This window comes from Dreissena polymorpha, chromosome 3, assembly GCF_020536995.1.
Source record: "Dreissena polymorpha isolate Duluth1 chromosome 3, UMN_Dpol_1.0, whole genome shotgun sequence".
NCBI classification, from domain to species: Eukaryota; Metazoa; Mollusca; class Bivalvia; order Myida; family Dreissenidae; genus Dreissena; species Dreissena polymorpha.
The window spans coordinates 84,051,331-84,165,294 of NC_068357.1; the positions used below are offsets into that span (position 1 = coordinate 84,051,331).

At 35.5% G+C, this 113,964-nt stretch overlaps 1 protein-coding gene across 6 annotated transcripts; it reads right to left on the reverse strand.

The window, feature by feature from the left end:
• Positions 1 to 22,176: 22,176 nt before the first annotated feature.
• Positions 22,177 to 104,480, reverse strand: LOC127875049 (uncharacterized). 6 transcript variants are annotated; one of them, XM_052419858.1, is made up of 15 exons: positions 104,367 to 104,480; positions 95,004 to 95,681; positions 92,896 to 92,997; positions 85,520 to 85,582; positions 85,211 to 85,228; positions 78,181 to 78,302; positions 76,664 to 76,871; positions 73,376 to 73,461; positions 69,826 to 70,028; positions 67,095 to 67,225; positions 65,797 to 65,814; positions 57,133 to 57,169; positions 38,951 to 39,253; positions 37,899 to 37,957; positions 22,177 to 29,971 (listed from the first exon to the last, which is right to left on the reverse strand). In XM_052419858.1, the coding sequence occupies exons 2-15, from the start codon at positions 95,136 to 95,138 to the stop codon at positions 29,828 to 29,830; spliced, it is 1,629 nt and encodes a 542-aa protein (XP_052275818.1). In that variant the 5' UTR covers positions 95,139 to 95,681; positions 104,367 to 104,480; the 3' UTR covers positions 22,177 to 29,827. The 6 variants fall into 6 exon arrangements, 5 of the variants coding, with proteins under 5 accessions (XP_052275818.1, XP_052275817.1, XP_052275819.1 ...); XM_052419857.1 differs by having other exon boundaries at positions 67,095 to 67,228; XM_052419859.1 differs by lacking the exon at positions 85,211 to 85,228 and having other exon boundaries at positions 67,095 to 67,228.
• Positions 104,481 to 113,964: the final 9,484 nt, after the last annotated feature.

Here is a 113,964-nt window from a genome sequence, read left to right on the forward strand (position 1 = left end):
AGCCGCCCGCAGAAGTTCCCTCTATTAGGAAATATGTACAGGTGAGAAGATCTTCTGCGGGTGACTCTCGCCTCGGTCGCGACGCGCACACTCCATCTGCTGACCGAGAAATCACGCCAGGTCTCATCAGCTGATAGATATGCTCCTGATCAGACTGCAGACTGCATAGGCTTATCTGGGATGACACTACGCAAACAAAGTCCCGTTTTCCATGAGCGAGGAACATTTGAATGTTTTAAGATTTTGGCATCAGAATCAAACAATAAGCGTAAGAAATTGATTTGTATGCGATTGAACGCTATTCAAGTACCATATTAAAAAAAACAATTTATACCAATCTTACTATCTCATAAATGAAGTTAAAAGATCACATGCAATGCAGTCAGTAAGTGCAGTAAATATATAAAAAAAAACACAAAACATATCAGCCAGCAGTATCTGATGTATTTTTATAAAATGCATTTAGTTATATCGGCACCGTACATTTGCATATACTTTGCATTTAATTAAGATTTTAATTGGTAATGAACTAACATGTTTCCATGCAAGAAAAAGAACAAAACACAGTTGAAACAATGCTATACTTCTCAATATCAACGTTGTTGTTTATCCACAACAGTAATTTAAACCGAAAAAATTAATGAACACACAGAGTATTCTATTAAAGCATAATAGACTTATTATCGTTTCTAAATATAAACTGCAGAAACATTAAAAAAGACGAGACGCGTCATGCAAAACTGGGCCTTAAGCCATATGGGATCAGCAGACCCCCAGACCAGCCAGCGCAATCGCTTCCCCGTCTGCTGTTTCCTGGCCTTCTTAGCGTACAGGGTAGCCTAGGGGTCGTATTCCTGAAACATCTGAAGCGATTTCTTAAATATGTTCACTTAGGTTCAAAATTACAATGTTTTGTATTTCTTTAATAAATTAACACATGCATGTTTTTTTTTTTGGTATTCCTTAAATAACATTGACGTAATGATGTTATTTTGATGTAATTTTCTATGCCTAACTATTGCAGCATGAAATTAAACACTTAAGAAAAATTACCAATTTAAGGATAAAATAAATATTAACTTGAGATGTTTCTGGAATACCACCCCTGGCTTGTCTGGAGCTAAACTAACCGCGTGTTCCGACGTCCCATTTTCGAATGAAGCTTCTCACATGAAAATGAACAAACGGAAAAAATCGTGTTCGCTTTACTTCGTTACATTTACGTCACATAGTTTTTAGGTCACTGAATTGAGAAATATCAGAATGGCATGCACTGCACTGTAAAGCGATCAAGGTAGGAATATAGTAATATAATACTCATTGATTCAATTTCTGAAAAATAGGACTGCATCAGTCAATATGCATACTTTAGTGTATAGCCTACAGAACAAATTCAACCATACACATTCGTTCCAAAAATTTATAAGTTATATAGTTTATTTATCAAATAAAGTTTTTCGGCGTAGCTGGCAAACCCAGGTTTCCATCTGAATCAACCTTAATCAACAGTCAATAATATGTTGTAGAAATTTCCTACAAGTAGACTCGAATGAATAACTGGAATGCTTGCATTTGTTGAAAATACTTATCTAAGCAAAATAAGAAACGTTCAGCCTTGACTTCAAACCGTTAAATTAAAGCAAGAAAATGTGGTTGATTTACTTTGTTGTGCAGTGTAGCGTAAAAGATGTACGCGTTGGGAAATGCCTACTACTCTTTTGGTAGATGTGTTCATATTACAGAACAGCTTTGTAATGGGAATAAATTACGGTTATATTTTTTTAAAGTCAATATAGAAAACTTATTATTTGGTTTTACTACCAGTTTGCAAAAAATGTATTAAGGTCTTCTAAAAACGTATTTAATGTAAAATATTCATTTGCAAATTAAAATCACGATTGAAAACAAGGAGTAAATAAAGACCATATACCGATGTTGATCGGCCACCACCGTCATACATATGTACTTTTCGAGTTATTTAACCAATTTTATGATGAACATCTGGGGCGCTCAAGTTTTATGACGGACAAGGTGATTGATAATATAAAGCGACAGACCATATCTTCATCTCTAATCTTCGTTTTTGGGCGTTTACATTTTCGGAGTAGGGTCTACGCTTAGGTTGTAAACTACTTTCATCCTCATTGAAATGTATGAAGATATACTGCGGGTAAGAATTATTAAGAAAAAAAACACCCCCAACATTAGTCCTAAATCTTTGATCTTATTGATTTTGGAGAAAACCAAAACTACAACATAAAACATATACAAAATGTATTTCCATATATCTTAAAAAATACATTTCTTGTTCAAATATTAATATTTCCATACATGAAGTACTGTAATAACAATATCAGCTCAAACCGTAAAAGTTAATTTATTTGATATTCCATCAGTATTAGATAAGTTTGTGAAAATATAGAATATATCAGTAACTCAGCAAAGGTGCATATTGGTTCCATGTCTAATGTTTGGTCAACTGTCTATAAATCTGTCTTAAAGTCTTAGAATATAAAGTGTGCATCAAACGTGTTAATCGAATTAATGGAAAATAAAATGGTAGGCATACCAATTGTGTCTTGTAATATTTTGAGAGAATGTACTTTATTGGTAAAGATAGTTTATACCAGGCAATGAATTATATAGTTATGTTTGTTTTGCTTTTGAACGATAGCAATTATTTATTTGTGACTATTGTATATTTTGTTCAAATATCGGTATATGTGGTATTCTGTTTTATTTCAATACATTTATTTGTAATGGCAATATAGTTATAGACGTTTACATGTATATTTAATTTGGCATAAGAGGAGGTATACTGTATGTGCTTTGTCTCAATAAATGCTTTGCCGGTTCCGTACATACGCAAAGATCATTGCATGTATTCGTCACCAGTGACACGACTTTAAAGGGGCCGTCCAACAGACAAAAAGTCGTATCGACGCGAAACGATATTTTGGGAAACTACGAGGATTGCTTATAGCTAAAAAATACATCCGTTGTAAACATGAGCGTGGATGGTCGAGTGGCCTACGCGGGGGGCTTTTTACTCCAGGACTTCAGGAATCCAGGGGTCAGTGGTTCGAGCCCTGTTGAGGGTTACTTTTGTCCATTTTTAGCTCATCTATTTTTTGAAAAAAAAAGCTATTGTCATCACCTTATCGTCGGCGTCGATGTCGGCGTCGGTGTCGGCGTCCGTTTAAGTTTTGCGTTTAGGTACACTTTTCTCATAAAGTATCAATGCTATTGCATTCAAACTTGGTACACTTACTCACTATCATGAGGGAACTGGGGCAGGCAAAGTTAGATAATTCTGGCTTGCAATTTGACAGAATTATGTGCCCTTTTTATACTTAGAAAATAGAAAATTTTGGTTAAGTTTTGTGTTTAGGTCCATTTTATTCCTTAAGTATCAAAGCTTTTGCTTTCATACTTGCAACACTTACTAACTATCATAAGGGAACTGTGCAGGAAAAGTTATGTAACTCTGACTGGCATTTTGACAGAATTATGTGCCCTTTTTATACTTAGAAATTGAAAATTTGGTTAAGTTTTGTGTTTAGGTCCACTTTTTTCCTAAAGTATCAAATCCATTGCTTTCATACTTGCAATACTTACTAACTATCGTAAGGGGACTGTGCAGGCAAAGTTATGTAACTCTGACTGGCATTTTGACAGAATTATGTGCCCTTTTATACTTAGAAATTGAAAATTTGGTTAAGTTTTGTGTTTAGGTCCACTTTTTTCATTAAGTATCAAAGCCATTGCTTTCATACTTGCAACACTTACTAACTATCGTAAGGGGACTGTGCAGGCAAAGTTATGTAACTCTGACTGGCATTTTGACAGAATTATGTGCCCTTTTTATACTTAGAAAATTGAAAATTTGGTTAAGTTTTGTGTTTAGGTCCACTTTTTTCCTAAAGTATCAAAGCCATTGTTTTCATATTGCAAAACTTACTAACTATCGTAAGGGAACTGTGCAGGCAAAGTTATGTAACTCTTATTGGCATTTTGACGGAATTATGTGCCCTTTTTATACTTAGAAATTGAAAATTTGGTTAAGTTTTGTGTTTAGGTCCACTTTTTTCCTAAAGTATCAAAGCCATTGCTTTCATACTTGCAACACTCGCAAACTATCGTAAGGGGACTGAGCAGGCAAAGTTATGTAACTCTGACTGGCATTTTGACGGTATTATGGGCCCTTTATACTTGAAAATTTGGTTAAGTTTTGTGTTTTGGTCCACTTTACCCCTAGAGTATCATAGATATTGCTTTCATACTTGGAACACTCGCAAACTATCATAATGGGACAGTAAAGGACAAGTTGCATAACTCTGGTTGTATTTTTTACCGAATTATGGCCCTTTTTTGACTTAGTAACTTTGAATATATGGTTACATTTTGTGTTTAGATCCACTTTACTTCTAAAGTATCAAGGCTATTGCTTTTAAACTTAAAATACTTTAATGCTATCAGGGGGTTCTGTACCTGGCAAGTTGAATTTTACCTTGACCTTTGAATGACCTTGACTCTTAAGTTCAAATCATTACATTTTGCTAAAATTGCCATAACTTCTTTATTTATGATTATATTCGATTGATACTTTGACAAAACAACTCTTACCTGACATACCGTCCAAACCATCCCTCACGCCCCCCCGAAATTCCCCTCAATTCCCCCATTATTTTTTTTTAATTTAAGATCATCTAATAAATGACCACCACACCCTCACACTATACCCCCCACCCAAAAAAAAAATATTTCTATGCCCCCGGTAGGGTGGCATATAGCAGTTGAACTGTCCGTCAGTATGTCAGTCAGTCTGTCTGTCAGTCCGAAAAAAACTTTAACATTGGCCATAACTTTTTCATTTTTTAAGATGGCAACTTGATATTTGGCATGCATGTGTATCGTATGGAGCTGCACATTTTGAGTGGTGAAAGGTCAAGATCATCCTTCAAGGTCAAATTTCAAATTTATGGTTTCTGTCCGTCCGAAAACTTTAACATTTGCCATAACTTTTTCAATATTGAAGATAGTAACTTGATATTTATCATGCATGTGTATCTCATGAAGCTGAACATTTTGAGTGGTGAAAGGTGAAGGTGAAGGTCATCCTCCAAGGTCAAATGTCAGATATATGGCGTCTGTCTGTCCAAAAATTTTAACATTGGCCATAACTTTTTTAATATTGAAGAAAGCAACTTGATATTTGTCATGCATGTGTATCTCATGAAGCTGCATATTTTGAGTGGTGGAAGTTCAAGGTCAAGGCCATCCTTCAAGGTAAAAAAAAAAAAATTCAAATCGGCGTTCTCATGAAGCTGCACATTTTGAGGGGTGGAAGTTCAAGGTCATCCTTCAAGGTCAAGGTCATCCTTTAAGGTCAAAGGTAAAAAAACAAATAAAAAATTTCAAAGCGGCATTATCATGAAGCTGCACATTTTGAGTGGTGGAAGTTCAAGGTCAAGGTAATCCTTCAAGGTCAAGGTCATCCTTCAAGGTCAAAGGTAAAAAAAAAATCAAAGCGGCGTTATCATGAAGCTGCACATTTTGAGTGGTGTAGGTTCAAGGTCAATGTCATCCTTCAAGGTCAAGGTCATCCTTCAAAGTCCAAAGTCAAACAAACTATAAAAAAATCAAAGCGGCGTTATCATGAAGCTGCTCATTTTGAGTGGTGGAAGTTCAAGGTCAAGGTCATCCTTCAAGGTCAAAAATAAAAATTCGAAGCGGCGTTCTCATAAGCTGCACATTTTGAGTGGTTGAAGTTTAAGGTCAAGGTCATCCTTCAAGGTCAAGGTCATCCTTCAAAGTCAAAGGTAAAAAAAATAAAAAAAATTCAAAGCGGCGTTTTCACGAAGCTGCACATTTTGAGTGGTGGAAGTTCAGTGGTCAAAGTCATTTTTCAAGATCAAGGATATCCTTCAAGGTCAAAGGTCAAAAATAATAATTTTAAAGCGGCGTTATCATGAAGCTGCACATTTTGAATGGTGGAAGTTCAAGGTCATCCTTCAAGGTCAAGGTCATCCTTCAAGGTCAAAGGTAAAAAAAAATATATTTCAAAGCGGCCTTCTCATAAAGCTGCACATTATGTGTTTTGGAAGTTCAAGGTCAAGGTCATCCTTCAAGGTCAAAGGTAAAAAAATAAATAATTTCAAAGCGGCGCAATAGGGGGCATTGTGTTTCTGACAAACACATCTCTTGTTTTTTCAAACATGGTTAAAAAACACAAATATTTATTTTTATTAGTTTATTTTTGAAATACCGTCCAACCATCCCACCCAAGAATCCCCCCCCCAAAAAAAATGCATTTTTTGCATTTTTGGAAGATAATGTAATAAACGACCTCACCCCCACACTATACACCCCTTGAACAGTTGATTGTTCCACATGTGAAAAATTAAATGAATCTGGGGGAATATTTTGCCCTAGTATTTTGTTTATACTCGGATGGTTACTTTCAACAAACCCATGACCTACCGATCGCAAGGTCACCAGCCTATAGGCGAATTATTTTCCCTTGTGTACTTACAAAGGTCAAGATAAAGTTTGCATGCAAGATGAAATTCAGGTTAAGGTTTGCATGCAATAAGTACATTTATCTGTCATGACAACAGATATTCAATAGACGCACATGTGTTTTGGATCATGATGGGAGGTAAACCACCAAGCCTCTTATACTCTGACTTTAACTTAAGCAGAATTATAGTCCTTTTGCCATTAGAAATTTAGGTTAACTTTTGTAAAAAGTCCATATCCCTATTTCTACTACAGATATTGCATAATTTGACATAACACACACATAATTCAGTTCCCTTAGCCAAGGTCACAATTTAATGCCCATGGTCAAAGAATAGTACCATTGAGGATTTTTAAATGCCTTGGTGAATGTCGAGTCACATTGAAAGTCAAAGGTGAAAATGGGATAACTTATTTGAAACTTTGTAAAATCTTTCTTAACCTGAAAACATCAGCTTTATTTAATTGGGTGTATTATTGTGATGATGGCATTGTTGTCTGTGATGGATTTTAAGACAGATGGTTCAATGAACCATTTTTAGCTCACCTGATTGCTCAGGTTAGCTTTTGTGACCGGTCTTTGTCTGTCGTCCGCCCGTCCGTCCGTCGTCCGTCCACATTTGTTCGTAAACACTCTAGAGGCCACATTTATTTCAGATCTTCATGAAACTTGGTCAGAAGATTTGTCCCAATGATATCTCGATCGAGTTTGAAACTGGGTCATGCTGGGTCAAAAACTAGGTCACTAGGTCAACAAAAAGAAAAATCTTGTAAACACTGTAGAAGTCACATTTCATACCCTTCTTCTTCATGTTACTGTGTCAAAATGTTTGCCTTAATGTTATGTTAGTTGAGTTAAAAAGTGGTTCCGGTCCGTTGAAAAACATGGCCGCCAGGGGGCGGAGCAGTTTTCCTTATTTGGCTAAAGAGAAACCTTGTAAACACTCTAGAAGTCACAATTTTTGCCCAATCATCATGAAAGTTGGTCAAAACATTGGTTATATTGATATCTCAGACGAGTTCGAAAATGGTCCAGATCGGTGAAAAAACATGGCCGCCAGTGGTGTCAAATAATGATGAGAAATTGGGTGAAATATTTGGGTTTTCTTTATGTATGAAATATTGACAAGTATATCAGTGACGAGTATGCATGACGGTCAAATGATTAAATATTTGGATCTGGTGTATGTTTAATAACAAAGGGGTTACAATGCTGTTGACACAAGCCTTAGGCTGTATTTGCATTATTTATTGGTATCACAATGCTGTTTAACGTGTGCATACTTGAATAGTGACTTCTCCAGTAGGTTGAAATTCAGCCAATCAGAAATAAACACGCATAGAACACTGACAAATGGGATTCATAACAGAGTTTCATGGGGCAAATGTTAGAGGGGAATAGGACAGTTAGCGTTTAGACTTGGAGACGTACGGATCGAGAAAGACACAATCATGTAGCAATCACAACGTATTTGTATAACTGAAAATATTAAGTATGTTAGACATTAAATTGGACTAGAAACTGATATGTGGTGTTGTTGAATATTTTATCCTATATTATGCAGAGAAATTAACATATATAGAGAGGGACCGACTTGTTCTATGCGCGGCACGAGAAAATGGTAGTTAATGCAAAACTCGTCATCTTGGCATTATGCGCATGACGAGATATCGAATGATAGGCTACACACTGGTAATTTAAGAGTATTGAACATTGTTAGTAACTATGTGTCGTTCATGAACTATGAACGATTACGCGACACAGGACGTTAAATGGTGCTCGTGAACCAAGGATTCGAACAAAGAAATACTACCACTTACGATTACGAAGCCATGAAAAACAACGCGAAGAAACTCCGTTTCGGCAACTTCTGTAACCAGTAACAACGACCGTGAGCCGGGAACAACGACATCAGACCGCACATATTCTGCAACTTCCGGTGAGTGACTGTTTTATTTCCTAACGCTTGTATCAAAATGGCAAATCAAATAATCCCTGAGTTATTTCAAAATTTGAATGAACAAATTAAAGATGTTAAAACGGCCATAAGCACTCAGACTGTTTCACAGGTTGTACAATCATTTGATGGAAATTCAAAAGAATTTAAAAATTGGATTAAAAATGTAGAAAAATATGGAACGCTTACCAATTTAGATGAGAATAAATTAAAATTTGTTGCTTACCAATCTAGTAAAGGGCTTGTTAGTGATTACATACATCGTTTTTTGACTGATGATCCGACAGGGACGTGGACAGATTTAAAGGAACAGCTTAAATTAAGATTTGCAGAAATTCAAGACCCACAATACGCTTTCTCATTATTAAAGACGACTAAACAAAAGACCGACGAAAATGTTCAAATATACGCTGAGCGACTTTTATCTCTTGCGACTGATGCATACGGAAATATTGAAGGTAATTCAGACATTATAGAAAAACAGTTAGTAGTAATTTTTATCGACGGATTATCGCACGATTATTTGAGACTTAAATTAATGCGCGAAGATCATGCAACACTATCAAATGCTTTAAAAAGCGCTATACAGGAGCAAAGTGTCAGGGCTAGATTTGAGTTACGATCGCAAATAAATGGACTTGATAACATTACGACCGATAATATTCAGACAGATATCGATTATATTAGGTCATCTATTTTTTGCACATATTGCAAGAAACACGGTCATTCTATTGGAATCTGTCGCCGTAGGCAACGCGAGATAAGTGCATATACGGTAGGGCGGAACGGTCATACGATAATTCAAATAGGTAACGGGCGCAAGTACGAATATGACAAAAATTGGAAAGATAAAATTGATTGTTGGAATTGTGGCAAATTAGGACACTTTAGTAGAGAATGTACTCAAAGAAAAACGTATATTAATCGAAAAAACTAGGAAATTCTTACCAAAAAGGGGTCTATGGTAAGAATAAAAAAGTCGAGACATATAATATCGCTTTGTGTGGTAGTCCAAATTCTTGTGTTATTTCAACAAGTGGGTTTCAATTTAGGAGCCTGATAGACTCCGGTGCTGAGGTAAGCATCGTGAGTAAACGTACTTATGATATGTTAAAACAAAAACAAGCACTGATAATTAAAAAAGTACATCTTAAGTAAGTAAATGGAAATTCATTACATGTCCACGGAAGTGTAAAATTGAGATTCAAAATAGGGAGAATATATAAAGAGCACATGTTTTTAGTAGTAAGTAACATAAATAGAAATGTTATTTTAGGAAGAGACTTTTCACAAGATAATGGTGTCCGTTTATACTTTGATTTAGGATGTTTGAGGATTGATAACTGTTATGTACCTCTAGAAGAAGATGTACATCTTTCAACGATAGCGAGATTAACTAGACATACTGTGTTAAAACCACAAACTGCATATAGACTCTTTGCTCAAGCTAAAAGAAACTGCATACGTTCAAATACAAATTATGAATTCAATGGAATAAGCAATTCTTTCTTTGATAATGAACCTGGTTTAACAATTGTTAATTCAGTAGTCAAGACAACGCGTGATAGACAATTTCCCATTTTAATTATAAACAATACGCACAAAACAATAAGGCTTAGACGACACTGTGCCATAGGGCGAATAAAATCGGTAAATGATAATGAAATATGCTCAGTACAAGAAGTTATCAAAAATAATCAGCCGAAATCAGGCTTATCTAGAGATGAAATCTTATCAGATTTACGTGTAGACGAAAATAAAAAAGAAAATATTCTACCGGTACTCTTAAAACATAGATCTCTCTTCGCAAGAAATAATTTAGAATTTACACAAACTTCAGCGATAGAATTTACCATAGATACAGGGGATCATCCGCCCATTAAATTAAGGCCGTATCGAACACCATTAAACAATAAGGTATGCATAGATAAAGCCATCGACGAAATGCTAGCCGCAAACATAATAAGTCCATCAAGAAGTCCGTGGAGCTTCCCTATTGTTTTAGTAGATAAAAAGAAAAATAACCATGACTCAAATAAAGATAATAAAGATGATAAAAGGTTTTGCGTTGATTTTAGACAATTAAACAAAATTACAAAACCAATTGCCTATCCATTACCATTAATAGATGATATATTGGCCTTGTAAGGTAAAAGTAAATATTTCACCAGTTTAGATTTGATATCGGGATATTGGCAAATACCTATAAAGGAAGAGGACAGAGAAAAAACGGCCTTTGCTTCGGGATTCAGGGGTCTATTTCAATTTAACGTTATGCCCTTCGGTGCCTCCTCTGCAGGTGCTATATTTCAAGAATTAGCTAATAAAGTACTCAAAGGTTGTGAGAGCTTCGCTGTGGCGTATCTAGACGATATTCTAATATTTTCACATGACTTGCAATCTCATTTATCACACGTAGATACAGTACTACAGAGTCTCAGTAAACATAACCTAAAGCTTAAACTATCAAAATGTCAATTCTTACAAAGAGAGACTAGATACCTAGGCTTCATCATAGATCAAAATGGTATAAGGCCGGATCCGTTAAAAGTGGAAGCGATCCGACAATTCCCTAGGCCAAAGTGCGTGCGCGATGTACGATCTATTTTAGGTGCAGCGGGATTTTATAGGAGATTCTGTCCGTCGTATTCCGATGTAGTCGAGCCTCTCATTAATCTCACGAGAAAGAATGTCCCATTTAAATGGTCAAAACAATGCGAAGATAGTTTCATACAATTAAAAGACTCATTTACGCAAATCCCTTATCTTTCATACCCTGATCCAAAATTTAGGTTATATACTGTATACTGATGCCTCTGATAAATGCATAGGAGCCTGTTTGACTCAAAAATGCGACAATAACGAGACCGGGGATTATGTGGGCAAAAAGCCGATATTTTTCATATCGCACAGATTAAGCCCCACGCAATGCAAATATAGTACCATTGAAAAAGAATGTTACAGCATATTTTACAGTCTAAGTAAATTACACCATTATTTACACAACGCCGAATTTGTTATCAAGACGGATCATAGGCCGTTGAAATTTCTTTTGGAAAGTCCGATGCAAAACAAGAAAATACAATTATGGGCCTTAAGTTTAGCGGGTTACAACTGCAAAATTGAATATATACCGGGAAAAAAGAATATTATTGCCGACTTTCTAAGCCGACCTCCAAAAACCAAAATAAAGAATAGTCAATGCGATCAGACAAAACTAGAATTAGATATTAACGATAAACATTTTACGATCAATTCGCAAATAAATAAACAAGACCAAACACGTGAAATTAACGTAATCGACTCTACAAACATTGACCACAAGCAAATAATTGATAATATTACTACCCCGCAGCCACTCCCAGTCGACGACACAGCGTCGAATGATAACATATCAGGGCTTAATATGCAAATAGAACAAGAAAAAGACCCTCATATATCTGAAATTAAAGCGAGATTAAGATTAGGGAAACAGAACAAGAATGAAGATGATAAATATATTACGGTCGATGCAATATTGTACTACATATCAAACGTAGATAAGGAACCTACTCTCAGGCTTTTTGTACCTAAACACCTGACTGGTTCAGTTGTCAAGCAATATCATGATGAAAACGGGCATCCTGGGTCTCAAAGGCTTTTTCAGACACAAAAAGAGAAATATTACTGGCCTAAAATGTTTAAAGAATTAAATGATTATGTATCAAAGTGCATTATATGTCAAAGTAGAAACTTAAAAGCAATTAAAGCTTCCATATCGTCGGATACATCAATACCGCCGTTTCCGTTTTCAGTTGTTTTCATAGATATATGCGGGCCATATCCGAAAACGCTTTCCGGAAATAGATATATAATATGTTTCGTAGATCAATACTCAGGATACATAGAAGGGTTCCCATCGCCAGATAAATCTTCCGACAGCGTAATACACCTGTTAATGAACGAGATTTATTGCCGTCATAGTTGTCCTTTAAGAATTATAACTGATAACGGAAAAGAATTCACTAGCACAGCTTTCACGGAAACATTAAAATCAATGAACATTGACCACGTAAAGACGACAATATATCATCCCGCAGCAAATGGCATGAACGAACATTCGCATGGGACTATGAACAATATACTATCAAAACGGGTTCAAGAAAATGTACAACAATGGGACGTCCATTTAAACATGTCTTTAGCGGCAATGAGATTAAGTACATCCGAGACTTCGAAGCACACACCGTTCTTCTTACTTTTTAATAGAGACCCTATTCTTCCGATAGACAACTTGTTAAAGCCTAGACGTAAATATCACGGTGAAGATTATCATAAAATAATATTAGAAGAACAACACAAATCATTTAAAAAGGTATGTGCCCAAATTCAAAAATCGAAACGTAGACAAGCTGAATATGCGAATAAAAATACGAAAGATATTAAATTCGAAATCAATGACCCTGTTTACTACAAAAACTTTCAACGTACGAATAAATTAGACAGTAAATGGAGGCCATATTATCGTATAATCGAACAAAAGTCGCCGTTAACATACGTAATAAAGAATCAGTTAGACAACTCAACTATTAAAGTTCACGCTGATCAAATAAGGCACGCAAATATCGATGAATGGCCAATGATAAATAAACCACTAGCGCGCCCGATTAGACAAGCAAATTTAGCCTTTGCGGAAGACACATTATCTTCTGATAGCGATTTAAATACGTCAGTACATGGGTTACCTGTAATTACGCAACAGACCCGACAGATTAGAGGTAACACGGATGACGAGGAAAACATTCCGCTTGCTGAATTGCAAAAACATTTGAGAAACAAACAATTCGCGGATATACAGTCAAGCTCCAGTGAATCAGATACGATGCATTCCGATAACAGTAATTCACAAAACTCACCTGTACGTAGAGTTGAAAATGATTCTTCAGATGATCAGATGCAAATTGACGCGGTAGCGTTAAGAAACAAAAAACGAAAATTAACTAAAAAGACTTCACGTTCAAATAACGCCAAAAGAAAGCAATTTTCACGTGCCTTCAGACAATGGCTGAACACATGTAAATGAATAGACTACAAAATAAAGCGAGATAGATGTCGAGACTTAAAGACCCCAGATTTTTGTATATTGAGAAATATGTTTTGAATGTATATGTAGTATATATGTAAAAACAGGATTATAGAGGACGGTATCGTCCGATTTTGATAATGTATCGTCATTAGCATTGATTTACGGGTTTAGAATGAAATGAAAATGTCATATTTAAGTATACGGGTGATATAATAGATATATTTCAGTAATATGTAACGAACAGAAAATATAAGAATCGTGACTCGCAAAATGCATATAAACAATTAGTAGGTACATTAAGAGGGAAGAAGCGCGACATTCCGATGCGTAAAAATATAAGAATCGTAACTCGCAAAATGCATATAAACAATTAGTAGGTACATTAAGCGGGAAGGAGCGACGTTCCGATACGTTTTCCAGGTGTGAATACAAATTGGCGATGTCAAATTAAATGGAGACCCGCGAGTACAGAAGACGTAAAATCCGTAGGGATGGTATGTCATCTGTCTATGAACGCCAAGATACACACGTTTGACGCCCATTACTTGATGACAGGCGTGGGTCACGAATTAGGCGAGTACGTAACGAAATTGGTATAAATAACCCTCAAAATAGGCAGACAAGACCTCGCCTTCTCTCAGGAAATATTCATTTTGTATTATTTACCTTAACTTTGAAATTAGTTGTTTTACTTCCACTAAGTACATTGACATTCAGACTTAGTAAATAATGTTTAGACTATAAGTACAATTTTGGTGTTAGGGAATAGAGAAAAATAAAAGAAATATTTTAGACATCAGAGACTTGTTTTATTTTCACTAAGTACGTTCGATTACGTGACAAGCTTATGACAACGCACTTGACAACGACATTAGCCAACGCTAGCTTATGCCCTACAGCGCTCAGGTAAACACCATTTTAGGCATACATAACATTTTAATACAGTTTGTAAATATCCTTAAAAGCAAAGCAGTGGATCTTTTATTAGTATTATGTAAAAGATACAACTATATTGCTATGATTCATTAAAAATTTGATACTGATCGAATATGTACTTTATTCTTTTTCGTTTCTTTATAAGAATAACTACATTAAGACAAGGGATTTTGTTTGTAAATTTTTGTTCTCAAAGTAAATAAAACATACTAAAGCACAATACATTTCATTGAATAGACAAACGCGTATAGTTTAAATAAAACATCATAAATTTGCGTCATGAGAATCGCGTTCCTTTAGCATATTAATTTTATTTGGGTATATCTTATCATAGGTGTGAAAAGTAATCTGAGTGCTTATATAGCAAATTCCATTAATATGTAAATAAAAGGCCCGTTTATCATTTCATGTAATTGACCCTATAAGATTTGCCAATGCGATACAAGTTAAGGAGAAAAGCAGCGCTCCTGACATCGTTGGCGTGGTTTGCCTGCAGCAGCATGCGTTCATAACGCATTTGAGATCGTGATCAGATCTTAACATCCCGACAAAGAAGAAGAATATGTCATCGACATACAGATATCTTCGACGACGATGTATCCGTCGAGAATCAGATGACGTAACAGACGACTTCAATTAGGATCCAACATTGTCGACATTGATCCAAATTGTGAACCAGCATCAGTACCATACAACGAGTGGACTGTTAATGGACATTTCACGCGTCGTCGAAAATGATTTTAAAGATACGATGATATGAATGGACTTGATGATGAAAAATCGCGCGTACTTTGTACATATATTAAGTGAAAATTTTATCGTCTATGAACTTATATATATGTGTGTTACCTTAATTACGTGTACATAAACAATTAGTAAAAATACTACAGTCATGAACGCAGACATTCTTCAGAACTCTATATAATAAACGTTTGAAGTATTCTAAATCGTGTGACAACCGAGGACCAACAGCTTCTCCGACCGACCATCATTGTCTTCATTCGGAAGCCGCCGTCTTCAATCGACTGCATGTTACCATCTACAACCAGATGTCACATACTCTCCAACCGGACGTCTCATCTCTTCACCCATACGCCACTTCGCCTCCAGCAAAGATGTCAAAAATGGGCACTATTCGTATTGGATTTCCCAAATCAGTGACGCATGTCACGTCATTGTGATTGACATTGACTATTTAAATATTCTGACGTTTTATTATTTCAGCAGAAACATTCGTTAAAACTTTCATTAATAATATGCAGAGTTTCATCATATATATGTTTTAGTCACTTATGTTTTCATGTTTGCGTGTTTGATTTTCTACATCGTATTTATTAATTTGTTTTCGTTTACTTCCATACTTACATTCTTAAAGATTTTTCTGTATCCTAAAATACATAAAAATCAAATTGAGAGGATAAGTTGTGTCAAATAATGATGAGAAATTGGGTGAAATATTTGGGTTTTCTTTATGTACGAAATATTGACAAGTATATCAGTGACGAGTATGCATGACGGTCAAAAGATTAAATATTTGGATCTGGTGTATGTTTAACAACAAAGGGGTTACAATGCTGTTGACACAAGCCTTAGGCTGTATTTGCATTATTTATTGGTATCACAATGCTGTTTAACGTGTGCATACTTGAATAGTGACTTCTCCAGTAGGTTGAAATTCAGCCAATCAGAAATAAACACTCATAGAACACTGACCAATGGGATTCATAACAGAGTTTCATGGGGCAAATGTTAGAGGGGAATAGGACAGTTAGCGTTTAGACTTGGAGACGTACGGATCGAGAAAGACACAATCATGTAGCAATCACAACGTATTTGTATAACTGAAAATATTAAGTATGTTAGACATTAAATTGGACTAGAAACTGATATGTGGTGTTGTTGAATATTTTATCCTATATTATGCAGAGAAATTAACATAAATAGAGAGGGACCGACTTGTTCCATGCGCGGCACGAGAACATGGTAGTTAATGCAAAACTCGTCATCTTGGCATTATGCGCATGACGAGATATCGAATGATAGGCTACACACTGGTAATTTAAGAGTATTGAACATTGTTAGTAACTATGTGTCGTCCATGAACTATGAACGATTACGCGACAGTGGGCAGGGCATTTTTCTCTATATGTAAATAGTAAAAACATGTGAAAACTTTAGAAGTCACATTTTTGGCCCAATTTTCATACAATTTGGTCTAAATGTTTGCCGTAATGATATGTTGGTTGAGTTCAAAAGTGGTTTCGGTCTGATGAAAAATATGGCCGCCAGTGGGCGGGGCAGTTTTCCTTATTTGGCTATAGAAAAACCTTGTAAACACTCTAGAAGTCACAATTTTTGCCTTATCATCATGAAAGTTGGTCAAAACATTGGTTTAATTGATATCTCAGACGTGTTTGAAAATGATTCAGATCGGTGAAAAAACATGGCCGCCAGTGGGAGGGGCATTTTTCTCTATATGTATATAGTGAAAACGTGTGAAAACTCTAGAAGTCACATTTTTTGCCCAATTTTCATGAAATTTGGTCAGAACATTTGTTTCGTTGATGCAAGAGTTGAGTTCGAAAATGGTTCCGGTCAGTTGAATAACATGGCTGCCGGGGGGGAGGGGGAGTTTTCTTACATTTATATAGTAAAAAAAGTTTGTGAACACTCTAGAACTCACATTATTGGCCCAATCATCATGAAACTTGGTGAAAAGATTGGTTTTATTCATGTCTCAGATGAGTTCGCAAATGGTCCCGATCTCTAAAAAAACATGGCTGTCAGGGGGGTGGGGCAGTTGTCCTTATGTGACTAGAGAGAAACCTTGTGATCGAACGCTTTAGAAGTCACATTTTTTGCTTAATCATTTTTTAAACTTAGTCAATACATTGGTTTTATTGATTTCTCGGACAAGTTGGAAAATGGCTCAGATCGGTGAAACACACTTTTTAGCTCACCTGATTGCTCAGGTGAGGTTTTAGGATTGGTCTTTGTCCGCCGTCCGTAAACACTCTAGCATTCACATTTCTCAAGCATTCTTTATCAAAGTTGCTGACAGATCTCCGTCAAATTTGATAATGAGCGATATCAATTAATTAATGCCATAATTATTGCCCTTAAATTGTTCAATTTTTCATTATATTATACAAAATCCTTGTAAACACTTTAGAGGTCACAATTTTGTTTCAGATTTTATGAATCTTGGTCATAATATTTATTTTTGTAACGAATTTTGATGTTCGGTAAAGGGGGTCAACTCAAAATATAGGTAACGAGTTCAAATCTTACAAAAACAAAAACACTCCATACGCCAGTGTTTTGGTTTAATAATGATGAAACTTGACCAGGATGTTTGTCTGGACAATATCTCGATAAAGTTTGACATTTGGTAAAGATTGAATAAACCGACTACTCTCAGGTGAGCGAACTAGGACCATCTTGACCCTCTTGTTCCTTACATAGCTATACTTAAACATTGTTAACATTCTAGAAGCCGTATTTATTGTACGATCATCATGAAACTTTGTCAGATGATTTGTCCCCATGATATTTTGGACAAGTTCGAAAATGGTTCCAGTTGCTTGAAAAACATGGCCACCAGTGGGTGGGGCATTTTTTCTTAAATGGACTTATGAATCTTCATGAAACTTTGTAAGTATATTTGTTTAAATGATATCTTGGTTGTGTACGAAAATGGTTCTGGTCTGTTGACAAACGTGGCTGCCAAGGTGTTCACTAGTCATGAAAGTTGGTAAGTACATTTTGTTCTAATGACATCTTGGGCTGCACAGAACAGGTCAGTTCCTTTGAATCTCAAGTGAGCGACTTTGGGCCTTTCAGGCCCTCTTGTTCATCATTTGTCCCATGACTTTTCAGTATGGATGCAGCGACCACTGTGATGCCAGATGTTCACGCCCTTGCACGACTGGACCATCCTGGCATTGTGCGTTACTTTAACACATGGAAAGAGAACCCACCCCTGGGGTAGCAGGAAGAACAAGACTCTAATGTGTATGTTTGGTTCCACAGTCCAATCGCAATTTAACAAAATGCATGTTGTCAGGCAGGCTAGAACAGTTTGTGCATCGCTTGACTTCAAAATCCAGGATCATGGGTTAGATTCTTAGCCCAACTTGCATGAGGATTTGACATTATTTCTATGGCCATACACCCAATACCTCTGATTTAAGAAAGGAAGTTGTCAGCAGATGGCATAAGAATACTAGTAAACCAGCTTATCTAGGAAAAGTGTATGTTCAGGTTCACTGACTGCTTGTATATCACTGAGAAACTGTTGGATGTGGTAAAGAGTGAAATAAATAAACACACAATGCAATTCAATTTATAACGTGAACAATTGTGATTTCCATACATTGTGGCTAACAGACTTTTTACCGGTACTTTGCCCTTTGTTTTGCCTAGTGTTAACAGTTTTTCAAAGAAATCTCCTTCTATTTAATGACATAAATCTTATTTTTTAGCCACGCTCTGGGAAAACAGGGTAATGCGTGTACGTAAAATATCGCCCCCATTTTATTAAGCACGGGCTAATCATGGACACAACTTTTGACTTTTTATGGAAGTTTTCTTTCAAGGAAGATTATTACAAACGTAAATCCAGTCTATGCCGAAAGTGTCTTTCCAGATTAGCCTGTGCTGACTGTAATTGCTTATCTGAGACACTACTTTACGCACATGTATTAACCCTCGTTTTCCCAGAGCGCTAATCATTGTCACTTACAGAGAAGGTCTTAGCAGCCTGACTTGTACTGATGACTATCCAACAGAAACAACATCTTCAAAACGACAGCATGATGATGAAACAAGCAAGGATAAGAACGATGAAGAAGAAGGAGATGATGATGAAGATGATAATTATGACGATGATGATGGTATTGTTTTTGAAAGTACTGAAGCCTCTAGAAAAAAAGAAAACAGATGAGGTACAGAAAAAGGCCGAGAATAATAATGATGATACTACAGAAGGTGGAGGACCAATGGATAGAAGAGCTCATGATTCGGACAGACAAGACCAAATGCTTCAGCAATAAAGCAATAATCAACCCAGGTCATTGGTGCCCCCTACTTTCTTGTACATTCAAACAGAGTTATGTAAGGCTGAAACTTTGAAATACTGGTTAGATAAAACAAAAAGCGTCTTCCAAATGAAATTGTAAAATTTCTAAACGAGATCAATTCTGCACTGGCATACATTCATAAAATGAAATACATTCATAGGGATCTTAAACCGGCAAATATATTCTTTGCATATGACAACTCTGTCAAGCTAGGTGACTTTGCTTTGGTCAAGATAATGTGGGAAGTTTGGACGCAGGAAGGGTGGCTAAAAGTTTTACTGCAGGAGTTGGCATACCCTTATATAGGAGTCCAGAACAGGTAAGTGAGAACAGAATTGCATGCAGCATTTAAGGTTTTCTGCAGTTAGACTATAACAACTTCTATTGTTTATCCAAGACTGAGTTGATTTGATATTAAAAATTCTATGAATTAAACTGTGCTTTCGAAATATAAAGACTTGATTTCGATTGAACAAATATTTGTTAATTCACTGAAATATAAAGCTTGTTATGTTGTTTAGTTTATTTAAATAAAATGAGGTTGCATTATTATTTTGAAACGCTAAATGTGAATGGCATACTTTCAATTCGTAACCAGACCCCAGCAAATCATATGATGGCAATATTAGAACGTTTCATTTTTAAAAAAGATCACGTGGATTTTCTTTAACTTGATAGCATTAAATACTACATAAAGGAATTTACAAGACCATATGTGTTTCAGAAAGGAAAAAAATATACAAACAAAATGGACATATTTGCCCTTGGGGTGATTCTCTTTGAGATGTTCCACAGTTTTGACTCCGGATCAGAGATAGTAATAATGCTTGAGGCAGCAAGGAAGCTCGACTTTCCTAAAGAGTTTGAGGTCAACCATGTACAATGGGTAAGTCTGTGAAGAACATGTACTTGGTATAGGTTGTCTCTAGGCAAAGTTTAACTATAATTGTTTACTGTGAAAAATAATGTAAATTTTACCTGATTTTTTATAATTTCATATTGTTTTTCTTAACCAAAAGTTGTTCATAAAAAACCTTACAAAAGTATATAATCTACTTTATCCAAACTCTTTTGCAATCCTTATTTTTAGCTCACCTGAGCACAACGTGCTCATGGTGAGCTTTTGTGATCGCCTTTTGTTCATCGTCCGTTGTGCGGCGTCAACATTTGCCTTGTTAACTCTCTAGAGGGCACATTTATCGTTCAATCTTCATGAAATTTGGTCAGAAGATTGGTCTCAATGATATCTTGGATGAGTTCGAAAATTGTTACGTTTGCTTGAAAAACACGCCTGCCAAGGGGCGGGGCATTTTTCCTTATATGGCTATATATGGCTTAAGTAAAATCTTGTTAACACTCTAGAGGCCACATTTATTGTCTGATCTTCATGAAACTTGGTCAGAAGATTCATCCTAATAATATCTTGGATGAGTTAAAAAATGATACTGGTTGGTTGAAAAACATGGCCGCCAGGGGGCGGGGCATTTTTCCGTATATGGCTATAGATAAACCTTGTTAACACTCTAGAGGCCACATTTATTTTCCAATCTTCATGAAACTTCCTCCGAAGATTTGTCTCAATGATATCTTGGATGAGTTCAAAAATGATTACCTTTGCTTGAAAAACATGGCTGCCAAGGGACGGGGCATTTTTCCTCATATGGCTATATTTGGCTATAGTTAAATTTTGTTAAAACTCTAGAGGCCACATTTTTAGTCCGATCTGCATGAAACTCGCTCAGAAGATTCATCCCAATAATATATTGGACAAGTTCAAAAATGATGCCGGTTGGTTGAAAACATGGCCACCAGGGGGCGGGGCATTTTTCCTTATATGGCTACAATAAAATCTTGTTATAATTCTAGAGGTCACATTTATTTTCCGATCATCATGAAACTTGGTCAGAAGATTTGTCCCAATGATATCTTGGATGAGTTCGAAAATGGTTTGGGTTGCTTGAAAAACATTGCCACCAGGGGCGGGACATTTTTCCTTATATGCCCTCTTGTTTACAGTTCTTCTTTTAAGAATTAAGATTACTTTTTATTTTTAAGTAGCTCTTGTTTAAGTTTTGTTTTGTCAAAGAGGAAGGTTTTTGCAGACATTTGGAAGATGCGTTTCAAGGGTAGAATCAGTACCTGCATGGTACATGCTGTCAAATGGAATATATAAAAGCAATACATGAAAAGGATATTAACTCACCTAATCAAAATACAGACAACCTGACCTTTGACTACTGCAACATTAATATTTGTTAACTTTCTTATAATCTTTCAGTACGTCAGATGCTCTCTACAGATCCTGACGACCGTCCCACTGCCCAGGAACTCCTTGATAGTGACCTATTTCTTGATTCTCTCCCATGAGGATATTTTTGCCACCATACCTGTTGAGTGCCTAAGACTGACAATCAAGTGACTTTTTGTACTGCTAAAAAACTACAATAGTACTTATTCTCAAACTGAGTCTCAACTTCTGAATGTATTGACCAATAATGATGATTGTAACATTTGAGGTTTCATTTTTATTGGTTCAAAGTTTCAGCTAATTATTATTCACATTGATCCAATGAATTATGTAGTATAAAAGAGCATTAAAAAAACTACAAAGAAATTATATCTAATGTTTATTACCGCTTGTTTAGAGTTGAACATGACAGTTAAGTAGAACACTAAGAGTACATACACATGTGACATCGTGAATCTGAAGCATGAGACTAAAGCAAACCAATAAATCAATTTTTAAAGGACAATTGATTATATAAATTAATGTACAATATGTTGAAAAATGAAAAAGTCATTAATTATAACAAAGTAAAAGAAAATGCGACCAAAAAAACAAAAACATCTCTTGATGTCAATTTGGAATAAAGGGATTTATTCAATAAGGCATTGTATACAATTTAAAATGTTGGATTCATTAAATCTAACAACTTATGCCTCAAATAGACACCTGCATATATAATTGCAGGATTAAACTTTATTTTAACCCAAAGTTTTATATTTGTATGCATAAAAAATCCCTAAAAACTGAGACCTTATCCATGCATGCATGAACACGAATAAAAAATACTCGGCCAATTATAAAAAAAAAACAAGTCACTTAAAGAGAAGTCATGGCAAAGTGCTGAATAAACTAAAACTATTGAAATCATATAACAAACATACAAATCATGATACTCACAGTCTTATGTGGGATAATCACCAAAATGATATCCATTCCAAGTTTGATATTCGAAATTCACAAATTAATACAGTGGTAACAAGAGCATTTAAATAATTAATTTTAACAAAGTAACAATAAGGCACAATTATGTGTGTGAGTAGAACATTATTTACCAAATTGTTGACACAAAGGTAGCTATTTTTGAACATTTCTTCTAAAGAATAGATCCCAATGAAACATTGTTATTTTAAGCTAGCAAAAACAATTTTCACTTATTATAAGACTTGAGATAATCCCTAAAACACAAAAATCCTTTGTAGTCACTGGCTTTTTTGTGCTGAGGTTTTTGTACGTAAAAATGTTGAATATAAATATTGCTGATATAAATCATAGTTCATCGACTTGTAAGAAGAAAACATTGGCTTTTGAATAGTCTCTAACAGGTTATTTTAATTTCTACTAGCAGTTGTGTAAAAAAGCTTATTGATTTAACACTTAACCAACATTATATTCATGTTTTGGATTGTCACCTGATTGAGACATGTTTACATGAGCCGCGCTCTCTGAAAACAGGGCTTAATGCATGTGTGTAAATTGTGGTCAAAGATTAACCTGTTCAGTTCGAACAAACTTATCAGGGACGACACTTTCCACCTTGACTGGATTTTTGTTTGGAAGAGACTGAACAAAAAATTCAATAACAGCGGAAAGTGTCGTCCCTGATATGCCTGTCTTTACGCACATGCATTGTCGTCCCTGATACGCCTGTCTTTACGCACATGCATTGTCGTCCCTGATACGCCTGTCTTTATGCACATGCATTGTCGTCCCTGATACGCCTGTCTTTACGCACATGCATTGTCGTCTCTGATACGCCTGTCTTTACGCACATGCATTGTCGTCCCTGATACGCCTGTCTTTACGCACATGCATTGTCGTCCCTGATAAGCCTGTCTTTACGCACATGCATTGTCGTCCCTGATACGCCTGTCTTTACGCACATGCATTGTCGTCCCTGATACGCCTGTCTTTACGCACATGCATTGTCGTCCCTGATACGCCTGTCTTTACGCACATGCATTAAGTCATGTATTTCCAGAACAAGGCTCATATAATGTTCTCAGATTTTGGCACCACAATTTACAATAAGCATAAGGTATTGATTTTAATGATATTGAACTCTATGCAAGTACCCTATGACAATTTAACAGAACTAAAACTTCTCTTACTATCACAGAAATGAAGTTATAACAAGATCACATGTAATTCATTCAGTATATACAGCTTGAAGCAAAATAACAATGTTGAATGCAAAACTGATGAATGTACTTTACTCTTACAAACACGATACACTAGTATGGCATTTGAGCCATTTATTACAAGAGCTCCCAATATCTACCATTGTCGGATACCCACGACTAATTCATTCCGTTACTCTCCAGCATTACTCGATAACTGGAGAGAAGCGGAATGGGTAGAACGTGGGTGTCCGACAATGAATATCTACATGAACTTTATTAAATGATAAAAATGTGGGTTTAAATGTTTGTAAATAATTTAAGGTTTAAATCCTTGTAAATAAATTATTTACAAACATTTAAACCCACATTTTTCTTCCAATAAACATTGAAAAAAATTAATTCAGTGTGAGGTATATTCTTTAACATGTGGTATATTTATTTTTCCCCATATAAGTGTAACGAAACAAATCACTCACCTGAAGTTAAAAAACACACAAATCAAAATTGTTGTAATTTCTATATAATGGACTACATGATAACTGTGTATTTTATTTGTTTATGAGATTTCAAGCTTTCATGTCCGCTATAATTGTCTAATTAAAATATGCATTGGTTTTTATCATACTCAAATATTTAACATACTATGAAAGAATTGTATTGTTAGCAAGAATCACTTGAAGTACATGATTTATATATTATAGCATGATAACTTTCACCTAGTATACCTGCTGAGTAATAGTTTTATCATATTGTCATATACATGTATAACAGTACATTTTTGTACACAAGTTAAATATGACAACCAATATCTGTCTATATTTTCATATAAAAACCTGCTGTCCAAGCAGAAAATAATAAATCTGTTAAACATGACCTAAATCAAAAAACAAACGTTACTACCCAGGTTAGATATTTATCATGGCGGAATTGAAACTAGTTTTTAATTGTGTCACATTTTTAATTGATAAATAAATGCTCTAAAACTTTAAAAAAATGTCTAACAAAGTGTTTTTTTAAACATAACATTTCTAATTAGTCTATAATTCATTGTCAAAGGTTGATCACACAAATACATGTGCTGGTAAATTTTCATCAGAGTGGCCTTTACATATACATAAAACAAGGGGGCCTGAAAGGCCCAAAGTCGCTCACCTGAGATAACAAGATATTATTGGGACAAATCTTCTGACCAAATTTCATGAAGATCGGAAAATAAATATTGCCTCTATAGAGTGTTTACAAGGTTTTACTATAGCCATATAAGAAAAAAATGCCCCGCCCCCTGGCAGCAATGTTTTTCAACCAACTGGCCTAATTTTTGAACTCTTCCAAGATATTGTTGGGTTGAATCTTCTGACCTAGTTTCATGAAGATTGAACAGTACATGTTGCCTCTAGAGTTTTAACAAGATTTTAATATAGCCATATAAGGAAAAATGCCCAGCCCCTTGGAAGCCATGTTTTTCAAGCAAAAATAATTATTTTCATACTCATTCAAGATATCATTGAGACCAATCTTCTGACCAAATGTCATGAAGATTGGACAATAAATGTGGCCTCTTGAGTGTTAACAAGGTTTTACTATAGCCATATAGGGAAAAATGCCCCGTCCCCTGGTGGCCATGTTTTTAAAGCAATCAAAACCATTTTCGAACTCATCCAAGATATCATTGGGACAAATCATCTGACCAAGTTTCATGATGATCGGAAAATAAATGTGACCTCTAGAGTGTTAACAAGGTTTTACAATAGCCATATAAGGAAAAATGCCCCGCCCCCTGGCGGCCAAGTTTTTCAACCAACCGGCATCATTTTTTAACTCGTCCAAGATATTATTGGGATGAATCTTCTGAATGAGTTTCATGAAGATCAGACTATAAATGTGGCCTCTAGAGTGTTAACAAGATTTTACCATAGCCATATGAGGAAAAAAGCCCCGCCCCTTGGCAGCCATGTTTTTTGAGCAAATGTAACCATTTTCGAACTCATTCAAGATGTCAATAAGACAAACTTTCTGACCAAATTTCATGAAGATTGGACAGTAAATGTGACCTCTAGAGTGTTAACAAGGTTTTACTATAGCTATATAAGGAAAAATGCCCCACCCCCTGGCGGCCATGTTTTTCAACCGACCGGCATCATTTTTGAACTCATCCAAGATATTATTTGGATGAATCTTCTGACCAAGTTTCATGAAGATTGGACAATAAATGTGGCCTCTTGAGTGTTAACAAGATTTTACTATAGCCATATATAGCCATATAAGGAAAATTGCCCCGCCCCTTGGTGGCCATGGTTTTCAAGCAAAGGTAACCATTTTTTAACTCATCCAAAATATCATTGAGACAAATCTTCTGAGCAAGTTTCATGAAGATAAGGAAAATAAATGTGGCCTCTAGAGTGTTTACAAGGTTTTACTATAGCCATATAAGGAAAAATGCCCTGCCCTCTGGCGGCCATGTTTTTCAACCAACCCGTATCATTTTGGAACTTGTCCAAGATATTATTGGGATGAATCTTCTGACCAAGTTTCATGAAGATCAGACAATAAATGTGGCCTCTAGAGTGTTAACAAGGTTTTACTTTAGCCATATAAAGCCATTTAAGGAAAAATGCCCAGCCCCTTGGCAGCCATGTTTTTCAAGCAAACGTTACCATTTTCGAACTCATCCAAGATATTATTGAGACCAATCTTCTGACAAAATTTCATGAAGATTGGACAATTAAGAGAGTTAACAAGACAAATGTTGACGCCGCACAAGGGATCACAAAAGCTCACCATGAGCACATTGTGCTCAGGTGAGCTAAAAAGTAAGCAAGAAAATGATGAATCCCTATAATCATCAAGATATCTGAACATCAACCTAATCCAATTGATCTAAAAACAAACAAAGGTATGTATCATACTTGTTACAAACAAAATTTAACATGTGTTAACCAAAATTTGAAACAAAAAAAACACACACAAATATCAGCCAGCAGTATAAGAAGCATTTATCAAATATGTTTAGTTTTAATGGCACTGTGCATGTACTTTGCATTGAATTTACATTTTGATTGGCAATGAACAAATATATGTTTTCCTTGCAAGCAAAAGAACAAAACATTGTTAAGACAATGCTTTATTTATGTATATCATGGTTGTTTTTTTCACAACAGTATATGAATTTAAACAGAAATGATTAATGACAAAACAGAAAAACAAATTTAATCCTAGACTTATTTTAATCCCCGAAAATAAACTACTCAGACTACAAATATAGGAAAAATGAGCCGGGCCATTGCTAAAATGGAACAGCCAGCCCATTTGTGCAGTCTAGTCAGGAGCTTCACTGTCCACTATAAGGTCACACAAGGTTTTGTGGTCACTTTAACATACCAGGTAGCACCCAAGCAGACTGGGCAAATACGCAGACTGCATGGTCTGGAGCTACCCTTGCCACATTAGTCGAAGACCCATTTTTGCATGACGCTGTACGTATTAATGTGAAGAAATCTTGTTCACTTTACCTAGTTACATTCCCTCAACAAAGTTCTCCAGTCACTGTATTGAGAAATCTCAGAATGACATTCTCTGAACAGGGAGCAAGGAAGATGCAAGTAACACAGTAATATAATCATGATGGTTTTAATTTTCTGACAGAAAGGGCTTCATAAGCTCTCTGCATCCTTTAAGTTCACAAGCGAAAAGTCTGCGGATTAATCAACAAAAACATAAATAATACATAATTGTTTCAAGAAATTATAAGCTATAAATAGTTTATTAATAATCCTGTTTTTTAAATTTTCATATGACCATACACAAACTATTGTAATTAACACATTTTCAAAACATGATATTATTTCTTTGATATAACAGAACTGTTAGTATAGAGACTATAAGTAAAACCCAGAAAAAGTACACATTGTATAATGGTACCAATTGTAATGTTTGGTTAATAGCTTTAAGAGTGATTACGGTACATGCATGTAACTGCATGTCAAAAAGTACAATCAAATATTTCAACAAACATGAGAATACAAAGTTGGTGTAGAATAAAGAGTGTTTATCTAGGAGAGGTTTACAATACCTAAACTGTGAGCATTGTTGAGTGTTTCAGGCTTAAATGCCAACTAAAGCAGTCTTTTTTATTTAAAACCATTAAAGAAATCATCTGTAATTGTCATTAACCTGGTATTTTAACTTAAACCATCATGTTTGCATTTTGTGTTTTGGAAATGGCTAACTAACAAAGACAATAAATATCGAAAGGCATCATGAAAATACACCCTGTGTTCGCTGTTTTGAGGGTGGACATGCAGTGAGTTCAAGAATGACAGTTTAAACTGATACACAAGTGTTATATCAACAGGGCCATAACATGGGGATAAAATGTGAGAGGTATTGTTTGCTGCTTGTTTTATAACTTTAACAGTGAAAATATAATTAAGACCATTTTCATTATTATTGCTAAACCTCCAGTTGCTATGCATTACCCATTTAGCAGCAAGTGTTACAGCAAATAATATGTCACTTGCAAGATTACACTATCAGTCTTCTTGATGCATATGCTGAAATGATGGCTGTCAAGGTAAATAACATAAATGTAACCTATATATTACAAGAAATTGTTACAAAGTTTTTACTTGGACCTGTTGTCTAGATAGTTCTTATTGCAATAACAAGCTATTTATAAAATACAATAAAGTACAAAATGATCCTTATACTTATCTAGCCAACTGAAAACAGATAATGAACCGCTCTATGGGAAAACCAGGCTTAATTCATGTGCGTAAAGTATGTTCCCAGATTAGCCTGTGCAGTCTGAACCGGCTTATAAGGGATGACACTTTCAGCCTAGATTGGATTGTCGTTTAAAAGATACTTCTTTAAACACTGTATTATGTGAATTGGGAATAAGACATCAAACTGGGAATGGACATCATTTTGGTGATTTTCTCAAACAAAACTATTCATTTCATGATCTACATATATTTTTGTAATATATTATCTATAATTTAAGCATAATAAGAAATTTTCCATGACTTTTTCATTAACAGTGATTGAATTTATATCATTTAAAGTGTATTTTTAAACGGTGTCCATGCGCGGCAGTTTCATTTCATGAGGATTTTTTTTTTAATTAATTAAAAATCCAGTTTTTAAGTAAAATCAATTTAAATGATGCTATTATATATGCAAGTTTATGTTTTAATTATAATTTGTAAAACTAGATAAATGCAACATATAAAACTGCATATTATGCACTTTTAATAAAACACAATTTATTCCCAAATTGATGTCTTATTCCCAATTCACATAATACAGTGTTTTTATATGAAAAGTTCCACAAAAGCAAAATGACTGTTGTCCCTGATTAGCCTGAAAGTACTACCTGGGCTTATCAGGGACGATACTTTTCGCACATGCACAAACCACGTTTTTCCACAGAGAGAATGTCAAAAATATTTACTTATTACTATTATTTAGCACAGATATTTTCAAACAATGACCCAATATTCATAATAACCTAGTTGAAGAAACACATTATTTACAAGTAAAATAAGTAATTGTACAGGTACATGTATACAGTTTTGCCCCCAATAAGAAGTTGTTGGGGCAAATACAGAATTTTTAAAAAGTACACATGCGTACATCCAGTTTTTAATGTCATGAACTCTTAGTTGTTAATAATGTAAGAATAAATAATATAAATGCTGAAAACACTTTCACCTGTGCATTCTTATTTTGTCGTAAAACACAACAAAAATGCAATACTGGAAAAGAACTATCATCTAAACAATATACTCCCAACACATCCATCAATAAGTTAGTACATCAACACATTCTATTGCTGGACACTATAATAAAGTTCAAGGTCACTGGTGTCGGGATTCTTCGCTTGCAGATTGGAATGTGTCATGGCCATCTTCATGACTCGTCTGACGAACGATAGTCTTCACGATTTCCTGATGCTCGACCAGGATCTGTTCAAGCTCCCGTTTGCGCTGCTTAGCGTCTTCCTGGAAAGATCACAGGCAAAAACTTTGGTAAATCAAGGGGCAAAGCCAAGCTTGGCCGACCCTGGATGTCTGCGTAATTCTGAGTATGCTTCACAGTTCAATTATCATAATGCTGGACTTGTTTGAGCCCTGTCATGTGAAATGGGTTTTATGCCATATGCGACCAGTGTAGTTCCTTCAGTCCAACCGGCACATCTGCGCACTCTGGTCAGGAGCTACTCTGTCCGCCTATGAGACCACAAAACCCTGAATGACTTCATATCAAACAAAGTAGCTCCCAACTAGACTGCTTTATTTCATATGGCAGAAGGTCCATATTTGAATGATGTGGCTGGTTAATGCATTTTGATGTAGCATTGGCTGTTGGAGATTTCAATACAAAAATGCACTCAATAAAACTTATAATACATCATTACTAATCACAGCTGACTTTGAATTTTGAAATTGATATCATTCAAAAGCAAAATACAATAATTACTTTCATTAATTTCTATTTAATGTGTGTTTTAACTTCTGTTGAGTGTTCACACATGTGCTATCATATGGGTTGGTAACCCCACAAATCTCAATATCCCCCTTTTTAATAATTCACTTTTACTGTCAGTTAAAATCGTCAACATTAACCGTAAGTCCTTTTATAAGTTGTTAAAGTTATATTTCATTTTGTAAATTCAATTATCAAAACAAAATGCAAGATTTTAACCCAATATTGTGGTATTTTGAATGTTGCTGGTTATTTAAAGAATGAACGTATAGTAAAAATATTGAGCAATATTGTATGAATAACAAGCAAATTCGCTGAATTGATATCCCCCGCCAATATGCTTCTGGACACAAAAGTGTTATATTTGACACTCAAAAAAGCATTTTTTCAAGATACAAAGGGCCATAACTCCTTTATTATCTAATGGTGTACAATGCCATTTGGCGTGCATTATCCTCTTATCCATATATATACTCATACCAAGTTTCAATGAAATCCGCCTAAGCACTTCTAAAATATGGCTCCGGACACAAAAAAGCATTTTTCCAAGATACAAAGGGCCAAAGCTCTGTTATTAACAGATGGCGTACAATGCCATTAGGCTTGCATCATCCTCTTATCCATATATATACTCATACCAAGTTTCATTAAAATCTGTCAAAGCACTTTCAAGATATGGCTCCGGACACAAAAGTGCCGGACGGACAGACGGAAGGACGGAAAGACGGACGGACAACGCCAAAAAATTTCCCTCCGCCTTTGGCGGAGGATAATTAAATTAAATCTCATATGCCTATGACAGTGAGGCTTCACATATGCTTTCATGTTGAATAAATTATGATAACTTTAACTGTCACTATTGTTTATGAAATAACCCATAAGTCACTTTATCAAGGCTATATCATTATAATGCAGTTCACATTTAAGAACTGGTTTTCCAACAATACATGTACAAGTTTCATACCTGGTACCTGTTATAGATAGCAAGATATGTACCATTCAAAATTTAATTGTCATGAATTTAGAAGGGCAATAACTCTAAAACTAGTGCAGCAAGGTATTGGTCATGTGCACTGCATATGTGTGCAAACAATGACTTCTACCTACCTATTTAGTTTCAAGTTGAATTCTGTAACATTTTCCAATAAATGCCCCAGACAAAATTAATTTAACAAGATGTGTTTGTGAAACACTATGTCCCCCCCCCATATATTTGACCTTGAAGGATGATCTTGACCTTTCATCACTCAAAATGTGCAGCTCCATGAGATACAATGATGCATGCCAAATATGAAGTTGCTATCTTCAATATTGCAAAAGTTATGGCAAATATTAAAGTTTGACGCAAACCAACAGATAGGGCAAAAACAATATGTCCCCCAGTATACTGGGAGACATACAAATATTAACAAAGGGAAAAAAGTCTATAAATAGGATATAAATAGGATAGCAGGAGGTATGGTACTTTTTGTCTACAAAACCCCTCAAAGAGATCTACAAAAAGATACCTCTCTTAATTTTAGAGGTATGATCTGGACAAATTTATGTGATGTGTTTGTGAAACACTATGTCCCCATACATATATCATTTGACCTTGAAGTATGACCTTGACCTTTCACCAATCAAAATGTGCAGCTCCGTGAGATACACATGCATGCCAAATATCAAGTTGCTAGCTTCAATATTGCAAAAGTGTACATTAAATGAGCGATTTTGACCCATATATTTGACATTTGACCTTGAAGGATAACCTTGACCTTTCACCACTCAAAATGTGCAGCTCCATAAGAAGCAAATGCATGCCAAATATGAAGTTGTTATCTTCAATATTGCAAAAGTTATAGCAAATGTTAAGCTGGGACAAACAAACCAACGGACAGGACAAAAACTATATGTCCCTGACTATAGTGGTGGGGGACATAAAAATTAACAAAGGCCAATTAGTCTCAAAAATGTGGAGCAGGACGTATGGTTCTTGTGCAATGAGATCCATCAACCTATGCAGTTTCATGTTTATACCTCTAATTGATACAGAAAAGAAATCCAACGAAAGAATGATGACGGACAGATAGACAACTTGTAACCAAATATACCCCCACCCCTTGCAACTACTTGTTGTGAGGGGTATGAAAAGAATATGGTGGGGCTGACAATTTACATGGAAAAAACCTACAATTAATTCCAGTCTGCTAATGTTTAGTGGAACAGTTATGATTTACAACAGCAGGTTTTAACATCATTTTGGGAAGAGACATGCAGAGTTTATACAACAACAAACAACATCAAAGCACATGCATGTTATTTGGAAACATGCAGGAGTACACTATCTGGGGCACTGTTAATCTTCCCAAACTGTTGTGGCTACCTCTGCATGAAGATGTTATATATCAGGAGACATTTTCTTTATATTTCTGTAAAAACAAGAACTAATGCGAAAATATAACACATATAACATGTTCATTTTCTGCGATTGCTTTTTTCTTGAAGAAACAAACATCTCTTTAGGAACAATTTTAAATCCGTATGATCTGGCTCTGGGAAAATGGGGCTTAAAGGGGCCTTTTCACAGATTTTGGCCTTTTTTTAACTTATTCATTAAATGCTTTATATTGATAAATGTAAACATTGGATCGTAAAAGCTCCAGTAAAAAATCAAGAAAAAAATTAAAAAAAGGAAAAGAACATTGCCCGGAGCAGGTTTCGAACCAGTGACCCCTGGAGTCCTGCCACAGTCCTGAAGTAAAAACGCTTTAGCCTACTGAGCTATTCTGCCGAGTACACATTCTTGATGTATTTTATACCTTATATAAACAATCTTCGTAGTTTTACAAAATTTAACGACAAAAACAGAACTCTCCAAATTATTCAATCGTTTCGCGTTGCAACGCTTTATAATTTTTAGGTTTTAAAATCGTCAAAAGATGCATATAATGGCTATATTAGAACATGGTTAATGTTCAGTATTACTGTTTCCTCACAAATATCATAACTAAAACGAAAACTTACGAATCTGAAACAACTTTTTTCAATTTTGTCAATTTACCAAAGCGTGAAAAGATCCCTTTAATGAATGTGCATAACATATCGTCACTGATAAGCCTCTGCTTTCCGCACAGGCTTATCTGAGACCACATGTTTTACTCCTATGAAAATTTTCATGTTAATAGATTCTATTTTTAATGAAAATCCAGTCTAGATGGCAAGTGTTGTTCCTGATTAGCCTATGTGGACTGCACAGGCTAATTGGGGTCAACCCTTTCCCACTCAAAATCAAAGTGAAAAAGGCTATGTGCAAACAGCAAAATAACCAGAACAGCCTGCAAGTAACTTGCAGCCTGTTCAGGTTTTATGCTGTTTACTACTCATCAGTAACTAAGGGTTGGAAATGAAGCCTTTAATACTTGCAGTTAGAAAGGTCTTTAATAAATGTAACTTTCTTATTGATTATAAATGTGTCAAAATATTTATCTAAGTGTGAAAGGTTTAAGCATTATGCATTAAGCCCCATTTTCCCAGAGTGAGGCTCAAACTCATCACACCTGTCTGAGAATTTTGAAAACAACATTCTCTGAATGATCAAGTACACTGGGTAGTCTCATTGATGATTCGTGCAAAAGCAATGTTACATTAGCATTCCTGGCTACTGCATACACATTGTGTGTTTCTTTTTGTAAAGTTTTTTGTTGGCCCTAATTTACCAGAAAACATGCATTTAACTGCAATATGAACGAAGCTCATACATACATCTATCATACAGTTATAGTCCCTTTACATATATCAGCAGTTTTTGGGTGGTTGACTTAAGACGGATTGTAACCAAGGTTTCTTCTGACAATTTGCCCTTATAATGACTATTAGTTTATTTGCCGGCATATCTGATGGGAATTAATGACATATGTTTGAGAATGCATAAAGAGCCACCTATTAATGACTATTAGTTTACGTGCCGGCATATCTGATGGGAATTAATGACATATGTTTCAGAATGCATAAAAAACCACCTTGCATACAAACAAGGAGAGGCACAAAATGTTCATATTTGCTTTAATGTATTTATTCTGTGGCCCTTTACAAGTACTAATACTATGCAAATGTTGTGATACTCTCATAGACTTTGAGGTGCTCAAATAATGTGCAGTCTATATAAAGAAAAAGTCGACCAAAACTGCAGAAGCACTTGTGTTGTGATTGTTTGAATTACTTTGTGAAAATGTCCTGATTTTGAACTATGATAGTATTATTCAAGAGGAAAGGACTCAGTACAGAATTTCAACTCCAGGGCAAGTTGCTCTATTGTGTAAATGATGAATGATAATATCAATGATATCTGCCATTTTTCAAATAAATAGGTAAAAAGATACTATCAAACTTGATCCAGACAGGCCCTAAATGATATGTTATTGAATAATGTTTTAAACAGTTCTTATTGAAGTCTTCTTTAAGAAGACTCGTTAAGAATTAAGGACATTTCTAATCCTTTGACAACAAAAACCCACTGTACATTAATGTAATTCGTGTATAGAAACACCAATAACCAACTAAAATATGATTGTTGAATTAAAAATTAATGAACATAAGCTGCCAGAATCCCAAATTCAAATATTATACCTGCCTATCTGCAAACCTATTTTCAACTCCACAAGATAGTTCCAATTGAAATAATATGATCTAGATAAGATATAACGATAACAACCCATAAACATTAATGTGAGCATAAAAAATGGGTACAAATCAGAAAATATGGCAAATGTTTCTTATCAAACCTGGAAAACTTGTGTGGAATGTAGGAAACACTGGCCTTGGGTCATACATTTTCCAGAATGAATTTAACAAAAGAATATACCTTTTTGCTGTCAGGTATTGCTTCTTTTGTTTTACAGTGTAACAATGGCTAGCATCATGATCTTGAAAAGGAATAGGTTTTTTGTGTTCTTGAATTTCATATAATTTCTGAGGTAATCTTGTTACCGAATCCAAAACTCCTGGAAATTGATTTGACCTAACAGAAATGAAAACTGCCTCATCTTACATGATTCTTGTCCATCTTCCAACATGCAACTACAGAGCATAATCATTGTTGTTAAACTTACTCATTAACAATTCAAAATAAAGTTTTGAACATAAGTACAGTATAGCACACTGTAGTTCCATTATACACATCACAAAATTTAATTTTCATCAAATAATGTTGGAATCATCTTAATAGTTTAACTTTTCTTATGTTTACATCTGAGCAATGCACTGGCAAAATGGGGCTTTATGGATGTGCGTAAAGTGTCTTCCCAAAACAGCCTGTACACTCACACAGGCTGATCAGGGATGACACTTTATATCAAAACTGGATTTTGACAAAGAAGAGATTTCTTTTAAATAAAAAAACATTATAACACTGGAAAGCGTCTTCCATGATTAGCCTGTGCATTCTAGGATTACCTTTTATACAAATGCATTCAGCCCGGTTTTCCCAAAACAAGGCTCATATAATGTTTCCGACATTACACAACTCTTTGTAATTATTTATATGCTTGGCTACTAAACATACATGTGCTTACTACTACTGCATGAGAACTACAAATCATTGTTTATTGACCAATGAACAATGAAAAATCTATCATAATTTCTACTAGATATTGGATGCAAACCATCTCCTTATAACAGCCAAGCTACTTTGGAATAAGTTATATTTTTCAACAGGGTCTTAACATTGAAAATTCAAACTTGGTGAAGAGCATAACTTGTACATACCGGTAAGACATTTTATGTATTTATGTAAGATATACAGTGAAATCTGACAGTTTCAACTCTTTGACTTTGTAGAAGATAAAAGTGGAGTCCTAAAAGGTCCAGGGTGCAGACTTCTGTTATTGAAACACTGGAAAATTCTATAACGTTCCTCTTATTTATTGCCTTTTTTCAAGAATCTAAATCTTGACCTAAGCAAACTTAAAAAAAATATATTTATCACTAACAAATGGATCATATGGTCCCTAAATATGCTATAACTATTCAGAGAAAAAAACACCAAGACATCAGTAAGGCCCAATTGTGAAAGCAAGAGGGTCATGACGGGCCACAAGCACTCCCCTGAGTGCAAGTGATGCAACAAATGTTTAATGTTTGACATGCAGATTTTATAATCCTGTGTGCATTGGTCAATATACATTATCAGAACAAAGTACAATTTGTCCTACATAGCAAAGTTTCTGCCAGAAATTTGTCTCTAAACGTCAACCATAATTGTGAAATTGAGCCTCGTTCTTAGAATACTGGACATCATGCATTTACAGGCCTAACAAAGACCACACCATCTCCCCAGGCCTAACAAAGACCACACAATTAATCCTCTCAAAATGGATTTTTGCTAAGAAGAGACCTCCTTTATTTTTATTTTTACAATAAATGCAAAAGTGTTTTCACTAATTAGCCTGTGCAAACTTCACAGGCCAATCTGGGACGTCACTTTACACACATTGATTAAGCCCAGTTTTCTCACAACGAGGCAAGTAATAACCATGGTTAATTTAATGAACAATTTAAATTGTAAACAATTGTTTCCTATGTGTTAGTGAATTTGTAATGTTCTTTACTGTTTACACAATGTTTACTAACTATATTCAATGACCTAAGCATGCTATAAAATTACACCTTTCTATGCATCTATGCCATTGACAAATTATAAAAATTGTAAATACAAAACTTGTATGAGCCATGATGTGGAAAACTTGGCTTAATGCATGTACGTCGAGTTTTGTCCCAGATTATCAGTTGGAGTCCACACACGCTTATCAGGGATGAAACTTTGCGTTTTGTGTGAGTTTTGCAAACTCCACAGGCTAATCTGGGACAACATACAAGCGAAACGTCTTATCCCTGATTACCCTGTGCAGACTGCACAGGCTAATCTGGGATGACACTTTACGCATTAAGCTCTGTTTTCCAAGAGAATGGCTCATAAATAAAATATTGTACAACACAATGCAATTAAAGCAAGAAAATCTGGATAACAGCGGTTATAAATAACTCTTGCATCCTCTAGCATGTCTCATTGGAAACATGTGCATATAGGCAACACCATGCTGTTAGAGAAGAAAAGGCATTGTTAGAGCTAGTATATAATAGTGTTCTGGGAAAAATAAGGGTCATGCATGTGCATAAAGTATCGCCCCAGATAAGCCTGTGCAATTTGCACAGGCTAATCACCAACAAAGCTTTCTGCTTTTTATTATACTTTCCTTTAACAAAATGTCTCTTCTTAGCAAAATTCCAGTTCAGAAGGAAAGTGTTCTCCCTGATAAGCCAGGGCAGACTGCACAGGCTAATCATGGATGCCACTTTACGCACATGCATTAAACCCCCTTTTCACAGAGCGAGGCTCAGTATACAATAGTGTTCTGGGAATGGGACATCTGGTTGCTATGGCAACAATGTCGGCTCTGGAAATACCTGCAAAGAGGCAACCCTGGCTTCTGACTCCTTCAATTTCTCAAGGTCGCATGCTGAATCTACAAACACACACATTGCAAAATATATGTATAAATACCTTAAATTTCTGTAGCAATGAATACACCATAAAACTTCCACTATATTATGGACATCAAGAATGAATTGTAAAATTTCAAAGTTTATCATAACCATGCTTTAAGAAATACAATTCATTCACAAGGCTCTTACAAAATAAAATAGCACTTCTTCATAAAAATTAATGAATGGTTTGATACTTCATATGTATACATGTATGTACATTTTAAACTTCAGATAAATGCGTCGTTGATGACAGTAACACTGAACAAAGCCTGCGAAATGCTCTATTAAACTTATTGTTTTTATTTAGTAAATACACAAAGCACATTATTTATGGATGTATTTAGAGAGAATTACCCAAATAAAAAAATATGATAAAGGTAGTAAAATTATATTTATCATACCATTCCCCCCCCCCCCCCCCCACGCAGAATTAGATTCCTAATAAACATTATTGCATGTTTCTAAACATATAACAGTTACTTCAAATTTATTTTCCTGGCAACAAAAAACAACAAAAATGAAGATGTTCATAACTGAAACATACAGGAACACTTGACCAACAAAATACCCTCAACAAACATTGTAACATACAACACAAATATTAATGGCTTACATTCTCAATACAAACAGTACAAACATTTCCTATTTATTGTACAATATAATAAATAAATAAATACAGAGAACATTAGGTGAGTTTTAAAGATCATGGTTATCATTCAAGGCTTAGAAACAGCACGATAAATGAGCTCTGTAAAAAGGGGGTGCATGTGGGTAGTGTTGTCCCAGATTAGCCTGCATAGTCTGCACAGGCTAATCTGGGACAACACTTTATGCACATGTTGAAAGGAATTCTCTCCTTAACAAAAATAACTTAGCGGAAAGTGTCATCCCTGTTTAGCCTGTGCAGACTGCAGAGGCTAATCTGGGATGACACTCTACGCACTTGCATTCAGCCCTTGCTGCATGCTCACCTGCATCATCAATGTAGATCTCCTGCTTCTTCCCATCCTCGGTCTCCAGATCGAGCCTGATCATTCCATTACCCACAACCCCCTTCTGCGGAGCATCCATCACTGGACTGTTTGTGGTGATTCGTGCTGAACGCCCAGTACTTGGACCAGACTGGTTTACAGTGGCCTCAGTGTTGTGCGCAGGCTGGTTGCGATTTCGATCCTCGCCGGTTCCCACTTGGTAGCCCTCTGCGCGCAGTTCTAAGGGTCCACCAACTGTCACTGAGTTGACGTGACGCGGGGATGAAACATTATGGGAGCGGTCTGAAAATGTTTATATTTGTTAATGCAACTTTTTAAATATACTCAAGGTATTGCCACTATCCGTGGTTCTCTTTTGTCAGGAATTTTCATGGGCGTGTAACTCACAAATGTTTAGACTACAGGGGATGTAAAAAGTCTTAAACATCTTCATTCCTTGGTGATGACATTATTATCATGCACTGCATAAACTTATTAAACATTTAAACCAAGTCATGCAAAAATGGATCTTATGCCGTATGCACCCAGCATAGCTCCAGACCAACTTGGGCAAACACCCAGTCTGGTCAGGGCTGCCCTGTCCACTAATGAGACCACAAACACTTCAAGACTTTATATGGACAGCGTAGCGTCTGATCAGACTGCTTGATTGTGAAGGTTGATCTAAGGCTACGCTGGCCTCAGATGACATTAGACCTATTTTCACATGAAGCGACTCAATTTTTGTGGACTAAATTAACTGACCAAATAACAGAGCAACCCCAAGACACCCTTCCTGTTGGCGGTAAAATCAAGATGCTAATTAATTGTAACAGACACTTTAACCAAATACAACTTTCAAAGAATTATAATTCAGTTGTTTTTTTAATTAAATAACTTATTTCTATTCAAACTTGACGTTTACATTCTCCATATCTTTTGTATCTCTTTAAATTTAAATGCATTTTAGAGACTGGACCATGAAACTTTCCCCAAGTTTGTCATGAAACACGTTTTCTATTATTTCACTTCAGTGTTCTGAAATTGTTAGCATGCATTGTGCACTGAAATGAACGACAGTTTTTAGTTGTCCAACTATGAGGTCAAATATCAATACAATTTTCAAGAAATGTCCCGATTTGGGTCAGACAAATGTTGACAGGTATGACTTATTGACTCAAACAAACACTACTGAAATTGAGGAGTTACAGTATGCTAATTTATTCATTACAAAAATCAATGAAACTTAACAAAATATTTATCTAACTTCTTACTTATAAACCATACTTTGTAAAATTCTGCTTTTACACACATGGTACTGTAGGGTTAATTGTTTTGCAGAGTGTTGTTTGCCCTTATTGGCAGTCATAACATACAATGATGATACATAGATTGATGCTAAAATTACTAATATAACAATGATGCAAACAAGTTACACACCAATAAATGAGGTTACAAACTTCCTATTTGCTATATTTAAAAGCTAAGAACAAACATGTTCTTTTTCAAACACTTATGAGTGGATTTTGGGGGTGATTTACAATGCTTTACTGTATTTTGCACTAATGTGCCTATAAAACATGATGCTCGATTTGAGATAAAGTTGATCTCTTGCACTTCCTATATAGATTACCCAGTTAAAAGAGATAAAATGAGATACGTTCTTGAAAAACTGGGTTTAATGCATGTACGTAAAGTGTCGTCCCAGATTAGCCTGTGCAGTCCACAAAGGCTAATCAGGGACGACACTTTACGATTTAATAATATTTTCGTTTAAATGAAGTCTCTTCTTAGCAAAAATCCAATTTAGGCTGAAAGTGTCGTCCCTGATTAGCCTGTGCAGACTGCACAGGCTAATCTGGGACGACACTTTAAGCACATGCATTATGCCCAGTTTCATCAGAACACGACTCAAATTAACATCAAGTTGATAACATTACAAATCCTCTAAAGCAGTGAAAATTGGTGTCTCATCATGAAAAGGAGTCAGGGCTATAGATAACAAGCGTATTTGCGTTATTATGCAATTAAAATAACCAAAAACTATATTAAATTCAAAATAAAGCGTACAAAAAACGCAAATCCAAATTTAATAACGTAATTCCAGAAAAAAACCTTGCATCACGAAAGGCAATTCTTACGAACACCGGGCGTAAGTTATAGACTGGTTATTTTCGGTACAAAAATTAATCAGATAGTTTATATGCCATCCTATGAAGAAAAGAAGGCAGTCTTTCCATTTTCAAGGTATTCAACTCAAAATGACCCGAAAACGGGAACGCATCGCTTTGAAAACTAAAAGCGATAATGTCATCAATTGTGCAGCGATTTTCAGGAACTCGGTCTTTATTCAACCCAAAAATGAATGAACTTTGATCAGAAATTCAGTAATTTGTTTGTTGTTATGTACAGGTACCTTTTTGAATTCCATTTGTATACAGTTAAAAATATATTTACAGTAACCTTAGTAGATTGTTATTATATTAATATATGTCATTCCCTAAATTACCCAATAGAGTTAACAAACTGGTGTGAAAACCCAATTAAGCTCAAAAGTAGGGGGTGAAATTTTTGCTTAAATTCTATTGAATTTACAAAAACCCAATTGTTGTCAAAAACAGGGGGTGAATTACTGTATACTTGCACTTATAAGACGCCCTCGCTGCCGCACCCCGACTTCAGACTTTATAATGGGTGGATATGAGACTGACCCGCGTGTAAGACGCGATCAAATTTTGCCGTTTTCAAATTGGCCGAAAAAATGGCCGAAACAAGAAAATCATCAATTACTAACACATTGAGAATTTTTCAAACTCGCGCTGTATACAATTAGTAATTCACGCAAGTCTGAAAAATAAAAAAATCAAACAACAAAGTAAATAATATTTGTTTATTTTATGATATATTAGTGGATTTTAATTTATTTTCAAGTATTATTCATGCAATAAAAATAATTATCACATTAACAAAATTTCTATGAATTTGCCTATTTAATCATTTGCCCTAACAATTGCAAACATATTACGTTCGTAATATCAATGCACAAGCAAAATTGATCATAGCAGTCATCTAAATTGTATTGTTTGACAGGTATTGAAAACTAAAAGGCAGATATTTTGAAAGCGTTTAGTTTTATTAGATTATGCAAATTTTATGCCCATTGTCTATCAACGATAGGTAACACCTACTTTCATAAAATTAGTCAATCGCGTGATAGTTTGATAGACTCTGAAGCGCAGATGGAAATCACGTGTCAAGAAGAAAGCCATATGCGGATAATTGCATGCGGTCCCTCTTTGCTCCCGTCGTTGTTGGCCCCTAATAAATAAGGTGTCATCGGAATTAGAAGTTCGTCTGAATAAACGTGTTTATTTAACAATTGACAGTTGCAAACTGGAAACTTATTTCAGAGGATACCCTAATTGCCAATTATGTCTTAATTAAAGACGTGGAACAAAGACGATCAGGTGATACAAACTTGTCAAGTAGCATTTGTAATCGGCAGCGTGTTTATTTAACAATTGACAGTTTCAAACTGAGAATTGATTTTGCTGTTGTTTTAAGTATGTTGGCATCGTGTCGCCGCTTACACACGTATACTATTATGGCCAATTTATATGACATTTAACGACGTCGCACCCAGACAATCAGGTGATACAAACTTTTCAAGAATAATCACGGACAATATAACGTCTTACGCCCCAAAAATAACAAAATTCAAATTAAAAATAATAGACAACAAAATCAATAACAATACATTTTATTACAAATAAATCGGTAACTGAACAAAGCGTTCCGATACATGGAACGGGCCATTACAGACTTTAGAGAAAATGCAAATGGCTGCCGCGATGATTCAAAACAACTAACAAGTGTCCAACTTGGCAAGCATAGGCCCAGTATTAACTCGATATTTTTTAAAATTTTGTTTATTTTCACCAGTATCTCGCTTATGAGACGAGACCCCAACTGTAACTTATTAATTTCAGTCTTAAAAATGTGTCTTACAAGCGAAAGTATACGGTACCCAATATACCCCAAAAATTATCTATAGCCCTGAGGAGTACATACTTATTTCAGTCTATCCCTCTAATTACCATATGATGTACATGCATGTGAAAATATGTTTTCTTTTTCAATAAAATTGTACCCATCGCACCTTATTGATGAATTATAAATGATTACTTAGTCAATTACACTGTATTATGTTAATTGGGGAAAATACTTTGAATTGCCATCATTTAATGAATTTCTAATATGCAGTTTATACTTTAACTATAACAAGCAATTTTACATAACTGATTCATTAATCTGTGATTGTGCTTTTCATCATTTAAACTGTAAAGTGTTGCATGCATTTTCTTTTTTGAGGATTCTTTTGTTGTTGTATTAAAATGGAGTTAAAATGATGCAAATGAAGTTGATTATTTTGCTTAAATTGCAATTTTGTCAGTATTAATAAAACACAATAGATAAAACTGCATGTAATTGTTGAAAAAATATGATTGTTGCATGAATTGTTGAAAAAAAAAAAATCTATTACATTTCACATAATGCGTGTTCATGACACCTTATCCAGATTACTTCAAACAAATGAGCCCATCATTGGGGAAAATGGGGCTTAATGCATGAACGTAAATTGTATTGTCCCAGATTAGCCTTTGCAGTCCACACAGGCTAATAAAGGACCACTTTTTCCCACTGGACTTGATTTTCTCTTAGAAGAGACTTACTTTTAACAAAAAGTTCCATAACTATAGTCTTGGAAGATACTTTAACCCTTTCGCCAATAATGAGCAAAGTGAAAATGGCTTTTACAACCAGCATAAAACCAGAACAGCCTGTGAGTAACTCGCAGTCTCTTCAGGTTTTATGCTGTTTGCAGCTCATCAGTAACTAAGGGTTGGAAATGAAGCCCTTAAAACTTGAGTTTAGTAAGAAAGGTGTTTAATTTAATGTAACTTTCTAAGGAGCTACAAATGCGTAAAAAAAATTGTATGTGGAAAGAGTTAAACACATGCATTCAGCCCAGTGTTCTCAGAGCATGGTTATTATGGGCGCTCTGCTGTGAAAATGGGGTTTAATGAATGTGCGTAAAGTGTCGTCCCAGATTAGCCTGTGCAGTCCGCACAAGCTAATCAGGGACAACACTTTCTGCTATTATGACATTGTTCCTTTAAATGCAGTCTCTTCTTTGCAAAAATCCAATTTAGGCAGAAAGTGTCGTCCCAGATTAGCCTGTGCCGACTGCACAGGCTAATGTGGGACAACATTTATGCACATGCAATCAGCCCAGTGTTCTCAGAGCATGTCTTATATGATCATTAAAAATCTGGTCTCATTTTTACCTGTAATACAGATAATTCATAATTAAATTAAAAAAATAATATTTTTGTTAAAGAAATAAATCAAGAGTATAATTTATTGATAGTCTTAGTCTGGCTTTATTGCAAAACTATGAATACAAGCCCAGAAAAGTGCATAACCAGAATATCATCAATGTGACATAAATAGCATCCTTATCCCTTTGCATGCTGGGAAATTTGTCGTCTGCTAAAAAGTTGTCTGCTAAATTAAAAAAATTAGCATTTTCTCCGATTTTTTTCCAAAGAATACTATCAGAATAGCAAACAGTTTGGATCCTGATGAGACGCCACGTTCTGTGGCGTCTCATCTGGATCCAAACTGTTTGCACAGGCCTTCAAAATTCGGTTCCCGCACTGAAAGGGTTATTTCACATCCCCAGCAGTAACAGCAACATTCACCCTGATGGTTCAAGTTGCCAGACCATGAACAAATTATGCCAGTCTGTCACTTGTTATCGCATAAAGAAGTTACCGTGCACATGTTAATTATGCAAAACCAACGACAATAATGACGGCTTCTTGTAATATAGATAATGGAGAGGATTTACCTGTCAGATGTCTGCTTCCTACTATATATATATATATATATGAGCCTCAATCTGGGAAAACAGGGCTAAATGCATGTGCATAAAGTGTCATTCGAGATTAGCCTGTGAAGTCAGCACAACCTATTATCAGGCCTTTTTCTGTCTTTTTGCTGAAAAAGTACCTAGCGAAATTGGGATTTTTTCGAGTCGCGAAATCTTTCAAATTGGTAAGAATTTTTTTCGACAAAAGCATTATTGGGGAAATTATTTTTCTTAATTTTTCTTATTAAATCTAATGTTTTCATACATAGGTATTGCCCTTAAATGCTAAGAAAAGTATTAAAATGTTTTTTCCATGCAACAGTCATTGTCCACTGCTAGCGTAAGTATGTGTATGATACAAATACAGACTTTGGTAATGTTATGCTTGAAGTTCAAATAAAATACAATGTACATAGCTCGATATGTCATTTAGGATTATTTATGAATATTCACACTCACAGTCGAAGGACCTGCGTTCAACATATTATTATTCAAAATTCAAGTTGCCAAATGTCTGAAGTCAACCATTTTTTGAAACACACTAATGTTGAAAGTGAAACCAGTCCACATTTCTCTACCTCAGACCATCAATATCGATTCTCAACCAATTAACAATAATTAATACATACACATGATTATCACTTGTTGTATACCAAGTATATTACCTGATAATTCTGAACAATCCACCACTTCAATATTTAAAAGCAAATTCTGACCAAAAAAGCCTGAAAATGCGTCTAAAGAATTGCATAAACACAACCAGCCGCCAAATTGTCTGAATTGTCAAGGTCATGAAAATTGCATTATGGAACACTCAATACAATGACGTTTTACGGGGTTTTCCCATTGGCATACTAAAACACAGCACACGGTTATTTAAAACACATTACCTACTGGGAAACACATTTTTCGACTTCGGTCATTTCAGTCGGAAATTGGGATGTTTTTTTTTTGAGAATTGGGAAAAAATATGCATATTTCGCGTTGGGAATGGGTCCGACTTTCGGACCCGTGAGATAGGCAGAAAAAGGCCTGATTATATACAATACCCAGATTGCAAATATCATTAAGCCAACATTATTTCTTTATAAGAAAAGTGCCTGTTACTGCGGCAATTTGAATTTAGATGCCTGCTGACACAAGGAATCAACGTGTCTTGACATAATTTCATCAAATATTCAAAATGAAAATAAAACATATCCTAAAAGTCACTAAATTCCTGCATACTTCCAAAACGGGGAACACATTTGTTAATAAAATTCATTAACAATTTGATTTTTAAAATTCAAGAGATTTGGGTTTCAGCATGCATTATGGACTGAAATTAAAGACAGTGTTTAGTTGTCCTGACAATAGGTCCAATGTCCTGACAATTATAACAAGGTGTCTGATCTGGGCCTAGCAAACTATGACATATATGAGTTATGGTATAAACAAACACTACAGAAATTGACCAGTTGCAGTATGTAAATTTATTCATTGCAAAAATTCAGTGGAACTTGACAAAATATTTATCTTACTATTTAACTATAATCCATACTCAAAACAAACCAGAATTTACCATTCTATAACACCTATGGTACTGTAGGATTAATTGCTTTGCACAGGGATGTTTCTTCTTAATTGCTTATACAATAGACTGATGATAATGCAAAAACTTGTTTCCAGTTGTAAAACATAATTATGCCCCCTCCACATGCTGATTGTTACATAATGCAAACAGGTTATGCAATACTTTGAGGTTACACAAGAGCTATTTGTTTGACATTTCAAAGCTGAGAACAGACATGTTTTTATCAACCACTAATGAATGAATTTCTGGTGATTTACAATACAAACCCCACTCTAATATGCAGTAATGTCTAGAAAAAATGATGATTTGAGATAAAGTTGTACTCCTGCAATTCCTATCTAGATAAGTTGTACTCCTGCAATTCCTATCTAGATTAACCAGTTATAACAGATTTAATCAACATTAAAGTTTATTACAAATCCTCCACATCCGTGAACATTGGTTTCTAATTATGAAAAGGAGTACATAAATATTTCATTCTATCACTCTTATAATTACATTATCAGGTACAAGCACATGTAATTTTGTTTTTGTTGTTTTTTAAAATAAAATTGCAAAAATGTATTGCTGCTTAAATAAGGTGATTAACTTGTGAGTTTTACTTTTTAACTAAAGTCAGTGTACAGCCAAAACAAGATGCTTCTTTAACTCTTTACCACTTAGATACAAGGTACATATTTTGACACATTTGTAGACCCTTAGAAAGTTAAATTCAATTAAATACTCGTCTTTCCTGATTCAAGTTTTAAAGGCTTCATTTCCAACCCTTAGATACTGATAAGCAGCAAACAGATTCAAATCTGAACAGACTGCTAAACGTTTTTTGACGCATTTGTAGTCCCATTGAAAGTTAAATTATTATGAGCAGCAAACAGCATAAAACCTGAACAGACTGCAAGTTACTCCTTCTCCTTCTTTCCTTCTCAGTGGGAAAGGGTTAAAATTCAGATTTTGTAAAAGCACATAATGTGTTTCCTCAGCCAGGTTCTTTTGTGGATCTATGATTCCAGTAAAACAAGCAATGCATTCAAATTTATATCCCCCCCCCCCCTAACAAATTGTGTTTATGGGTGGGGGCAAATACATTGATATACAGTTGTTGATAACCTATTTAAGGACATGCTGAGTTATGGTTCTTGTTCAAAGCACTTCTCCTTATTGATATGTATTAACCCATGAAGTTTCATGTTGATATATAGTTTCTGATATATAGCCCAGCACAGATTGTGACAGACAGACAGACAGACAGAGGGACAGACTGACAAACTACTGGAGAGACTTTGATTCTATATCTCTCAGCCTTAATGGCAAGGGATAAAAACAAACAGTACTAAAATAACATCAAAGTGACATAAATAACATCCTTACTTCACATCCCCAGCAGTAAAAGAACATTCACCTTAATGATTCAAGTTGCCAGACCATGAACAAATTATGCCAGTCTGTCACTTGTTATCACATAAAGGAGTTACCATGCACATGTTAATTACGCAAAACTGTAAGACAATAATGACTGCTTCTTGTAATATAGATAACAGAGAAGATCTACCTGTCAGATGTTTGCTTCCTACTTATATAAATATATATATATATATATATATATATGAGCCTCAATCTGGGAAAACAGTTATTAATTTTTCTGCTTAGTGCTATCAAATATTAGCTTGTGTAGTCTGCACAGGCTAATAAGGGACGATACTTTAGGCTTTTAGGGAAATGTTTGTTTAAAGGAAATCCTTCCTTTAGGAAAAAACAGTTTAATCAGAAAGTGCTGTACCTGATTAGCCTGTTCAGACTGCACAGGCTAATCTGGGACAAAAATGAAGGCAACTGCATTAAACTCCATTTACCCATAGGGAGGCTCATGTAGTATATAGAGAGGACTACATGTCATATGTATGCTTCATACTTATATAAAATATATGAGACGTGCTATGTGAATATGGGGTTTGATGCATGTTTGTAAAGTGTCATCCCATATTAGCCTGTGCAGTCCACACAGGCTAATAATGGACGACACTTTCCGCTTCTATGATATTTTTCTTTTCAAGAAAGTCTCTTTTTAGCAAAAATTAAGTTAAGGTGGAAAGTGTTTTCCCTGATTAGCCTGTGCAGACTGCACAGGCTTTTCTGGGACTACACTTAACGCCCATGCATTAAACCCCTTTATCATATAGCACGGCTCATATATAAAGCTATATCAAACTCTTATCTCTGGGCCAGACTACAAAAAGATTGTCTGACTTTCACAGATGCCCATGGGGGAAAAAAGATTCACTAGTGAATATATAGATAGATAGAAAATAAATGATCTTAATGAGGTATCCGAACTTCATGTGTTATGATGTTAATTTTTTGGTGTATTTGCTCTGTAAAATTGTGCACACACACACAACTGCGTCTAATATTTTTATTTGTGACCGTAAGCTAACAAATAATGCAGACTGAATTTTGAAAATCAGAATGCCTTAGCTACGCTAGGAACCGTAACCCGTGACTGCCTGTGTGGATAACTCCAGTAAAATTTATCAGACGACAGAATGCTTAAAGCATCTACTCTAACCACAGCATCTGCCTGTTCTCACTGGTACAGTACATAGTGTGTATTTAACAGCTTGTAAGACAACATTGGCCAGTCTAGCGTTTATCATTAAAATCTGTACATATTGGCTGCTTTCAGGGAAAACGGGGCTTAATGCATGTCAAATAAGATTAGCATGTGCACACTGATTAGCTGTATCAATGATTTGGAAAAAACAACACATCTCAACCTGTGTTTTAAGACACACTCTTAATAAATTTGAATGGGTTGTGGTCATTTCAAACTTGCGATATAAAAAGCTATAACATAATTTTGACAACTGAGTTGCGTCTAGATTATACAACAGCGAACAAATTCAGTGCCTTCAGCGCTTTGATTGTTATATATGTTTGACACGTTTCATGCAGCACAGTCAAACAGTTATTGTCATTTTAAAACGATGCACTTATAAAATTAATTTTTCTGAGAATGTTTATTGTTAAGTATTGCATCAAAATACTTACAAAATCCTTGCAATAATACTGTAACCTTTCATAACATTTTTGCACTTAGACAATCCATGCAAAACCCAAAGGCCAAAATGATAACATATAAGATAACATAAACAATTTCATGACAATGTCAAAATATCAGTGTTGTTTTATCATGCTAAAAATACACAGAGATAAAGATTTCAGATAACAATCACTTTTCATAGTGAATATAATATCCATATATAAACTATAATAAGGCCAACATTAAAAATACTTTTGTTGCCTTATACCATCTAAATATTTGTGTTTTACAAATCGAACCATTCTGTGAGGATTAAATATGAAAAAACTTTATTTGTATTTAAGCCATTGTCTTTTTGTTGTAATAAAAAAAGGTTTGTTTTGGTGTTTTTTTTACTTTTTTACATTTTTTGGTTAGTTGGGTAGGATTTTTGCTAGTAGTATTTAACAACAGTATTCCAGTAATATCACAGCAGTCACTTAACCCTTTACCCCTTATAAACGCATTTTGACGCACTTGAAGTCCTTTAGAAAATCAAATTAAAGTTCAGTCCTTTCTTAATATATTAAAGTTTGAAAGTGACAGAAATAGGACATTTTCACTTTGCTTCTGATGGGGAAAAGCTTAACAATAGTATTTCAGTAATATCACAACGGTCAATTAACAAACTCACACTTTTCCTGGGTAAGCTGGTTTACCAGTACTAATAGAACATACTAACACTTGAAACAGAGTTGATCTTCAAGTCCAGCACTCTACCAACTGAGCTGGTTGTCTTGGCTAATAAAAAACACCCTATACCTGATAGAAACGATACACCAGAGGACATTACCCCCCTCCCCTAAACAGCCCCCTCCCCCGAACACAGCCCCCTTCCCCTGAACACAGCCCCCCTCTCCCCCTGAACACAGCCCCCCCATCCCCCTGAACACAGCCCCCTCCCCCTGAACACAGCCTTCCACACCTTGAACACAGCCCCCCACATCTTGAACACAGCCCCCCACCTCTTGAACACAGCCCTCCCCCTTCAACACAGCCCCCCCTCTCCGTGAACACAGCTCTCCCTCCCCCTGAACACAGCCTTCCACCTCTTGAACACAGCCCCTCAACTCCCCCTGAACACAGCCCCCTCCCCCTGAACACAGCCCCATCTACCCCTGAACACAGCCCCCTCCCCGTGAACACAGCCCCACCCCTTGAACACAGCCCCTCAACTCCCCCTGAACACAGCCCCCTCCCCCCTGAACACAGCCCCCCACCCCCTGAACACAGCCCCCCACCCCCTGAACACAGCCCCCCACCCCTTGAACACAGCCCCCCCCCCTGAACACAGCCCCCCCACCTCTTGAACACAGCCCCCCACCCACCCCCTGAACACAGCCCCCCCCCCCCCCCCACCCCTTGAACACAGCCCCCCTGGTGCAGAATGTCACAGACAAGACACATCAACATGATTCATGGATAGCTGACACTTATATATCCCAAGAATGTTGCTGACGAATAGTAATAAAAAATATATACTGATGAAATATGTGATGGTGAACCAAGAGGGATAATGCCCAGTGGGGATTTTGCCAGGGGGATGAGGGGATTATGGAATGGGCCTCTGTTTATTTTGATAATTCCACTATAAGATAATATAGAAATATCTTGTGTGTGATAGACAATACACAAATACAAAAATACTAGAAATACCAGGAAATGCCACAAAACCTGTAGGTTTAGTGTTTTCATTATGTTTTAATTGCAATAATTTTGCATTTCCAAGCCATCAGTTTCTGTGCATGCTTGTTATATCATAAGTTTCATCAAGATTAGAAAATGCATTCTTAAGAAATCAAAATCATGGTGTTAAAATACATATAATTAAACCCTTAAACCAAATGTATAATTTGGTTCATAAAATGCCTGTTGTCTATAACAATTTTATGTTGAAATAGGCTAAATGGAATTAAGCATAGCATCAAAATGTAATTATGGAAACCATTAATAAACCATTAAATAACATTCTAGAACATTAATGACAGAATCATGCAATTAATTATGAATACATTAAAAAAAAATCAGGTAAATAAATTAATATGTGTGTCCTCATTTTATAGGTAGAACTATTGTTCATATGATTTTGAGGTCTGTATAGTCAGTTAACAATTTCAACAAAAGGACTTTTGGTCATAATTTTAAGATATTTGTTATATAATTGTAATAGGTATCAATCAAATAAAGCAATCAATTACAGGTACAATTCAACAAATCCATACAATTATCTCTATCCCTGAGCCTTTGCTTTTTTCAACACAACATTTTCTGTGATAATAAACCTTTTACAACCTAAATATGTTTCAGTTTCAAAAATACACTTGGAAACAGGGCTAAATGCTTGAGGGTAAAATTAGCCTGTGCAGTCCTCAAAGGCTAATAAGGGAAGACACTTTTTGCTTTTATGGTATTTTCCTTTTAAAGGAAATCTCTTTAGCTAAAAATGCTTAGACCAAAAGTGTCTTCCCTAATAATAGCCTGTGGGGACTGCAAGACAGTCTGGGATGACACTTTATGCACAGGCATGAAGCCCTGTTTGCCATATTAGCAAGGCTCATTTTAACCCTTTGCATGCTGGGAAATTTGTCGTCTGCTAAAATGTTGTCTGCTTAATTTCTAAAATTAGCATTTTCCTTGATTATTTTTCAAATAATATTATCAGAATAGCAAACAGTTTGGATCTTGATGAGACGCCCCGTTCTGTGGCGTCTCATCTGGATCCAAACTGTTTGCAAAGGCCTTCAAAACGCGACGGCTCCAGCACTGAAAGAGTTAAAGTTTGTTTACTGGCAAGTTAAAACACAAAATTGTTCATGCATCCTTCTAGAAGCAAGAAAAGAATCTAGACAATTTAACAGTTTATATTGAACATTCTTTGCAAAATTCTTAGTAATTATGTTTCCACCTGTACTATGTACCAATTGGCTTTTGGCTGATCTTGCTTAACAGGAACAATAAAAACCTGTAACCATTATTTCAGAAATAAACCTGCTTTTTCTATAGGACAATACCACAATCTTTAACTAAATTAGTGAACATACAGGACTGGTATTATGTTTATGCAATCAGTCATTTTTATATTTAATACGGGGCTGTCCGGCTAACACAGTGGTTGGTTGACTCCCTTCTCACCTAGGTGACCCAGGTTCAATGCCCGCTACTGGTAGCATAAGAGTTTGGTTGGTGGTCACTATACCGGATAGGTTGGATTTCCTCTGGGTATTACGGCTCCCCCCCCCCCACACACACACAAACAAGACCAATCAAACTTGCGGCTATAATTCAAACTTAGTCCCAACTTTCATGAGTCTGGTAATTCCACCCTTTCCCACTCAGAAGCAAAGTGAAAATGGCTATGTGCAAACAGTATAAAAACGCAGTCTGTTCAGGTTTTATGCTGTTTGCTGCTCATCAATATCTAAGGGTTGGAAATGAAGCCTTTAAAACTTGAATCTAGTAAGAAAGGAATTTAATTAAATGAAACTTTCTATGGGACTACACATGCATCAAAATATGTACCCAAGTGGTAAAGGGTTAGATTAACCCTTTCAGTGCTGGAACCGAATTTTAAAGGCCTTTGCAAACAGTTTGGATCCAGATGAGACGCCACAGAACGTGGCATCTCATCAGGATCCGAACTGTTTGCTATTCTGATAGTATTCTTTGGAAAAAAAAACGACGAAAATTGTAATTTTAGAAATTCAGCAGATGACATTTTAGCAGATGACAAATTTCCCAGCATGCAAAGGGTTAAAATGAGCCTTGCTAATATGGCAAACAGGGCTTCATGCCTGTGCATAAAGTGTCATCCCAGGCTGTCTTAAAAAAAATCGAAGAAAATGCTAATTTAAGAAATTCAGCAGACAACATTTAAGCAGACGACAAATTTCCCAGCATGCAAAGGGTTAATTAGGTAGGAGTGCTGGGACACACTCCGGGTCCGCACAGAATGTGGCCTCAGGTTCGGAAAAGACCTCATAAAGTATGAAATACACACACACACAATATGTAATACATGAAACATGTTTGAGGCAGAGACAATGTGAAATTAAATAAAAATTACTATAATTTTATGTAAAATAATTTGATGTCCCAAAGAACAAAATAAGTTGTATCCGGGATTAATTGTAATCATTTGAGAGTTCCATTAAATATCATGGTATTATAATATTGTGAATGTACTTGAATAGTACGCCCCATGGGTACAAAAAGGCACCATGTGACATTGGAATTAAAAGGGCCCCAAATAATTAGTCACAAAAACAAGACCAACTGTAAAAAGTAAAACACAATAAAACACTAGCAATAATTTGATTTCATTCCAAATAAAAATCAATTATAATTACCAACTCTGAACAAAATAATTTTAAACTTAATTTTTATTTTTTATTTTAAATTTTGCTACCTTAACTCCATTATGTTTTCAGCACAGTTGTTTGTCCAGGATAGCTTTGTTAGAGGCAATACCTTATAATAACAATAAAATAAATACGCTCATATTTCTTCTAAATACTTACTCAAAATTTACTTAATCCACTCCAATCCAAAATATGTTTCCCTACACTGACAAGAAAACAATTCACACTCACCTTGTGAATGACTTAGATTTTATGCAAATGATAGGGTTCTCCAAAGTTAATAAACCCTCTTTGATAGCTATTACCAATGACGTCAATGACAATCAAGATTGCATAGGTATTAACTGCAAGCTAGCTCAGGTTATATTTATTTTCAGCCCATTAGCCCTATTAAACTTGTACTCTAACAGATTGCTGGGCTATTTTATCACAGAAAAGAGAGCTAGGCAAATAAAAATAGACTTTTTTATGGCTGTGCAGATTGTCGCATTGATGCATTGTTGTACTGGATGACAGGACGCATACATTTTGTCAAAGTCGTGTCACTTTGTAAGAACAGTTTTGGATTAAATGCATTTCTTTAAGAAATGATTAATTAGAAACGTCAAAAACAGTCCAAAATCTGTCTTCTTAAAAAAGTTACAAAAGCCTTGCAAAAAATACTTCCTTCAATGCATGTGAATAGGATAATTTTCTGAGTTAAATTAACAGACAATTACGCCAATCTTAATTTATAAAAAGAATATAAACAAGACCATATACTTATTTTAGGCCTTCATTTATTTTCATACTTAATATAATTCTCATAGAGGCTATTCTTTACATTCTCCTTTTATAAAATTAATGTTGGATTACATTCAGTAAGAAAAAAAGAGCAAAATAATAACATAATTTTGGTCAATATTTTCAAGGAAAATTAAACAAATTCAGTAGAGTTGCAAAAATATGTGTATACATTTATAAATGTTTCCATTTTTGCTTTGTACTAATAAACACCAATAACAAAGTACATTAAAAAATGTCAGAGAGAAATGATCGAGTCTTACCTATAAATAAATGAAATAATTATGAAGATTAAGCTTCCTCATTGATAATGAATACTTTATGTCTTATCTGCAAACCTGAGTTTGATTTATTTCTACAAGTTTAGTTGTGGATTATTTATCAGGCATTAAGATACAGAGTTTTTATATTTTCTGTAAAATGATACCATGGTGTATTATATTTGCAAATAAACACATACTTTTGAAAGATATACATTGAAAATTATTGTTGATAATCAATAAGCAATCATCTTAAATATTATTATATATAGTGTTTTACACCATATTAATCTTTTCTGTAAAAACATATGTTGGTTAACATTTCGCTGGTAATGTGATGCATGCTGTCTAATAAAAATTGCCTAAGTCTTTTACAAAGTTTTTGTAAGTTTGCGTATTTTTTTCACAGCTACCGGGCATTTAATTTAAATCCTGGTCAATCTGGGCATATAAAAATGGTTTACCAGTATATGAACTACATGTAAGTGATCTTGGAAGATCTAAATGGTTTACCTGAGTATGTGTACTATGTGGCCATGGAAGATCTAAATAGTTTACCAGTATATGTACTATGTGGCCATGGAAGATCTAAATAGTTTACCAGTATATGTACTAAGTGATTTGAGAACATCTAAATAGTTTACCAAACACTGTATTATGTGAATTGGGAATAAGACATCAAACTGGGAATGGACATCATTTTGGTGATTTTCTCAAACAAAACTATTTATTTCATGATCTACATTTATTTTTGTAATATATTATCTATAATTTAAGCTTAATAAGCAATTTTCCATGACTTTTTCATTAACAGTGATTGTATTTTTATCATTAAAAGTGTATTTTAAAACCGTGTCCATGCGCGGCATGGACACAGTTCATTTCATGATGATTTTTTTTTAATTAATAAAAAATCCAGTTTTGAAGTAAAATCAATTTAAATGATGCTATTATATATGCAAGTATCTGATTTAATTATAATTTGTCAAACTAGATAAATACAACATATAAAACTGCATATTATGCACTTTTGATAAAACATTATTTATTCCCAAATTGATGTCTTATTCCCAATTCACATAATACAGTGTAACCAGTATATGTACTACGTGATCTTAGATGACCTTAATGATTTACCAGTATATGTACTAAGTGATATTGGAAGATCGCAATGGTTTACCAGTATATGTACTAAGTGATATTGGAAGATCGCAATCAGGTTTACCAGTTCACGTCCTATTGTAGCCAGGCATGGATTGGAACAAACTCTGGATGACCAGAGTAAATCTCTATTAACCCATTTATGCCCGGTGGACTCTCCCATCCTTCTAAATTGGATCAATTTATTTCCAAAATTAGGAATGTCTAGTACATTAATTTCTATATTTAGAATATTTCTTACAGAAATTCCTTTAAGCAAACAGGGCAGACCCTGATGAGACGCAGCATCATGCGGAGTCTCATCTGGGTCTACGCTATTTGGCAAGGCCTTTTTTGTAGACATGCACTAGGCATAAATGGGTTAAATGAGCTAGCCAAGCTCAAAGCTTTCATGAAGCTTGTATGGTTGAAGTACACTTATTTGTTGAAAGTCTGAATGTTTAGTACAATCCCAATTCATAGTATGCCCCATGGTGCAAGGCCCTTCAATAAGAATGGTTCCCAATCATTCTATCATCAATTATAATAAATTTAAATACAATTTCTAAAAAACACTGTGCTGCAATTTTCTTTTTCCTCAAATGATAATGAAGTACATATTATTTCTTCCTTATGATATTTCCGGTATAAATTGTCTGCTATTTAATCATTCTTTCCTCAGAAGTGTGCTGCACCCAGTTACATTTCCCAACCTGTTAATAAGTTTAAAGAAAAGTGATATGAACTTTTGAGGCACCTGCTTTACTATTTATCAACATAAGAAATGTTATTTTTTGCCATTACTGCTGTGATGAGCATAATGTCATCAGCTATTATAAGCCAATTTTCATTTTGAAAATAAGCAAGCAAGATGAACCGAATGACCTGGGTGGAAAATGATTAGTTTCATTATGTAAGTATGCAAATAATGAATGTTATCATTATTGAAATGTTTGTTAATAATAACCAATCAAATTTTTAAAGAAAAAGGAAGGTTGAAGACATTTGCACTTGTATTGGCATGATTAAAACTGACATTTATTGAAAGCTTTCTTACCTGAATCTTTCAGCGGTGTATCATTCCTTGGTGTTCCCTAAAATCAATAAAAAAGATAAAATCATACACTTAACAAGAAACATGAAAATGCCACAGTAATTGATGTCATCATTTTAGTTGATTTTGAATTTAACAAATTAAATGGGCCGTGCTCTGTGAAAAGGGGATTTAATGCATGTGCTTAAAGTGTCGTCCCAGATTAGCCTGTGCTTAGAAGAGACTATCTTAAAGGGAAACAAATCTTAAAAGTGGAAAGTGTTGTACCTGATTAGCCTGTGCAGACTGCACAGGCTAATCTGGGACGACACTTTACGAGCATGCATTAAACCCCATTTTCACAGAGCACGGCCCAAATAATTGTGCAATCTCAAGCTAGGCCACCATGTTGGTTATGCGGACTGATAAAAGGTTCACACAGAAACAGGTTTGGGTTGATAAAATTTAATTATCCAATATCCAAACCTATCTACCCAAACCCCAACAAAAAACTACATCTTGTTCAGTGGGCAATATATGTTTGATCATTATTTTAAGCAACACAATTAAACTTGAACACTGTAATAAAGAAATGAGCCAGTCTATGTGATAAGTGGTCTAAATGAATGTCTAAAAAGTTCATGCTTCCAAAGCAAATTAGGTTCATAAATTCTTACGCAATTCCTCAATTATTACAAAGAGCAAAACAATAGCAAAGTTGTTAAAATATTGATCCGTCTTACATCAAATAAGACGCAAATAATTAGTTTCTACCTTGTCTGATGCGACTGACTTTACACATCCCATAATCCTTGCCAAGAAAGAAAAAAATATATCAGAAATCAAAATTGCAATTTTCAAAGAATCACTTTTTTGAACTTTTCATTCAAAGAATGGCATCCTATGAAGTATGCCTCCATGTGGCCTGTATCTAGCAACATCCAAGAATTCTGCAGTCTGTGGTTTTGCAATAAATTTGTAATTCTTAGTGTCAGGGCTGATGTTTTTATCAGAGGTGGCTTTTATGGGGTGTTCTAAGAGGGATAGAACTGAGGTGTTGCAGTAATTAATATCATTCCTGATTATTACAAATGTCTTTGCTGCTTGTCACTTTAAGACTTAATGAAGATGTCGGTCACTGATAATTTATTTGGGTGCTTTTGTTTGTTTCTCAGGAGTGAGATATTTGGCATAAGGCACTGTCTTTGCTGAAGATAATTTAGCATCCAATGGAAATTTTTATAACAATGGAGCTTTAAGTGTTCACATAATCACATTATTAGGTTGTTAGTATTAGTCATGATTAAATATCTGAATATGTTCTGGCAACATTTTAACTATAACTATGAAACCATTATTGTTGACATTTGGCTTGATTTGATTTTTTTTCTTTTTTCTCCTAGAGTAACTGTTGTAAATATTAAGATCCTATCAATAACTCTTTTAATAATTCCTTACAACACTGCTTTTCATGCACTTAAAACTGATCATACCCTAGATTTTTCATTCGCATAGTATGATTTTTTTTCCAAAAGGAAAAACAAGAGATTGCCAGAAGCAATATTGTCCCCTACCGGTGAAACTCCACCATTGTCAGTATTTTTTTAATATTTGTTACCATAACAACCAGAATTCTTGACGTAGGAACAAAATGAAATGACGTGCATAATCTCCATATTGCCATCTATCCATGTTTCAAGTTTCATGAAAAAATATGAATAACTTTTAAAGTTATCGCAGGATCCAGAAAAGTGTGACAGACAGACTGACTGACTGACGAACTGACAGACAGAGTGCAAACCATAAGTCCCCTTCGGTTTCGCCGATAGAGGGACAAAAAATCATTTAATTTCCCCACAATGAGGACTATGGGCAAAAATGACGAGAGATCTCGAAGGTGAGAAAAATTTAGCCTTGATATCATTTTAAATAATTTAACTATTCAACGTGGAATAATACTTCTTGGTACATTGTAATTTACCCATTTATGCCTAGCGTCTAGAAAAAAGGTCATGGCAAACAACGTAGACCCAGATGAGACGCTGCATGATGTGGCGTCTCATCTGGGTCTGCGCTGTTTGCTTAAAGGAATTTCTGTAAGAAATATTCTAAATATAGAAATAAATTTACTAGACATCCCTAATTTTGGAAATAAATTGATCCAATTAAGAAGGATGGGAGAGTCCATTAGGCATAAATGGGTTAAATATAATATAAATTTTGTTCGAACAAAGTAACCATCACCATAAAACTCATAACAATATGTAATTAGTCTTTTAAGGATTAACTCCTCAGTGTTATAATTATATTTTGAACAAAAGTTGTGATCATTTACTTCAAAATAATGTTTGGCTAAAACAAGACTCATTTGTTTCCATTAAAATGGCCAAAACTTTTTGAAGGGTAGGTAGGTTGACTTAATATTTTTTCATTAACTTTTTTATGTTTCCCTTTTAATAAGAATATGTAATGACATGCTGAAATCTCTAGTTAATATTCTCTAATAAATTAATTTAAAGTAAGAAACCCTTATCAAATGAAGAAAAAATGATGGCTTTAACTTAATAGTAATTTTTGTGAAGTTGAGCAAAAAATGATCAAAAACTCAACATAGAATGCCAAAAATTATTTTGGGTAGATAAAACAAGAAATATCTTTTAAAAAGATATACGGCGTTGATAGTTCAATGAATGCGATCAAGGATAGCGAATGTCTTTTTCTGTGCAGTTCTTAGCTGCATCACACGCAGTACGAGATGTTACGTGGATTTTTGCGGCTTATTTTACATTTTGCTGGTCATAAACCTATAGATACAAAACAGAAAACCAAAAGAAGAATGGAAGTGAAATTAAAACATGAGTCAACTGGCCACATGCGAAGTATCCGTATTTATAGGCGCGTTCTTCGAACAAATCTGTTTTAGTGGTTTGACAGGCATTGCTATTTGATTCGATTATTAACAGTATCGAGAATCATCGGGCTCATGCTTAATACATTAGTCAATATGGTGAAATAATTATTGTAAAATTAATCAAAAATAATATGTATCATTGTATTGTTGAAAACACATTAAGAATCTATTATTGACATACCATAATTATATTGCTGAATATCTTCATTTAACATATTTCTGGTCTAAAGAAAATTCCAGGTCACCAAGTTCACGGATAGCGTCTTTATTATATAACGATTATTTTACTGGCCGCGAACTCCGGTGATGACCTGTATATAAACTCTGACATTCACACACTGGCCGCGAATTGACCCGATACCTCGCGGGTTGAAATGCAATGCATTAAAGTGAGGCCTCACTTCCACTGCTCTTTATACTTTTACATGTTGACAGGAATATGGAAGTAAGTACTAAATATGAGAACATAGCCTTTAAGTATAAACGCTTTTGCCTGACAATCCTCTGAAATTAAGGGGCATGCACAAACTGTATTGATGTCGAGAATTGAGTGTAAAACTGTTCTATCTATTAAGCCTTTTCATTAGAGATAAAATTGTTTCTTGCAGTATAACAGTGTTACAAAGACGCGGATATGTTTCCAATCTTCTGGTGGTATACTCAAATCAGCCAATGGAATAAATGAAGTGTATTCATTCGTACCTAGCCGGGGGAAATTTTATTTGAATTTTATTGGACACTTACGTAAGGTGAAAAGCTGGCTAAATACAGCTATGCCGAAAAATTAGGTTCATTCCGATTAGTGAAAACAAACAACTTTTGCCTTTTAAGACTTTGACACATTAGCACCTCCCGACCTGATACAGTGTATATCTCCATCATATCCTGTGTATACATTATGTTGCCAGATACAACAGTGTATACTGATTTCTTGGCACCCACAGCTGGGATGATAGTGTTGTACCTTCCCATGTTTTTATCACCAAACCTGTTACAAGAGCTGACATTAATTCATGGTGCTGCTTTTCATGGCTCTTTCTAATGTATAGGGACATGTGAGATGTGTTCTGGGAAAACTGGGCTTAATGCATTAATGCATATGAGTAAAACAACATCCTGGAATAGCCGGTGAAGTCTACACCACTAATAAGGGACAACTAATTATCTGTTAATTAAAAAACCTAAAAAAGTGGAAAGTGTAGTACAAGTGCAAAAATAATTCTTGAAAATCTGTGATACAGACAGTTGTCTTAAATATGGCTACAATCCATTATAAGGCTTAATATAACAGAGCAAATATAATTCACATGACAAAAATAACCATGATTTATTTTATGCTTTCCAATGGTTTATAGAGAAATATCAGTGAACTAAAACTGATATTTCACTGTTTCAAACAGTGAAAAATAACAGTGAAAATTATTGATAATTTTCATTGTTTTACCTGAACTATCTTTAGATATCTTTGATTTCCACATTGTTACCCCCAATTTAAAAGCAAATTTTACAAAGGGGGACTACTCTGCATAAATGTTTATAAAAACATACTGAAGAGCTCCCATTTAAAATACATGGGGGTGCCAAAAGGGTAATTATATTGTCCAAAAATGGCAAAAATACAAAAATAATTATTTGTAAGCATAAAATAAAAGGGAAAATTTGTTGGACTTGGTGGAATATCGATTTTAATTCACTCGTGATCATAGAAAAAATAGATTTTCACTCGTGGCTTCGCCACTTGTTAAAATATAACTTTCTATGATCACTCGTGAATTAAAATCAATATTCCACCAAATCCAACAAATATCCTCTATATCATATTGGTTAACGATTCAATATCAAGCTGAATAAATTGAATGTCCATTGGTTATTTCAAAATAAGAGACATGCCCTGGGTAAACCAGACTTAATGCATGTGCGTAAATTATCTTCCCAGACTAGCCTATGCAGTTCTCACAGACTCATCTAGGACATCACTTTCCAATGTTGTTGAGCTTTTAGTTTAAAGGCTCTTGTAAACAAAAATCCTGTCTAGGCAAAAATTGTTACACCTGGGGTATTATTCCAAAAACATCTTAAGTCATTTTTTAAATAATTTCACTTAAGTTCAAAAGTACAATGTTTGGGTTTTCTTTACTAAATAAGGAAAAACATGTTTTTTTGGTATTCCTAATATAACATTGGCATAATGATGTTATTGAAATGTATATCTTGATGCCAATCTATGCAAAATGAAATGAAACACTTAAGACAATATCCCAATTTAAGGAAAAGAATAAAATTTAACTTCAGATGCTTCTGGAATACCACCCCTGATTAGTCTGTGCAGAATTGCACTTGCTCATCTGGGACAATACTTCATGCACATGCAGTAAGTGTGGATTTGCAAGTGACCAACTCATATCTATGACAAGTGCAACCTGATGAATCCATGTGCAAACTACATAAAACTTTTACATGCACAAACAAGTTTCATTGATTGTGGTTCTTTTAGCCACGAGAAATAACTAGCATATTTTGAGTTTAAAAACAAACACAATTACTTCCCCTACATTAAACATATTGTCTTTGTTGTTCTTAATGTAATGATCATCCTTCATACCTGCATAAGATTAGTATATGCATTATTTATTTTTTACTTATTCGAAACTGATCTTGCACGAAATATCGTGATTGCTTTAGTCAATATCATACTGAGTAGATTTTGTCCATTAAAACAGTATCTGTGTTTATTAATTTCTTGCAATAAAAAAAATAAAATAAGTTCCAACTTTAATTAAAATGCCACTAATGCCACTTAATAATCTCCCATAAAACAACTTCTTAACTGATTCTGCCTGAAACATGAAATAACTTATCAGTAATAATGAATTCAAACACATGTACCACTGTCTTTATGAAAAAGACATATAAATATTTTACAGTTTTTAATCAATACAATTAATATTGGGAAACAAAATCAATCCTCTGAGCTTAACATAAAGTAAACATTTGCTGTCAGTCACCTGATTTTAGGACCACAAAGACATATTTGAAGTTGAATAATTGACTACATTAGTGTATGTAACTTACAGCTGAATATTCATAAATTTAAACAAGAAAATGTGACCTTGCCAGTACACAAGATGAAACACTTTTAAAAATAAGTTTAAGTTTAGAATAAGTTTAGTTTATTTAAATTCACAAAATAACAATGCAATACCTCTATCCAAAAAAAGGTATTTTAGTAGAAAACATGTTTTAATCAATTACAATTACTTGAACCATTTGGCACTTAATGCAATCGAACCCTACGTCTGCATTTAAGCTTACTTCAATCACAATTACACCAAAACACCATAAAAATTATAGTTATAAAGTGGAAACTTTTTTTATTTTAAGTATATGTCAACTGATCTGTACCCATTTGGCCCCAAATGCAAACCCTGGCCCGATCAACCTGTAATATACGTACACACACCATGTTAACACAAAATATTCATCCTTATATACTGAAGTTAAAGACCTCAAACTTTTAATCAGTTGTTGGCAAAATTGACATAAACAAAACTTGCCCTAAATGCAAATCTATGCTAGCTCTGCTTGTCATATAGAGAGATGAGTTGTTTCAAGCATGTGTTTAGCTGAATTTAATTAAGTACAAACAGTACAATAAGGGGCATAATTCTGCTGCATTGCAGGTATGAGTTAGGACCCTTACATACCACTCTGATACAACCAAAAGTAAACCTGACTTTTCTAAGTAATACAGGGGCATAACTCTGATAAATTGCAGGTAAGAGTAACGGAACTTAATCAGCGAACTCACACAATGACCCAATACTCATGAGTGAAGTTTTGATCAAATACCTGAAACATTGATATGGAGTTCTTTCGTGTAACCCTTAATCTTAGCAAAACACACACTACCACACAGATGCCGACATTCAGGAGATCAGTAAAGTGCTGACTATTTGGTGAATACTTGAGCTAAAAATAACCCATGTTGTTAACAACAACAACAAAAGTAACAACAACAACACAAGTGCTTAGCAAATCAACACCTGCGTATGAAAACTGGCCATGCAAGTGCATTCTACGATACCTAAAAATACTGACAGTTATATAGTGCATCTTGACCATAGATCCTGAAAAGCACAATAATAAATTATAGGTTAAAATCTACTATGAAACAAACTTGAGAAAAAATGTATGTAAAATAGGCATCTTATTTTAAAAAGTGTGAAATATAATGATATTGTTTCCTATAGTTGATTTATGTCATACATATCATTCATATAACATTTTATTAACAAAAAAGAGATTTTCTTTAAAGCAACTAAAACAGAAAATTAAATGTGATCTAGACTACAAATACAAGCCATTTACAAGAGAATTTCAAACCTAAATCACTACCATTATAACAACTTCTGAAACTAGAAATGGCGCGGCAGAGGCCGACGCGTATCCCCACGCCGAATGTTTGACCTAGGTGTGCCCCAGGGTTGGTAATGGGGCCATGCATAGCTGAGATTGACCGTATTGTCATAAGAGAGGTTCAGTATCAATTTGAAGTGAATCGGTGTAGAAATGAAGAAATTATAGTAAAAGGCAATTTTGGGTGGGTGTGGTCTATGTGGGCGGGGCGCCCCAGGGTTGGTAATGGGGCCATGCATAGTTGAGATTGACTGTATTGTCATAAGAGAAGTTCAATATCAATTTGAAGTGAATCGGTGTAGAAATAAAGAAATTATAGTAAAGGCAATTTTGGGTGGGTGTGGTCTATGTGGGCGGGGCCCCAGGGTTGGTTATGGGGCCATGCATAGTTGAGATTGACCCTAATGTCATAAGAGAAGTTCAGTATCAATTTGAAGTGAATCCGTGTAGAAATGAAAAAATTATAGTAAATGGAATTTTTTGGTGGGTGTGGCCTATGTGGGCAGGCGCCCCAGGGTTGGGATTGGGGCCATGCATAGTTGAGATTGACCCTAATGTCATAACAAAAGTTCAGTATCAATTTGAAGTGAATCCGTGTAGAAATGAAAAAATTATAGTAAATGGAAATTTTTGGTGGGTGTGGCCTATGTGGGCGGGGCGCCCCAGGGTTGGGAATGGGGCCATGCATGGTTGAGATTGACCGTATTGTCATAAGAGAGGTCCAGTATCAATTTGAAGTGAATCGGTGTAGAAATAAAGAAGTAAATGTAAAATAACCTAAAAAAATGAGTGATAATTTCTGACGCGGCCCCACCCCAACCGCTATAACTTTTGACCCAGGGGTCAGATCAAAATTCCAAATAGTGCAGGGTCGCACATATGCTCATAGCTACCATGTGTGTAAGTTTCAAGGTTCTAGTGCTTTTAGTGTAGGAGGAGATAGTGGCCAGGACGGACGGACAGACGGACGGACGGCGGAGATAACCACAATATCCCCACCTTTTTTTCAAAAAGCGTGGGGATAATTAGTTTTTTTTTTAAATATATTATTATAAATTAACAAACGTTGAATCATAGATGATATCGACACGTACGGGTCCTGTCCAAACTATAGTCAGTGTAAAATACTTATCGGAAGTCCAAATGTATTAAATACTCTTGAACACCAAAGCAGCAGTACCTAACATCTATACCAACTTTGAATTTCAACGCTATTTACACATTTACAAAATTTAGCATCCCCTATAATATACATTTTTAAAATAAAAAGTATTTTAATTTCTGTTTAAAGCACTCAAAAGTAACAAAATGTGCAAATATATATGTGCGAAGCCTATAAGAGCAACTTCAAACAAACTTACATGTAATGACACCTGAATCTGGTGAAATGAAACATCATTTTAGAGTTAAAGGAGCAAATTGACAGCTATTTTGATATAATATATATGAGCCTAGTTCAGGGAAAAATAGGTCTTAAAGCATGTTTTTTAAGTGTCGGCCCAGATAAGTCAGTGTTGTCCCACAGGCTTAAATCAGCACGACACCCTCTGCCCAGACTGGAATATGTTAAGAAGAGACTGCATTTAAAGAAACAATCCATAAATGTGGAAAGTGTCATCCCTGTGCAGACTGCACAAAAGAATCTAGTACTAAAAGTTACGCCCATTTATTAAGCCCCGTTTTCCCAGAGTGAGGCTCATATAGTTTTAATATGAGTCGCGTTCTGAGAAAACTGGGCATAATGCATGTGCATAAAGTGTCGTTCCAGATTAGCCTGTGTAGTTCACACTTTCCGCCTAAATTTGATTTTTGCTAAGAAGAGACTTCATTCAAACCAAAAATGTCATTAAAGTGGAAAGCCTTGTCCCTGATTAGCCTGTGCAGACTGCACAGGCTTATCTGGGACGACACTTTACCCACATGCATTATGACCAGTTTTCTCAGAACGTGACTCATCTGTAAACCTACCCATACAGAGTTGCTTGAAATCAATAAATTTCAATACCCAGAAAATCTACAAAAAGTATCATAAAACATCTATATGGCAAAAAAAACTTCAAATTAGAGACAGAGAGTTTATAATGAATAGCCCAATACACTATTTTGACACGGATAACAAGGTTTGACAATCAAGTGCCGAATGTTGACCTCTGACCTTGTGTTTTACCCTCACCTAAAAGGTAACCATCTTTTTTATAGTGGAAGACACACAGTTTAAAAAACTTAACATATGCGACAAGTTATTTCAAATTTCCTCAGCAACGCATGGGAAAGTAGAGCTTAAACAAGACCTTTATTGACATAAAAATGTATTTGACGTCCCGATATTCCTCCTAATTATTAAAAGTACAACATTTTTTTAAATTCAATCTTTGCTCATGTTATTAAATTATCAAATTCCATTAAATCTGCCTAAATTCTCTCCAAACCAATCCCTCAGCAAGAGCAGCTCGCCTCTTACCTGTATGATCATAAAAAGTAGCTACCCCCTTACCAGTCTGATCATCAAAAGTAGCTACCCCCTTACCAGTCTGATCATCAAAAGTAGCTACCCCCTTACCAGTCTGATCATCAAAAGTAGCTATCCCCTTACCAGTCTGATCATCAAAAGTAGCTCCCCCCTTACCAGTCTGACCATCAAAAGTAGCTATCCCCTTACCCGTCTTATCCTGACCGCATCATCCTCGCTCCATGCTGTGGTACTGCGGGGCCCGGCAACCCTCAGTGACCGTGACACCGCCCCACTACCCGCCACACCAACTATCTTCTCTCCATTCATGTTCAAGGTCTCTGCTGAAATGGTCATAAATGAGCCTCACTCTGGGAAATTAAGCCTTTACCACTTAGATACGTATTTACCCTTTACCACTTAGATACGTATTTAACCCTTTACCACTTAGATACGTATTTAACCCTTCACCACTTAGATACGTATTTAACCCTTTACCACTTAGATACGTATTTAACCCTTTACCACTTAGATAAGTATTTAACCCTTTATCACTGAGATACGTATTTAACCCTTTACCACTTAGATATGTATTTAACCCTATACCACTTAGATATGTATTTAACCCTTTACCACTTAGATACGTATTTAACCCTTTACCACTTAGATACGTATTTAACCCTTTACCACTTAGATACATATTTAACCCTTTACCACTTAGATACGTATTTAACCCTTTACCACTTAGATACGTATTTAAACCTTTACCACTTAGATACGTATTTAACCCTTTACCACTTAGATACATATTTAACCCTTTGCCACTTAGATACGTATTTAACCCTTTACCACTTAGAAACGTATTCAACCCTTTACCACTAAGATACCTATTTAACCCTTTACCACTTAGATACGTATTTAACCCTTTACCACTTAGATACGTATTTAACCCTTTACCACTTAGATACATATTTAACCCTTTACCACTTAGATACATATTTAACCCTTTACCACTTAGATACGTATTTAATGCATGTGCATTCAGGGTTGTCCAGATTAGCCTGGGCAGTCCACACAGACGACACTACACTTTTATGGGTTTTTTTTATTTAAGAAAGTTTTTTTCTATACAGAAATCATTTCACTGAAGACTGCACAGGCTATTCTGGGACAACCCTTTTTTGCACGTGCTTTAAGCCCCATTTTCCCAGAGAAAAATATGCAAAATACACTGGTTCATGAAAATCATTACAAGAGTCATGATGGTCATGAATTGCTCACCTGAATCAACATGATCAAGCTACTGTATTGTTTATTTCTTATCGCATGTAAAGTTGGGAAGTGTCAAACAATTGCCATCAGAAGTTAATCATATATTTTTCTTGCACCAAAAATACAATAATGCAATTTGTCATTTATAGGAAATTTGTATTGACATGCAAGATATCTGGGGCTTATTAGCCAATCTTAAGGATATATTGAAGGCAGCTTTGCTACCAAGGTGTCATGCACATATTGTCAGCTCATTCTAATCTATTTTTGTCTTTAAAGGGGCCTTTTCACAGATTTTGGATCTAAAAAGCTCCAGAAAAAAATCAAGAATAAAATTAAACAAGGGACAAAATTGTCACAAAACCAGGTTTTCATTGTGAAAAAAAAAATCTGATAAAGGGAGAAAACTCAAACTGAACTTTTGAAATGAACAAACAAAATTAACCCCCTTTGTAAGTTTGTTTTTAAAAAAAATCTACTTTTAGTCGTGGCAACCTTGACATTGGAGATATTGACGTGATTCTTTCGAGCGACACACCGTCCCATGATGGTGAACAAATGTGCCACATGATTTTAAAATCTCACAATGAATGACATAGTTATGGCCAGGACAAGCTCATTTATGGCCATTTTTGACCTTTGAACTCAAAGTGTGACCTTGACCTTGGAGATATCGAAGTAATTATTTCGCGCGACACACTGTCCAATGATGGTGAACAAATGTGCCAAATGATTTTAAAATCTGACAATGAACGACATAGTTATGGCCCGGACAAGCTTGTTCCGCCCGCCCGCCAGCCCGCCCGCATTCGCCAATCTAATAACCAGTTTTTTCCTTCGGAAAACCTGGTTAAAAAAGGAAAAAAAAAGTAGCCCGCAGCTGGGCTCGAACCAGTGACCCCCGGAATCCTAGAGTAAAATCCAAAATACCGCTCGGCCATCCTGCCAATTATATATGGATGACGTATTTTATACTTTATATAAGAAATCTTCGTAGTTTCACAAAATTAAACGACAACAACAGAACTCTCCAAATTATTCAATCGCTTCGCGTTGCAACACTTTATTTTCAGGTTTTTAAATCGTCAAAAGATGCATATTATGGCTATATTAGACCATGGCAAATGTTCAGTAATACTGTTTCCTCACAAATATCAAAACTAAAACGAAAATTTGCGAATCTGAAATAACTTTTTTCAATTTTGTCAATTTACCAAAACATGAAAAGGTCCCTTTCAGGGACTTATTGCAATTAGCCATATAAATTTTTAGTTGGCTCATTTTATTTTCCCATGCATACAACATGAGAGGCACCTATCAGTTTCACTGATATTCTTGTACTACATTCTCACCAAAAAAAGGATGACAACAAAAACAAAACACCTTTACAATTTTAAACACCTTTCTGTTTCTAAGAGTTGATAAAAAAATTGTTATTTCTATTATTTGATTTTGGAATGAGAGACTTTTATACCGCCAGGACTTTTGTATATCTACTGACATTTTTATGCAAAATACAGAGGTATTTTACTGAGCTCTTCAATTATATTTGACATTTAATTTGTTGAAATATCTTTGACTTTAAGACAACTTAGTTTTGTGACTTGAAAACAACTTAGTTTGTGACTTGAAGACAACTTAGTTTTGTAAAAAAAAGATGTTACTTTACCATCAAACTGAGAGCCAGGGGACGCATGCTTCTTGCTGCTGCCAGCAGTCATGGGTTTGTTGAAGTGCTTGAAGAAGTATGGAGCAGGCACCAGAGGTTGTCGCTGAAAACCGAGGTTTGCGGGAACCGTCTTGGGCCGTTTGTAACCTCCGGTGACCTCAAAATTTGCAAGAATCTCGGCCTGGTTGGGGTTCCTGTAGCTCCTGTAAGAGGACAAGGCTTGTATTGATCAATGTGTTCCCTCTACTGACAATTAATGAGTGGCATCATACAAAAAGGGGTCTTATGCCATATAGAAAGATTGGTCAGGAGCTACCCTGTCCCGTAATGAGACCATGAAACCTTGTGTGACTTTATAGGGGACAGCATAACTCCTGACCATAACTATAACAAATACAAGGATAGTGTTGATGAGCTATTCCAATTTATTCTTGTTAAATTATTGGGGAAAAATATTTGACAATCAGAAAATGTATGTTTGTGTACTGTTTGATTGATTGCATTTCAACACAAAGACTTAATGAGCCACTCTGCAAAAACTGGGCTTAATGCATGTACGTAAAGTGTCATCCAAGATTAGCCTGTGCAGTCGGCACAAGCTATTCTGGGAAAACACTTTCCACTAAACTTGATTTTGATTTAAAGAGACTACCTTTAAACAAAAATGTGCAACTGTGCAAATCTGGGACGACAATTTATGCCCATTCATTAAGCCTAGATTTCTCACACAAATATGCTTGATATTCAAATTTAGCATAAAAGACCATCAAGCTGTGTTTGCAAACATGTTAACTTTGTTCAGTATATGAAAGTAAATGAAGCAAAATAAATTTAATTTGAGCATTGTGCTGTGAAAAAGGGCTTTAAAGCATTGGCATAGTGTCCTCCCAGATGAGTTTATGCAGTCCGTACAGGCTGATCAGGGACAACAATTTTTTCTTTTATTGAATATTTTGTTTAAAGAAAAACTGCACAGGGCGACACTTTACGCAAATGCATTTAACCCCCTTTTGTCAGAGCCCGACTCATTTGTCCTCAGATATGCCTACAAGCCCCTGTATGCGACAATACCTAACATACAAGCCCCTGTATGTGACAATACCTGACATACAAGCCCCTGTATGCTACAATACCTGACATACAAGCCCCTGTATGTGACAATACCTGACAAACAAGCCCCTGTATGCGACAATACCTGACAAACAAGCCCCTGTATGTGACAATACCAGACATACAGACCCCTGTATGTGACAATACCTGACATACAAGCCCCTGTATGTGACAATACCTGACAAACAAGCCCCTGTATGTGACAATACCTGACAAACAAGCCCCTGTATGTGACAATACCTGACATGCAAGCCCCTGTATGTGACAATACCTGACATACAAGCCCCTGTATGTGACAATACCTAACATACAAGCCCCTGCATGTGACAATACCTGACAAACAAGCCCCTGTATGTGACAATACCTAACAAACAAGCCCCTGTATGTAACAATACCTGACAAACAAGCCCCTGTATGTGACAATACCTGACAAACAAGCCCCTGTATGTGACAATACCTGACAAACAAGCCCCTGTATGTGACAACACCGGACATACAGACCCCTGTATGTGACAATACCTGACATACAAGCCCCTGTATGTGACAATACCTGACAAACAAGCCCCTGTATGTGACAATACCTGACAAACAAGCCCCTGTATGTGACAATACCTGACATGCAAGCCCCTGTATGTGACAATACCTGACATGCAAGCCCCTGTATGTGACAATACCTGACATACAAGCCCCTGTATGTGACAATACCTGACATACAAGCCCCTGTATGTGACAATACCTGACAAACAAGCCCCATGTATGTGACAATACCTGACATACAAGCCCCTGTATGTGACAATACCTGACAAACAAGACCCTGTTTGTGACAATACCTGACAAACAAGCCCCTGTATGTGACAATACCTGACATACAAGCCCCTGTATGTGACAATACCTGACAGTGAAGCATATACAAGCCCCTGTATGTGACAATACCTGACAGTGAAGCATATACAAGCCCCTGTATGTGACAATACCTGACAGTGAAGCCTATACAAGCCCCTGTATGTGACAATACCTGACAGTGAAGCCTATATAAGCCCCTGTATGTGACAATACCTGACAGTGAAGCATATACAAGCCCCTGTATGTGACAATACCTTACAGTGAAGCCTATACAAGCCCCTGTATGTGACAATACCTGACAGTGAAGCCTATACAAGCCCCTGTATGTGACAATACCTTACAGTGAAGCCTATACAAGCCCCTGTATGTGACAATACCTTACAGTGAAGCCTATACAAGCCCCTGTATGTGACAATACCTGACAGTGAAGCCTATACAAGCCCCTGTATATGACAATACCTGACAGTGAAGCCTCTACAAGCCCCTGTATGTGACAATACCTGACAGTGAAGCCTATACAAGCCCCTGTATGTGACAATACCTGACAGTGAAGCCCCTACAAGCCCCTGTATGTGACAATACCTGACAGTGAAGCCTATACAAGCCCCTGTATGTGACAATACCTGACAGTGAAGCCTATACAAGCCCCTGCAGGGTTGTTTTCCCACTTTTTGGGAAGATAGCCCATGGCTTTGGAATTGGGAATTTTATCGGCTTTTTCATGAAATTGGGAAAATTAATTCATTAGCCTTTTTTTTCCACACGAAAAGTCCACTAATTAGAGAAATACTAAATTTGATATAACACTTTATAATCATTAAAATTAAAAGAACAAAATCATAAAAGACTTTGTGAGATGTAATTGAATTCAAATTGAGAAAAAATACGCATAAGACACTTCTTTCTAAAAAAAAAAACAAAAAAAATTTTTTTTTTTTTTTTTGGAAATTGGGAATTTTTTGCCACATTTTGGGAAAAAAGTATACTTTTTGGGATTGGGAACATAGCCGAATTTCGGCTATAAAATCGGGCCAAAAAAAAACCTGCCCTGTATGTGACAATACCTGACAGTGAAGCCTCTACAAGCCCCTGTATGTGACAATACCTGACAGTGAAGCCTATACAAGCCCCTGTATGTGACAATACCTTACAGTGAAGCCTATACAAGCCCCTGTATGTGACAAAACCTTACAGTGAAGCCTATACAAGCCCCTGTTTGTGACAATACCTGACAGTAAAGCCTATACAAGCCCCTGTATGTGACAATTCCTGACAGTGAAGCCTCTACAAGCCCCTGTATGTGACAATACCTGACAGTGAAGCCTATACAAGCCCCTGTATGTGACACTACCTGACAGTGAAGCCTCTACAAGCCCCTGTATGTGACAATACCTGACAGTGAAGCCTATACAAGCCCCTGTATGTGACAATACCTGACAGTGAAGCCTATACAAGCCCCTGTATGTGACAATACCTGACAGTGAAGCCTCTACAAGCCCCTGTATGTGACAATACCTGACAGTGAAGCCTATACAAGCCCCTGTATGTGACAATACCTGACAGTGAAGCCTATACAAGCCCCTGTATGTGACAATACCTGACAGTAAAGCCTGTAGTGTAGCTGCCTGGCCGGGCGATGGCCTTTCGTAAAGGCAGCAGACTGTGCAATGAGTCTGGGTTACCCTGAAAGACAGACAAAATAGTATGAACAATAAGTGCGCTCTGCAAAGAGGGTTTAATGCATGTGCGTAGTGTTGTCCCAGATTAGCCTTGCAGTCCACACAGGCTAATCAGGGATGACACTTTTTACCGTAACTGGGTTTCTGCTAAGAAGAGGTTTTCTTTAAATGAAAAAATTCCATAACAGCGGAGAGTGTCATCCCAGATCAGACTATGCAGACTGCACATGTTAATCTTGGACAACTTTTTACCCACATACATTAAACCCCCTTTTCACAGAGTGCAGCTGATATGGCTAAGTCTTTAAAACTTATCCATTTGACTCATGGCTAAGTTAGAAACTATTTTGGCATGTTCTAATCTTTCTCAAACATTTATGGAACATGACATGCAGTCATAATGTCAAAATGTACAACTGTTATGAGATTTGGAAATTTTTGTCCTATTGCAGCCACCTGCCATTTCATCTCTTGACCTCCGAATCTATAGGGACCTTACTTCCCTCAGGTTTAACTCCTGTATATACTTTGTGAGAGCAGTTTTATGTTCACCAACTGATTGATTATTGTGACTTTGGTTAGTGGTCACATTGCTGGACAGTAGATATTTCTGACAAACCCAGCTCAAGACCACAGTAAAATTGAAAACATTTCAGTAAAAGTAAAGAATGGGTCTGAATCCTGAAATAATTTTGGAATATTCATCTGCTCAATAGTTATAAACTCTAATATTTGAATGGCAACATTCTTCAAATGTGTTAAAGACGTAAAGTTCTTGGTCATCAGAAATACAGCTATTGAATGTATCTTTTATGCGTCTTTGAAGTAGTAGAACAAAGAAATAATTATTTATATTTTTATTTATCTGGAATTACTGTAAGTTTGAAATGAACGCTCTCGAGCTGAAACAAAATAACTTTCTTGGCAAATAAATTAAATTGGTTGAAATTTCAGTAACTTAAATCTGATGAGATATTCATGAAAGTAATACATTGATTGAGTACTTAAATGAAAGTATAACATTGATTGAGTACTTAAATGAAAGTAATACATCGAGTTAACTTAATATTATTGTCTGTTTGTAATTTGTACAAACCATGATAGGTGACTCAAGTGGGATCCTTTTGATGTGGGAACCACTAACATGTGATATATCTTGAACAATAGTAAAGTGTTTTTTTTTCACCATTTTGGGAATGGGGCTGGATCGCATTGGATTGGGATAATTGCCTTGAAAACTGACAGACAATTGGCTAGCCAAAGACACTGATACCGTCCTTTATGCCAGGTATCAAACAATCATGTTGTTTATTGAAAACATGTGTAGGACAATATTGAACAAGATATGTGTTTGTCAGAAACACTTTGTCCCCTTTTGCGCCGCTTTGAAGCTATTTATTTGACCTTTGACCTTGAAGGATGACCTTGACCTTTCACTACTCAAAATGTGCAGCTCTATGACATACACATGCATGCCAAATATCAATTTGCTATCTTTAATATTGAACAAGAGATGTGTTTGTCAGAAACACAATATTGCGCCGCTTTGAACAAAATTAATTTTTTGTTGTTTTTTTACCTTTGACCTTGAAGGATGACCTTGACCTTTAACTTCCACCACTCAAAATGTGCAGCTTCATGAGAACGCCACTTTGAAATTAATATTTCTTTGCCCTTGAAGGATGAACTTGACCTTGAAGAATGACCACGACCTTGAATTTCCACCACTCAAAATAAGCAGCTTCATGAGAACCCCGCTTTGAAATTAAAAAAATAAATTGACCTTTGACCTTGAAGGATGACCTTGACCTTGAAGGATGACCTTGAACTTCCACCACTCAAAATGCGCAGCTTCATGAGAACGCCACTTTGAACAAAAAAATTACCTTTAACCTTGAAGAATGACCTTGACCTTGAAGTATGACCTTGACCTTGAACTTCCACCACTCAAAATGTGCAACTTCATGAGATACACATGCATGCAAAATATGAAGTTGCTATCTTCAATATTAAAAAATGTGTTTGTCCCCTTCTGCGCCGCTTTGAATTTTTTGTTGTTTTGTTTGACCTCTGACCTTGAAGGATGACCTTCACCTTTCACCACTCAAAATACGCTGCTCCATGAGATACACATGCATGCCAAATATCAAGTTGGTATCTTCAATATTGCCAAAGTATTCATAAAATGAGCGATTTTGGCCACATATACTTGACCTCTGACCTTGAAGGATGACCTTAACCTTTCACCACTCAAAATGTGCGGCTCCATGAGATACACATGCATGCCAAATATCAAGTTGGTACATGTGTATCTTCAATACTGCCAAAGTATTCATAAAATGAGCGATTTTGGCCACATATATTTGACCTCTGACCTTGAAGGATGACCTTGACCTTTCACCACTCAAAATGTGCAGCTCCATGAGATACACATGCATGCCAAATATCAAGTTGCTATCTTGAATATTGAAAAACTTATTGCAAATGTTAAAGTTGGAGCAAACAGACCAACAGACCAACGTACAGACCAACAGACAGGGCAAAAACAATATGTCCCCCACTATAGTGGGTGGGGGACATAAAAATACTCAAGTGTCTGTACTCTGCATTAAATGCAACTTTGCAATTGCACCAACTTTTGTTTTTTAAGCCGAATATGTTTTCAATAAACAACAAATGTTCTAAAAATATTTTCAAATTTGAAAATCTTGCAAGTTTTCAAATATTCTGATATTCAAGTATTCATTCTTATCTCTAGTAATAAAAATAAAATAGCTGGAAATTGCAATTATTTCAATAGTACCAGTAATTAAAAAGGTGTCTCTTCTTTCATGAGTTTCTAGTACATTAATAAAGTAGGGATGCAGGCACACTCTCAGGATACTATCAAACTGCAGTCTGAGGGGCAAAAATACATCAAAGAGGCCTGTGTGAACTGCACAGGCTATCTGGGATAACACGTTTTGCACATGCATTTAACACCGTTTTCGCAGAGTGCAGCTCATTTATTGAAAATACAGCAACCTTAATAAATACAGACACAATTACTAAGAGCTTTGACAAATATTTGGCTTTCTTCGTCAGCTCATCATAAACTGGTTGTTTCTGTTTTGTTTTGTATTTGTGTTCAATTTATCTTACCTTAAAAACTTTCATAGACTGTTTTTTTCTTTTTTTTCTTTCTATTTGTGATCAATTTATCTTACCTTACAAACTTTCTTAAAGCACTCCTCTAGCCCCGTCAGATCATCACGTATAGATGTCATCTTCTGTACCTCGTCTATGATGGTGTCCGTGAGGGGCGTGTTGGTCAAGTCCCACCCATACTGCTCCGCGAAGCTCATGATACCGGTGAGGTTCTCTGACCGCGTGACACCGTTGTTGATTATGGACGTGAAATGGCGGGGATTTTGTCTGTGACAAATATGCATATTTGGAAAATATTAATTTTGACCAAAAGTGTCAAGGTCTATAAATAAGTTCTCATTTGCAATTTTCAGTCATGATTTTCAATACAATTATCGATAACAATCATGTCACAGATGAGCTTTGAATAATGTCCTCTAGTTAACCCATTTATGCCTAGCGTCTAGAAAAAAAGGCCTTGGCAAACAGGGTAGACCCAGATGAGACGCTGCATGATGCTTAAAGGAATTTCTGTAAGAAATATTCTAAATATAGAAATAAATATACTAGACATCCCTAATTTTGGAAATAAATTGATCCAATTTAGAAGGATGGGAGAGTCCACTAGGCATAAATGAGTTAAATACTTCAGATCAAGAGAAAGAGATTATAATTTAATGTCAGAATATCTGCAGTCCAGGTATATAGGTCAAATCAAGAAATTATTATTATTAATGTCTGATGTCCTGAGACCAGGAACGCTCTAAAAATCAAAGTCCTTCTTAAATTTCTCAGTATCTCATAACAGATTATGTTGTCACTAAACATTTGAGCTGTGTAAGGGAAAATTGGGCTAATGCATCGGCGTAAAGTGTTGTACCAGATTAGCCTGTGAAGAGGGCACAGGCTAATCAGGGACAAGACCTTTTGCCTTAACAGGATTTTCATTTAGAAACTGCTTCCTTAAACAGAACAATTCCATATAATCAGAAAGCGTCTTCCCTAGTTAGCCTGTGCATTCTGCACAGGCTAATCTTGGAAGACACTTAACGCACATGCATTAAAGCCCGTTTTCCCACATTGAAATTACAGAACCAATGACTAAAAGCTTTAACATCTATTTGGCTTTCTATGTCACTATATCAAACATGTGGTTGGAGCTGTTTTGTTTTGTGTTTTTGACAATTGTGGCTTAATTCTTGTTAAAAAATGGTTGAAACACAGAAAACAGATATGATCAAGGATGGATGATGGCAGAAAGAAATCCTAATTGTTTGTTTCACCATTTTGGAAATGGGACCAAGGGGCTTTGGATTGAGAAAAAATGCATAGTTTTATCTTTATAAAATTGGGATTGCTTTTGTTATTTTCTAAAAAATGCGTTCAATTTTAGAATAAATGTGCTTTCAATATCGTATAACTATATTTGTAGAGCTGAATAGAAAGATGAAATAAATATTGTGATAAAAAATTATGCTTTTTTATTTTCAATTGGAATATTTTGGATGTGATTTGGGAAAAATATATACTTTTGGAGATTGGAAATAGGTCTGAAATTTTGTCACAACTTCAACAAAAAACCACATTGTTCATGTACCTGATAACATCCTCAAAGTGCTTGGGATCAGCAGACTTGGCCGGTCCCCACTTTCTGTATTGCTGTTGCCGGGGAGGTGCATTCTCCTCGTCATTGGTTGGTGTGCTGGCTGGAACCTTTTTCTGTGTTTGAAAAAGATTGTTAACATTTGAAACACAATTTAGCGGCATTCTGGGAAAACTGTGCAAAATGCATTTGCGCAAAGTGTCGTCCCACATTTCACAAACTTCTAAATCAAAACACCATCAGTATGTAATAATAAATTTATATGTTATAGAAAGTGCAAAAAGGTCTCAACCCTAAACTTTCATTAAACGAAAATCTATCCTTTAAACTAATCACTGACAATCAGAATTTTTTTTTACAGTCCATGGTAACCAGGGAGATACAAATTACTCAGTAAATAGTATAAAATTACTGACTAAAGAACCATTTAGAATATAAAATATGTTTTTATGCCACAGTATATCCATCTTATGGTTTAAGTTCAGGGCTCAACATTAAGTATTGAATCTTATAATCCTGACATACTAGTGAACTTAATGTCACTTATCCTGACTAAACTGTCCCTTATCATGACTAAACTGCCACTTATGCTGACTAAACTGTCACTTATCCTGACTAAACCAACACTTATCCTGACTAAACTGTCACTTATCCTGACTAAACTGTCACTTATCCTGACTAAACTGTCACTTATTCTGACTAAACTGTCACTTATCCTGACTAAACTGTCACTTATCTTGACTAAACTGTCACTTATCCTGACTAAACTGTCACTTATCCTGACTAAACTGTCACTTATTCTGACTAAACTGTCACTTATCCTGACTAAACTGTCACTTATCCTGACTAAACTGTCACTTATCCTGACTAAACTGTCACTTATCCTGACTAAACTGTCACTTGTCCTGACTAAACTGCCATTTATCCTGTCTTAACTGTAACTTATCCTGACTAAACTGTCACTTATCCTGACTAAACTGTCACTTATCCTGACTAAACTGTCACTTATCCTGACTTAACTGTCACTTATCCTGACTAAACTGTCACTTATCCTGACTAAACTGTCACTTATCCTGACTAAATTTTCACATATCCTGACTAAACTGTCTCTTATCCTGACTAAACTGTAACTTATCCTGACTAAACTGTAACTTATCCTGACTAAATGGTCACTTATCCTTACTAAGCTGTCACTTATCTTGACTAACCTGTCACTTATCCTGACTAAACTGTCACTTATCCTGACTAAACTGCCACTTATTTGGACTAAACTGTCACTTATCCTGACTAAACTGTCACTTATCCTGACCTAAACTGTCCCACATCCTGGCTAAACTGTAACTCATCATGACTAAACTGTCACTTATCCTAACTAAACTCACTTATCCTAACTAAACTGTCACTTATCCTGACTAAAATTTCACTTATCCTGACTAAACTGTCACTTTTCCTGATTAAACTATCACTTATCCTAACTAAACTGTCACTTATCCTAACTAAACTGTCACTTATCCTGACTAAAATGTCACTTATCCTGACTAAACAGTCACTTTTCCTGATTAAACTGTCAATTATCCTGACTTAACTGTCACTCATCTTGACTAAATTTTCACTTATCCTGACTAAACTGCCACTTATTTGGACTATACTACCACTTATCCTGACTAAACTGTCACTTATCCTGACCTAAACTGTCCCACATCCTGACTAAACTGTAACTAATCATGACTAAACTGTCACTTATTCTAACTAAACTGTCACTTATCCTGACTAAAATGTCACTTATTCTGACTAAACTGCCACTTATCCTGACTAAACTGTCACTTATCCTGACTAAACTGCCACTTATTTGGACTAAACTGTCACTTATCCTGACTAAACTGTCACTTATCCTGACTAAACTGTCCCACATCCTGGCTAAACTGTAACTCATCATGACTAAACTGTCACTTATCCTAACTAAACTGTCACTTATCCTAACTAAACTGTCACTTATCCTGACTAAAATGTCACTTATCCTGACTAAACTATCACTTTTCCTGATTAAACTGTCACTTATCCTAACTAAACTGTCACTTATCCTAACTAAACTGTCACTTATCCTGACTAAAATGTCACTTATCCTGACTAAACAGTCACTTTTCCTGATTAAACTGTCAATTATCCTGACTTAACTGTCACTCATCTTGACTAAATTTTCACTTATCCTGACTAAACTGCCACTTATTTGGACTAAACTGCCACTTATCCTGACTAAACTGTCACTTATCCTGACCTAAACTGTCCCACATCCTGACTAAACTGTAACTAATCATGACTAAACTGTCACTTATTCTAACTAAACTGTCACTTATCCTGACTAAAATGTCACTTATTCTGACTAAACTGCCACTTATCCTGACTAAACAGTCACTTATCCTAACTAAATTGTCCCTTATCATGAATAAACTGTCACTTATCCTGACTAAACTGTCACTTATCCTGACCTAAACTGTCCCACATCCTGTCTAAACTGTAACTCATCATGACTAAACTGTCACTTATCCTAACTAAACTGTCACTTATCCTAACTAAACTGTCACTTATCCTGACTAAAATGTCACTTATCCTGACTAAACTGTCACTTTTCCTGATTAAACTGTCACTTATCCTAACTAAACTGTCACTTATCCTAACTAAACTGTCACTTATCCTGACTAAAATGTCACTTATCCTGACTAAACAGTCACTTTTCCTGATTAAACTGTCAATTATCCTGACTTAACTGTCACTCATCTTGACTAAATTTTCACTTATCCTGACTAAACTGCCACTTATTTGGACTAATCTGCCACTTATCCTGACTAAACTGTCACTTATTCTGACCTAAACTGTCCCACATCCTGACTAAACTGTAACTAATCATGACTAAACTGTCACTTATTCTAACTAAACTGTCACTTATCCTGACTAAAATGTCACTTATTCTGACTAAACTGCCACTTATCCTGACTAAACAGTCACTTATCCTAACTAAATTGTCCCTTATCATGACTAAACTGTCACTTATCCTGACTAAACTGTCACTTATCATGACTAAACCATCACTTATCCTAACTAAACTGTCACTTATCCTGACTAAACTGTCACTTGTCCCAACTTAACTTCACTTATCCTGACTAAACTGTCACTTATTCTGACTAAACTGTCACTTATCCTGACTAAACTGTCACTTATCCTATTTTGCCAGTCATGAGAAACAATCAGAAGTTGTTTATTTAAAGATTTTATAAGGAAATTATTTTAATCAAATAATTAATGACAACTCATGATATTTTATTATACATATAATATTTTTATTCTTTGTGTCTCTTAAACTTCAGAGATGGTAATTTTCACTACATGTCTATTTGCTTCAATTTTATTTTATTTGACCTGAGATCTGCAGTAGTTTCTTGTTGATACCACTACAGTTATCAGCACAACTCACATTTCAAGCCATAATAAAAAACATTTCTAGTTAATATGCTCTTGAATGCTTGTAAATTTTCTTAAAGTGACATAACCAGACATTTTATAACCACTTTGTGTACACAAAAACAGTTTTGTGACTTATTGTGAATTGCTAAACAAACTTATTTGTCAACATTTTCAGGTCATAATTCAAACTGTGGTTGAGACAATTTCAAGTATGTTTATCTAAAGTACTACCTAAATAATGTAAATACCTGGTACACATTGTCTAGTGTTATCAGACAAATAAACTTAAACAAATATTTCAGCAGCACATATTTCTTACAAAATTTGTTTGCAAAATAATTGTTTTGTTGTACATGGCTTTGTTACATTATAACATTTGAGCAGCGCTCTGGAAAAAAAACAGAAAGAATGCTTGTGCGTTCAGTAATTGTCTCAGATTAGCCTGTGCATTCTGCATGGGCTCACGCCTTTAAGTTAATTTTGGTGAAAGGAAATAAGTCTCTTCTAGATTAAAATCCAGTCTAAGCAGAAAGCATTGTCCAAGAATAGCCTTTGCAAACTTCACAGGCTATTGTAGATTGACACTTAATGCACATGATTTAAGGCAGAATTTCCCAAAGACCAATTCAATGATTTTTACAATAGAATGAAATTTCAAGAATTATAGATCTTATTTTTACTCCATTAAAACGGACATATCCTAATAAGACAGCCTTTGACACAAACTCAAGTTAATGATAAACAAGAGCTGTGTTTGTGAAACACAATGCCCCCTACTGCGCCCCTTTGAAGCCATATATTTGACCTTTTACCTTATAGGATGACCTTGACCTTGACCTTTTGCCGCTCAAAATGTGCAGCTCCATGAGATACACATGCATGCTAAATATCAAGTTGCTATCTTCAATATTGCAAAAGTTATGACCAAGATTAATGTTTTGGGACAGAATGACAGACACACAGACAGGCAAAAAACATAGTGAATACCTAAGGTTAGCGTTGAATACAGAGAAGTTTATGTTGCGAAGCTTAGAACGCCGTAAGCGCGAGCCTTGGCGAGCGCTTTCGGTGTTCGAGCCGAGCAACATAAACTTCTTGGTATTCAACGCTAATCCTAGTATTCTATTTATCCCATTTGATTTTTTCAACGTGACATTAAACATAAATAGATCTAATAACCTTAACAATAATTTTAATTCAGTCATAAAAGCGCTTAAAATCTAACAAATGTAACCATGCGTAGTGATATACATGTATTTGTTCTGGTACGCAAAATAGTCTTTAAAAAATTCACACACAAACTGTAAAACAAGTAAAAATATCACCATATGCCTACATTCAATTTTACGCAGTATGCGAATTTTAATACATTACGACCGCGAAAAGATGATTTTACTTCACTATAATTCATTTTATTTTCTAAAGAAAACTATCAAAATCAAATATGGCCGCGATTGCTCCTGACAAAATGCTGTCGATGTCAACATACATGTACACCATCGACGACCTAGTTCTGGCTACCATAACTTTAAATGTCGCTTTTTGTGATTGTTGACTGGCGCGACTTTGTACAGCTCTGTCAATACTAAATAAACTGTACGCTGAAGTTTCCTTAGCTATCTACGACCTTGACAATTTTGACAAGTAAACAGACCATTGCAGCGACTGACACTTTATTTGACAAAATATACAGGGCAATACGTTTTCCGACTTCGGACGACGAATTTAAGGACGCGCAGAACGTGTTTTTTATATAATGTTATGGGTATGCCGTGTGTGATGCGATGCATCAATGGCGCTCATGTTAAAATCATTTCCCCGAGAACAGGGAACGACACAAGTATCAAATGAGTTTATGAACGCGATAAACTTTCTTCTTCGTCACACGCTACGTCATGTACTCTACATTACTGCTGTTCAAATGAACCGGAGCAGTTTATCTAATAATAGCCGTTGGTAAACTCGGTTGCATTTGCAGATTTCTGCATACAAACATAATTATGTTTAAACTTGCACAATGTTTTATTTATCTATGGTAAATGCCCTTATTGTACGAAAAAATAATTTAATATATAAATACACACAGAATGGAAAACATTCCAGTACACAACAGATAAATGAGTAGAAAATACCCGTGTACAAAATGGGATGTTCCCAATTCCAGTGTGGTGCTATTTTTACCATCTTATACTTTACACAGCTCTATGCCTAACGTGAATTAAATAGGAAATCAGACATAGCAGATTATTCATGAACTGTGCGATATGTGTATGGCTTGTTGTACATTCTTAATATTTAAGTTAAATGTCAAAAGTAGATCTATATGCTTTGGTTATAAACAATGCACATTACACGAAATAAGTCAAATGTGATCAATTGACAATTCAGATATGTAGACATACAGTACATGTAGAAAACATGTGAAATAAGTCGCGTTTATAATAAATCGTAAAAAAAAATGGGGAAAATGACGCAATAAGTATGTCATTTTATGACGCCATCAATCAGCTGATTCATTATACGGATGGCGAAAAATTATGTCATATGACTAGATTTAAAGGTTGAAGGTCGTATAATTTTGAAGCTTAAGTTTTGTCGACTTTGTTTCTTATGAAAAATCATTCAGTGGTAAAGTAAATATAAATAAAAAAAATAACAAAACAAAAATCGTGTAATTTTATATTTTATTTCAACATTTCTTTTGGTGAATGTGTCATATATTTTTTTCTGCAAAATATGCACATTTTCTTCTAATGGGTGACCTTAAAATTCGATCAATGAACCAAACAATATCGACCTAATTTTAGCGCATATCGCATGACGTCATTTAAAAAGTAGTCCGTGCACGCAACAAGTATATTCCACAACGTGTTATACCGTCAATGTCGCGGTGAAAATGGGATAAAATATATCTCCGATCATTCGATCCGGGGCATAAAATTTGAGATAACCATAGTGAATTTCCAAACAAACTCCATTGTTTGCAATAATAACATTACCGAAAGGTTCAGTTGTATCATTAACTTTAATTAATAAAGTTATCTAGACATTTAACATAGATTTTAATTAAATTCAATGCTAAGGGAATCAGTAATTAATTAGACAAACTCATATTAATGTGATTATTTTCAGTGTGAACATAGAAAAATAAACAAGAGCACCGCATAACGGGTGAAAACGCTCGGCTGCGGATGCAGTTTTGAATAAATGAAAGCTTATCAGAATTTATTTATTTTTTAGAGGTCACAGTGACCTTGACCTTTGACCTAGTGACCCCAAAATGGGTGTGGCGTGTAGTTGCATCTACATATGAAGTTTCAAAGTTGTAGGTGGAAGCACTTTGATTTTAGAGCCAATGTTCAAAAGGTTAACAAAATGTAAAGGTTTTAGCACGACGCCAGAAGACAAGCTGGTTATGACAATACCTCGGGATTTCTTCAAAAACAGCCGAGCTAATAAAAAAGAATCAAGTAAGAAACTTCAATCACCACTAGATAGAATTTCTTTTAATAATATTATTATACCTCACTAGCAAAATATACAACAATCCTTGAAAAGCTCTTACCAAGAAATTGTCTGGTCCCTAGGTAAAAAAATCCAAGTCATATATACAGTCAAAAATGTAAATGGATACTCAATATTTCTTTAATTTGAAAACAATTGCTTACATGTACCAATTATATGTTCTGCATTTTCTGAATTTTTTAATTGATTATTTAAAATGCCATGGGATTGCTTTCTTCTGACTAAACTGAAGAGCAGCAAACAGCATAAAACCTGAACAGACTGCAAGTAACTTGGAGACTGTTCTGCTTTCATGCTGGTTGCATATAGCCATTTTCACTTTGTTTCTGAGCGGGCAAAGGTTATCTACCTTCAAAGGATTTCCTCGAAACCCGCGGCAATCTTCCTTTATTCTCAAGGCCTCTACAATTTTCTGAAATATCAAAGACAATATATGAACTGGGTAGAAAACAATAAATAAATGATAACTAGTTGTGAGCTTCTGGGTAGTCTGGTCAGAATATACCATGTCCACTTTGAAGTCATGCAAGGTCTCATAGTCTCATTAGTGGGCAGGGTAGCTCCAGACTTATAACGCAATTGCCTACACTTGTCTGAAGCTACCCTGGCCGCATATGGCATAAGACCCATTTTTGCATATTTATATGAAAGACTTATGTTTTCACCATGTTTTCACTTATGTTTTCACGGATCTGCAATAATCTGGTTTCAAGTTGAGGTAAGTTCTGTCAAAATTTCTGTGAAGGATTAATTCCAAGTTGGCAAAGAAATGAATTCTTAAAACACGGACCATCCAATACAAAATATATTAGACTTGAACACGCCTTATAAAGTAGAATATTTGACAGTAGCGTGGTACAATGATGACAGTTGATTAGATGATTTATAAATAGGTATATGATAAGTTTACTATAATATTCGCACTGCACATGTTCTCTTTTAATACAAAAACACCTTAAAAATGTTTTCAAAACAAAATTTAATTCTTCATAATAATCGCCAAATATAAACAAAGTAAAAACAACTAATTGCCAAAGTTTTGTGTTAAAGCTGAAAATACCTAGACTTAACCCTTTGCATGCTGGGAAATTTGTCGTCTGCTTAAATGTCGTCTGCAGAATTTCTAAAATTAGCATTTTCTTCGATTTTTTTCAAAGAATACTATCAAAATAGCAAACAGTTTGGATCCTGATGAGACGCCACGTTCTGTGGCGTCTCATCTGGATCCAAACTGTTTGCAAAGGCCTTTAAAATTCAGCTCCAGCGCTTTAAGGGTTAAATATGCATTTTCTAAGCATGTATGTTATCTTTTTGTATTGTATTATTTTGAATTGTTATCATTCCAGTTCTTTTACACACATTATTTTCACAATGCCAATGGCTAAACTATTAATCCTTTTAACAGGTTGTAGTATTCATAAATATCAGTATTTTGTGTCCAAATCACAGTGACATTACAGGATGTGAAGGAAATAACTGATAAGGCACATAACCAGAGACTCAGTTTGCATTAAGGGAGTACACAATATTACCTTTAGCAACAACTTTTGGGACAAAAGCATGATTTGGCTAGCTGTGACCTGACATTTGACTTATGGTTAAAAACAAAAGGTCAAGTGTTATCCTCAAATTTCCCTTCATAAGTATACCAGTTTTCCTATTATCTTAAGTGTCTTTTGAGAAATCACATGATCCAGTTATGCAGATGGGCAGAATGCTGAACAGACAAGCAGGAAAACTGACAGACAGAGATCAAACCTACAGTCTCCTCTGGTTTTGTTACATAATGAGCCAGACAAGCAGGCAAACTGACAGACAGAGATCAAACCTGCAGTCCCCTCTGGTTTTGTTACATAATGAGCCAGACAAGCAGGCAAACTGACAGACAGAGATCAAACCTGCAGTCTCCTCTGGTTTTGTTACATAATGAGCCAGACAAGCAGACAAACTGACAGACAGAGATCAAACCTACAGTCTCCTCTGGTTTTGTTACATAATGAGCCAGACAAGCAGACAAACTGACAGACAGAGATCAAACCTACAGTCTCCTCTGTTTTTGTTACATAATGAGCCAGACAAGCAGGCAAACTGACAGACAGAGATCAAACATGCAGTCCCCTCTGGTTTTGTTACATAATGAGCCAGACAAGCAGGCAAACTGACAGACAGAGATCAAACCATCAGTCCCCTCTGGTTTTGTTACATAATGAGCCAGACAAGCAGACAAACTGACAGACAGAGATCAAACCTACAGTCTCCTCTGGTTTTGTTACATAATGAGCCAGACAAGCAGGCAAACTGACAGACAGAGATCAAACCTACAGTATCCTCTGGGTTTGTTACATAATGAGCCAGACAAGCAGGCAAACTGACAGACAGAGATCAAACCTACAGTCTCCTCTGGTTTTGTTACATAATGAGCCAGACAAGCAGACAAACTGACAGACAGAGATCAAACCTGCAGTCACCTCTGGTTTTGTTACATAATGAGCCAGACAAGCAGACAAACTGACAGATGGAGATCAAACATACAGTCCTCTCTGGTTTTGTTACATAATGAGCCAGACAAGCAGGCAAACTGACAGACAGAGATCAAACCTGCATTCCCCTCTGGTTTTGTTACATAATGAGCCAGACAAGCAGGCAAACTGACAGACAGAGATCAAACCTACAATCCCCTCTGGGTTTGTTACATAAAAAGCCAGACAAGCGGACAAACTGACAGACAGAGATCAAACCTGCAGTCCCCTCTGGTTTTGTTACATAATGAGCCAGACAAACTGACAGACGGAGATCAAACCTGCAGTCTTCTCTAGTTTTGTTACATAATGAGCCAGACTAGCAGACAAACTGACAGACAAAGATCAAACCTACAGTCTCCTCTGGTTTTGTTACATAATGAGCCAGACAAGCAGACAAACTGTAAGACAAATATCAACCCTACAGTCTCCTCTGGTTTTGTTACATAATGAGCCAGACAAGCAGACAAACTGACAGACAGAGATCAAACCTACAGTCTCCTCTGGTTTTGTTACATGAGCCAGACAAGCAGACAAACTGACAGACAGAGATCAAACCTGCAGTCTCCTCTGGTTTTGTTACATAATGAGCCAGACAAGTAGACAAACTGGCAGACAGAGATCAAACCTACAGTCTCCTCTGGTTTTGTTACATAATGAGCCAGACAATCAGACAAACTGACAGACAGAGATCAAACCAACAGTCCCCTCTGGTTTTGTTACATAATGAGCCAAACAAGCAGACAAACTGACAGACAGAGATCAAACCTACAGTCTCCTCTGGTTTTGTTACATACTGAGCCAGACAAACTGACAGACAGAGATCAAACCTACAGTCTCCTCTAGTTTTGTTACATAATGAGCCAGACAAGCAGACAAACTGACAGACAGAGATCAAACCTACAGTCCCCTCTGGTTTTGTTACATAATGAGCCAGACAATCAGGTATACTGACAGACAGAGATCAAACCTACAGTCTCCTCTGGTTTTGTTACATACTGAGCCAGACAAACAGACAAACTGACAGACAGAGATCAAACCTACAGTCTCCTCTAGTTTTGTTACATAATGAGCCAGACAAGCAGACAAACTGACAGAAAGAGATCAAACCTGCAGTCACCTCTGGTTTTGTTACATAATGAGCCAGACAAGCAGACAAACTGACAGACAGAGATCAAACCTACAGTCTCCTCTGGTTTTGTTACATAATGAGCCAGACAAGCAGACAAACTGACAGACAGAGATCAAACCTACAGTCTCCTCTGGTTTTGTTACATAATGAGCCAGACAAGCAGACAAACTGACAGACAGAGATCAAACCTGCAGTCTCCTCTGGTTTTGTTACATAATGAGCCAGACAAGTAGATAAACTGGCAGACAGAGATCAAACCTACAGTCTCCTCTGGTTTTGTTACATAATGAGCCAGACAATCAGACAAACTGACAGACAGAGATCAAACCTACAGTCCCCTCTGGTTTTGTTACATAATGAGCCAGACAAGCAGACAAACTGACAGACAGAGATCAAACCTACAGTCTCCTCTGGTTTTGTTACATACTGAGCCAGACAAACAGACAGACAGAGATCAAACCTACAGTCTCCTCTAGTTTTGTTACATAATGAGCCAGACAAGCAGACAAACTGACAAAGATCAAACCTACAGTCCCCTCTGGTTTTGTTACATAATGAGCCAGACAATCAGGTATACTGACAGACAGAGATCAAACCTACAGTCTCCTCAGGTTTTGTTACATACTGAGCCAGACAAACAGACAAACTGACAGACAGAGATCAAACCTACAGTCTCCTCTAGGTTTGTTACATAATGAGCCAGACAATCAGACAAACTGACAGACAGAGATCAAACCTACAGTATCCTCTGGTTTTGTTACATAATGAGCCAGACAAGCAGACAAACTGACAGACAGAGATCAAACCTACAGTCTCCTCTGGTTTTGTTACATACTGAGCCAGACAAACTGACAGACAGAGATCAAACCTACAGTCTCCTCTAGTTTTGTTACATAATGAGCCAGACAAGCAGACAAACTGACAGACATGGATCAAACCTACAGTCCCCTCTGGTTTTGTTACATAATGAGCCAGACAATCAGGTATACTGACAGACAGAGATCAAACCTACAGTCCCCTCTGGGTTTGTTACATAAAAAGCCAGACAAGCCGACAAACTGACAGACAGAGATCAAACCTGCAGTCCCCTCTGGTTTTGTTACATAATGAGCCAGACAAACTGACAGACGGAGATCAAACCTGCAGTCTTCTCTAGTTTTGTTACATAATGAGCCAGACTAGCAGACAAACTGACAGACAAAGATCAAACCTACAGTCTCCTCTGGTTTTGTTACATAATGAGCCAGACAAGCAGACAAACTGTAAGACAAAGATCAAACCTACAGTCTCCTCTGGTTTTGTTACATAATGAGCCAGACAAGCAGACAAACTGACAGACAGAGATCAAACCTACAGTCTCCTCTGGTTTTGTTACATAATGAGCCAGACAAGCAGGCAAACTGACAGACAGAGACAGTGCCCCAGATAAGCTGCGTATCTGCGTCTTTCACCCTATTAAAATGTTTAAAAACGCTAAGAAATACAATATCATGCGTATTGAAAACGCACCCGATTTGCCTTTTACGCACATTCGTCTTATTTGATGCGTACGATACAATAGCTTTGATCGAAAAAACTTTGCTCATTTTCGGTATTTTTTGTGATAATTTTCGTTACGCGGCGACGCTTTTATTCAGCAAGCGCCTGGATGACGGGGCAATAAAACAGTCAAAGCTATTCAAACGCTCTGCGGACTAGATTTCATAGTTAAATAAAGCGGCTGACAAAATTATTTACGACGACATACATGCGTTTTCAATCTGACTTAATCCGTCGTTCATTGTGCAAATATTTGTAAAGTGTCTGTACTTTCAGTTTCTAATACGATGCGTAATAAAAATGTCTAAGAGAAAGACGTCCGCAATTGTTGCGCCAAAATATGTGTCGATCGCTAACTTTATCGAACCAAGAAAGCAAGAGTCAATAAGTGCCGAATCATTCGTGTTATCGATTTTTTTTAAGTTTAAAGTTTATATTATTGACAGTTTTAAGGATTAAAGATGTTATGAAACATCAGTTTATTAAAGTTAATTATATTAGTTTACAGTTTTATTGAATCAATACAATTGTGTGCAGCTTCAACAGAAGTAAAGCAGCAATGGTTTTACTGTATGCATCTTATAACTCATTTCACCCTATTCCAAGAATGAAATCACCCTATTTTTCAAAATCAGTGGGTGAAAACCCTATTACCGAAATAATTATCTGGGGCACTGAGAGATCAAACCTGCAGTCCCCTCTGGTTTTGTTACATAATGAGCCAGACAAACTGACAGACGGAGATCAAACCTGCAGTCTTCTCTAGTTTTGTTACATAATGAGCCAGACTAGCAGACAAACTGACAGACAAAGATCAAACCTACAGTCTCCTCTGGTTTTGTTACATAATGAGCCAGACAAGCAGACAAACTGTAAGACAAAGATCAAACCTACAGTCTCCTCTGGTTTTGTTACATAATGAGCCAGACAAGCAGACAAACTGACAGACAGAGATCAAACCTACAGTCTCCTCTGGTTTTGTTACATGAGCCAGACAAGCAGACAAACTGACAGACAGAGATCAAACCTGCAGTCTCCTCTGGTTTTGTTACATAATGAGCCAGACAAGTAGACAAACTGGCAGACAGAGATCAAACCTACAGTCTCCTCTGGTTTTGTTACATAATGAGCCAGACAATCAGACAAACTGAGAGACAGAGATCAAACCTACAGTCCCCTCTGGTTTTGTTACATAATGAGCCAGACAAGCAGACAAACTGACAGACAGAGATCAAACCTACAGTCTCCTCTGGTTTTGTTACATACTGAGCCAGACAAACTGACAGACAGAGATCAAACCTACAGTCTCCTCTAGTTTTGTTACATAATGAGCCAGACAAGCAGACAAACTGACAGACATGGATCAAACCTACAGTCCCCTCTGGTTTTGTTACATAATGAGCCAGACAATCAGGTATACTGACAGACAGAGATCAAACCTACAGTCTCCTCTGGTTTTGTTACATACTGAGCCTGACAAACAGACAAACTGACAGACAGCGATCAAACCTACAGTCTCCTCTAGTTTTGTTACATAATGAGCCAGACAAGCAGACAAACTGACAGACAGAGATCAAACCTACAGTATCCTCTGGTTTTGTTACATAATGAGCCAGATAAGCAGACAAACTGACATACAGAGATCACACCTGCAGTCCCCGCTAGTTTTGTTACATAATGAGCTAGACAAACTGACAGACAGAGATCAAACCTACAGTCTCCTCTAGTTTTGTTACATAATGAGCCAGACTAGCAGACAAACTGACAGACAAAGATCAAACCTACAGTCTCCTCTGGTTTTGTTACATAATGAGCCAGACAAGCAGACAAACTGACAGACAAAGATCAAACCTACAGTCTCCTCTGGTTTTGTTTCATAATGAGCCAGACAAGCAGACAAACTGACAGACAGAGATCAAACCTACAGTCTCCTCTGGTTTTGTTACATGAGCCAGACAAGCAGGCAAACTGACAGACAGTGATCAAACCTACAGTCCCCTCTGGTTTTGTTACATAATGAGCCAGACAAGCAGACAAACTGACAGACAGAGATCAAACCTACAGTCTCCTCTGATTTTGTTGCATAATGAGCCGCACAATCAGACAAACTGACAAACAGATATCAAAGCTACAGTCCCCTCTGGTTTTGTTACATAATGAGCCAGACAAGCAGGCAAACAGACAGACAGAGATTAAACCTACAGTCTCCTCTGGTTTTGTTACATAATGAGCCTCCCTCTGGGAAAATGGGTCTTAATACATGTTTGTAAACTGTTTCCAGATTAGCCTGTGCAGTATGCACAGGCTTATAAGAATCACACTTTCTGCATATACTAGATTTTTGTTTAGAAGAGACTTCCTTCAGACAAAAAATACCATAAAAGCAGAAAGTGTCTCCACTGCTTAGCCTTTGATGACACTTTACCCACACGAATATCCCAGTTTTCCCAGAACACGGCTAAAATATTTGTTCTATGCCATCATCCCTCCAAAAATACAGGATAGAATTATCAAACTACGTCATGTTATGCTTACATATCTACGATCTTCTGACGTTGTGCGTGTTTTTGAAGACGTTCCTTTGCGAACCTTCACAGAGCCCATGCCTTTATTGGGTGGAGGATTAATATTGCCCTCCTGAAACAAAAAATAGATGAGTTGCATTATGAGAAAACTGGGCTTTATGCATGTGCGTAAAGTGTCGTCCCAGATTAGCCTGTGCAGTCTACACAAGCTAATCAGGAACAACACTTTCCGCTTTAACTCGATTTTTGCTAAAAAGAGACTTCACTTAGAAGAAAAATGTCATAAAAGCGGAAAGTGTTGTCCCTGATTAGCCGTGCAGACTGCACAGGCTAATCTGGGAAGACACTTTACGCACAAGCATTATGCCCAGTTTTCTCAGAACGTGACTCATTTGAGCCATATACTCAGGGTTCGACACTAAGGCACATCCGACAGACATTGTCTAGTAAGATCGGTGGTCGGGCTAGCAAAACTGTGGGCTAGCTTGTCCGACTGTTCGTACATAAAAAATCTAATACTGATTCATATAACTATAACTAACCGAAAACCTTTTTTTCTTAATGTGTAAAATAACTCTCGCATCCGTTATATACATCAGAACAAAACTAGTGTATATAAATAAACGCGGAGCATTCACATGATTCATCACTATTTTTATACGCGAAGGATAGCTTCCTGCAGAAATTGCTTGTTTCCATTGGTCAAGTTGTCATGAATATTAATGATTTTCTGCAGTGTCTTAGAACCTTACATCATGTTTGTACGACTTCTATCGAAAATCGGTATCAACAATGTAAACATTTTGGCGTAGCAGATAAGGGAATGTAATTTAAAGAATGGCTTTGTTCAAGATTGGATTTTCGTCCGACAAATAAGTTAATAAAGAAGAATCCGACAGTAAAACTGACACAGATTATGATGGAAAAATAGCCTTGGAGCTGTGGTAGCATGGAGCACAGCAGTCATGGATGCCAGAATTTGATGACGTTGAATAAATGTCACCTGCTGTACAGACTTCATTTGTTTAACTGGTGATAAAAAGTGAAATTATAACAAACAATGCATGTTGTTAAATAGTTTCATTTTATTTTTTACTCTGTGCATCAAAATAACTTTCTTGTGTTCACTCTATTTACTGATAAAACCTGATTAAACAGTTACACGACACAAATGTGTTTATTTGCCATGTCATTTATGGTCTAGAAGACATCAGATTCAGGCTAGTACATTTTAAGAGGAGCTGGTCCGATGGTCTGGCTGTAAAAAAAGTTTATGTCGAACCCTGATATTCAGGGAAGCCTGTACAGTTCAAACAGGTGTATCAGGGAAGACACTTATCGACTTTTATTTTATTTTTCCAGTCAAAGGAAGCTTCTTCTTAACAAAAACCAAGTTTAAGGGGAAAGTGTCGTCCCTGATTATATAGTCTGTGCGGAATGAACAAGCTTATCTGGGATGACACTTCATGCACAGGCATTACATCCTTTTTTCATAAGGCAAAATCCATTTAAATGTCAAAGCTTTTCTAAATTTTAACATGATAACTCAGACCTTGTTTTTCAAAATACTTCATATATTCAAGAGTTTAGGAATTTAATGTTTTCCTTGAATAATAGGAAGTTTTGTGAAAATAGTTTTCTGAATGTAGCATAGATCAGTATATGTTGTGTATTGGATAGAAGTGTACAGGTTATGGATCCCAGCCCCTGATCTGGCGCCATTCTCACAATCTCCTCCAAAGACAAACACAAATACAAAGTCCAACCCAGAAAACAATGAATCTCACTGAGCCAAAAGATTCTGATGCACTCTTGCTTACACCAAATTCGTATATCATGTCCGGCTCTAGGAAAACTGGGCATAATGCATATGCATTAAGTGTCATCCCAGATAAGCCTGTGCAGTCTGCACAGGCCAAATCTGTGATGACACTTTTAGCCTAGACTGGATAATTAAGTTCATAAGAGACTTCTTTAAACAAAAATTCCATAGAAGGGTAAAGTAATTTCGTGGGATTAAACAATGCAAGCACATACATTAACCCTGATTTTACCAGAGTGCTCATCACATAAAATAATATTTTACAAAACTTAAAAGTAATTTTAGTCAATACCTACCAGTCCAAGATATATTCCAGTCATGTTTCGAGGTTGGTTCCGACTCGGTACACTTGCAGATGTGTATGGCATATTTCTCGTCACAGGTAAAACTGATGCAGGTTGCAAACTTCGTAACAACTCCTCGGAAAACATTGTTGCCTTATAAACGCTTAATCCAGTTATTTTGCTTATAAAAATATTTCAAATATGAACACTGCTATTTTAAACACAGTGACTCCTAAATATTGTACATTTATAAAAAAAAATTCAAAGCCTCAAAAAGTCAGACCAACATTCCAACAAAAATGTCACTGATAAAACATTCATTTCTTTTACTCCATCATGAATTTATTTCCCCAGATTTTACATAAATAATTCCAATCTTATCAATTTGAGCAATTACTTTCAAAATATGCTCAAGTCTTCGCCAGGGGACTCCTGATCACTAAATCCTCTTCAGATAATCAATGCACGTTCACTTTTATCAGCTCCTTGTTGTTTGTTTAAATCTTTTCATGTTATTTTCTATGTCAAAAGTCCTTTCACTAAATATTGATTCATTATCGTCAGAATGTCATTTATCCAGTCTGTGAGCATTGATTCAGCCTTCCCCATCAGTGATCAAATCACTCAAGAATGGTTTTGTTACACAGTTCTTATAGTTCTAGTCCGCAATCATTCCCGTATCGCACAATCCTGAAATAAATAACGATTTTCACTTAGCATCCATATATTTATTTTATCAATAGATAATATAGTGTGTTTTTTTTAATAAACATTTCATAATAAACAGTTGGACTCAAATAAAAAATTACATTAAGCAACTTTCATTTTCCTAAGATTTTAATTTTCCGAAAATTCATGAAAAATCTTTTGCAGAGGTTGGTACTTATAACAAAACTTCAATGATAATTCTCTAAGGTACCTGCAAAAAAACATTTCTTTTCTGTTTCCTAACAATTCAAAACCTCATACAAAACAACAACAGAATTCCCTATCAGGCGTTTGGCACTAAAATTACTTTTAAATAAACAAACCTAAAAAAACTTTGCATTGAACATTCAATTTTTATCTTCTAACAATTCAATACCAAAAATGATAAAACATTGAGATTTTGTATTAATTTTGGCTCTTAACAAAAACTTAATATACTAAAAGTCTAAAAAAAATTCAACCTTGATCACAGCTCTATCAACTCCAATACAACTATAAATTCTTTCTTTAACCATACAGTCCTATAAGTGTTATAGGTTTCAATTTCTCTTTACAAGGTCTATTCTTTGTATGGAACAACAACAATTTACAGACATTGATCAAATATCGGAACTATTACTACTATTTTAATCCCTCTTGCATAAAGTTTGCTAGAGTTTGGGATTAAATTTGCGTGGTAATGAAGAAGTAGATTTACAATACAATGACCAGATATGTTTTCTGTTTTATTAAACCTTTGTGATAAACTGTCAATGAGACTTAAAGATTAGAAACTTGAGTAAGCTACTTTAATTAAAAAGACTTATTGACTTTAACACAGCTTTGATTACATTGCGTTAATCTGACACAACAGACTTAATTATCTTATAAACCCTTATAAAAGTCACCACCCTTTTTAATGACTTTTTTTTAAGTTTAAACATATTAAGCTTTCAACAAAGAAAACTATTATATTCAATATATCAATGAGACAAATTAAAAGGCAAAATTTTAACTTCAAGGAATCTTCTGAAGCAACATTTTGAAAATATGCATTATTTTAATAGGGTAACACATGAAGTACATGTAGTGGTCATATGTAGCAAGTTGTACAAAAATGCACAAATTGGACCCTGAGATCTGGCAACTTTTGAAGGATTAACCCTTTCGGTGCGGGAACCGGATTTTGAAGGCCTTTGCAAACAGTTTGGATCCAGATGAGACGCCACAAAACGTGGCGTCTCATCAGGATCCAAACTGTTTGCTATTCTGATAGTGTTCTTTGAAACAAATCGAAGAAAATGCTAATTTTAGAAATTTAGCAGAAGACATTTTAGCAGACGACAAATTTCCCAGCATGCAAAGGGTAAAGGGATCAAGATTGAATTTTCTTCCAGTCCAATGACGTTCTACAAAGTTAAGGGTCTTGAAGTTAAACATTTTCTCGAAAATAGGTGTTGCTGGGCTTCAAAAAAGTGCAGTTGGGGAATTTGTGTTTGAAAAACACAGCTCTTGTTGTTTTGGTTTTTTTTACGGTTGAACAGTACTGCTGCTGCATCAATAACTTTAATCATTCATAATCAGCACTCAAAACGTATGGACGCTTGAGACAGTACAAATATAAGAGGCCCCTTCTGGGATAATGGCTCAAATAAAGATTTCTTTCTAATGCTTTTTTCACTTTTATTACATAAATTTTCTTAGAATTTCTGAATGAAATTTTAAATCACATATGGTTTTCATACAAATTATGCCAAGTTGGAAATTGTCCACATCTTTTGCATACCAGTTTTAAGCTTATGACATTTTACATGCTTGATTAAATATGCAGTACGCAATTATAAACTTGTACAAGCAATAATATGATGCAAAATTTCAGAACATGCAAACATAAATATTGATCTTTTTCATTAAAACCATGAAAAGGCATTCACCATCAGTTAATTCTATGGGCATTTTATGGTTTTCTCCCTCTAAAATGTGAAGATAAATCATGATAGTTTTGATTTCCAAAGCCCACATATAGTTGGTAACTCACCAAAAGATCACTTCTATTATTTCCTAATGAAATAAATGTGAAATTTGCTGAATGAACTAATAAATAAACAGCTCCATAATCATTATTAACTCTCTGATCTGTTGTCTGAAATAAATACCACAACTAAATAGCGTTACATTAAAATGATTTACTAGTAATACATTTTCATATAAATAAAAGGCATTTTTCTCTCAGCACACAACTGAGACAAATATCACAAAGTTTGAGCCCAGGCCTAGTAAAACGTAATTCTTGTTCAGATAAATATGGGCTTGTGAAAAGGGGGTACAATGCATGTGAGTAAAGTTACATCACAGATTAGCCAGTGCAGTCAACACAGGCCAATCAGGGATGACACTTTCCGCCTTAACTGGAATTTTTACTAAGAAGAGACTTTCTGTAAACTTAAAATACCATAACATCTGAAATAAGTGTCGTCCCTGCTTAGCCTGTGCAGACTGCACACGCTAATCTGAGACATTATTTTATGCACATGCATTGAAACCCCCTTTTCACAGAGCACGGCCCAAATATAGTTATTATATAGTCTGACTAGTAAAACATTTATTATTTACTATAAACATTCTATGCGTCTGGCTTCAGGATTATACAAATTATGGTGAAGACTTCTTGTAATATGACAAAGCGGAGGACCCTCAATCTGTCATTTTACAGTCCAATTCATAAGTACAGTACAGGCACTGTGTACTTAAACAAAAATGCCTGTCCGCGGTGTTCACTTTTCCTGATGGGTGACATTTTGCGGGGGACGGACATGCTACTGACTGCGGTGTTCGGCGAACACCCGAAATCGCCGTGATTGCATGCTATCTTTAACGGGAACTACAGTGATCACCGCAATGCTGTGTAGCCACCGTAAACACCTGTCTACAAGGGTCATTTACGCGTTTTAAATGTAAATGTACAAAAGAATATCATATACTACATCAGTCTCCGCCAAACTAGTCAAATTTTTACAGGACAGTAGGTCCTGTAAACTGGGAAAAAATACAGGACCTCCTCTTTTTTTACTGGACCTACCAACTACATAACTATATTAATAAAATCACACGAAAAGCGACCATACATGGTACTTGTTTAGTTTGATAAAACATGTTCTGAAAACTATTGAACACATTTATCATTATAATTGCACTATGTACAAAAAGATTTAAGGAGCATTTCATTTTCATTTTTTCTTCATATTTTTTCCACTTCTCTTTCTGTTTTTCCGAAGAATCAGGTGGTGCAGGTCGTTTCCCACCGGGAGTCGCTCCCTCCTAATATCGTAGAAACATTTTTCAAACAGTTTTCAAACTCGGCGGTAGCGTTTGTTGATTCTTGTTGCTAAGTCTCAGTGCGCATGTCAGAGAGGAATCTGGTCAATTAAGGCCTAAACCGACGGCCGCCTAGATAATTGATTACCAGACTTTTTCACGCAGGGACATTGACAGTCAAGATCATGACATAGCGAATGAAGATGATCACAATTATTTATAACTATCTCGATTATGTCCATACAAATTGATATTTGTATCATTTAATAATCAGATTTATAATTATCTTAATCAGCGACTAGGCCGTCATGGATTTAGAATGTCCTGACAAGCATTCGTCATATGGTAACGACGCAAAAAATGGACCAATTAGGTGCATCGCAAAATTCCGTAGAGTAGAGCGTTGGAACGGAAAGACGTGTTAGCTATTTTTATACCGCGGAAAACTTTCAGAGCCGTAAAAACATAAATAATCAACAATTTCGTTCTATTTATTTTTACCGGACAATCGGTCCTGTAAATTAGACCGACAGGCCGGACCTTACAAAATTTTACAGGACATGTCCGTCGGTCCGACCATGTTTGGTGGAGACTGCTACATGTAGATATTACATGTATGTGCACATGTATGCGTACATAAATTCGGACAGTACGTTAAGTCGGAAACGTAAATAAAGCGTTTACATGATCAATACTATTAAGTCTGATTGTGTTAATCAATGCAATTTCTCTTTTTAACAACACATATAGAGTTTCAAAGAAATCAAGTGAGTATTAAATCATTTATTTAGTTGTGTCCGACTTTAAGTACTGTCCAAATTTAAGTACTGCATTATAATGTTACGACACTTGTGTGCAGTCAGTATACAATACAATAATTGTTTCAATAAAGAAGTAACTGAAACAGAGTAACGGTAATGATACAGCGTGTGTAAATTATATTTTATTAAGAGGAAATGTCAATGCCAAATAACTCGCAAGGTACCCTGGTACTTAAGTTGAAATTCACAACAAAACATTTAACGGAAATTTAATGATCTCAATGTTGTACCCGCTACGAAATTTTCATTTACAAATAAATACAACAACAGCAATGTTCGTGCCATTTTTATCAGGACAAAGAAATTCATTTATTTCACGAAGAAGTTGTAACCGAAAATAGCTGTACACGACGTGTGCAAACCGTGTCAGGTGATTTATGCATGTTGGAATACAACTGTCCTGATTGGGCGCTTATTTCATCAAATCTTTAAATAGAATCGTATGCCGAAATTAATTTGATACTTTCAAAAATTGCAAACGTTTGTGTTTATGACAATCCAAACTTGACAACTCTTATCGTCTATATTACCCACCCATAATTTGCTTTTAAACATGGAAATCAGGCATATTTAGGATCATAAAGTAATGGATAAAGATGGGAGAAGTTGCATGTATGCGATTGAGACAGTTGACATGTATGGATCGGGGAATCCAGAGGCTCGGGATAATATGATAACTACAATCAGTTATGAGTTCTCCATGGCTTCAAACTGTTAATTTCATAATCAAACAGGCAATTAATACTTCTCCTGGTGCGGTATCCAAAAGCTAGGTGCGAACACGGTTTTCTTTTATGCGCGGCGTTTATATAGACAGAAAACATTGTCATGGCCATGTGTGTTAAATACATTATTCATTATCACTTTTAAATGAAAGGGATCAATACAATATGTTATGTTCAATCATTTTAATTTTAGCAAACATGATGAACACCGCGGTAGATATTATGGGTCCACGGTGTTCGCCTTATGGCAAACGGCCCCCGCGACATTTGATCTGAACACCCATTGCAGGGTTCATATTGGTAAGCGAACACAGTGAGATGAACACCGCGAGTGGCGTTTGTTTAAGTAGATGGTGCCTGTACTGTAGCAAGTAGAATTCATAAGTAAATATGTCTGATGAATTGTCAATAAAGAGGGGATGCACAATAATAATCAAACACAGTTTGATTACACAGTTTGATTACACAGTTTGATTTTTGATTTATTATTTAAGTGACAATAGTTTGTATTCAATTCACACAAGCACTTATTTTTTTATATTAATTCAATGCATAGTCTAAGTGACTTTACAAATTAAATAATTTTCAATGGGTTCAACATAACAAAGTTTTAATATCTACATTCATGAAAACAGATGCATTTTCAAAATGTATCAGATTATTTGTATTTCTGTTGGCTTAGCCGGCCCCTAGCTTATTTTTGAAATCGGCTTACTTGACCCCATTTTAAATGTGAATAGATCAGGGATCACATTCTTTATTCTAAGGTTTGATAACTTATTAATAAGGAAATAGATTTTAATACAATCCTTATTTTTTAATTAAATTCAACTTTACATAATAAACAATAAACACGTGTTTAAAACATTGTGCACATCTTTACAAAGGAGAAAATGCTCAGTAAATAATTGTGACAAGCTGCAGAATGGTGTTACGACCAGACTGACAAAATGAAGACTTATGGATTTAAAAGGACATGTAAGCATATACTTTTATTTAACACTAAAGCAAGAACATATAGATGTAGATAACTTATTTGGGAGTTCACAAAAATGAAATATTATTTTCATAAGAAATCAATTAAACATAGTTTTTACTTATTCATATCATAAAGTTTTTCCCCCCCCAAAAAAATCAACAAGAGATGTGTTTGTCAGAAACACAATGCCCCCTAAAGCGCAGCTTTGAAATAAAATTTCAATATATCATTTGGCAGGTGTAGAAATTATCTTCCTTTTAAAGCTTATTACTTCCCTTGGATTGTATTTTTGACATTTGACCTTGAAGGATGAACATGACCTTTCTCCACTCAAATGTGCAGCTTCATGAGATGCACATGCATGCCCAAATCAAGTTGCTATTTTTAATATTGCACAAGTTATTGCAAAACTTTAACCAAGGTTAAAGTTTTGGGACAGAATGACAGACAGACAGGCCGAAAACAATATGCCCCCGATCATTTGATCTGGGGGCATAAAAAACGCAAATGCATAAAGCAGTAGTTGTTTCCTGACCATGACCTTTATTCTATTTATCGATTTGAACCGCCATTGTAACGGACGTCACATGTAACAAAAATGTTTCACAGCTTGTAAGCTGAAAATTGCTTTACATTAAATTCCTTAAATCAATTATCATTAAAATCAATTATAATCAAAATTCAATATTCTACTTACAAACTGACAATCTTTCACAGCTTTAAACAATCCTAAACAGTCAGTGTCACAGTTACATAAATTGGTTACAGTTTGTTTCCGATAATGGTGTTCAAATAAGTATAGAGAATATGTATGATAAAATGAATTGAAGCGGAATACGCCTGGAGCTGAATCAAATAGTTTAAGGGTGAGGCTGAATAGCCTCTTAACCTATAAGATTGTGCACCTTAAACTTCAAAGAAATATCTTTCATGAAAAATCATTAGACAATACTAGTAACTAAACTTGATATATACTTGATGATTTATCTTTTGTTTAACAAAGAACGAGTGAAATATGTTGGTTGACAGCTAATCATAATGGAGTTACGTACCTTTAAACATTCATGTACATGGTAGTCTGCGTCACACAGAATTACCCTATAAGATCGTGCACCGATTTTGATGACGTCACAGCGAGGCCTTGGGATGTGTTTATAATAACCGATATATGTTTTTGTGAATATGTGTTTATTTGTATTAAATATATGTTGTTTTAGATGAATTTCATGAATAAACTTTATTGAAAGGAATGGTTTAAACAAAACTGGTCTTCATAAAAACGAAATATGAACTGTGATAACTGTATTCAAAGGTCTAGATAAAGTGTATTTACTAACGGAAAATAGCTAAATAAAATTCTATTCACAATGGGGGCATTTATAAAAAGTTGTCACCCCTTCTAATAACAGTTGTTTTGTGACAAAATCCCAAATTGACGCAGCGAGAACCTTTATCGCAATAGGCCGGTAACGATCTTAACTTATGGTCTCATTTCATCATTTGGGGGTAAAATAAATTTTCCGCATACAAATCATACTTTAATCATATTGTAATGCAAAGTACAGAGAGCACAATACTAATTCGAGACAGACCTCCAAGGGAAACTACTCTTACAACATTTTACGATCAAAACATTGACAAACATAGCCGTCTGGCGAAGGAAATGTGCAGATTTTAAACATTGTTAAGGTTATTTCTTTGGAACGGGGTCAGAACGGACAATTTATATCACATTTATTGTTCTTTCAACATGATTGTTGTCACAAGCAGCAGATTAATAAATTAGCCCCCCCCCCCCCCCGGGACCCTACCCCCCTTTCTCGCTACATGTCTGTGTTTTGCTGTCATATTTTGTCGATCAAATGCTCGGTTCTAAAACGCCATATCATTGGCCAACACAATGAGAACAACCAACCAGATGACGCGTTATAAAATTAAAATGGTGTACATGTGTAGATGAAACACAGAGTGACTGACATAAAATCAAATGTAATTGAATATTCAAGTTATTAGCCGAGCAGGAGATCGGTTAGTTGTGTAATCACGTTGCTTTTACTGTCTTTTAACGAATCCAGTTGCATTTTGTTGTCAACTGCATGAGAACATATGTGTTTTCTGTGAAAAATGTCATGTCCAGAGTTCCACAATCGTTCAGCAATAGACATATAGTACGTTTCATACCTTGTGTATATATAATACCTATACGAGGGTTATTTTTTCAAACTGTGTATTTTTGTCAATATTCGTTGTTAAAAAATCAAACCATACACAATAGGTGTACATTTAACAATCTGGGAGCCCTGGGGTAAGCTCGGGGGTGGGGGGGGAAGGGTCCTGGGAGGGGGGGGGGTCCCGGGGGGGGGGGGGGGCAAATTTATGATACTGCTGCCTGTGATTGTTGTTGTTGTCTTATCGGCTGTGGAAATTCTCGCGTTAAAAAAGTTAACAGTTTTCGGGCCCGTGCGTTCGAATGTTGCTTTGAAGTTTACGTCATAAAAAAGTACACAGACTGGGGCTGAATTAGTGAATAAATCTGCTACTCTTTTCACTGGGGCTTTTCAAATTCAATGGCAATGTCTGACAATGTTGCATTCTGTTATTGTGCATGCCTATTGCATTATTTTGTTACGACTTCCTATCGTTCAACCATATTTCATGTTTTTTTACGCATAAATATGTTTAATAATATCAAATTGTCATTACAAAAGTTTTACGACATTTGATTGGTTACCAATGTAAACGATTCCCCACCCGAACGTAAATACACAAACGTTCATTATTGTATGATTACTATCTATTAGGTGCGCTAAAAAAGAGGAAGGAAAGTGTAATGCGGGAGTTTACTTACATTTCATCACTTCGAATAGTGAATGTGTTGTTCCTTTTTAAGGCTCATACAATAAAAATTATTTTGTAAATCAAATAACGATAATTCTGAAACTTCCGGTCCAACTATCGACAATGCACCTGTTGCAAGGGGGTGAACATACACCATGCACTAGTAGAGTTTAAGCATTAACTTTTGTACAGTTTTCGACCCTTAACCAAAAGGCGCCGGCGCAAACTCGTCTATATAGAAGGGGTGCTGTATCGGAATAAGGAAGAAGAAGAAGAAGAAGAAGAAGAAGAAGAAGAAGAAGAAGAAGAAGAAGAAGAAGAAGAAGAAGAAGAAACAAAACTATTATATTACGGATGCTGCATTATGTTTTTAAATAAATAATTTTATTTTCACATCTTTTAAATAAATAATTGTGTGTATTATATACCTGTTTAATGCTTATAACAAAATACAGGTTGTATCAAACGTTGAAATAAAAAATCCCGTATTACGCTACTCGATCGCTGTTTCCAATTCCGTATTACCATACTAGCCGGACTACTTCGACCCATTTAATGACGTCACATTACGCGCACCGAAAATAGAAATATTTTTTATTACGAAATATATTAGGTAGTACATCGTGCGACGTCATTTCTGCGATTTCTCGTGGCTTGTGCTATTTCGCATCACACTCCGCCGCCTCTCGTGTGATACGTCATCACACTAGCCACTCGAGTGATACAAACTCTTGGAACAATTGACTAGCGTAATATTCCTATGTATTATATACCTGTTTAATGCTTATAACAAAATACAGGTTGTATCAATCGCTGAAATAAAAAATCCCGTATTACGCTACTCGCTGTTTCCAATTCCGTATTACCATACTAGCCGGACTACCTCGACCCATTTAATGACGTCACATTACGCGCACCGAAAATAGAAATATTTTATATTACGAAATATATTAGGTGGTACATCGTGCGACGTCATTTCTGCGACGATACACAATAGTTTTATCTTAACTCTATGGAATTTAAGGACCTGTTGGACGTGGTGTTTTTTAACAGTAAATTATTTGTTAAAAACATCGAACGAATTCAAAACGTATTTTGGAGTGTGTGTTTTATCATGCATAAATGTATAAGAATACAATAAAATAGTGTGGTTTAAACTAAGTTTCGATGAAGACATGGAAGATAGAAGTGGAAGTGCATATTGTTTCAACGTTTTTGTTATAAACATCGGATTAAAGTTGTCAACTTAATTGTTATAAACATTGGATTAACGATTGCATTAAGGTAAGCGTGTCGGAAACCTGTGTTTTCCCGGTTCGAATGTTTCTTACGCGTCTTAAATAAACTATGGCGTACCGTTTTAGTCATTGTTTTGTCAGTTTTGTTTAAGTAAAAAATACAATTGTTAACTGTTTTCGTTAGCTGTTGTATATAATAAAAAGGAATATTACGCTAGTCAATTGTTTCAAGAGTTTGTATCACTCTCGTGGCTTTACACCCATTATTGCTGCTTCTTCCTGTATTTGCGCGATGATTATCTGAGATATTAACTATATGATTCTATATTCTCAAATCTTTTCTATAAATAAGAATGTAGTTGACAATTGTTAATAGTTTTATTTGATCGTTCGTCAAAAAGTTGTAATTCTGTTACTCTTGTATCTTCAATGCAATTGAGTAATTAAATAGTAATTAAATTGAATGCGTTTTAATTCCCTTTTATTATTGTTTAATTTGAGTTACAATGCTATGACGTTAAATTTTATTTACACTTAAATGTATTTTGAATATTGCTGGGCCAAGTGTGAGGTTGAGCGCTCTATAACCAGGTTTAAACCCCCAATGCTTTGCATTGACCGTTCCAAGGCGGTGACCCCAGCTTTATTCATATTTTGTGTTTATGTTGGTTTGTATTGTGCTGTATTGTGCTGTTTTGTACTGTTTGGGCAATCGGTCACTTGCCTTAAATAAAGGACCAACTAATTATTTTAAATGAAAATTCAATACTGCTCCAGCAGCTGGAGTTTCACTTCTTTATATTTTGTATTGTGCTATTTCGCATCACACTCGAGGCGGTACGTCATCACACTAGCCACTCGAGTGATACAAACTCTTGGAACAATTGACTAGCGTAATATTCCGTTAGTATGGACATTGGTTTCCGTTGATACAGTACAAATAAAGCATTGAAATACCTTGTAAACAATCACTAATAATATTTGGAAAACACAACATTCACACGTTTGAGTGTACACACTATGACTTTGTATCTGCATTAGGTATGGAAGATTTTTTCCTTATCCGAGTTATTAAACAAACAATTGTTAAAAAGTGCAATGCATGCACAGAATTTCAATAGTTTGACTTAATTGTGGAGTTTTCATGGTAACCAATAGAAATTTAATAATGTTGATAACGTCCCTAATTCTTGATGAGTATTAAGTATATTGTGTTATAAAATCATATATTATTGATTTATTCATACACTTGAAGATTTATCAAAAATATAATATCTTTTTTATTGACATGATAATAAATCAAGAAATGTTTATTTTGTGTTTTAATAGGCATTTCTAAATCAGCCCTTTTCACCTGAAAACTGAGATATTTTTCAAACATCTTAATTTTCCCGTGTTCAGCCTACATGTACCTGGAGTTTTCTGAAAATGTAAATAAGTCAATTTTTCTCATTTACCCCGTTTTGACAAAAAATCTCAGGACAGGCCACATGTTATAAAAAATATCATGTTTTCAAAAGATAAGTTTCAGAATTGTGAGAAGCTTAACCGATGCTTTAATAACAAATCAAGATATTTTAACTTTACAACAGTTTGTTTAAAGGAAGTCAGTAACATAATTATAAGCATGCTAACTTATAATACCATACCGTAAATAGAAGTTTAAAGCAAAACCAATGTACTTTCAATATTCATTAAAGGGATCTTTTCACGTTTTGGTAAATTGACGAAATTGAAAAAAAGTTGTTTCAGATTCGAAAATTTTCGTTTTAGTTATGATATTTGTGAGGAAACAGAAATAGTGAACATTTACTATGGTCAAATATATCCATTATACGCATCTTTTGACGATTTAAAAACCTGAAAATTATAAAGCGTTGCAACGCAAAACGATTGAATAATTTGGAGAGTTCTGTTGTTGTCGTTTAATTTTGTGAAACTACGAAGATTGCTTATATAAAGTATCAAATACGCCACTCGTACATGCTTGGCAGGATGGCCGAGCGGTCTAATTGGATTTTACTCCAGGATTCCGGGGGTCACTGGTTTGAGCCCTGCTGCGGGTTACTTTTTTCCCCCTTTTTTAATGTTATTCTTGATTTTTGACAAGAACGTTTTGGAGCCAATGTTTACATTGATCAATATAAAGCATTTAATGACAAACTTCAAAACATGCCAAAATCTGTCAAAAGGCCCCTTTAAGATAAAGTAATGTCATGATGATTTTAGTAATCGTTTTAGCAGATGTGACAATATATCGGAAAACATATGTGAAAATATGAATGTAATTAGTGACGAAGTCAAATTATTTGAATAAAACTGATTCCAGCAATGGCATGCTGATTGTGGTTCTCTGCTGAGCAGATAAGGCGATATCTCAGCAAAATGTCTGTAAAAATATAAATGCAATTAGTGTCAGTTTTAATGGCATCATGACGAAGCTAAAAGGTACTGCTGTTTCTAAAATAGTTTAGCTTTTAATAGCAGATTTAGATAAAGGTACAAATACATGTTGCATGATTATTTAAATCACATTTTCCATGCTTTTGCGTGAAAGTTTTTATAAGAAACAAGAACAGCACTAGTTTCATATCTTTTATTATATTTATTGTATACGCGAATCACCATGGAAGTATATCAATATGTTCATTGCTGCAAATTCCGCACAGGCTAATGAGGGATGACACCGCGTTTATGACATTTTTCGTTTAAATGAAGTCTCTTCTTAGCAAAAATCCAAATTTAGGCGGAAAGTGTCGTCCCTGATTAGCCTGAGCGGACTGCACAGGCTATTCTGAGACGACACTTTACTCACATGCATTATGCACAGTTTTCTCAGAACACGGCTCCATTAAACAATCTTCTGGAAACACGTTTTCCAAGTTATCGATTAATTAAATGTATGATGACATTAATTACTTTAGAAACTGATACTCTTTTTCAAACGATCCGTTTAACTAGAAGTACCACAAAAGTAGACTATTTTGATGATGTCATCAAAGAGATATATTCAGCAAAGAGGCAATCTCGTTTATGCTAAGCATGTGGCCAAAATAATTGTTGTCGGATATTAATCCTTTGCATGCTGGGAAATTTGTCGTCTGCTAAAATTTCGTCTGCTGAATTTCTAAAATTAGCATGTTCTTCGATTTTTTTCAAAGAATACTATCATAATGGCAAACTGTTTGGATCCTGAGGAGACGCAACATTTTGTGGCGTCTCATCTGGATCCAAACTGTTTGCAAAGGCCTTCAAAATTCGGTTCCAGCACCGAAAGGGTTAATTTCAGAGAGCCGTTGATTTGAGTATGAATCTGTTAGTTTTAAACATCGTATATGAAAGCTGAATTTGATTTCTTTATTTCAGGTAAAATAACCACTAAACCAACTGAGGCGTCTGGTGTAAAAACAGCATACGTTACAACGATTTATTGATCTGATTCATAAAATTTTATGAATATGAACATTTAAACATCATGAATATCAGTCAGTTTGAAAAACACATATGTTGCTAAATTAGACAATATTTTATAAATTAGATCTATCAGTGTATGTACATTATCAGCTAAGCGACATCTGGGAACTCTATTACGTTAATTTCAATTGTAAATTCACAATTAAGCTAGGAATTGATGTTTTTACTTTACAAAGATAGTGTGAAAAACAGTGTTTTATTGGTAAATTATACAAATTTGTATTTTAAAGTTATAAATATCTTTGAATGTTTATTATTGTATCTCATTAATTATAAACAGCAAAATGAAATTGTAAATATGTGCACCAAATCTTATCATGCAAAAATAAATACAATATTTAGATATTTGTTCTCACGCATCAGCATCAATGGGGGACAGTTAGCTATTTAAATTGTGGCAGAAATTCTCATTAAAATCAAATCGTAACGTTCGCATCATTAGTTACTGCTGTTAGTTGATATTACAGACATGTTATTTTGGAATGCAGACTACGTGTATGTACGCATTTACCACCGTGTAAATAGTTAGTATGCACAAAACAAAACGTGCCAATAATTCAATAACGACCCTCAATCTCAACGCAAAGTTGTCGTTCCTTGCTCTCACATACAATCTCTGTCATCATAAGAAGATCCTACCAGATTTTTGTGTGAAGGAATTTATTTTATTGGTTTAAGTATTATATTATAAAAAGTATTATCATTTTCTTTTACAATTTGAAAATGATGTATAAGTAAAGGTTCATAATACAAAAAAATATCTAAATTAAAAAAAGTAACAATAGCAACGGTAAAATAATTGTACTACGTGGCTAGGCTATCATTACGTGGTTGGTTATAACGGCAGGGATTTGATCCAGCAATGCTGGTTCCCGTCAAATCTCTGCGCGGAGGTTAAGCGGCCCTCTAAGGTTATGTCAGGGTATTGTTCTTCCGTTAATTCTACCGCATGCTGACTGTTTAAGTCAATCCTAATGATCCAATAGTTCTAACAAGTGAAGTAGGTTAACAATTAAACAGCTGATCTCAACCCCTGATTAATTTGTTTTATATGAAATTTTTACACGAATTCCACGGATATTTAATTAGTTTTATGATGACAAACCTATGGTTCTTGTATATAGAAAGTTTTCATCCAACTTATCAAATAATAATACACAAGGCTCGTCATATGGTTAGAGGACAACGACAACGAGCGAGGCATGGTATTGTAATGGACAACGAGTGAGGCATGGTATTGTAATGGACAACGACAACGAGCGAGGCATGGTATTGTAATGCGCATGGGGGAGGGGGGTTGAGGGTTATGGTAAGGGGTAGGGTTAGTGTTAGCGGTCGGGTTTGGGTTAGGGTTCGCCTTAACCCTAACCCGACCCCTAATCTAAACCCTAACACTAACCATAACCCAGGGTTATCATTTCTATACCATGCCTCGCTCGTTGTATTTGTCAACATACACAATGAATATTTGTTAATAGAAATACACGTGTTGTTGTTGTTGTTCAGTAAAGACTATCCATAATAAAAACGTTCTGACCTTTAACTTGCAAATGAATGCGAATGAACAATAGAACTAGCATATGGTGATCACATATCTGTGAAAAGCGATTGCTGTTCTTGTTTTCTTACTGTTCTCTTTTTAAATATGTGCAATTAAACTAGTTACCTGAATATAGAGCTGGAGTAATATTCATTCAAAGGTTTTATAACTATCAGAGAGACAACACATTTTAAATAACAGACAGTATAACGTTCCGTTACTGGAAAATCACATACAGCGTTATTCATGTTCTCCAATAATATGAATAGAGAGGAATCGTGAATGTAAACGCACCATCTGGGATACTTAAATGGGAAAGTGAAATTGTATATTTAAATTAAATATATGACTCAGTCTCTGCAGCTGTCAGAACACGACTGAAAGCTCCGATACTTTTCCAATTGAATGAAAGTCCCTAACGAGGCATCACCCGTTTCCGGTAACATTACCGAAGATTTTGATTGCATGAACTGCTGTGGGCGTGACTAGTTATTTTATTTGACTAAAATAGTGAGGTATTTGTTGGTTACATTCGTCAATAACGTTTGGTTCAAACACTCGACGCAAAAACTACGCTTTCTGTGCTGGAATACGAATTCTACGTGTAAGTGTTTTTTTTATATCTTTTTGTTTGTCATTTTGTTCTTATTTAATTCTTAAATTTGCTATGTCATATAACTTTAGCAGCAAAAATAATGTCAGTAAAACAGGGTTATCATAATGAGATGATGTAGATACTCGGTAAGTTTCTGGCTTGTGATGAATCAATAATAAGACACGGGCTGTTTTCTGTTAACTGATTTAGCAATAATTAAAATAATAACAATAATAATGTAGGAAATAAGTTTTGTCCGATCGTTTAAAATTTATAAGCAAGTTGTCGTTAGTGCAGACGGGTTCATTTATATTTGCATTGTTTGCTTGATTTTGATTCACAAAATGCAATATTGAATAATGGTTTATGACAGTTTGTCTGTGTTAAGGATTCACATCTCACGCATTTTTACCTTACCGTATATGTCTAGTAAATTGAGTCGCGTTCTTAGAAAACTGGACATAATGCATGTGCGTAAAGTGTCGTCCCAGATTAGCCTGTGCATTCCGCACAGGCTAATCAGGGACGACACATTCCGTCGAAATTGGATTTTTGCTAAGAAGAGACTTCAGTTAAACGTACAATGCCTTTAAAGCGGAAGTGTCGTCCCTGATTAGCCTGTGTGGACTGCCCAGTTTTCTCAGAACGCGACTCAATTGTGTTTACTTCGTGTGCTGATTGATACAATTACCGGTATACGGTATGTGATTTATGTTTATTCTCCGGATACGGATAGATTACACTTTCTGGTTTCAAAGTTTTTATATTGTTTATGGACTTAATATATGTTGCATTGTTTATATTAATGACTATATCTAAGAGAGATATTTTGAACGAGTAACATATCATGTAGACCCAATCATTAGCACATCAGATTTTCAAATTTGAGTATTTTATTTTTTAAATATAGTGATATATATTACCAATGTGACCGTGAAATTGCAGCAAATATACTAACAACAAATGGAGAAATGGCATCAAGCGCTTACTCATTAATTACTTCATGCACATTCTAATTACAAATGTATACAAGATAAGTATTGATGCAAAGCATCAAAGGGCGTCGGGAATTTCAGTGTTAAAGGCACTCAATGAAGTTACATGGAACGATTTTTTTTCTACTGTAAATATTAATATATTGGCCGATTATTTTAAACAAAATAGAAAAAGATACTGGTATAACCATTATCTATGATTTTGGTTTATAACCCCCAAATAACCATTATCTATGATGTTGTGTTGTAACCCCCAAATAACCATTATCTATGATTTTGTGTTGTCCCCCAAATATTTCATAGTTCATTTTATTTACATTGGTTTCCTTTTTTTACTGGCATCCGTGTGCAGTTTTCATAAATGGAACAGAACTGAGTAGGTTTTAAAAAATCTGCTTCATCTTGTAAGCGTTATTTCATATTTTTCTCAACTTCAAGAGGAGATGATTCTGAACTTATTCTTACGTTGCTCATTTAAGATAGGGGTTGAGTACTCATTGATATGAAAACACTGTAAAAGTTTTAATGTGTTTACGAACCCCCCACCCCCACCCTCTCTCACATATATTTCATGGGAATAATAAAAACAAAAAATGGTTACAATAAAACAGCATATTTATTTAAACTAAAATGTCTACATCAAAACAAAAAGTTAACATAGAACACAAATAAAATATTTTGATTCTACTTTGATTAACTTATTTTTGTCAGTTGCAATGCGTCCACATGAACAACTGGTACTTAAACAGTGCTAATTAGTGTGAAAACAGATATACTATTGTTAGTCCGTGTACAACAACAATAGAGGGTTCAGGAAATCGCAAAATATTCCATGAGTAATCTCCACATTCAGACCAACCAGAAGGAAACGGTTGATATTCGATGAAACCGCTTCCGGCTGGCCCTATGATCGGCGTCATCCGATTAAAAGCAAGTAAGTAATAAGGAAGATGTACCTGTTTGAACACTCAATTTTCCATCTAAGCGAGGCATCGGCGGCCATGTTTTCTCAATTCTGACCACGTGATTCCCCGCATTCAGAATGTAAACACACCATTTAGAACTTTTTTGCACATATCTCAAGTAGTTGAAATAAATTTGCAAAAATCTTAAGTGCATAATTAAAAGACAGTTTTTCTTGCAGTTTGTGTCGATATCTTAAGGTATAAGAATAAATCCTTGTATACGTCTGAAATCGGTGACAACGGTTGCGTGAATTATAACCGTGCAGTACACAGGTAATTTTTTAATAAGAGCACATGCTTATTAAATAAAAAAATTTTGATGCATTTCACATTCCCATAAGCAGCATACAAATCTGTATTGTATGCACTAGTTCAAATTCTTAAGAAAAATTGTTATAAAATTTATTTGAAAAAAAGCTTTCCGGTGTGTTTATATCCATTAACGTTTAATTGGGAAAACCACAAAGTCACATGATCTCGACCCTGAATACAGGGTGCAGAATCAACGGGATTTTCAAGGGTTAAAACACGGGTTGGAAGAATGTAAACACACCGTTAAGAACTTTATTTTTGCAAATATCTCAAGTTATTTAAATACATTTGCTTAAATCTTAAGAGCATTAAAGACTGTTTTTCTTCCAGTGTGTGTCGATATCAAGGTATAAGAATAAATCCTTGAATATACGTCTGAAATCAGTGATAAAATTTCTAGTTGCGTGAAGCATAATCGTGCAGAATACGTTGAATTTTTGAACAAAAACACATGCTTATTTTATAAAGTAATTCGGATGCATTTAACAT

What these genes read in the sequence shown, in the direction of transcription:
- LOC127875049 (XM_052419857.1), bottom strand. Translation starts at nt 95,138, where the DNA reads ATGTTTTCCGAGGAGTTGTTACGAAGTTTGCAACCTGCATCAGTTTTA. An exon ending in CGTCAGAAGATCGTAGATAT is followed by an intron (nt 85,583 to 92,895) that starts GTAAGCATAACA and finishes TTGATATTTCAG; the next exon opens with AAAATTGTAGAGGCCTTGAG. An exon ending in GCTTTAAGAAAGTTTGTAAG is followed by an intron (nt 73,462 to 76,663) that starts GTAAGATAAATT and finishes TCTGTCTTTCAG; the next exon opens with GGTAACCCAGACTCATTGCA.